We start from the raw sequence: 144,179 nt of genomic DNA, 5'->3' as shown, positions 1-144,179 counted from the left end.
ATATTGTTCCAGGTGGTAGCCAAATCAAGAACACAATCTTGTTTACAATAGCTAGAAGAAGAAAAAAATACCTAGGAATACATGTAACAAAGTAAAAATCTCTACAAATAAAACTGCCAAACACTGCTGAAAGAAATCATAGATAACCTAAACAAATGGAAAAACATTATTCCATGCTCATGGATTGGAAGAATCAATATTGTTTAAATGGCCATACTGCCCAAAGCAATCTACAAATTCAACACTATCCCTATCAAGCTCCCAATGTCATTTTTTGTAGAATTAGGAAAAAGTATTAAAATATATATGAAACTAAAAGAAAGCCTGAATAGCAAGTAATCCTGAGATAAAAGAACAAAGCTCGAGACATCTCATTGTCTGACTTCAACATATATTTTAAGAGGAGAGTGCCAAGATGGCTGATTAAATGCAGCCAGAAAGTGCTTCTCCCACTTAGAGACCAGATCATTAAGAAAACTGGCACAATCTGAGTAATCTTTGGAAGGAAGACATTGAGAGTGTATGGAGTGAGGACAGACTGTGAGCTGAAACTGGAGGAAGCTGAGAATCCTGCACAGGGTTGCTGAGCACCAGGACTCATTCCTGGCTTCAAGTAGCTCCTAGGGAAGGGATAAGTTAAATAGATGTGGAATGACCCACTCTTACCATGGTCTTCCTGAATCCTAGCTGCAGGACCCCTCAACAATCCCCACAGACATTTGAGCTAGCAGGAAGAGTTTCTTGGAGAGTTGGCAGGGGCAAAACTCCAGCCTGTGTGGAGCCCAAAAGGTTTGGCATGGAAATAGCTACAGTGGAGCATAGCCAAGGATGTCCATCCCCCAAGGCTCACCATGCTCCTCTAGGTGACTCTGGCCTTTGTTGACTGTCAGACCTGGACAGAACAAGGCTATCATGCCAGTGAGAGGGGCCCATCTGATCTGAGCACCCTGCAGTCTGCCAGTCTTTCCCAGGATCCCTGATCCAGAATCCATGCCTGGTTGCACCCACTTGCAGCACAGCCAGAGATAACCAACTGAGGCACTTCCCAGCAGCTACTACCATAGCTCCTTCGCAGGTAGACCATACCTAAATATCATAGAACTTGTGCAGATGGGCCACTGTTGGCACACACACACCCACAGCCTCCCCTATCTCTTTGCCAGCACACACTCATGCATGGCCTTCTATCACTCATGTTTTGCTGACATGTATGAATCCATGGACCCTACAGTACTGCCCAAACTGATGCACATGCGGACCCCACCACACTGCCACCACTGGCACACACACCTGCATCAAAGGAACTCACCTCAAAATAATAAGAGCAAACTCTGTCATGTCAGTGCCTCACCAGCAGGCATGCATGCATAGCCCTCACAGCACTGTCACTATGATGTTGCTGGCATGCACATGTGCAAAGACACACCACACTGAGAAAGCCCTGTTGTGAGGCCGGTCGCCTCTCCAGAAGCTCGTACACACCCCCGCTCCCTCGCCGAGAGCTCGGACACGCCCACCCACCCCCTCACCTAGAATCAACATCATCATCCCACGCCCACTTCTGCACTCAGCACTAGGCTCTACACTCAGCACCTAGCCAGCCATTGAAGAATCCTACCAAAATTTAAGAAAGCCCCGCCAGAACCTGCCCAATAGCATTTTCTCCCGTCCAGCCCCCACTCCCCCTGGGCGGCCCGCTCACTGGAAATCCCTCCTACCTGCCAATAGCAGCTTGCCACATCCACGTCCTGCTCTCCCACAACCAATCAAATGTCTCCACTCCCTATAAAACCCCATGTCTGAGAGGAGTCCGTGCGACTTCTCCGGCCCCTCCTGTTGGACCGAAGAACCTCGCCCAGGAGCCAATTAAATTTCTTCATTTCAATAACTGGCCTCTATTGCCTCTCATTTAAACCTTACACCCGTCAAAATACTTTTGCCGGCCCTCCACATCTGAATGTTGTTGCCAGCAGACTGGGAACATCTCAGCCCTCCCAGCACTACAGGTAATCAACCTCAAGGGGCCAAGAACAAAGCCATGGGCCTGATCCTAGCCCCCCAGGGTTACACCACATAGCCCAGGAGTGCTGAGCTGAGACTTAGCACCCTGAAATTATCCAGAAACAAAACCAATTTACTGAAACCAACTTATGCTTTAGTCAAACTTCAAGGGCATCCAAGAATATAAAACCAAAAATCCCCATCCAAAGGACACCAAATTCAAAGATTAAAGGAACATCAGCCACACAGATGAGAAAGAATGAGTGAAGAACTCTGGCAACTCAAGAAGCTAGAGTGTTTTCCCATCTCCAAATAACTGCATTAGCTCCCCAGCAGTGGTTCTAAAACATACTAAAATGACTGGAATGACAGACTTAGAATTCAGAATCTGCATAAAGATTGAGATTCAGGAGAAAGCTGAAACCCAATCCAAGGAATCTAATAAATCCAGTGAAACAATACAAGAGCTGAAAGACTAAATAGCTAGTTTAAGGAAGAACCAAAATGATTTGACAGAGATGAAAAACTCCCTACAAGAATCTCATAATACAATTGGAAGTATTAACAGCATAATACACTAAACTGAGGAAAGAATCTCAGAGCTTGAAAACTTGTTTTTTGAATCAACTCAGTCACACAAAAAGAACAAAACAACAAAAAAGAATGAACAAAAACTCCAAGACTTAGGATTATTTAAGGAAACCAAGCATATGACTCATTGGCATCCCTGAAAAAGGGAGAGAGAAAACAAGCAATTTGGAAAACATATTTGGGTATATTGTCAAAGAAAATTTTCCCAACCTCACTAGTAAACTTGACATTCAAATTCAGGAAATTCAGAGGACCCCTGTGAGATATTATAAAGGTTACCATTCCAAAAGCACATAGTCATCAAATGTTCCAAGGTCAATGTGAAAGAAAAAATTAGGCAGCTAGAGAAAGGGGCAGGTCACCTACAAAGGGAAGCAAATAAACATAATTAGAAACAGCAAAGGGGATATTACCACAGACTACACAGGAAAACAAAACAAAACAAAACAAAAACCTCTCAGAGTTGATTACAAACACCTCTATGCACACAAACTTGAAAACCTAGAAGAGATGGATAATTCCTGGAAACATATATCCTCCAAAGGTCAAACCAGGAATAAATTTAAACCCTAAATAGATCAATAATGAGTTCTGAAATTGGATGAGTAATTGAAACCTGTAAACCCGAAAAAGCCCTGGAACAGATTGATTCACAGCCAAATTCTGCCACATGTATAAAGAAAATCTGGTGCTAATCCTGCAGAAACTATTCCAAAATGTTGAGAAGGAGGGACTCCTCCCTAACTCATTCTGTAAGGCCAGCATCATTCTGATATCAAGACTTGGCAGAGACATAACATAAAAAGAAAACTTCAAGGGAAGTATTCCTGATGAGCAAAGATGCAAAAATTCTCAACAAAATACCAGCAAACTGAATCTAGCAATACATCAAAAAGCTAATTCACCACAATCAAGTCGACTTTATTCCTGAGATACAGGATTGATTCAACATACACAAAGCAAGAAATGTGACTCATAAACAGAGCTAAAACCAAAAACTACAGGTTCATCTCAATAGATGCAGAAAAGCCTTCAATAAAATTCAATGTCTCTTTATGTTAAAAACTCTCAACAGACTAAGCATCAAAGGAACTCACCTGAAAATAATAAGAGCCATCTATGACAAATTCAGAGTCAACATTGTACTGAGTGAGCAAAAGCTGAAAGCATTTCCCTTGAGAACCAGAACAAGACAAGGATGCACATTCTCACCATTCCTATTCAACACAGTACTAGAAATCCTAGCCAGAGCAATCAGGCAAGAGAAAGAAACAAAATGCATCCAAATGTGAAGACAGGAAGCCAAACTATCTCTTTTCACAGACGATATGAGTCTATAAAAGCTTCTAGATCTAACAAACAACTTCAGCAAACTTTCATGATACAAAATCAGTGTAAAAAAATTAGTAGCTTTTCTGTACACCAATAATGTCCAAGCTGAGAGCCAAATCAAGAATGCAATCCTATTTACAATAGCTATAAAAAGAATGAAATACCTAGGGATACAGCTAACCAGAAAGGTGAAAGATCTCCAATATGAGAATTACAAAACACTGCTGAAATAAATCAGAGATGACACAAATGCAACATTCTATGCTCATGGATAAGAAGAATCAATATGGTTAAAGTGGCCATACTGCTCAAAGCAATTTATAAACTCAATGTTATTCCTAACAAATACCAACATCATTTTTCAATGACTTAGAAAAAACTATTCTGAAATTAATATGGAACCAAAAAAGAGACCAAATTGTCAAAGCAATCCTAAGTAAAAAGAACAAAGCCAGAGGCATCACACTTCCCAATTTCAAATTATACCACAAGGCTACAGCAACTACAACAGCATGGTACTGGTTCAAAAACAGACACATAGACCACTGGAATAAGATAGAGAAAACTGAAATAAAGTTACACATCTATAACTATCTGAACTTCAACAATGTGAATACTAACAAGCAATGAGAAAAGGACTTCCTAGTCAATAAGTGGTACTGGGACAACTGGCTAGCCATATGCAGATTGAAACTGGATCTCTTCCTTTCACTATATACAAAAATCAATCTAAGATGGATTAAAGACTTGAATGTAAAACCTAAAACTATAAAAACCCTAGAGGAGAGCCAAGGAAATGAAGGAAATGTCATTCTGGACACAGGCACTGGCAAAGATTTCATTACTAAGCCTCAAAAGCAATTGCAACAAAAACACAAAATTGACATTAGTGGGACCTAATTAAACTAAAGAGCTTCTGCAAAGCAACAGAAACTGTCAACAGAGTAAACAAACAGCTTACAGAAAGAAGAAAATATTTGCAAACTATGCATCTGACAAAGGTCTAATATCTAGAATCTGTCAGTAACTTAAACAGTTGAGCAGTGAAAAACAAACAACCCCATGAAAAAAAATGGGCAAAATCAGGATGTGGGCCAGATATTCAAGCGATTCATCAGGTTAACCGAGGACCAGGCAGACGTGTAGTCCATCATCAGCCTGCAGTGCTTCTTCAAGACGTGCATGAACAAGGCTTTCAGTGACACCAAATTCTCTGCTATGCTGGTGGAGCCCCTGCCAATGAGCCTACCTGGTGCTGGCCTGAATTCACAGGAACTGTCTGGTGGCCCTGGTGATGGCCCCTGGGGCTGGAACCCACATGGCCAGCCCAGCCTGGCTTTGTTCACTGTCCTGTCACCCCATCCTCACTCCCCTGGTGGCTTGACTCTCACTCCCTGGTGGCTCCATCCCCTAGTTCCTCAAGATACAGTTTTTACTTCTGTGGACTTTAAAAAAACACTTTAACAGTTCAAAAAAAAAAATGAGCAAAGGACATGAACAGACAAGTCAAAAGAAGACATACATGCAGCCGGTAATAATATGAAAAAATGCTCCACACATCTAATCATTAGAGAAATGCAAATTAAAACTGCAATGAGATATCATGTCACAACAGATAGAATGGCAGTTATTAAAAAGTAAAAAAATAACAGATGCTGGCAAGGTTATGGAGAAAGGGAATGCTTATATACTATTGGTGGGAATATAAATTACTTCAGCCATTTATTAGTTAACAATAAATAATGGTATTTATTTTATTAATAACCATATTTATTATCTTTTAATAATAAATAAATTGTTTTATTGAAACCTTTTATATTTTTACTGAAAGTCACTGTGGAAAGCAGTTTGGAGATTTATCAAAGAACTTAAAACAGAACTACCATTTAACCTAGCAATCCCATTAGTGGGTATATTGAGGAATATAAATTGTTCCACTGAAAAGACACATGAATTTGTATATTATTGCAACAGTATTCACTGCAAAGCAAAAAAATCAACCTAGATGCCCATCAACTGTGGATTGGATAAAGAAAATGTGACGCATATATGCTGTGAAATACTATGCAGCTATAAAAACAAATGAAATCACATACTTTGCAGCAACATGGATGGACCTGGAGGACATTATCCTAAGCGAATTAATGCAGGAACAGAAAACTAAATAGTGCATGTTATGGACATAAAAACAAGAACAATAGACACTAGGCACTGCTTCAAGATGGAGGGTCAGCGTCAAAAAACTACCTATTGGGTACTATGCTCATTACTGGATGATGAAAATATCTGTACATCCTATACCTGCAACACACAATTTACCTATGTAACAAACATCCACATGTACCACCTGAACCTAAAACAAAAATTTAAAGAAAAAATAAATTTAAAAATTAATAATTAAATAAAATTATACTCCATGAAAAACAACAAAAACAAAACAAAATATTGCAAGGCTACATTTACCAAAACAGCATGGTATTGGTATAAACATAGATGCATAGACCAGTAGGACAGAATAAGGAACCCAGAAATAAAGCCACAATCTTACATTGAACTAATATTTGATCTTACATTGGAGAAAGGATACCCTCAACAAGTGGTTCTGGGGAAATTGGATAGCCACATGCAGAAAAATAAAACTGTACCCCTGTCTTTCATCAGATAGAAAAATCAACTCTATGTGGATTAAAGTCTTGAATGTAAGACCTGAAACCCTAAACACACTAGAAGAAAACCTAGGGAAAACTCTCCTGAAGATTGGTCTAGGCCAAAAATATATGACGAAGACCTCAAAAGCATAGGCACCAAAACCAGAAATAGACCAGTGGGACCTAATTAAACTGAAAAGCTTTTGTACAGCAAAAGAAATAATTAACAGAGTGAATGGACAACATGCAGAGTGGGAGAAAGTATTTGGAAACTATGAATCTGATGGGAGGCTGACATCCAGAATATATAAGGAACTTAAACAGTCCAACAGGAAATAAAACAAATAATCCTCTTTAAAAGTGGGCAAAGGACGTGAGTAAACATTTCTGAAGAGAAGACATACAGCCACTATGAAAAACAGTATGGAGATTACTGAACAAACCAAAAATAGAATTACCGCCTGATCCAATAATCACACTACTGGGCCTCTACCCAAAGGAAAATACATCAGTGTATCAATGGGATATCTCCACCTGTATGTTTACTGCAGCACTATTCACAATAGCAAAGATATGCAATCAACCTAAATGTCCATCAACAAGTGAATAATGGACATGTGGTGTATATACACAATGGAATACTATTTGCCCATAAAACAGAATGAGTGAATAAATAAGTGAATAAATAATGGACATGTGGTGTATATACACAATGGAATACTATTTGCCCATAAAACAGAATGAGTGAATAAATAAGTGAATAAATAATGGACATGTGGTGTATATACACAATGGAATACTATTTGTCCATAAAACAGAATGAAATGTCATTTCCTTAAATGTAACATGAATGGAACTGGTGGTCATTATCTTAAGTGAAATAAGCCCATCATGAAATGACAAATATCACGTTTTCACTTATATGTGGAAGCTAAAAATGTGGTGATGTGGAAGTGGAGAGTGAAAAGATACAGACTGGGAAGGGTGAGTGGGGGGAAGGAGGGAAGATGAACAGAAGCAGATTAAAGGGTACAAACATACAATAAGATGAGGTAAATTAAATATTTGATAGCATAGTAGCATGACTATACTTAACAAAAACATATTATACATGGGGGCTGGCTACCCTAAAAGCTCTGGTATGATTGCTACACATTATATATGTGTAACAAAATTTCACATGTATTCCATAAATATTTACAAATAATAAATAAACCTTACTAAAAAATTGAAAAAGAAAAAAGAATAAACAGGCTGGGCATGGTAGTTCATGCCTGTAATCTGAGAACTTTGGGAGGCCAAGGAAGGTGGATTGCTTGAGACCAGAAGTTCAACACCAGCCTGGGCAACATAGCAAGATGCCATCTCTACAAAAAATATTAAAAAATTAAAAATTAGCCAGATGTGGTGGCATGTGCCTGTGCTACTTAAGTCATAAGTCACGGCATTGTTCTATCAGCCAGTCTGGAGTGGAGTGGGGCAATCATAACTCACTGCAGTCTTGAACTCCTGGGCTCAAGCAATCCTCTAGCATCAACCTTCCCCAGTAGCTGGGGCCACATCTGGCTTTTTTTTTTTTTTTTTTTTTTTTGAGACAGAGTCTTGCTATGTCACCCAGGCTGGTCTCAACCTCTTAGTCTCAGATAAGCCTCCCTCCTTGGCCTCCCAAAGGATTAGAATTACTGGCATGGGCCACCATTCCTGGCCTAATGTGTTTGTTTCTTGATTATGTTCTGTTTTGTTTTTGCTTTGAGTTTACTTATTTGTAATATTATTTTTATTCTTCATAGTAATTCATAAACATAAAGTCAAATATTGCTTTAAGTTTCTTAAAAAAGTGACATTTGTCTCATATTCCTTTTCAACTTCTGAATCCTGCTCCCTAGCAGCAATTGCTTTAAACTTTTTTATTTTTGTTTTCTATGGTATTCTTCAATAAACAAGCTTATGCTGCCATTTCTGGATTCTTTTTTAGTTTTAGATATTATCTATTTATTTATTACTGGAGAATGTAAGGCTACAGCTCTGTCATGTATCTACTTTACCAAAAATATGTATGTTCTACTTTCCCCTCTACCTCTTCTCTACATAGTTTTTTTTCACAGTTTTTGGATGGGAAAATATTCAATGTTTATATTATTATAGCCATTGAACCATGTTGCATATGATTCTTTTTCTTGCATATGTAACCTTTCTAATTTTTTTTGGTAAGAATTCCTATTTGGTGATTTTCACAGTTATTTGTATATCTATCAATTAGTTCTGCCCAGACTCTCCAGAAGCACTATAAAATCAATCTTACCTTTTTTAAATAATGTCAAATGCATTAGGTAGACTGTCAATTCTATTTTTTTTTTCTTGAAAAACTATCCCTTCTAGATCCCTTGGTCCTTTTGGTCCAGTCTGGATGGGTTGTTCTCTCAGTCTGTTGCCTGTTATCCTGCAGCTTCCTCACATCCTGGCACTTCACTAAACCATCATCCCAGGAACGCTCTGTAGATTTCTCTATACTAGATCCCTTAGATCTAGTAGCTCTGTAGCTTTCTTCTATACTAAATCTATACTAGATCTTCTATATTAGATCTCTTGTATGTTATCTTTTCCGTTTTTTTACACCTCCACCCTTTATTTATTTACTGTATGCACCATCTCTTCTAGTAGGTTCCTAAGAAAGAAGTCAAATAGGTGATGTTTTGACCTTACATAACTAGAAATATGTTTATTTTATCTTTATTTTTTATAGATAATTTCATGTTGAATTCTGGGTTACAGATCTCTTTTCCCCCTTGGTTTAGAAGGCATTGCTCTACTGTCATCTAACTTTTTATGTTGTTTTGAATAGTCTGGTATTTTGTTTCTTAATCATTTATCGTTTTGTTGTGTTTATCCTGCTGCATGAAGTGAGAGATGGGGTCTAGGGAAACTGTTTGATGTGGTTTGGCTCTGCCTCCCCACCAAAATCTCACCTCGAATTGTAAACCCCTTGTGTTGAGGGAGGGACCTGCTGAGAAGTGATTGGATCATGAGTGCAGTTTCCTCCATGCTGTTCTCCTTATAGCTAGTGAGCTCTCAAAAGATCTGATGGGTCAAAGTGTTTGTCAGTTTCCTCTACTCCTACTGCTTTGTGAAGAAGGTACCTGCTTCCCCTTCACCTTCCATCATAATTGTAAGTTTCCTTAGGCCTCTCCAGCCATGCGGAACTGTCATTCAACTAAACCTCTTTTCTTCATAAATTAACCAGTCTCAGGTATTCTTAATAGCAGTGTGAAAATGGACTAATACACTCTTTATTCACACTCCCGATTAATCTTCCTGTTTAGGTCCTCCTGTTTTAGGGTTTTGCAGTACAAATAACCCTGCCTCTAGTTAATGCTACTTTTTGCTGGCACTTGAGTTTTAACTTTATCTGCTCTGTTATGCCAGGTATTACTCAATCATCTATTTTCCATCTGCCAAAGTTGTGTTTAAATCTCTAGTTTTCTGTATTTCTTTCACTCTTTTTTTCTTGTGGCAGTTATACTTTTATAAATTTCCTTGGGTCAATTTCTGGACATTGCAGATATAACCATTTGTTCAGTATGTTATGTTTAGAAGGAAGTTAAGGATTTCAGAATTTCAAGGCATAAACCTATCTCTCCACCTTTGTATATTGTTTTATTTTAAACAGTCCAAATTTTCATATGCAATTCTGTAGTAGTACAAAGCAACATGTGCTAATATAAAAATGCAAGATTGGAATTGAATTAATGAAAATCAAATCAACACATTAAGTGAGGATTTACCATGATAGTAGTTGGCATCAAGGTTATGTAAAATAAGCATATGATACACTCTGTCTTTTCAAGGAGCTTGCCAACTTCTTGAGATGACAAAACATACCCACTATTCATGTGAGAGAGTTAAAGACTTCATTAGAAGCATACAAATATTGGACATGGACTTAAACAGAAAATTAGATGATTTATTGAAGTTAAATAGATAAGATATTTGCTTATGAATGAGAATGTACAAGTCAAGGTATGAATACAAGTTTACACCTAAAATGGTTTGGTAAATAAAATACATTTGCAACACTAACAATTTCCTACCTATTTTGTTCATTTCATGTCATCTTTCGTGAGTGTGTGTAAAGGAGGGATTGAAGGTATAACAATAATCATTTTCAAAGAAATGTTAGTAACTTGAGTCATTTTGGAAACAGATATTGTGGACTTAAAATGGTTTCTCTTCACATAAATTCTTTGAGTATGTTTCAACTACATTATTTGGAGTGGAGTTCAGCCCTGTGTCTGGAAAAGCTGGACTTAATTGGATTAGCAAATGCAATTCTAGAATTTTAAATACCAAATTTGTGCACATTCTTGGCATTCTAAATTCACTGGAGGCATTCTGGAATGCTTAAAAGTCTCCAAAGCGTCCAGACTAACCAATCTACCCACTCAGGCAAACATTTTGACCTGAGAGGAGACTGCATTTTAATTTTAAAATGTATTGTAGTTTTGCAGTTTAGTACTACAGTTTGGCCCTTTGCTCAAGTGCATCAGAGACTATAACTCTTATTATTATTTTATTCCCATTTACCATTTTTCCCATGTGATAAATGAATGCTGAATATAATTTTCATTTTCAGACACTTCAGTTCTCATTCAAATTTCCTCTTCAGTGAAGTCAGAGAGTGGTAATATCCCATTCTCCCTCCTACCTTCATCCCTAGAATCCTGGGAGTTCAGCTGGCTTGCCTTTATGATATTTTACTCTGCTGATCACCTTCTGATTCTTCCTCAATGTTTAATTCAAGTCCACTGTTCTTTCATAAAACTTTTCCCAGTTATTCTTGTCTATATTTGACTTCACATAATCTGAATTTGTATTTTACTTACAAGTTCAGGCACTTTAGCTTGTATTTTTTTCCTCTAATAATATAACATGTATTTGATGTGATCAGTCCCCCTAGATTATGAAAAGTAGTTTTCAAAGATGGCATATTACATATAGAATGTAATTTGGGTGGTAATTCAATTCTTCATTAGACATATAAATTAGACCAATTAATTTTATCACAAATGATTGTACCAGTTGTAACTGCATTTGGAGTAAGCTTAGGTAAAAATACCTGACTTCAAAGCATATATGTTGATCTAAACAATACATGCTGTGACAGATTTTTGAAAGTAAAAAATATTTACATCCTGGAAGTTAATTTTCCATCTCAGAAAAATATTTTCATTCAAGAATCCTTGAAATTTAAGAATAAAATGTTTTCAGTTGAACTACGTGTTTGGTGAGTGAAGTTTTACTAAAGAAGAATGAACATCAAGACTTCAGCCTGATCTTTTGTCATTCTTTGCACACATAGTCCCCTTGTATACTAATTTGACTTTGAGGTGGTGCCTGGATCTAAGCAAAGACTGAATAACACCTGTATCATTTTGCCTTTCCATTCGGTCTCCATTTTCTACATTATTTTGGGTTTGAAGCCTCGTTTCTCTGCACTTTCAATGAAAACAGCAAGGAAGGGAGAAAGGGAGGGAGGGAATCATTAATCTCGAGTCATGATTTGTGATGTTGTGGCTTTCTTGAAGATGGTTATGGAGAGTGGGTTATAGCTTAGAGCTTGGAGCCTTTTCTGCCTTCTAGTTCTTTCCTTCTTCATTTACCTGTATTCACCAAGACATTTTTCCTCTTACCTTATGTGAAGTACATTTATTCATATCTAGGACCTAGAGGCTCAGCCTCTCCTCTGAAATTGGCTTTAGAAGTCTTATCTTCAATAAAGGTGAGCCCTCTCTTTACAAGTGAACTTCCTATTAGAATTTTTTTTTTCAGATTTCTTAGCTTCTTTTGAATATCCTTAGAGGTAACTGGGACAGCTGACCTTATAAATTTTATATTAAAGCAGAAGACACTTGGTCCTTGATTCCACGAGTATCCTGTGGCCATGTGTTTGAAGTACCATATACTATTACTATAGTAGCTAACACTAAATACATGTTTACTTCAGCTATGCACAGATCTATCTATATTCCCCACAAAAACCATATAATGTCATTGTATTCATTTCTTGGGGCTTTAAAAAATTACCACAAACTGGATGCTTTAAAACAACAAAAATATATTTTCTCACAGTTCTGGAGGCCAGAATTCAGAAATCGAGGTATTCTAAGGGCAGTGTTCTCTCTAAAGGCTCTAGGAGAGGGTTTTTCCTTTGCTCTTCCAGTTTCTGGTGGCTCCAAGTATTCCTTGGCTTGTGACTAAGTAAGTCCAATCTCTTCCTTTGTCTTCACATGGCCTTCTTCTCCACTTCTTCCTGTGCAGCTCAACCCTGTGCATCTTTCAAAAGGCCACTTGTCATTGGACTTAGGACCCACCAGAAAACTCAGAATAATCACGACTCAAAATTATACCTGCAAAGACTTTTTTTTTCCAAATAAGGTCACATTCACAGGTTCTGGGGGTTAGGCATAGACAAATGGGGTCCACCATTCAACCCCCTATAGTAAGCTTATTTTATAGCTCAGGAAAGCAAGATCCAGAAAATTTCCATAACTTGGCCAAGATTAGAAAGGCAGAATTTGAATCTGGATTAATCTCCCATCAAAATGTGTGACATTTCTATCACACTGTCTCTTATGTGACACTCTCTGGATTGCATGTATATCTTGAGTAGAGCTGGAAATTTGTAAACATGGTAAAGCTACCCTACAGGTAAACCTACCCTCACCAGGAGAAATGCCTATGGATTCTTTTTGGGACTATGCCTGAAGCACAGTTACCTCAGTTATCCAATGTTAAAATGCTGATAAAGAACAGCAGCCTCCAAGCAAACCAACTCACTGCTATAAACTGTATTTACATCATCCCCTTTCACATCAGAAAAGAGGCAGATGGTTTAACTCATGCATTTGAGTTATCTGCAGGACAGAAATTTCCAAAGATAAATGTAAACAGTGCTATTTTTAAAACATAATTTTTATGACATGTTTTAATCTGAGTGGTTGTTTATCACTAAAATTCAGAAGACACTATTAACTTGGTACACATGACATGTTGACCTAGACCCAGATGTCAGCACACAACCTATCTGAGTATTTTGATTTTAGCCTCAGCTGCCATTTTCCATGACCTCTCTAATAGGGTTATTTCATAATAACAGATATCTTGTTTCATTTATTATTCCAAGAATGGCAACATTTTATCATTTTTTGTATTCTAGGTTTATTTCTTCCTCTCTAGTTCATTTCAGTTCTTTACCTCAGCAATTGCACCAAATTGCATTGTAACAAAAAGTTTCAGGACTTTTTTTAAAAGATGAAAATGAATTCAGTGATGTGTGCTTTTGACTGGTATTACTTTAGTTTCATTTTATAGCTAGGGAAGTGGGTTCAGAGGCAAATGGCTTTGTAATTTATAAGGCAAATTCTCAGAGATCTCCTGGCCATTGCTCTGAGGACCATGGGTGACTTTCTCTTGTTGAATATAACTTGTATACAAAAATAGAATCTAATCTTTTTTTTTTTTTAGACTGAGTCCCCTCTGTCACCCAGGCTGGAGTGCAATGGATCAACCGTGGCTCACTGCAACCTCCGTCTCCTGGGTTCAAGTGATTCTCCTGCCTCAGCCTCCCGAGTAGCTGGGATTACAGGAACTCACTACCATGCCCAGATAATTGTTGTATTTTAGTAGAGATGGGGTTTTGCCATGTTGGCCAGGCTGGTCTGACCTCAGGTGATCCACCCACGTCAGCCTCCCAGAGTGCTAGGATGATAGACATGATAGATAGTCTTTATTATTTTTACAATTGTTACATCCCTGAGCATCTGCTTAGCACTCAGACAGTTGCTCTGCATCATATTAAGTTGTTTAACAATTACTTTCTTCATGATTTTATGGTTTTTAGAGTCTTTATGTTGATTATAGGCTGAACCTTTGCTTTGAAATCCTTATCTCCCAAGATGCCTGGATTGTTGTTCTGTTCACACTGGCACACAGTAAATCTACTGATAATAGTGTCCAGAAGGGGAAGTCCATGCTTCTCAGGCACAGGAAGCAAAGGTTGCTCATTTCCACTACATTAGGCTACTGTTACCACAGAACTGCATGGTTTTAAAGATCAGGGACTCCAAACTCAGACCACCTGTATTCAATCCCAGCTCTACTTTTTGGTTAAATTATTTAGCCTATCTGTCCTTTAGTTTTCCAACCTATAAAATGGACATAATAATTGTATCACGGGATTGGTGATGATTAAGTGAGTTAGTACTAAAATGAGAATGGTACCTACAATATAGTGATCACTAAATATGTATTTGTTAAACAAGTAATTTTTTCCAGGATTACTCCCATTGCCATGTGTTGTCTGTGTGTACCAGTCTTGTCCCATACCAATTCGCTTTCCATTGAAGCCTGAGTGACCATTCTAAAGTACAAATAGGTTATTTTACTTTTTTGCTTAAAAACTAAGAGAGGGAGATTTCAGCTTCCAGCAATTATGAAGTAAATGGTGCCAACTAGATTTCTTGCATAAACATCTCAAGCAACTGACAGTTTAAGCCTGTGATCCCTGAAAGGAGGGAAACTCATGAAGTGGAGTCCACAATTGCCAGTTCTGTGTCTGAGAACAATTTTCTGATTTCAGAATAGAAAGCTGGAGTCAAGCAGAGTACAGTGGTCCCACTGAGCATAAGGTCAGAGATAGCAGAAATATAATAGGTAGAGTGTCGTAGAAGAAGGAAATGTCTCAGAAATCTGTGTGATGGAACACTTCAGGTTCATGACTGAGAGGGGGCTGTTTAGGTTCAAGGCAAATTACCCAAGGCTTAACAGCTAGCAACTGCTATAGGGCTGAAAGGTGAAGCAGTACCTGCAGACATTGGAGCTCCAGCCTTGCGAGAGTGGAGAAATATCCTTAAAGCCTCTTTAACACCTCTGGGATCCAGTTGAGATGGCAGAAAGGCCAGGTCTTTAGAGTAAAGACCATGCTCCAGAGAAAGACCTAAAGTAGGATTATCTGATGAAAGCCTAAAACCAAGCTCTAGCAAGATCTGTAGAGAGACGGAGTTTGGAGGCTGAGTCTTACCAACTTAGAGGGCCTTGCAAAATACCTTGGTCTTTTCACAGTTCCTAACTGTAATAGTTTATTTTCACACTGCTAATAAAGACATACCCAAGACTGGGTAATTTGTAAAGGAAAGAGGTTTAATGGACTCACAATTCCACATAGCTGGGGAGGCCTCACAATTAGGGTAGAAGGCAAAGGAGAAGCAAAGGCAGGTCTTACATGGTGGCAGGCAAAAGAGTTCGTGGAGGAAAACTCCCATCATCAGATTTCGAGAGACTTATTCACTATGACAGGAACAGTATGGGTGAAACCGCCCCTATGATTCAGTTATGTCCACCTGGCCCGACACTTGACACATGGGGATTATTACAATTTAATGAGAGATTTGGGTAGGGACACAGCCAAACCATATCACCAACTAATGAAGCACAAAATCAAGCCTGTAGAAATTCTAGGGGTCAGCCAGAAATTAAATTTGTTGCTAAATAAGAAGCCAGGAAGATAGAATCCTAATTGTCTACAATACGGTATCCAAAGTATCTAGTATTCAATCACAAAAGAAACTTTGTGATTGAATACTTTGATAGGGTTGGCAGGTTACAAACACCCTTAAGGGTGTGTGCATTATTGAATATAAATTGCACCTCAATTCAGTCCATTTAAAAAAAGTAAATCATAACCTTACTTCCACCCTTCTCGGCTGCCAAATATATAGCTGTTTCAACTTGAACTTTAAGTTTTTCCTTTTTGGGACGTTTCTTCATTTCTTATCTTCAAGTTTTTGCATGTAATGTTTCTATTACCTGGTCATCTTTTTACTTCTTCTTCACCTTGAGAAAAGCATTTCCTTATAACCCCCAATTAGTTAAGTGTTCTTCCTGTTTCCACAGCACTAGAATAATGCTCAGTAGAGAATATATCACGTTTTCTTGTTTTTGCTTATTTAATTGCCTGCCTTTCCTTTTACATTGTAACCTCCCTGAGTGCAGGAACTGTGCCTGCTATGTTTTCCATCATACATATCCCAGCCTTGGCTTACAGCAGGCTGCTTAAAAAATATTTGTTGAATGAATGAATGAATGAAACAATAATGAACAAATGAGCTCACATAAACTTCCTGAGATCTTCAGGTAGATTCTCAGTGATTTCTGAGAAGGTTCTGTTTTCTAAGTGAAATTAAATGAGGGTTTCCCCCTCTAAGTGAATATTATGTTATTTTTGGTATGGCACCTAACATTTTATTGTGGATATTTTCTTCTAAATTGTATTTCTCAGAAAACCGTTTTTGTAGGAGCAGTGAGTCACTGAAATGCAATTCTTGGCTGTGCCTTGCCCCACCATCCTGTCCCCCCCAGCTAGCCAGAACAAACATTCCATATTAACTGTGTTTTTGATTGTCTAAAGGATTTCTGTCTGATTTAGATTGTTCATCATGGTATTTTATAGTCTTCCTCTACTCCAAAAAGTGTAGCATATTCTTCTCTTCTTATAATGTCTTTTACCTTTTTGCAAATGCTTTTGAAAAATAAGCATCTTATGAATACAAAATATACATAAACTATGTAAAGGAAGCCTAATAAGATAGATTCTTACTTACCCATGCTACCGTTTCTTGTGTCTTTTATTCCTTTTTTTTTTTTTGACATGTAGTTTCAGAGCTTTTAGGAAAAACGATGCCATTTCATTAAGTTCAAAGTATTAGATAAAAGTAATAGTATCCTCAACTTGCTTAGAGATTGGTGTGGGCTTAAAAATAAACCAACCATTGTGTACTCTGTGAAACAGTAAAGTAAAGTCATGTCCAGGGCACTAAATGACAGTTGGAGTCTGCAGTGCTATATACATTATGTCTAGTTGTCAAACATCCCTCTAAGACAGGCATTCAGAATCTCATTTTCCAAACAAAGATAATGAGTCACAAGGGCAGTAATGTTTTCAAGTTCACAACTAAGTGTTTGAGCCAAATTCCAGGCCTGTCAGACTTCTAAGCCTATGCTTTTCATATGCACCACATTGCCTCCTTAGTCTGCAGCAGAAAGGAAATTAAGGCAGCAAGAATGACCCACAGTTTTCCAGCTAGGCAGACTGTGTGGCAAGTGCTGGTGTCCATATTCTGAGACTAAGAATGTGGGCAGAGGGGCAAGTTTGGAGAACACAATATTTGGAGATGTCTGAAGATCAGTGTTTGATGACTCTGAGATGGAGATGCCTATAGGTCATTATATCAGCTACTGTGTGCACCTGGGAATGAGAGTACAGCGTCCACAGTATAGGCCCGGGCTGGAGATGAGGATGTGAACACCATCCATACCTATCTACTGGCTAAAACTTTGAGTATTACTGAATCATATCAAGAGTAAATAGATTGAGAAGAGGCTGAAACATCGATTTTTGATTCATTGCTTATGGATCCCTTTTTGTGTACCTTATAAGGGAATCTAGCCAGGCGCAGTGGCTCATGCCAGTATCCCAGAACTTTGGGAGGCTGAGGTGGGAGGATCACTTGAGTCCAGGAGTTTGAGACCAGACTGGAAAATGTAGGGAGACCCCATCTCTACAAAAAAAAAAAAAAAAAACAAAAACAAAAAAAAAACCTAGCTGAGCATGATGGCACGCACCTATAGTCTCAGCTACCAGGGAAACTAAGGTGGGAGACTTACTTGAGCCTGGGAGGCAGAAACTGTAGTGAACCAAGATCACACCACTGCATTCCAGTCTGGGCAACAGAGCAAGACCCTGTCTCAAAAAAAAATTAGATTCATTCATTTAACAAATATTGATTAGTTACTGGGTATCAATTATGTGCTTAACACTAAGCTAGGGTCTATGGCAATTGGAAAGGAAGAAGATATAATCTCCCCTCTCCAAGAGTCTGCAATCTGGTTGACAAGTCTGCATATATTTATATACCAAGTACATCTAGACTGTGGACAGGACCAGCATTTTTTATGCTCCTGGATATGTTTCAAGGAAACTTTGGGGATCTCATAGCAAATCATCCCAAAGCATCCAAAAAACACAACATTAGTGATATAAGTTCTTCCCAATGTGCTACTTCTCTATTCTCCTTTTCCGAAGCTGTTCTTTCTCGAGCATTTTATACTCAAACCCATTTAGTTCAATGCCAAAGAATGCAGCTGGGCCTCAGGAAAACTGGAACTCAGAATTGCAAAGCTGTAGGGAGACCCATGCATGACCTCACTCAATCTCCCATCTCTGCTTCTTACTGCATGTCTGATTCATTCTTCTCTCTGCAGACCTTCTGTCTCTTTGCTCCAAAACCTGCCTGATAAAATATAACCATTCCAACTAGAATATGGCTACTCAGTGTTTTCTTGGTTTTGAGTCCCTCTTGGTTTTCATCTCTCCTTGACACTGTGCATGTATTATTTTTAATCCTTACGACAACCCTTAAAGACTGAAATTATTCCTTCTGCACTTCTGCATTACACACGAGGAAACTAAAGCTGGGAGAGATTGTGAGCCCCCAAGTCACTGTCATCTGTTGGGGATTCAAAGATGTAAAAACAAGGTCCCTGCCCTCATAGACTTTAACAGTCCAGTGACAAAGCAGGTAGTCATTATCTTATACACATAGTCATAGAATGATCATTATAGAATTCTGTGAGTATTGCTATCATTGCTGTGTGAGTATAGAGCTGCAGTAACACAAAGAATGAAGACTGGTCAATCAGGGGAATCACTGTAGAAAGAACATTTCAACAAAACTTGGAAGGATGTATGGCTCTCCAAGTAATAAAGGTAGGGGACATGACATCCTAGTCAGTAGGAATCTTGGGTATAGTGATAGACTCATAGGAGTACTTATTGTAAACAGGAAAAGTAGTGCTGTTCGTGTTTCTCTTTGGACCCACGGCTCACCTTCTGAGCTGACAACCTAAGCACAAGTACACTCATGGCGAGCCTGGCTATAGATCCTGCTGAAATAATTCAAAATGATCTCATTTCCAGTAAGCCAGAGAAGAGAACATTGGACACCAATATTCAGTATAAAAATTTATTCTCTCCTGCTTTCTAGTTTTCTCTCTCTTTCTCCTCCTTGCACCCCCACTCCAACCACAATATAAATCCGAACAAAAAACAGTGTGGGCTTTGGCAGTCATGACTGTTAGTTTTGAATGATGAATACATACCAGGCGTGGGCATTACAAAAGCTGCTTGTGTGGTACATTACACTTTTTCTCAGGATATCATCAAGTATACTTGTGCTGTCTCCAGCTGATGGCCTGTATCATACAGCTTTGCATAGACTTTTTGGGTTATCCCACCAAATAATATGACTCTGGATTTCGTACAAACTGATTTAACAACATGTGGGTTACAGAATCTTGTATATGTCTCTTCAGAAATAAGATTGAAACATAGATGCTATCTATACCCAGAGCAGCCAAAGACTGTCTCTAGCTTGCTGTAAATAGAGAAAAGTACTAACAGTTTCTGCTGCTTACAAGGTGCATTTCCCCATAGCTAAGTATACCCTCAAAAATGTTTAAATCAAAAGCTTTTTCTTAAGCCATATGAAACCCTAATAAACAAGAAATCACTTAAAATATCGTATTTAAGTTTCAATAGAATTACTCCCAGACATTTGTAAACTCATTCTACTCCTTAAGCTCTGAAGAAAGTGGATGTGTGTTTCTCAAGAAAGTTCTTTCAGCTTGCCATTTGTTAGTAAGGCAATTAAACTTGAATGTCTTTTCTATGTGCCATTGTTATCAGAAACAGTCCCATGTTTTTCTGAACCCTTGCTGGTTCAGGACATAAAAAATATTTCATACACTAAAATGCCTAATTTTATCTGATGTAACTAAAAATTAACTAGTTCAGAAGGACTCAGATAAAAGCAAGCACAAATGTATTTATGTATGTGTCATTGATTGAGGCTGCCTCACTGGCACTCACCACCATTGGGTACAGCATATAATGATGGCAGATACATTTCTTTTCTCTTTTTTGTCCAGGTAATCACGTGTCCATAGTAAAAAGCTGAAATATATATACTCAGTGTGTGTGTGTATATATATATATAACGTATATATAATATACATATATACATAAAGGTGAAAGTAAATTTTTCTTCCCCACCACTACCTCCAGCCATCTAGCCCCTTCTCCAGAGGCAATTACCATATCCAAACTTTCTCTATCCTTCCAGAGTTATTATGCATATATATGTATATGATGTATATGTACTTTAATTTTACACAAATAGTGGTGCACAATACATACTCCTTTGCATCTTGCTTTTTCACTTAATATACCTTGAAGTTACTGCTTATTTGTTTTTGTAAATCTGCCTCATTTCATTTAATTGCTTCTTAGTATTCAGTTATTTCATTGTGCTGTAATTTATTTACCGGATTTCTATTGATGAAAATTCATGTTGTTTCCAATATTTTGCCAATATAGACAATGTTGCAGGGAGTATCCTTTGCATATGTATGGGAATATTTACATTGCTGGATAAATTGCTGGAAGCAGAATTGCTGTGTGAAAGATGGGGCAGAGCAGAAAGGGTATTTTTTGAGTAAAAGTTCAGAAATGATTAGAGGTTGTATACCTTAGCTTAGCTCTGTGCCTCTCTTAGTCCTGCCTCTGTCAAGTGCATTCATTAGCCGAGACTATTCAGACACTACAGTACAACTCATTCCCACTTTCTTGCCAGTATTCTGAATCCCTTCATCTTTTTAGCCTACCTGCTTCATCAACCCTCAAATCTAGATCAAACAAAACACCTGCCTTCTTCACTGCTATAACTAGACTGCCAAGTATTTGTGGGGAATCGCATGTATCTTGGCCCTATTACAAATTCATATTTTCTAAAATGTGAATCTGTACTACTCAGAAATCCTTTTACTTACAACTCACTGTGCCCCCATTTCCAACACTGGCCACTCCACTGCCTGAGCATATTCACAAACTCCCCTTCCTCCTCTCATGGCTTTCACTCTCAGGAAGTGATTTAGTTTCCTACTTCTTAGAGAAAGATCTCGTTACATAATGATTCCCTTCATTTTTAGCTTGTTTTTACCTTTAAAGTTTCTACATAAAATTCTCGGATGATCTCAAATCAGGAGCCCCTTTTTACTGTTCATTTCCTGCTGCCTTTCTACTGATTTCGTCACCTCGCCGGTAAATACATGCAATTTATTTATTTATTTATTTGAGTCAGCGTTTTACTCTTGTTGCCCAGGCTGGAATGCAGTAGCATGATCTTGGCTCACTGCAGCCTCTGCCTCCCAGATTCAAGTGATCCTCCTGCCTCAGCCTCCTGAGTGGCTGGAATTACAGGCACCAATGACCACTCCCAGCTAATTTTTTAATATTTTCAGTAGAGATGGGATTTTGCCATGTTGAGCAAGTTGGTCTCGAACTCCTGGCCTCAAATGATCTGCCTACTTTGGTCTCCCAAAGTTGTTTTTTTTAAAACCCTCCCTCTACCCTTTATTCTCCTCCAGTGATTGCTTCCCGTTTCTTCCCAAATAGTATTCTGAAGAGAGCAGGCCAAGGAATAGATATTTCTACTGTTTCATTTCCAATCTGTTTGTCCATTCACTGAAGAACAGGTACTCCCTCTACAGCATCACTGAAGCTGCTCTTGCCAAGGTCCCCAGAGAAAGTCAAATTTCCAATGCTTTTGAGCAGTCCTAGGCATCACCATACTTGAATTTTCTTTAATATCTGTTACTGTTAACTCTCCCCTACCCCCACCTCCCTCTCGTGAAATTTCTGTTGTTTTTCTAATACTCTCTCTTTTGGTTTTCCTCTTACTTATTTTACTTTTTTTTTTTTTAATTATTCTTCTGGTTACTTTCTGACTTTAGGTCTTTATGTCTAATGTCCTCTAGGATTAAGTTGTTATTAATTTTTTCTTCTCATACTTTATTCTTTCCATAGATGATCTCATTTACTCCCTAGTTTCAGTGATCACCTATAGGCTGATGACTCACAGAGCCTGTCCAAACCTCTCTCCTGGGCTCCAGACGATGTTTACAACTGCCTTCTTCTTGGTTGACTCACAGATACCTGAAACATAACATGTCCCAAATTGAACTCCCTTTTCGGCTCCCCACCCCGTTTCCCAAGGCTGTCCTTCCTCTCCATCATCCACCCAGTTGCCTAGGCCAGGAATCTTTAAGTCATCTCCTCTCGCTTTTCCTCTTCTAACCACACCTATTCAGTCACTAAATTCTGTTGCTTCTATCTCCTAAATACTGATTGAGTCCATTCCTGTATTTCCATTCCCATGTGACTGCCTTAGTTTTATTCCTTATTATTTCTGAACTATTTCAATAATCAGCAAACTGGCCTCTATCAAATTACATATTTGTAATTAAACCACTTCACACTGCTTGAAAGAGTTGGCTTTCTAAATTGCTTATCTTATATTACTTCCTTACTTTATTTGCTGAATCTTCATTGCCTTCAATACAGTTTAAACATCTTACTACATCTTACATTTTATTTGTTTCTCGAGTTTATTACCTCTGACTCTTCAAAATAGACTATATGCTACAGTCTTTAAAGTCTAATTGCCTCAATATGCCTTTTCTTTCTGTGAATGATTGTTGATGCTATCACATGATCTTTTTCAATCTAGAGAATATCTATTGATCTTTCAAACTCAGATCAAGTGTTTTCCCCACCATGGTTTCCTTCTTTTCTTCTTTTTCTTTTTTTTTTTTTTGAGACAGAATCTCACTCTGTCTCCTGGGCTGAAGTGCAGTGGCACAATATTGGCTCAATGAAACCTCCACCTTCCAGGTTCAAGCAATTCTTCTGCCTCAGCCTCCCAAGAAGTTCGGAATCCAGGCTCGTGCTACCACCAGCTAATTTTTGTATTTTTATTAGAGATGGGGTTTTGCCATGTTGGCCAGGCTGCTCTCGAACTCCTGACCTCGGGTAATCCACCTGCCTTGGCCTCCCAAAGTGCTCCATAGATTTTTTTTTTATAAGTGTACATTTAAAAAATGTATTTGTATACTTCCTCCATTCGACTACAAGGCTTTCCTGGGAAATGACCATGTTTTATTCATCTACATATCCATAGTATCTTTCACAATTATTTGCACTGAGAAGACATCCAAAAAACATATTCATTGAGTGATGTTCCTATGTCTGGTCCCTGTTCTCCTTACTTTATTCTATTTTATACTATCAAATTAGTTTTCCTAAAATAATGCTGTAATTATATAGAGTTATTCTCCATTCTCAACTTTTCAAGGGACTCTCCTCACCTGTAGGGTAATGTTCAAACTCCTTGGCATGGTGTTTAAGTTCCTTATAACCTGTTTCCTGATATATCTTTCCAACATCACTCTTGACGTCTCCACAGACATCTTTTACTTTTTAACCAAAGTGATCTCTTTTATATTCTTCAAATGCTCCATGTGAATTTTCACCTCCTCTTCTATTTTCAAATTATCCTAGGGTGAAATGATCGTTCTCCTCTCTATCTTGTGCAATCTCACTAATCCTTCATGGTTAAATCTAAATCTAAAGCTCCATAAAATTTCCTTTGACAATTCTCTCAATATAAATCACTTTCACCCAACTATCACAGCACTTGATCGATCATTGTATGCAGCATTCTTTTTTGTTTATGGCTGATTATTTCTACTATTGGTGAAGTTTTAACTTTTGCAAATCTCATTATATGACTAATTCAAATGCCTCAAGAACAGGGACTGTAGTCTCAAAAGTATTTGTTGGATAAATGCTTTTATCACCCTTTACATCACTGATCAGGGCTATTGTGATTCTTTCTCATTTTTTTCTCACTTCCTATATGACAATTTAATGATTTCCTGGTTTAGCATATATTATTTCAGTCTTGTCCAAGTTTTATGGGTATTTTTGCTTAATGTGACCATTTCTTATAATATTATTTTCCATTGATTCCTGATTTTCTGCCTTCATCACTGATGACCTTTAAAAAAATGTATCCCTTGCTTTCTAACTTCCCAATTCAATCACCTTCCTCTGCACTAAACCAATGGCTAAAATTATGATAATAAGAAGAAAAAAGAAAGGGAGGTGTTAGCCTAAATGATACCATACCTCAAGGTCCAAGGATTTGGGGTGTGTGTGTGTGTGTGTGTGTGTGTGTGTGTCTGTCTGTGTGTATGTATGTGGACAATGTTATGAGAAATGTTAATTTTAGAAATAAAGCATATTCGATAAGTAGAGATAGAGTAAAACTGTTGCTTTCATTCATATTCTAAGATATGAAAGGAGCATGTGGTCACCAGATGTGATAGAATGTCAGGACCTCACTGTCCTAAACCCACTAGGTCTTTTTTGAATGCAACCACCATCCAGAGATTAAACAGAGACCCCCCCTGAAACACACACACACACACACACACACCTCATTTCCAAGGCCATGTCTTTAGAGTCATGGCCATGTCTTTTTCCTTTTTTAGGCTACTTGAAACAGAAGTTCACTTTACGATAATGGTGAGGTATTTGGATGCCCATAGCATTCATTATTATTTGATTGCTCAGCTTTCTCAAACTTGAAGAAGACAAACAATTTTATTAAAACTTGTATCACCTTCACCGCCTATTGCTTGGCCTCCCTCCCGTTGGCCATTCTAGACCTCCAGACCCAGTTCAAGCTCCTTTCCTGTGAATCCTGTGCCCATCCCCAGCTTCTGTTCTCACATGCTGTGCATCATTGCCCAGTTGCACTGTTTCCTTTGCCAGATGCAGCCAGCTTTGCAAATGAAATTATACTTTTAAACCAGATGAGTTTGGCTTGGTGATTGGCCCTGTGTAGAGTCTATAATTTGGGTCAGACTTATGAAAAGTTTGGTGAATTTGGCACCGTCTTTGAGGAGTGTGGACTGTCTTAAAACTCCAGAGAGAAACCTTTGGGATCTCAGACATTCCATCTTTTGTGGGCTTCCAGAAAAGGCCACCCTCAGTTGGCATAGGAGAGAGGGCTCATTTTCAAACTATTTAAGTCATGTTGTGACTAGAAGTTGAAATCTGGTGCAAAATCATGAAAACTGAAGAGAACATTTGCACTAATGCTAGAATAAGCAGCTTTACTGTATAAGAATCTGGTTTAGACAATCTAGGAAGACAATATTTCTACCACTGAAGTAGAATTATATTAAAGAGTTTGTTTTATACCATTTGTATACCATAGGATAATTGTCATTTCTAAAATGTGAGAAAAAAAAAGGGCTGAGTTAGTTTGCTGAGGGAATCCAATGACCTGATCCTATTTATCAATTAAAAGGAATTGGTAGGTTCCAAGATGAGATTCCCTCTATGCTTCCTCCTTTTGTTGGCTTCAGTAGGAATCAGGCTTCAATTAGGATCTCAGTACTAAGATCTAAGAATTTTTTCCATCCCAGATTTTTAAAGAATCATAAAGCAGCTTGAAAGAAAGCCTAACTCACTCACCCTGAAACCTCCACTGAAAAATAAATAATTGAAACCATAGCTGAACATGATTAATGAAGATACATTATAATAATTTATAACAGTGTTTTTAGAGGGCTGTTTTTCCTCCATTTTTTCTCATATGTCTCCTCTATTACATCTCCTACTACACTGGAGACAGCAAAATGCAGATGTTAAGAACATAAAGATATCAAAGAGTTAGTTTTGGCTGAGTCAGCAGTGACTACATTACAGATCTCAGATTTTTCCCTCCTTTCATGTGACTTTTTTGTAGGCTGGACAATAAATCTTCTGCTACACATTTTATCCGAACCCACTACAGTTCATAAAAGAGAGTAACTATGGATAGGTCTACCAGGAACTTCTAGGTCACACTCAGGCACGCACAGAGGACCCTCAAATATAGATGAGACTTTTTCGAATCTAACAAACGCAGTGTTTAAGATATTTGGAAGATTCTTAAACAAGTAATAGAAAGCCCTCCTTGTACCCAATTGCCACATACATTTTCATACCAGAAGCCATATAAACTACAAGTAGTTAATGCGGATTCTATTCACCAGAATATATCTCTACCTTGGGCGAAGTATTACCTTCTTAACATTCTAGCTGCATCACTTACCCCTTGTTTTACAAAACCCTGATGCTTAAAAGTGTTTAATTATATATGGGGTGTATAGATTCATCATAAAACACTGCTAAAAATGTGTGTTTTTTGTTTCAATTGTTAAAGCTCATTTTTTTCTTTTGAGACAGAGTCTCACTCTGTCACCCAGGCTTCAGTGCAGTGGTATGACCTCGGCTCACTGCAACCTCCTCCTCCTGGGTTCAAGCAATTCTCCTGCCTCAGCCTCCCAAGTAGCTGGGATTACAGGTGTGTGCCTCCACACCTGGCTGGTTTTTCTATTTTTAGTAGAGATGGGATTTCACCATATTGGCCAAGCTGGTCTCAAACACTTGATCTCAAGTGATCCGTCCACCTTGGCCTTCCAAAGTGCTAGGATTATAGGCGTGAGCCACTGCACCCAACCAGTTGTTAAATCTCCTGTCTAGAAAATAAGACCTTCTTTACTTTTATCCTGAAAGAGTATATTTAGGCCAGGCATGCTGGCTCACACCTGTAGTCCCATCACTTTGGGAGGCTGAGGTGGGCAGATCACTTGAGGTCAGGAGTTTGAGACCAGTCTGGCCAACATGGTGAAACTCCGTCTCTACAAAAAAAGAAGTTAACTGGGTGTGGTGGTGCTCACCTCTGGTCTCTTCTACTTAGGAGGGTGAGGTGGGAGAATTCCCTGAGCCCAGGGAGGATGACACTGCAGTGAGCTGTGATCACACCACTGCACTCCAGCCTGAGCAACATAGTGAGACCCTGTCTCAAAACAGCAACAAAAAAAAAAAAGAGAACATATTTACAGCAATGATTTTCAACTTTGACTGCACATTAAAATCACTTGAGAAATTTTTAAAAATTCTAATGCCCAGGCCATACACCAGACCACTTAAGTCAGAATTTTAGAAAATGGTACCCAAGGATTAGTACTTTTTCTAGCTCTCTTGATAATTCCAAAGTGCAGTGAGCATTAAAACTATTAATTTAGACAGGTAGAATGTTCCTGTAAAAAGAGCAAGGGCTGCGGAATCAGCCAGTCCCTTGGTTGGCCATTCTATTTTCAGCACTTCATTCATTTATTCAAAAATAGTTTAACACCTAATAAAAAATAAAATGCCTGACATATACCACATATACCAGGACATTCAATACATGGAAAGTATAGTAATATTGTGTATTAATAAAAGTATTTATGAATGACATTATATAGATATAGAAAATAAATAGTGCTATTAACTTAATAAAATTGTGTCGTAAGTGCCTTGCTGTGCTTGAGGATTAAGTTATATATGTTGTATTTCTAAGAATGACAAAGCCAAATAGACATATCTCATCCTTTAAGTCTTTTTAACACTTTGTAGTTCATTTAGAGTGATTATTTTAATTCCATCTTGGATTTGATACATGTTATCTTTATCGCTGCATGAAAAGTATTACCTTCATCAGTACACGGTAAGCTTCTTGAGAACAGAACATCTTTCTTACTCACCCTGGTATCTTTCTCTTAAATTGGTGCATTTTTCTCCAAGATGCTAGTGTGCAGCTTATTCTTCCTGAAACCAATCTTATAAACAAATTGTGTTGTATTTGTTTGGTTATATTTGGGAGGTCATTAAAGATAGGAATTATAAATTATATATCCATGTGGGGTGTGTGTATTTTTCTGTGTGTGTGGATGTGTTTGGAGAGAGAGAAAAAAATATTTTCTGTTGAAGAAAACTATGCTCTTTGGCTCATGGTCTCTTGTAGTAGGCATTTTCCTGAGGGTTGTCAGAAGACTGATTTTGTGGGTGGTCTGCCATACTGAGTTTTGGATCTAAGATCTCAGCTCCAACGCCCTCATCTTCCATAAAGCCAGCAGACGGTACAGTCCATCAACGCCTAATTACTCCCTAGTAGTTTGAACCCACAATCTTTTTGGTTTGGTACCAGAATCAACTTCTGAAGACATTGAAGAAAGAATGTCTGGAATTGGGAACCTAAATATGTGGACTTTTCTTCGGGAGGTGATTGATCAGAAGAACATTTGCTATCCACAGTGTGCTTACAGAATACAACTTAGAGAAGGAGAGGCTTTAACCTCATGGCAACCATTCTTACCCAGTGAAATTTCTGACCTGATCACTTTTTGCTTTAGCCCCTATTATTATTCAGAATTTGAGGTGGAAACTAGTTAATTAAAAAGATATAGTCCTTTTAAATATCAATTTACTATACTAACCAAACTGCCCTAGATTTCATTTGTAGCTGAAGCCACTACAGAGCTGAATCCCTGATGCAACCTAAACTAATAAGGGAAAACCTGAGCTAAGGGCACAAATGGTTTCTGCAAATGGTCTTTGAAAGCAGATAATGTGTCTTCTAAAGAAGTAATGAAATAAAAGAACATTTGTAGTTTTGCCTTGCTCTACTAAATTTATGGTCATGTAGAACTTATGAAAATGGCTAGTTGAGATTAGGAATTGATTGATATGGTTAGGTTTTGTGCCCCCCACCTCCCATCTCATCTTGAATTTTAATCCCCAGATGTTTAGGAAGAGGCCTGGTGGGAAGTGATTAGATTATGAGAGTGGTTCCCCCATGCTGTTCTAGCGATAGTGAGTGAATTGCCACGAGATCCGATGGTTTTGTAAATGGTAGTTTTTCCTGCACCGGCACACACACTCTCTCTCACCTGACTCCATATAAGACATGCCTCTTCCTTCTTCTGTCATGATTGTAAGTTTCCTGAGGCCTCCTTAGCCATGCAGAACTGAGAGTCAATTAAACCTCTTTCTCTATAAATTACCCAGTCACAAGTATCTCTTTATAGCATTGTGAAAATGAACTAACACAGGGACTATAGATGGACTCACATCATTTTATTAAGAGTCAATTAATCGTAACAAATTTAATATCTTAATTAGTCATCACAACTCCCACAAAACCCATGAAAACAAAGCTATGTAAAATAGTAAGTGCAAGCAGAAAAGTAGTAGGATGTAGATGACAGCTTTCTCCTTTTCTACATGCTTGTTTCCCATAGAGGGAATGACCAGCTTTCTTTCTATGTATACTATTAATTGTATTAAAATTATGCTTAACAGAGCAATGTGACTGGGTATGGAAGTGGTGCTGAAGATGGTTTTTCAATTCCAGAGAAATCTGAGTCCTAATCAGTATCAACCCTGAGTATGTATGAATATCTTCCCATATAACTAAGTTAAACTGTTAATTTTTAAATGGGAAAAGGTACATTTAATTCTGAATCTTAAAGCTAATTTAAAGAACATAAATCCTTTAGTTCTGAAAGTTATACCGATTATCCAAAAATATTGTTTATTTTGAGGTATTTTACAGAGTAGGGGATACTGAAAAAGGAATAAAGGAATCTGAAACTTCCACATCACAGATACCAATCAATACTTTGAACTTGGATATATTTGAAATCCAGAATTATTTTTCAATCAACAGTTTTTGGTGTATGATCTTACCTGACAACAGACAGCCCATTAAATAAGGAAAATCAATGAATGCTGTACTATTTCCCGCCCGTCATCAGTACTTTTGTAAAGACCCATTTCTTCTTCACAATCGTGATCAGTCAGACATTAGTAATGTGCAAACATATTTGTATTCTCAGAACAAATTTCTCCTACTCTTTTCTCTTACCTTAACTTTAGAGTTTTGAATATGTACGTCTTCTCTATTCTTGGCTATTTCTAATTGTCTATAGTCAATCAAATCCTGGAGCATTAATCCATTTACATTAAAAGTGTTATACGTTTTGCAATGAAAGTTTGTTGGATCAAAAAGATCCTTTTTTATGCCTGTGAAATGGGAAAACATCTGTATCTTAGGGGGCTATTCTAAGTAGGTTTAAGTTAAGAACACCCAGCTTGACATTTTAATACAAGCTGTATTTTGAAAACCATCGTTTTTGACAAAACACAATTAATGCTATGACTGATGAATCACAAAGCAAAATGCAAGCCAGTAAAGACATTATTTTCTCAAAAGGAGTTGGAAACTTAGGATATTATTTTTATTTATTTTACCTTATTTTTTTGAGACAGTTTCGCTCTGTTACCCAGGCTGGAGTGCAGTGATGCAGTCTCAGCTCACTACAACCTCTGCCTCCAGGGCTCTAGCGATTCTTCTGCCACAGCCTCCTGAGTACCTGGGACTACAGGAGTGTACAACCATGCCAGCTAATTTTTTGTTGTTTTAGTAGAGCCAGGATTTTGCCATATTGGCCAGGCTAGTCTCAAACTCCTGACCTGATGATCCTTCCACCTTGGCCTCCCAAAGTGTTGGGATTACAGGTATGAGCCACTGTGCCCAGCCAGGAGAATATTTTTAATGGCTGGTGTTTAAGATTGGCCTTTGGTCTTCCTCTAGTTTTTATAGTGTATATTTTGTAAACTCCTTCCTCTACTCACTGACACCTTCCCTCACATTTGGCATTGGTTTCAATGACTTGAAATGGAAATCTTCCCCGTCTCTAAACAGATCTTTCTAGTACAAAAGTTTCACTGGACTCCCATCCTAATCAGTAAGAGATACTATATAGTTCTCAGCATCCTCTGTCAAGGACTTTACTAACATGATTGATCCATTTGGCATTAATCTTCCCTTTTTCTGTTCTGTGATCTAGGTTATGATGGGGCAGTGCCTGAGAGAACTATAGCACCAGTGAGCCAGATCCTACTTTCCACTGTAAAATTTCTTTTTCTGTTGGGGGTTTCATGCTTAGCCTCTTACTGTTTGTGTGAGGGCAAAATGTGTCTGACCCAAAGATTTTCTAATAGGACGTTCTGGGAAGGCCAGTCAGCCAAAAACATCATTGGATGTTCATTTTGTTCCCTAGGTTTAAAGAGAGAAAAGCAAATCACACCTTATATGTGATGCCATAAATGTGCTTTCTTTGGTCAATTATGAAGAGTGTGCATTGGATTTTAACATGTTGATCTTTGACTTTGGGGGTTGAGATATTTTACAATCATCAAATCACCTGGTTTGCTTCCAGTATAATCATTTAATTAAGGTATTAAAAACTTAATGAAGGCTACATGGAAAGTATTAATATTAATATATAACATTTATTGAATGTTAGCACAGCCCAAGGAATTGAACAAAGCACAAAATTACAGTGCCTGCCAGTTAGCTTAGCACACATCAGCCAAAATTTTTAAGCTGTTAATAATAAAAAAAAAACTAGAATATGCCTTTATAAACACTGAAGAATAAAACCTAACTAAAAAAATTTGGTTGATCCCTATCACCAAAATTCATTATCATTGATCTATTTCACTCATACCTTTTTGGAAATACTACTTCCACTGTCTTCACAAGTGTATCAACATGCACTGGAATAATTCAATCTTCCTGTCAAATAAGCAACGCCCTGGGAGCTGGATAAGTAACCTTAGCAAAACAAATTTTTTTTTTTTACTTTAAGTTCTGAGATACATATGCAGACCATGCAGATTTGTTACATAGGTGTACATGTGCCGTGGTGGTTTGCTGCACCTATCAACCCGTCATCTAGGTTTTAAGCCCTGCATACATTAGGTATTTGTCCTAATACTCTCTGTCCCCTTTCCCTCACCCTGGACAGACCTCAGTGTGTGATGCTCCCCTCACTGTGTCCATGTGTTTTCATTGTTCAACTCCCACTTATGAGAACATGCGGTGTTTGGTTTTCTGTTTCTGTGTTAGTTTGCTGACGATGGCTTTTAGCTTCATCCATGTCCCTGCAAAGGACATGAACTTATTTTTTATGGCAGCGTAGTATTCCACAGTGTTATGTGTCACATTTTATTTATCTAGTCTATCATTGATGGGCATTTGAGTTGGCTTCAAGTCAGCAAAACCAAATTTTATCTTAAGAGCTAATTGAAGGAAAGATCTCATCAAATAAGTCTTTTGACAGGAGTAATTGCAGGTTACTATACGTTCTTTAGCTGAAACCTACTGTGAGTGTCCAGCTGATTTTGAGTTCTTTAGGGATTCACTGGCCATGTATTCACAAAGAGGAAAAGCCAATACCTGTTCTCACAAATAATTCCAACACATTCAGAGTATCATCCTACCTGCTCTTTTTCTTTTGTGGCCACATTGATCCAAAACACAAAGAAGAAACCAGGACAGTCTACATGTGCTACCTACTGCTTTTACCTGACATCCACCTCCACTACTCAAGGGGAACTCCTCTGAAAGATCTCTGGTAACTCTAATTACCAGACTGAATGGCTTTTACTCAGTCTTTGTTTTCATGCAAAATATAAAACAGTTGATACTAGGCAGAAGTTAAGACTGTTGAATGGCTCCTCTTTAATTACTTTTTCTTACTGAGGCTCTCCTCTCCTAGGGTCTCCTTGTCATCTTCCTTTAACATTTTTTTTCTCTTTATCTTTTCCTACTCCCTAAATGGAGGCATTTCCATAGATTCTGTTCTTGACATCTCATTTTCTTTCTCTTCAAAGGACTCTTATTTTTGCATTAATTGTGTGAAGTTAACTCTAAGGTTTAGTCTGCTACCTCTGTGACCCCCATCCCTACTGTCAGCTCCTTTGCTCCCTCTGATTCAGCCACACTGGTCTTTTTGCCATTCCTTGTATTTGCCAAGCCTACTCTCACCTCAGAACTTTTCCATTGGCTGCCCTCTGTCCTCGGACTGTTCTTCCTGAAGTATCTGAATGGCTTCTTTGTCTCCTTCAGATCTTTGTTTAAACATTGCCTTACAGGTGAGCATTTCCCAGATCACCCCATGCAAGATAGTAATTTCTACCTCTATGCTCATTTTCTTATTTCATGTTTCTTTATGTTACTTAACACAATTGCATATATTATGGGTTTTATTTTTCTTATCATCTGCCTCTCCATCCTTGAATGTATGTTCCATAAACACACACAGGATCTTTATCTGCATTGTTCACTACTCAGTGCTTAGAATTGTGCCTGGCACATAGCAGGCCCTCAGTAAACATGTGTTGAATAAATAAATGAGTGTCAGAGGAGTTATAAGGAAGTGAAAAACGTTTCATTTCTCCAAAATTCCTGAATATGACTATCCTTCATTTCACCGGTGGGATAACAGCAGTGAGGCATCTTCTCAAGTCATCTTTCAGATTATGATATGAGAATTTGTGTAGCAGTGATTTATTTTTTATTTTTTATTTTTTTATGAAGAAAAGAGGTTTAGTTGACTCAGTTCTGCAGGTTGTACAGGAATCATGGCTGGGGGGAAACCTACAATCATGATGGAAGGGTGAAGGGGAAGCAAGTACGTCCTACATGGAGGAGTAGGAGAGAGACCACTAAAGGGAAAGTGCTACACACTTTTAAACAAACAAATCTCATGACAAATCACTCACTATCACAAAAACAGCAAGGGGGAAATCCATCCTTGGCAATGATTTATTAAGGCAGTTCTCTCAGTTTCTTCTCTAGAGATACTGCTGGCAAAGATGGAAGAATCAGGCAGAATATAGACCTGAATCTGACTCCAGTGCTTTTGCCTAGAAAACTCTTCTCAGGTGAGAAAAAGTTTTCATATTTAAGATTCACAATAATCTTGAATTCAACTGATTAATTGTTAATTGTCATCAACAATTGGTTGTGTCATATTGAAATGGCCAAACACAGCTCATTAAGAAAGTCAGTAGGGTGAAAGAGCCAAATAAGATTTTCAAATCCCATGGTTTTGGTAGATCATTTTGCTGATAATCAAATGATATGGCACTACAAATCAGAGGGGTTCTTATTTGGGTTTTCTATATATTCACATTGGACTCTTCTTAAGACCAGAATATGGTCTCCTTGTTATTTTTATGTCTATAGGCTCATAAATCTCACTGAAAAAAGGTCTTCATTAAAATGTTTTTTTTTTTTTTAAAAAATTTAAGCCTTTCTATGAACAAAACTAAGCTTTTATCACATTCCTAAAAATGTATTCTTTATAAAAATCACAACTCTCAAGTCTGGTTAGCTCACAAAACATTTCCTTGCTTTCAAGAAAGCAAATATCACACTGAGTTCAAAGTATAATGTTAGGGTACAATAGTGTACACTCATTTCAGAAGAGGTTTTATTTTAAAATACTTCTTTTAAGGAACATTTGTCTAGACATCTCTTCCTTCCCTCATGTGAAATTAATAACTTTAAAAGAACTTTGTGAACGGTTCCAAATGCAAACTTCGAAATTGTTGAATAACTTAATAAGGATGCATTTCATTCCTGGTTTACCAAATTTGGTTTTGACAATATTTCCAATAGTCAAGATGGTTTATGTAATGGAGAAAGCCACGTTATTTAATAATAATGGCACCCTAACAAAGAACTATAAGAGCTCTTTAAGATTTTAACTCCACAGACCATCTATTTAGTATTGGAAAAATAAGTTCATGCAAGTGTCCTCTGAGATTATTAACAGGGTAGAAAAAGGTTTTCTAACAGAGAAAATGTTCTAATTTGACAGAAAAAGTCTGAACCTCTTCTCTATCAGCAAAGAGAAGTGTTTGCTTGATCAACAATTGTACGAAATCACATTTGTCTATATGAAGTGGACACCCACCTAATGGAGAAAGTAGACTCTTCACTGTAACACCACACAGTCTCAGATACTTTTGCATATATCTTATTCAGTCCTCAAAAACAAGTCCATCAGATAGGTGTAGATATCTTTGGATGTCCAGGAAAATTCTGATTACAAGAGATTAAGGAATTTATAGCCAAGCTAGAATTTGAACCCAGGTTATGACTTTATGGCCAATGTTCTGTCCATTAAATCATGCTATCCCATAAGTCTGTCCAATCATCTGTGAGGCAGAAATGGTGCTCACAATCCCTTGGTCAATAAATACCATTAGGGACTGTCACAAATGCCAATGCTCCCCCCATATTCTTTCAGAAACTTCCCACAGAAATTCTTACGATTTCAGTGTCTGTTCTAGATTCAATGACTTGTAACAAAGTATCTCACAACTCAGTGGCATGAAACAACCATTCATTATACTTATGGATTTTGTAGGTCGAGTTTGGACCAGGAACAGCATGGGCAGAATGGCCCTAGCCTATGATTTATGGGGCATCATTCAGGAGGCTGAGAGACGGAATCATTGGAAGACTAACTCTTTCACATGTCTGTGGTTGATACTGGCTATGGGCTTAGAGACCTTGGTTAGAGTTGTCAGCCAGACATCTCTATGTAACTAAGGCTTCCTCAATACATGGTACCTGAGTTCTAAGGGCAAAAACTGCTTGAGAGAGAGTCAAAATCAGGGGGTAGGACACCTGTTTGAGCCCAGCCTTGGAATTCATGCAGTCTCTCTTCTGCTGCATTGTATTAATTAGAAGTGATCACTAAGACATGTCCCTATTTAAAGGGAAGAGAATTAGATCACCTTTTGTGGGAAGAGTGTTGAATAATTTATGCAGATGTTTAAAAATTACTATACTGTCCCTCCTCAGCTTTGGAGTGCTTTTGCTTGCAAGAGTCTGTTCCTATAATTCTTTCTTGAAGGACAGCCTTCAAATAGAGACACTTTGCTCCTAAGCCACAAGCACAGGAATCCAGAATTGCCTGGGAGTTGACACCGGGAAGGCCTTTTTCACAGAATGGAGCCAATTTTATTATTTTGCATGTGGAAATCCAGTTTTCCTAGCACCAATTATTGAAGAGAATACACTTTCCTCCTTGTGTCCTCCTCATGCCCTTGTTAAAAATTAGGGGACCATATATGTTTGGATTTATTTCTAGACTTTATTATGTTCCATTGGTCTGTCTGTTTTTATGCCAGTAACATACAGTTTTGATTACTATACCTTTGTAATATAATTTAAAATCAAGATGTATAAAGCCTCCAACTTTGTTTTTCTTTTATAGAATTGATTCGGTTAAATTGGGGATTTTGATAGGAGTTGCACTGAATCTGTATATTTCTTTGGGTAGTACAGACATTTTAGCAATTATTTTCTACAATTCTTGAGCACAGGATAGCTTTTCATTTATTTGAGTATTCATCAAATTTTTTAATCAATGTTTTTATACTTTTCAATGTACAGATCTTTCACTTCTGTGGTTAAATTTATTCCTACTTATTGGTATGCTATCGTAAATGAGATTGTTTTCTTGACTCCATATTCAGATAGGCTGTTGTTTTGTGTGTAATGATGATGCTGAATTTTGTGTGTTGATTTTGTATCCTGCAACTTTACTAAATTCATTTATTAGTTTTAACAGATTTTTGTGGAAATTTTGGTATTTTTTTACATACAGAATCCTGTCACCTGAAAATGTGTGTTCTGCAGCTGTTGGATGGAGAGTTCTGAATATATCTGTTAAGTCATTTTCCTCAAAACTGCAATTCAAATTTAGCATTTCCTTATTAGTTTTCTGTCTGGTTGATATATCCATTGTTCAAAGTGGGGTGTTGCAGAGAGAGATCCCAGATGGCCGGTTAGGAGCAGCTCAGGATTGCAGGTCTGAGTGAAAGTGCAGAGGGTGAGTGGACGCCGCGTTTCCAGATGGATTTTTACTGCTCACAGACCAGGAGATTCCCAGGCGGAGGAGCCCCACAGGTCGCCAGGGCAGTTGTTTTGGCCGGCGCGGCTGTTTTGCCTGCACCCCTGCGCAGTGCAGAGTAAACGAGACTGTGTCCCCTCTTAGCCAGCAAGGGGAGCTGAAACAGGGAGCCAGGCCAGGAGATTACTGGGCAAAACAGTGCCACGAATCTCAGAGCCGCGGTTTCAGCCAGTGCAGTGGGTCGTGGCATGGGAAATCGCACAGATCCCAGCGCCTATTTAACAGGCGACCAGATCACCTGGTAGAGAGCCGACAGTTCAACTAAAAAACAAAAGGATCTGAGGCAGGGAGGCAGGAGATCAGGCCCCGCTGGTCCCACTGCCACAAAAACAAAAACAAAAACAAAAAAACAGAAATTGGAAACGCTCTGGGTTGAGACTTTCACAGCAAGCACAGCTGAATCTGAGACGGTCCAGCTCTGTGGGGGAGGGGCGTCCGCCATTAAGGAGGCACTCTACAACTACAGAGACAGTCCGCCATTCCTTAGGCAGTCTGCAGTTGCCGAGGCAACCCGCCGTTGCCAAGGCAACCCGCCATTACTCTTCCTGAGGCAGTTCTAACTACACCCATATAAACAGGACTGCAGGGAAGTTCACACGGCAGCTGGGCGGAGCCCACAGCAGCTCAGCGAAGCCTCTGCAGGCTGAGAGTGACTAGGCTGCCTCCTTGTGGGCAGGGCAGCCCTGAAGAAGGAAAAAAAACAGGCAGCAGCACAGTGGAAACTCATAAAGCCCTAACTCCCCAGGACAGAACACCTGGGGAAAAAAAAGGGGTTTATGAGTTCTGCTGCTACAGACTTAAACTTACCTGCTGAGCAGCTATGAATGAACAACGGGGCTCACAGCTCAGCACTTGAGCTACTATAAAGAACAGACTGTTTCCTTAAGCAGCTCCCTGACCCCCGTATATCCAAAGAGTCACCTCATAAAGGAGAGCTCAAACTGACATTTGGCAGGTATCCTTCAGGGACAAAGCAGAAGAAACTGGTAGCAACTTTTACTGTTTGGCAGCTGCTGCAAGTGATCCCCAGGTAAGCAGGGCCTGGAGTGGACCTCAGCAGTCCTACAGCAGAGAGGCCAGACAGTTAAAAGGAAAGCTAAGAAACAGAAATAACTTCATCATCAACAAACAGGACGGCCACTCAGAGACCCAATCAGAAAGTCAACAACTACAAAGCCGACAGGTGGACAAATTCACAAAGGTGGGAAGAAACCAGCACAAAAAGGATGAAAAGACCCGAAACCAGAACACCTCTCCTCCTACAAGGGAGCACAACTCCTCACCAGCAAGGGAACAAGACTGGATGGAGAATGAGTGTGATGAAATGACAGAATCAGCCTTCAGAAAGTGGATAATAAGAAACTTCCGTGAGCTAAAAGAACATGTTCTAACCCAATGCAAAGAATGTTGAAAAAAGATTTGACGAAACGCTAACAAGAATGGACACCTTGGAGGGGAATATAAGTGAATTGATGGAGCTGAAAAACACAACATGAGAACTTCGCGAAGCCTGCACAAGTTTCAACAGGGGAATTGACCAAGCAGAAGAAAGTATATCAGAGGTTGAAGATCAACTCAATGAAATAAAACAAGAAGGCAAGATTAGAGAAAACAGGGTAAAAAGGAATGAACAAAGTCAACAAGAAATATGGGACTATGTGAAAAGACCTAATCTACGTTTGATAGGTGTACCCGAATGTTACGAAGAGAATGAATCCAAGCTGGAAAAGACTCTTCAGGATATTATCCAGGAAAACTTCCCCAACCTAGCAAGGCAGGCCAATATTCAAGTCCAGGAAATACAGAGAACACCACAAAGATATTCCTCAAGAAGAGTAACCCCAAGGCACATAATCGTCAGATTCACCAGGGTGGAAATGAAGGAGAAAATGCTAAGGGCAGCCAGAGAGAAAGGTCGGGTTACCCACAAAGGGAAGCCCATCAGACTCACAGCAGATCTCTGAGCAGAAACCCTACAAGCCAGAAGAGACTGGGGGCCAATATTCAACATCCTTAAAGAAAAGAACTTTCAACCCAGAATTTCATATCCAGCCAATCTAAGCTTCATAATTGAAGGAAAAATAAAATCCTTTGTGAACAAGCAAGTACTCAAAGATTTCATCACCAGCAGACCTGCTTTACAAGAGCTCCTGAAAGAGGCACTACACATAGAAAAGAACAACCAGTACCAGCCACTACAAAAACATACCAAATGGTAAAGAGCATCGACACAATGAAGAATCTGCATCAACCAATGGGAAAAGCAGCCGACTAGCATCAAAAAGGCAGTATCAAATTCACACATAACAATATTAACCCTAAACGTAAATGGACTAAATGCCCCAATCAAAAGACACAGACTGGCAAATTGGATAAAAAGCCAATACCCATCAGTGTGCTGTATCCAGGAAACCATCTCACATGCAAGGATACACAAAGGCCCAAAATAAAGGGATGCAGGAAGATTTACCAAGCAAATGGAGAGCAAAAAAAAGCAGGAGTTGCAATTCTCATCTCTGATAAAATAGACTTCAAAGCAACAAAGATCAAAAGAGACAAAGGAGGACATTACATAATGGTAAAATGATCAATGCAACAAGAAGAGCTAATAATCCTAAATATATACGCACCTAATACAAGAACACCCAGATACATAAGGCAAGTTCTTAATGACTTACAAAGAGACTTAGACTCGCACACAATAATAGCGGGAGACTTTAACACTCCATTGTCAATATTAGACAGACCAATGAGACCGAAAATTAACAAGGATATCCAGGACTTGAACTCAGACCTGGAACAAGCAAACCTAATAGACATTTGCAGAACTCTCCACCTGAAATCCACAGAATATACATTCTTCTCAGCACGACATCACACCTACTCTAAAATTGACCACATAATTGGAAGTAAATCACTCCTCAGCAAATGCAAAAGAACGGAAACCGTAACAAACAGTCTCTCAGACCATAGTGCAATCAAGTTAGAACTCAGAATCCAGAAACCAACCCAAACCACACAGCTTGTTTCATGGAAACTGAACAACTTTCTCTTGAATGTTGACTGGATAAACAATGAAATGAAGGCAGAAATAAAGATGTTCTTCGAAACCAACGAGAATGAAGACACCACATACCAGAATGTCTGGGACACATTTAAAGCAGTCTCTAGAGGAAAATATATAGCAATAAATGCCCACATGAGAAGAAAGGAGAGATCTAAAATTGACACCCTATCATCAAAATTGAAAGAGCTAGAGGAGCAATATCAAAAAAAAACTCAAAAGCTAGCAGAAGACAAGAAATAACTAAGATCAGAGCAGAACTGAAGGAGATAGAGACACGAAAAACCCTACAAAAAATCAATAAATCCAGGAGCTGGTTTTTTGAAAAGATCAACAAAATAGACCACTAGCCAGATTAATAAAAAAGAAAAGAGCGAATAACCAAATAGACACAATAAAAAATGATAAAGGGGATATCACCACAGATTCCACAGAAATTCAAACCATCATCAGAGATTATTACAAACAACTCTATGCACATAAAGTAGAAAACCTGGAAGAAATAGATAAATTCCTGGACAGTTGCCTCCTCTCAAGCCAAAACCAGGAAGAAGTCGAAACCCTAAATAGACAAATAACAAGGTCTGAAGTTGATGCAGCATTTAAGAGCCTACCACCCCAAAATAGCCCAGGTCCAGTTGGGTTCACAGCCGAATTCTACCAGACATACAAAGAGGAACTGGTACCATTCCTTCTGAAACTACTCCAAATAATCCAAAAAGAGGGAATCCTTCCCAAATCATTTTATGAGACCAACATCATCCTGATACCAAAACCCGGCAGAGACTCAACAGGAAAAGAAAACTACAGGCCAGTATCCATGATGAACATAGATGCAAAAATCTTCAATAAAATACTGGCAAGCCAATTACAACAGCACATCAAAAAGCTTATCCACAATGATCAAGTAGGATTCATCCCATTGATGCAAGGCTGGTTCAACATACGCAAGTCTATAAATGTAATTCACCACATAAACAGAATCGAAGACAAAAACCACATGATTATCTCAATTGATGCAGAGAAGGCCGTCGACAAAATTCAACAGCCCTTTATGCTAAAAACCCTCAATAAACTAGGTATTGACGGAATGTATCTCAAAATAATAAAAGCTATTTATGACAAACCAACAGCCAATATCATACTGAATGGGCAAAAACTGGAGGCATTCCCTTTGAAATCTGGCACTAGACAAGGATGCCCTCTCTCACCACTCCTATTTAATATAATACTGGAAGTTCTAGCCAGAGCAATCAGGCAAGAAAAAAGAAATAAAGGGTATTCAATTCGGGAAACAGGAAGTCAAATTGTCTCTATTTGCAGACGACATGATAGTATATCTAGAAGACCACATCGTCTCAGCTCAAAATCTCCTGAAACTGATAAGCAACTTCAGCAAAGTCTCAGGATACAAAATCAATGTGCAAAAATCACAAGCGTTCCTATACACCAATAACAGACTTAAAGAGAGCCAAATCAAGAATGAACTGCCATTCAACTACAAAGAGAATAAAATACCTAGGAATACAACTAACAAGGAACATAAAGGACCTCTTCAAGGAGAACTACAAACCACTGCTCAACGAAATAAGAGAGGATACAAACAGATGGAGAAACATTCCATGTTCATGGTTAAGAAGAATCAATATCGTGAAAATGGCCATACTGCCCAAAGTAATTTACAAATTCAACACTATCCCCATCAAGCTACCAATGACCTTCTTCACACAACTGGAAAAAATCACCTTAAACTTCATATGGAACCAAAAGAGAGCCCTCATAGCCAAGTCAATCCTAATCAAAAAGAACAAGGTGGGAGGCATGACACTACTGGACATCAAACTATACTACAAGGCTACAGTAATCAAAATAGCATGGTACTGGTACCAAAACAGAGATATAGACCAATGGAACAGTACAGAGGCCTCGGAGGCAACACAACGTATCTACAACCATCCGATCTTTGACAAACCTGATAAAACCAAGCAATGGGGAAAGGATTCCCTGTTTAATAAGTGGTGTTGGGAAAACTGGCTAGCCATATTCAGAAAGCAGAAACTGGACCCCTTCCTGACACCTTACACTAAAATTAACTACAGATGGATTAAAGACTTAAACATAAAACCTAACACCATAAAACCATAAAAACCTTAGAAGAAAACCTAGGCAAAACCATTCAGGACATAGGTGTAGGCAAGGACTTCATGACCAAAACACCAAAAGCATTGGCAACAAAAGCCAAAATAGACAAATGGGACCTAATCAAACTCCGCAACTTCTGCACAGCAAAAGAAAGTCATTAGAGTGAATCGGCAACCAACAGAATGGGAAAAAATTTTTGCAGCCCATCTGACAAAGGGCTGATATCCAGAATTTACAACGAACTAAAACAGATTTACAGGAAAAAAGCAAACAAGCCCATTCAAAAGTTGGCGAAGGATAGGAACAGATACTTTACAAAAGAAGACATACATGAGACCAACAAATATATGAAAAAATGCTCATCATCACTGGTCATTAGAGAAATGCAAATCAAAACTACATTGAGATACCATCTCACGCCAGTTAGAATGGCGATCATTAAAAAATCTGGAGACAACAGTTGCTGGAGAGGATGTGGAGAAATAGGAACACTTTTACACTGTTGGTGGGAGTGTAAATTAGTTCAACCATTGTGGAAGACAGTGTGGCGATTCCTCAAGGACCTAGAAATAAAAATTCCATTTGAGCCAGCAATCCCATTACTGGGTATATATAGCCAAAGGATTATAAATCGTTCTACTATAAGGACACATGCACACGAATGTTCATTGCAGCACAGTTTACAATAGCAAAGACCTGGAACCAATCCAAATGCCCATCCATGATAGACTGGACAGGGAAAATGTGGCACATATACACCATGGCATATTATGCAGCCATCAAAAATGATGAGCTCGCGTCCTTTGTAGGGACATGGATGAACCTGGAAACCATCATCCTCAGCTAACTGATACAAGAACACAAAATCAAACATTGCATGTTCTCACTCATAGATGGGTGTTGAACAATGGGAACACATGGTCACAGGGAGGTGAGCATTATACACTGGGGTCTGTTTGGGGGAGCAGGGGGGATAGTGGGGGGTGGGGAGTTGGGGAGAGATAGCATGGGGAGAAATGCCACATATAGGTGAAGGGGAGGAAGGCAGCAAATCACACTGCCACATATGCACCTATGCAACAATCTTGCATGTTTTTCACATGTACCCCAAAACCTAAAATGCAATTGAAAAAAAAAAGAAAGTGGGGTGTTGCTCTCTCCTATTATTGTATTGGAATCTATCTCTTCCCTCAGATCTATTAGTATTTATGTATTTAAGCTTTCCAATATTTGGTGCATATATGTTTATAATGGTTATGTCCTTTTAATGAATTGACCTTTTGTCATTAAATAGAGACCTTCTTTTTCTCTTGTGATAGGTTGTTTGTATAGCCACCTCTGTTCTTTTTTGGTTACCATTTGTATGGACTATCTTCTTTAATTCCTTCACTTTCAGCCTATGTGTATCTTAAATTTTAAATTGGTCTCTTGTGGGTAAGATGCAGTTGGATATTGGGGGTATTTTTAGCCATTCAGTCACAGCATACATTTTTCATTTGAAAATTTAATCTATTTATATTCATGATTATTCTTGATAGGTAAAGACTTACTACTGCCATTTTACTTATTTTCTTGTAGCTCTTTTGTTTATTTCTTTCTCTCTTATTGTCTTTGTGATTTGATAATTTTCTGTAGTGTAAAGCTTTGCTTCCTTTCTCTTTATCGTTTGTATAACTTCTGTAGTTTTTCATTTTGTGGTTACCATGAGACTTACATAAAACACGTTACAGTTATAATCTATTTTAAGCTGATAACAACTTAATGTCTGTTGCGAAGAAAAACTCTCAACTTTTACCCTCCCCCCAAATGAATGTTTTCAATGTCACAATTTACATCTTTTTATATTGAATATAACTTAACAACTTATTGTAGCTTTAGTTATTTTTTATTGTTTTGACTTTTAACCTTTATACTTAAGATACAAATAATTTACACACTACCATCACAGTATTAGAGTGTTCTGGATTTGACTACGCATTTTTCTTCACCAGTGAGTTTTACACTTTCGTATCTATTCATTATTAGCAATTATCATCCTTTCATTTGCATTTAAAGAACTCTGTTAAACATTTCTTGTAAGGCAAGTCTAGAAGCAATGAATTCCCTCAGCTTTTGCTTGTCTGTGAAGGACTTTACTCCTCCTTCATTTCTGGAGGACAACTTTCCTGGGTATAATGTTCTTGGCTTGAATTTTTTTTCTTTTGACTCTTTGAATATATTATTCTCTCCTAGCCTGCTAGATTTCTGCTGAGAAATCCACTGATCGTCTAATGGAGATTTCCTTATATGTGACTGGATGCTTTTCTCTTGCTGCTTTCTTTAACTTTGACTCTTGACGGTTTGATTATATTATGCCTCAGAGAGGACTTTTTCGGTTGAATCTATTTGGAAACTTTTGAGTTTTCTAGATCTGAATGTCCATATTTCTCCTAAGACCTGAAAATTTTTCAGCACTTATGTCATTAAATATGTCTTTTGTCCCTTTCTCTCTCTTTTCTCTTTCTGGAACTCCCATAATATGAAAATTTGTTCACTTAATGATGTCCCATAAGTCCTTTAGGCTGTCTTCACTCTTTTCACTTTTTTCTCTGAGAGTTTTTTTACAAGAACTATCTTCAAGTTTGTAAATTGCTTTTCTGCTTGATGTAAATTTTTGTTTCTTTGGGGGCAGTTACTGGAGAATTATTGTGTTCTGCTGGTGGTGTCACATTTCCTTGTTTTTCATTTGTTTGTTTGTTTTTTATGTATCTGCATTGATGTTCTGCATCTGGTGATATAGTCATCTCTTCCAAACTTTGCAGAGTGGCTTTTATAGAAGAAGACTTTCACCAGCATATGGACCTGAGGGTGCTAGTTCAACAGAGTGCAGTGACTTTGATTCCATATGGGTGTAGTGGTATAATTTACCATGTAGCTTCTTCATTTGTTATCAATGTTAGTGATGACTGTGGGTGTCTCAGTGGTCTAGGCTGCAGGGATTGTGTTGGTGACAGTGGCTGCTTTTGTTATTGGGGCAAAGGCTTTAGGGATCCTCTTATTCTTATCTTTCTCACAATGGGGAATCAGCCATAAGAGGATCTCTTTTAGTTTTGGGACTGACATGGGTCACAGGCAACTATTGTGGCCATCAGGTCACAGTGGCACTAGAATACAGCACATAGATGGTCAGAGCATCTATAAAGCTGGTTTCCTGGGCTTGAGGTCTTATAAAACTACTGTAGCAACAGGGACTTGAGGTGCCAGTTTACTTTCTAAAGTACAAGTTAATGCTGTTCTCCCACTGAGCTGGGGTCTGCTGCTCTGAGGCACACTCCAGGAGCTTGGGCCTAAGGGGCTGTGATATAGCTGTGGTTCTGAGCCTGGTGGGGAGGAGCACAACACTGGCATAGCTCTGGGAAGGAATGGATGCTCTGGAGGGCCTGAAGATGGCTCACTACTGTGGTTCTGTGCTGCCTAAACCTCTAGGATGAAGAGGTGCAGTGGCTACTCATTTCCAGAGCAGGACACACTGTAGCAGGGTTTGGTCCCCAGGAGCAAGGCACAGCTGAGTTCAGTACTAAGTACCCAAGAGCATGGTGACAGCTTGGACTCCGGGTGATGAAGTACCATGCTGTGTGGACTCTGGACTCTAGGATGATAGGACACCGCAGTAGCCCAGCCTCTATGAAGTCAGATACAACAGCAGTAAGGACCCAGGAATGTCAAGATGCCACTATGGCTGTGCCCAAGGGGGATGTAGGATGATGGGGAGCAGTGCATCAATTCTACTTCCCAGAAAGGCAGGGTGCCTCAGCAGTTCAGACTATGGGACCCTAGTCCAGCTTCAGGTAGGCAGGACACTATGATTGTTTGTCCTGGACTGTGGCGTGCCATAGTTAATCCAAGGCTCTGATTCCCTAGGAGACACCATGTCTGCTTGGCCCCAGAAAGCCTGGCTATATGAGTCAGTAGAGTCCCTGGATCACAGGGGATGGCTCACTGCCTCAGCTGTAGTGCCAAAGGGCACAACTACTATGGTATGCAGGAGACCAGGGTTGCCCAGGAGCAAAGTGCTGCCTCACCAGTGGCACCAAGTGTGTGTGACTGCTCCGATGTGAAGGCAGATGGATATTCCTGGGGGTGGGATGCTGCCTCAGCTATGGCACCAGGGGTATGACTGCTCCAGAATTTCTAGGCTTCAAGTCCCCAGAGGTGGGACACCACTTCTGCTCAGCTCTAAGAGGAGGGTAAAGCAGCAACTAGGATAGGGGACAAAGTGGTTCTGTGGTAGCTCAGCCATAGTGGTCAGGTTGTAGCAGCAGCTTTGCCCCAGGTTGGCTCACTATTTAGTGTGGTACAATGATGGCTAAACTTCCAGGAGAGATTCAGTGGCCACTCACTTCCAGAGCAGGACATACTCCAGTTCTGAGAGGGCACAGAATAGTAGCAGCACAGGCCACAGAGGGGTGGGACACAGTGTCTGTTTTTTCTCTGGGTGTAGGTCAGCATTTAGACTCCAGGGAGCTCCATCAGTTGGGCTCAGAACCTGTGAGGATGGCAGCAGTGTCCAGCAGTGAAGACTGAAGGTGTCCACAGCTGTGACAAGGGATTCTGGGTCCTCTAGCTTGCTTTTCATCACAAGAAGAAGTCCCTCCTAGCTCCTAGCTGGTTTGATTGTGGGCGGCAAGGGTGTGGCAGAGGCAAGGTGTCTCCTTCCTTTCTCTATGTGATCATCCTGAGTTTCTGTGCTTTGCCAGATTTTGGCTACTTCCTTGCTGTTCTCCAGTGCTCTCCTTTATTTTTTTGGCAAACTGTAGTTGTATATTCATTGTTTAGGGCTTTTTGTGGTGGGGAAGGGACACTTGGAGGGTCTAAACAGCCATCTTGTTGACTTTACACCTCCAATTTGGGACTTTGGAATGGGGAAGCAATCTGAAGGGATTGAATAAGAAGCATTTACGTTGATGGAAAGTCCTTCTGCATGCTGTTCTGATTTTTAGTCAGCTAAATATATAAATTATTGTTGTTTTTATCTTTTTATTGAGACATCGTGGTTGTACACATTTTTGAGGTACATGTGTCATCCTGATCCATGTACACAATGTGTAATAATCAAATCAGGGTATTTGGGATATTTGTCACATCAAACTTTTATCTTTTTTTGTGTTGGGAACATTACAGTTACTTTCTTCTGACTATTTTGAAATATACAATAAATTGCTATTAGTTATAACTTTTCTGCTGTACTATCAAATACTAGAACGTATTCTTTTTCTCTGACTGTATTTCTGTACCCATTAACTCAACGGACCCTAGCCTCCAGGCTGCAGGCTGGTACTGGTCCGTTAGGAAGTGGGCTGCACAGCAGGATGTGAGCATCGAGAGAGTGAGCATCACCACCTGAGCTCTGCCTCCCATCAGATCAGTGGGGCATTAGATTCTCATAGGATCAGGAACTCTATTGTAAACCGTGCATGTGAGGGATCTAGGTTGCACACTACTTAGGCGAATCTAATCAATGCCTGATGATCTGAAGTGGAAAAGTTTCATCCTAAAACCATCCTCCCAACCTCCAACACCCCCATCCATGGAAAAATCTTCCATGATACCAGTCCCTCGTGCCAAAAAGGTTGGGGACCACTGCATTAACCAACTGCTCTTCATCCCCCTGCTCTCCCTTCCCAGCCTCTGGCAACTACAATTCTACTCTCTACCTCTGTGAGATCGACTTTTAGTTCCCACATATAAGTGAGAATGTACAGTCTTTGTCTTTCTGTGCCTAGTTTATTTCAGTAAGCATAATGTCGTCCTGTTCCATCCATGCTGCTGCAAATGACAGGATCTCATTTTTTAATGTCTAAATAGTATTTCATTGTGTGTGTGTGTATATATGTATATACACACACATCACATCACATTTTCTTTATGTGGATAGACACTTAGATTTGCTCCATATCTCGGCTGTTGTGAATAATTCTGCAAATACATTGGAATGCAGATAACTCTTGGATATACTGATTTTCTTTCTTTTATGTATATACCCAGCAGTGAGGTTGCTGTATCTTATAATAGTTCTATTCTTAGTTTTTTGAAGAATCTCTGTATAAATTCTTCATGTGACTGATTTTAGTTGTAGAAACCAGAGGGGAGCTGAGTAGCAAAGTGAGATTAATGCGCTGTAGAAAGAAGATATTAATTAAAGATAAAAGGCCCCAAAAGAAGGCCGGGCGCGGCGGCTCACACCTGTAATCCCAGCACTTTGGGAGGCCGAGGCGGGTGGATGACGAGGTCAAGAGATCTAGACCATCCTGGTCAACATGGTGAAACCCCGTCTCTACTAAAAATACAAAAAAAAAAAAAAAAAAAAAAAAAAAAAATTAGCTGGGCGTGGTGGCACATGCCTGTAATCCCAGCTACTCAGGAGGCTGAGGCAGGAGAATTGCGTGAACCCAGGAGGCAGAGGTAGCGGTTAGCCGGGATCACGCCATTGCACTCCAGTCTGGGTAACAAGAGCGAAACTCTGTCTCAAAAAAAAAGAAAAAAAGTCCCCAAAAGAATAATGTCATGGTAGTATAGATCCAAGGCATTTACGGAATTCTTGGAAAGGGTTTAGTGTTTCCTTAGATTATAAAATTGAAGGATTGAGGCAATTCTAAACATAGCTAAGAGGTTTAGAAAACTCCAACTGATATCTGGGTTTCAAATTATTTTGTCAAATTCCACACCTTACCATGTACAAAATATAAATCTAAAGTTATTTAGTAGTATTAAACTAGACATATTCAACTGATAGATTATTTTATGTGAATGGACATCTTCAAAATGTTAAGGCTTTTCTTTCTTAAACAAGAAACACTTATTAATTGAGGAAGAAAACAAAAATGTTGTAAAGTTTTCTTCTGATAGAAGAAATTTATTACTAGGTATTTTCTTTCTTGTACTTGCAATTGTGAAGGGTATATTTTCATTACATTTTCTATTAGTGTTAAAATATAGAAGAACTATTAATTTTGGATCAATTTTATAAATGACAAGTTTTACTGGATTATAGCATTATAGTTAAACTCTGCTACAACACAATAAAATCTTTCAAAAATTTTAACTCCACAAAATGTGGGGTTATATTATTGTAAGGTTAATGAACTATCTGGCCCAAGTCTATATAGATAGCCAACTGGGAGTTCTAATGTCCACTTGTAAAATCCAAATGTATCCCAGGTCCTCATGGCAATTGCTATGCTCATTTAAATATCAGTGGGGACAATTTTGGACCTGGTGGCTGACTGAGACATACGGCATAGCAGCAGTGATTCCAGATCTCTTATTTGGTACCTGTTTTGTTAGCAAGATCTGAGAAAATTGGCCTAGGAGAATTATTAGGATGTAGGAACTCACTTTGTTTTCTCTGTGTTTTCAGATAGGGCTTTCTGCCATATACAGGTTTATTTCTCCACTTTATGTCTCTCGGCCTGAGAAAATAAGAACTTTTAGTCATTTGAGAATGGGGTCTTGAAAGGAGACTAGAGTCAGTTGCCAACAAGGTGATATTTGCATTTTGATAATACTGGGTTACCTAATGGCAATTTTCTTTGCTGCAATTGGAGTCATTGTCTGGTTAACTTTAGGGTAATTATATATTCTCTGTCATTATTAAGATCCATCTATATTCTGGACATGTTAGCTAGTTAAGTTCAATAGAGATGTGGTGGGTACTAATCTCTGCAATCCTTCATGACAGCAGTATTGCTTTGGGCTTACTATTTCTGGAAACAGGCAGTTCTGGTGGCCTGCACTTGACCTCTAGAATAACAGCCCTCACTTCATGAGTCAGGGAACTAATAAAGGGACTCTACCAACTGTGGAGTAATGCTTTTCCCATTATTCATTCCAGAACTTGGGAATTAACAACAAAATTAATTCAGGGACCCACTGAGCACACTGCAATAGACCTGAGCCAAAATTTGACTGGTTCCCTGATTCTCCATAAGCTCCTACTCTGACTAGTGGACCACAGTTATACTTGGGTCTCTGGGAATTAGTGTCAGTTCAGAGCCAATGTCCAGTGATCCTCCAGTAATTCTGATTATTTTAACTTCCCCAATGCACAACTGCAGGGAAGGTTGGAAGGAAGATTAACCATATAAATTTTTGTCAACGTACAAGAGTCCTTCAAAAGAACCTTGAAGGTTCTTCAAGGGAATTCAGGCTCACCAACATTAAAGGGGGCTCTGAATCTGTGAAGAAGTTCATAACTTGGAATTGACTGAGACCTAAATTTCTGTTTAAATGATTCAAATCATATCTCTCTTTTCTAGACTTAGAGCTTTTCAACTTATACAGATCCAGTAAAAGTTAAGCAGTATATCTATCTATTCAGTTTTATGAATGCCATTATCAACTAGCCAGTGCTAAAGATCTCTGTAAGTCAAATTCTTCTGATTACTTTGGCTCTACCATTCATTACAGTAACCAAATTCACTCTGACTGTGGCAAACAAGTGCCACCACTGCCATTTCAAAGTGCCACCATCTGCATTGAATTGAGGAATCCCAGTTTGATGATAACAGTTTTCACTCTAACTCCTGACCAGTAAAGAACCACCACCACAGAATGCTTCGAGGATGCTTAGCGTTTCCTTCATAAATGTATTTCTCACATTATTTATAAAGGGCATATTCTGTTGACCCTCCTGGGTGGCACAGGAAGGGGGTATGTGAGCAGGACTTTCAATAATCCACTCTAGCACTCCAATCTTTTTTCTCTACCATTTATCAATCTCGTCTCTCTACTTGTGCTACTTGTTTTGGCATTCCAACTTCATTATTCTACGTTATTTTGTGGCCATGTTTTAATCAAGCAACCAAGCAAATTCTTAGAGTCATTTTCAGCCCTTTGAACTAACACCTTGAAAGTGGAATCTCTGCCAATGAACACAAATCAGTAGAATTGTCTTTATGCAGTTCTGTATTTCTTCCACCTTGATTCCATGATTTGAATGTTCTCTCCAAACTCAAGTTGAAATCTAATCACCATTGTGGTTGTATTAATAAGTGGGACCATTAAGATGTGATAAGGCCATGGAGGTTCCACCCTCATCAATAGGTTAATGTTTTTCTCACAGGAGTGGGTTTGTTTTCACAAAAGTGTGTTGTTATAAAAGTGAGCCAAGTTCTCACTGTCTCTCACTTTTACCCTCTCTTGTCCTTCTACAAGAGAAGGATGAAAAGAGAAAAGAAGGGATAATACAGCATGAAGGTCCTTGTTGGATACCAGTGCCATGCTCTTGGACTTCCCAGCCTTTAGAACTATGTAAACTTTTTTGGCATTTTAAAAATAATCTTTATTTTTTAAAGTTAATGTGTGCGCTATAGGAAATTTAAAAACACAAGAAATAAAGAACGAAGTCATCCATGATTATAAGCCACTTACAATGTTTCAGATGTCCTTCTAGCTCCTGTATGTGTTTAGATAAAACATCCAAATTTATGGGATTAATATCAGTGATTTTTTCACACATCATAAATATTTATCAATTCAAAATCCCAAACCTATAAGAGTATTTTGATAACCAAGAATATACTACACTAGCTCAATCTGTTAGAAAATAAATGTAATCCTGCCTTTCTTGGAACAAAGACTTCATAGAAGGCAAAATGGCAATGGACCTCTAGATAAAAGCATTGGCAGAGTTCTGATTAAAATACTGCATTCTCTTAAATCTCAATTTAAAATGAAATATAAAGCAACAGGATACACTAAGTACAATGTTTCTAAGAGTATTTATTTTTATTTTTATTATACTTTAAGTTCTGGGGTATATGTGCAGATCATACAGGTTTGTTATAGAGGTATACACATGCCATGGTGGTGGTTTGCTGCATCCATCACCCAGTCATCTACATTAGGTATTTCTCCTAATGCTATCTCTCCCCAATTCCCCCAACTCCTGCTATTCCTCCCCTAGTCCCCCAACCTCCAGGCCCCAGTGTGTGATATTCCCCTCCCTGTGTCCATGTGTTCTCATTGTTCAACACCCACTTATGAGTGAGAACATGTGGTGTTTGGTTTTACCCTCTTGGGTCAGTTCGTTGAGAATTATGGTTTCCAGTTTCATCCATGTCCCTGCAAAGGACATGGACTCATCCTTTTCTATGGCTGCATAGTATTCCATGGTGTAAATGTGCCACATTTTCTTTATCCAGACTATCCTTGATGGGCATTTGGATTGGTTTCAAGTCTTTGCTATTGTGAACAGTGCTGCAATAAACATACATATGCATGTTGTTTAAAATAGAATGATTTATAATCCTTTGGGTATATACCCAGTAATGGGATTGCTGGGTCAAATGGAATTTCTATTTGTAGATCCTTGAGGAATTGCCACACTGTCTTCCACAATGGTTGAATTAATTTACACTCCCACCAACAATGTAAAAGCATTCCTTTTTCTCCTCATCCTCTCCAGCATCTGTTGTCTCCTGATTTTTTAATGATCGCCATTTTAACTGGCATGAGTTGGTATCTCAATATGGTTTTGATTCACATTTCTCTGATGACCAGTGATAATGAGCTTTTTCTCATATGTTTGTTGGCTGCATAAATCTCTTCTTTTGAGAAGTGTCTGTTCATATCCTTTGCCCACTTTTTGATGGAGTTGTTTATTTCTTGTAAATTTGTTTAAGTTCTTGTGGATTCTGGATATTAGCCTTTTGTCAGATGGGTAGATAGCAAAAATTTTTCCCCATTCTGTTGGTTGCCGGTTCATGCTATTGATAGTTTCTTTTGCTGTGCAGAAGCTCTTAGGTTGAATTAGATCCCATTTGTCTATTTTGGTTTTTGTTGCCATTGCTTTTAGTATTTTAGTCATGCAGTCCTGGCCCATGCCTATCTCCTGAATGGTATTGCCTAGGTTTTCTTCTAGGGTTTTTATGGCATTAGACCTCATGTTTAAGTGTTTAATCATTTAGAGTTAATTTTTGTATAAGGTGTAAGGAAGGGATCCAGTTTCAGCTTTCTGCATATGGTTAGCCAATTTTCCCAACACCATATATTAAATAGGGAATCCTTTCCTATTGCTTGTTTTTGTCAGATTTGTCAAAGATCAGATGGCTGTAGTTGTGTGGCATTCTTTCTGAGGCCTCTGTTCTGTTCCATTGGTCTCTGTCTTTGAAGAGAATTTATTATGAGACCTATACCATTAAAATATTAGCAAGAAGGTATGTTTCCATTGATTACTTAATGTATTACTACAGTACAGCCAAAAGACATGAACATACATCAATGGGTTTTGTCAGAACGTAAATAAGAACACATCTTATACTTCTCTTCCTTTGTACTTCCTTCTGCCCCTCTACTACCAACCTAATCCACAAGTTCTGACATACCCTGCTTAGAAGTGGTTTAACAATCTCATGTCCAAGGTGCATCTTTTCTATCAATTATAACAAAAAGATGTTTACAAATTGGCTCATTCACTAGCTCTACTTTTTATCATGTACTGTCACCTCAAGACATCTGTAAAGTCTAGATATTGTGAAATAATGAACTTTGCCCCCAATAAACACAGACACTTTACTAAATATGTACACATAGATCTATGGTTAAAATCTAAGACCACCTTCTAGATACGGAGATACTAGCAAAGAGCCCTTCCATTCACCCTTCTTCTCCATCTTCCAGCATTCCAGTGACTCAATAAAGAACTATGCCTAGATCTAAGAGGTGGATTAACAAAGGTCACTCCCAGAAGATAGTGCTTCCTAAAAACTAACAAAGATACATTTATAAGGGGATTATTTTACTACTTCTACTTACAACATACTTTGAGCATTAGGACTTGTTTATCCTTTAAACACAGCAGTATTAACTAAAATGCACATAGAGAACAATGGTTTGACCCTTTGGACTAATCTAACTTATGGGCACATAATCCTTCTCTTCTCATACTTCCTCCTCCTTCCACCTGCCACCATCCAGTGAACAGTCAGCATACTCTCCAAAACATCAAGTTTAATAATCCCATTTCGAAATGCAGCCGCTCCCCAAATGCAACCATTCCTATGAAATAACAAAAAAAAAAATGAGTAAAGGATGTGACTTTAGCCCTCTGCTTTTAACACACTTTTCAACATCTGGAAACACTGAATGTTTCAAATAGCACTTCAGTTTTCTACAATAAACTGAGCCAGCATCAAATAATGATACACATACATGACGAAGGCTATAATTTGAAAGTGTCTTCTAAACAGGAACATTTGACCTAGAGTCCTTCCCTCCTTCTACGTCTCTCAACCCAGTGGCCAGTCATAAGCATCTGTAATGCTTAGGGGGGATTTTAACATTTCATTTCCTAAGTGTTTTTAAGAGCAGTCTTTCTTATAAATTTTAAGACAAAGTGTATTCAATGCATTACTTTATAACTCTTTTTATATACTAGCAACTTCTTTAACACCTAGAAAGACTGAATATTGTAAATCAGGACTTGTTTGTCCTTTATATACACTACATACACAGACAAGTAAAACAAAATGCATAAAGGACAGTGGTTAATCTTGCCTCCCTACAGGTGCACTGGCACAGAGCTTGTTGCATTTTTCCTCCCACCTCCCTTGATTCAGTGCACAAACACAATGTATATTACTCAAGAGGTTTGGCCATCTCCATCCCTACTGACAAAAAGCATTTCATATGAATTTTTAAAAGATATTTACAAAATGTGTTCTTTTACCTCCTCTACTTTTAACATTTATCAAGCACCTCTGAACATCTATGAAGATATTTCAAAAAGTTCTTTATCATTGTCAATTATACATACAGTAGTGAGGAATAAAATGCACATACAAAACAATGGTTATAATATGAAAATGTCTTCTAAATATGACTACTCTGGCGTGAATCTTCTTCTTTTCTTAAGTCTCCTGCTCCACATCCTCTAACCCATTAAACCAACATGGGCATGTGTGGTTACCTGGGTCACTTCCAGAGATGATCTAACAACTCTCTTTCAAAAAGTCACATTCAGAATACATTTAATTTCTATCCTTTTTTTAAACAAGTGGGCTTTTACAGGATGTGTGATTTTCTAACTCTATCATACATCAGAAACTTCTTTTCATCTAGAAAGGCTAGATTTAGCAAATTTTTCTTTTAAAAGGTTGGCAGGAATGTTGAGGGCATCTTTTTCATATTATATACACAGGCTGTCTATAAATGGCCAATCTTCCCAAAGAGTGGTGGGCCTTTCCAATGGACCAACTGTGTGGCATGTTATTTGCCATTTCCACTTCCCACATTAAGGTCTGGTGGAATAAAGACCAACAACAAACACTGGATGATTGCCAACTGCTAACTGTTCCACCCATTGTCATGTGGGGCTCCATTTACCTTTCAGGTGTTCAGCCTTTTGTTCCTTGTTGTCAGGACTAGGTAGGACTCACTCTTAGGACAGATCAGTTATGTCAGGACCCAGAGCTACACAACTCCAGGCCTGAGGTGGCCGAGCTTGGTGTGAACACCTGCCTCTTTCTGCCCCACACCATGGTGGCCCTCAGTGCATATGGGACACCTTCCTATGCTGCCATGCTCACCACCATCCAAAGGTGCTGCATCCAAGCACAGCAGGGTTGGGCAAGGAGACACTGGACACTGGGAGGGTCAGGCTTGGAGAGGCCACTGGTGCCATCAGGTCACCAAAGTTGGGAGGAAAGATGTTTACAGTTGTTTCAAGGCCTGAGCCTGGCCAGTGGGTGCCACAGTGAGAGCTCTGGGTGTCTGCAGGGAGGAGGCCATGCCTGTCCTAGGTCCTCAGCTTACCTGCCTATGAGGGAGCTTCCCTGCTTGACTGCTTATCATATTCTCTGCCAGACTCTAAATTGCTTCATGTATTACCATTTATGTGGTATTCTGTTACAGCAACACAAAGTGACTAGGATAACCTTAAGATCCATTCCTACACACATTCTCCAGGTTTCTATTGATAGAAATTGGCAAAATCATGCAATATTTTTTAGTGTGGATTATGCCTCCTCTCAGGTTATCCTCTGTATCTCATCCTTAGACTTGCTGACAATGGCAGCAGGAGGCAGATAGGTTCCTAGGCAGAAAGGGGTGGGTCCCTGGTTAGGCTCAAACTTTAAGCTAGCAATGGCCTGAAGCCTGGGGGCTGGGCTGTCAATTCTTGGTGGAGTCCATCACCCAGTATGAGAACCTCTTTGATGCTTTTCAGCCAGTCAGACGGTGCTTTTTATGGGCCCTCCCATGGACCAATCAGCATGCACGTTCTCAATTCTGAGCCCATAAAAACCCCAGACTCAGCCACATGTCAGGACTACCTGCCTGCAGATAGGAGCTACCCACTTCAGGTCTCCTCTCTGTTGACAACTGTTCTGTCACTCAATAAAGCACTTCTCTACCTTGCTCACCCCCAGTTTCCTGTGTAACCTCATTCTTCCTGAACATGGGACAAGAACTTGGGACCTGCCAAATGACAGGCATGAAAATGTCTGCAACACTTTGCTGACTGACTTACTGAGCTGTGGGCAGTAGCATGCTCCCATTTGTGGGTCTGGGGGAGTGAAGAGTGGTGACCCAGCGGGGGGTCCAGACCTTGGGATTCCAATCTGAGTCAGAGATGTAACATTATAGCCCTCCCACCTTTCACTGGTGTTGGGAGGCTACCCCATGTGAAGGGAAGCTGCAGCAGGACTGGGTCCAGGAACCTTGGGCCAGAGTGAGCTGTAATATGCCCACCCCCACCCCTTGGGGTTCCACTATTGTCAATGTCTCCAAGTTTTTGGGCACCACTGCATTCTACTTGTCCAGATGCCAGTGTCCACAGCAGAAGACATTTGTGGTGCACCTGGTCTAGCCACAGCCTTGCACAGAACCAGTGTCTGGAGCTGCCCGCCCCACTGCAGCTGTGGCCAGATCCTGCACTCACTCCCTCACATACCCCTCACCTCCTCATACCTGGCTCACCCTCAGTGGGCACGGGATCCAGGTCAGTAGTGCAAGCCAAGTGCATCCTGCCACTTGGCAGAATGAGTGGGTGGGACAAACAGAGCAGGCAAAATTCAAGCAGTGGCACTGCTGGCAACAGAAGCAGGTGAAGCAACCTCCAAATGATTGTGTGACACTGAGACTTGTATCTAGTTACAGTAGCAGAAGCAATGACAGATGGTAGGGGAATGTTCTGAGGAGAACCAGTTCTTCATGCAAGGGGTACATCTCTTAAGACAGAAGAGGATGTCTTTGCCTCTACAGACATTTATTCTGTAATTGAGGTACACATGGTATTAGACTTGCATTTGGTTTTCAGAAATCTCAGCCTTGCAGGTTCAGAAGATGTTTCCTTGGCAGTAGTCACTGAAGTAGTACTGTGAACTGGGAATTTAAAGCCCTTCATTCATAATTTTGTTTACCTAAATGCTCCAGCACACTTTTTATTTAAATGCTCTATAGCAGAAAATATTTTGTCACCCACAACGTTTGCTTTTTCTATAGACATATTATTATAGGTATTTCCAGGTGATAATTTGAGTAACTGTTTTACCACTGCATTCAATAGATTATTAATGCTTCCTATACCACTGGAAACAGTCATCAATGCCTTTAAAGTGGAGCAGATCAGAGCACCGAAAAACCCAGAGTCAGTTCAGCAACTCATATTTAAGACTGTTTCTTAGAAACTGCTTTCAATGCTATTTTTAAATTTAAAACTTTTATTTTTATTTGAAAAATAAAAATGTATGTATTTATGGTGTACATGTCATTTTGGAATATGTATACGTGGTGGAATGGCTAAATTGATCTAATTAACATATGCATTAGTTCACATACTTATCATTTTTTGGTGACAGTTCTAAATTCTGTATCATTCAGGTTTCAGTCAGAGAAACAACCACCAGGATGCATGTATGTGTGTGTGTGTGTGATTAGAGAGAGATAAAGTAGGCTACTCTTAAGCCTTAATTTCTCCTGGAACTTTTTCATGAGGTAGGGATGAGGGAGGGGATGGAGAAGAGTTCTATAATCTTCTTATCAAATCTGTCTTTTTGTAGGCCTGTGTTCCTGGACTGGAAACTTCACAGTTGTTTCTTAGTTTTTCTCTCCCTTAGGTGAGACAGAAAGTCTAGAGAAGACGGAAGTTGAGTAATCACCCTTCCCCTAGGTGAGACTAGGCTCTTGAAATCCATCCACGTATTGAGGGTACTGAAAGGATTTTAGTCATTCCTATCAACTTCTATGACTACATTTTCTACTAGTCTCATTGATTCTACTAAATTCATTATAAAGACAGAATGAAATGTGTAAGGGTCAAATAGGAAATAAAAGAAGGACTGTATAATTCACATTCTGATAGTCACCACTTCCTTCCCAACCCCACGTCCAGATATATGAAAGCTGACCTGCGTCTCAGAAATGACAACTTACCCAAAAAGACATTACATTTTGTATTAGTCACTTCTCACACTCCTATAAAGAACTATCTGAACTGGGTAATTTATGACGAAAAAGAGGTTTAATTGACCACAGTTCTGCAGATTTAACAGGAAGCACAGCTGGGAGGCCTCAGAAAACTTACAATCATGGTGGAAGGTGAAGGGGAAGAAAGCGTGTCTTACCATGTGGAGCAGGAGAGAGAGAGTGCAAAGGGGAAGCACTACACACTTCTAAACAACTAGATCTCATGAGAGCTCATTCACTGTCATGAGAAAAGCAAGAGGAAAGTCCACCCCCATGACTCAATTACCTCCCATCAGGCCTCCTTTAGTACATGGGGATTATAGTTCAACATGAGATTTGAGTGGGGACACAGAGCCAAACCATATCAATCTTGGAGATAAAGAAACTTTAAAACAGCTATAGTGAGGCCGGGCGCGGTGGCTCAAGCCTGTAATCCCAGCACTTTGGGAGGCCGAGGCGGGTGGATCACGAGGTCAAGAGATCGAGACCATCCTGGTCAATATGGTGAAACCCCGTCTCTACTAATACAAAAAATTAGCTGGGCACGGTGGCGCGTGCCTGTAATCCCAGCTACTCAGGAGGCTGAGGCAGGAGAATTGCCTGAACCCAGGAGGCGGAGATTGCGGTGAGCCGAGATCGCGCCATTGCACTCCAGCCTGGGTATCAAGAGCGAAACTCCGTCTCAAAAAAAAAAAAAAAAAAAAAACAGCTATAGTGAGACTAAATACAGGCAAAACTATAAGGTTGGTGAAGTTTGCTGTCTGAGCCACTTAATCTTTTATTTCCTGGAACACAGCTTCCTCAAGCTGCTTATATCTATTCATATGCTCCTTGGCAAAACCTGTTTTCATTTTTTTTTTTACCCTGAGGAATAAATAACTGATGGAGGACCGTACACAGGGGATATTTGCATTTAATCAGGATTTAATGATTAAGTAAAAGAGTTAGATTGTGGAATGTGGAATTGTATATATCAGCAAGCTTATAAGGAAAGAGTGCTTTTTACTTTGGGGTCTCTTGGGTCCCTAAAATCACATTACTTGGCTAATGCCTATTCTGTTTTCTGCATGAGGAAAATCTTTAGTGGTAATTAATTTCTTTTTGGGTTCTCCACTCTGCTGAAAGTCAGCAAAGCTTTGTGTACTCATTCAGCAAATATCAACTTATCGATGTTTGCTTAATACAGCAAAGGCGAAAAGGTTAGAAATATTTTTCAATAATTTGTTATTTTACCAGTTTTGACCTTCAGGTTATGTGAGGCTTTACAATACCTTACTACTTTTTAAGGTCTTATACACTAAAATCTTAAACGTTAGGCCAGGAAATATAGCTAGGGACTTTCCTTGACTAAATATTTGCCAAGACTCGACAAAATATCTAGAATCCTTCCACAGCTCAACTGCTTTGCAGCCTTTTCTCATTTTGCCAAGAAAGAAAGGACTCAAACATTGCCCAAATCATACTTAAATCCTAGTCTAAGTGAATTTAAAACTTCTGGTTCTGGTTCAAGCTGGGGAGCATTTATGCAACCCTGTGCAAGTACTATCAAGGGCTATGAGGAAATAGATTTCTTTCACGCAACAAAACTTTGATAATTGCACATGTCTCCTTATGGTCCCATGAGCATGTCAGGTTTATAGATCTTTTATCACAGTGGAGAGAGAGTGCAAGCAGGGAGTCAGATCATAAACAAACAAAAAGTAAAATATAAATGTGTCAGATGGTCTTAAGTATTCTGAGAAAAAATGAAATGGGGAAATGGGTTGGAAATGTTAGAGTTGGGGAAGAGCTGCATTTTAATTTAAGGCAGTTAGGGAAGGCCTCATTGAGGTGACAGTTGACAAAAATTCAAAGGAGATTTAGGACCAAGCCATTCAACTATTTAGGGGAAGAGTGTACCAGCACGGTGAACAAGTGCAAACACCTTTTCAAGAATGTTCCTGGTTTATTTTAAGAACAGAAAGGAGTTTAGTGTTAGCAGAAAAGCTAAGGGAAGGGGGTAATGGGAAAAGAGGCCATAGAGGTAAGAGAATGGATGGGAGATCTTGTAGTATCTTATAGACCAATTGTAAGGATTTGACTTACTCTAGTTTGAGTGACGTGGGAGGCTATGAGACACTCTGAATAGACGTCCGACATGATCTAATGTAGGTGTTCAAAGGATCACTTTAGTTTCTTTGTCGAGATTAAACCGTAAGAGGGCAGGTGCAGAAACAGCATATCAGTATAACATTCCAGGCAATTGATTATTAGAATTGTGTTGGTAGTATTGAAGGCAGGGAGAAGAGGTGGGATTCTGGATATATGTGGAAGGAGAGTCAACAAAATTTGCTAAAGGATAGGATGCTGCTGGTCAGGAGGGGAAAAGAGTACCCAGGGATGTCTCCAAGATTTTTGACCTGCATTTGGTAGGAGTTGGTAACAACTGAGACAGAGAGGATTGTTGTAGGAACAAACTTTGATGAATAATCAGGAGTTCAGTTAGGAGATACCTAGTAGGAAATTGAAATTCAAGACCAGAGATTTTTAAAACCTGGCTGTCAGCAGCACATACATGGTATTTAAGAGAAGAAGTCTAAGCCCTCCTGACATCATCACTCAGGCCTCTTTGTCCTCTGGCTTGTTGTTAGATTTTGTCAATGGGAGGCCCTTTCAGGAGAGAAGAAAGAAGAAGAAAAGCAAGGTCTGGGTTTTTTCCCCATTCGTTCATGTTAGGCAGCCCCTTTGCTGTAGTGAGAGGTTTCACTGGGTTCTGAACACTGCTCCTTCTCAGCCCTTCCAGGCCTAGGGGTGATGGAGTGTCAGCTGCTTCTCACTGTTACCAGTCCTGGCTGCTGTATCATCTCTTATTGGCTCCCTTGACCCTATCCACTCATTTAACTCTCTTCAGTTATTGCTTCAGATTATGACTTCTGTTTCCTACCAGGACCCTAATGACATTAGCAGATCTGGTGAAAAAAATAGTTGGGAAGCAGTAGCACTTGAATCCTGAGGCCAAATCTATTGCCAGTTTGTGATTATCATTTTGACAATTGATAATTATTGTAATTTCTATATGGCTGTTGAAATTATTATTTTTATTATAATTTAATTTAATTTATTTTGTTCTGTCTTACAACCACATGTATTAGAAGCATGATATGTAAGGAAGAAGCAGTTGGGGCTCTTCCTTGTATGAAGGAAGGAAGTATTGTAAGACCTTGGGAAAGTCACATCACTTCCTGAACTTAAGTTTCTGGATGTGTTAAGGGAATGGTAACTACTGCCTCTTTTATTATTATTATTATTATTATTATTATTATGCTTTAAGTTCTGGGGTACATGTGCAGATCTTGCAGGATTGTTACATATGTATACACATGCCATGGTGATTTGCTGCCTCCAGCTCCAGTCACCCACATTAGCTATTTCTCCTAATGTTATCCCTCCCCAATACCCCCACTCTCTGCTATCACTCCCCTAGTCCCCCATTCCCAACAGACCCTGTAGTGTGATGTTCCCCTTTCTGTGTCCATGTGTTCTCATTGTTCAACACCCACTTATGAGTGAGAGCATGCAGTGTTTGGTTTTCTGCTCTTGTGTCAGTTTGTTGAGAATGATGGTTTCCAACTTCATCCATGTCCCAGCAAAGGACATGAACTCATCCTTTTTTGTGGCTGCATCGTATTCCATGGTGTATATGTGCCCTTATCCAGTGTATTCTTGATGGGCATTTGGGTTGGTTCCAAGTATTTGCTACTGTGAACAGTACTGCAATAAACATACATGTGCATGCATATTTATAGCAGAACGATTTATAATCCTTTGGGTATACACCCAGTAATGGGATTGCTGGGTCAAATGGTATTTCTAGTTCTAGATTCTTGAGGAATCGCCATACTGTCTATCACAATGGTTTAACTAATTTACACTCCCACCAACAGTATAAAAGTGTTCCTATTTCTCCATATCCTTTCCAGCATCTGTTGTCTCCAAATTTTTTAATGATCACCATTCTAACTGATGTGAGATGGTATCTCAATATGGCTTTGATTTGCATTTTTCTGATGACCAGTGAAGATGAGCATTTTTTCATATGTTTGTTGGCTGCATAAATGTCTTCTTTTGAAAAGTGTCTTTCATATCCTTTGCCCACTTTTTGATGGGGTTCTTTGATTTTTTGTTGTAAATTTGTTTTTTGTTTTTTTTTTTCTCAAGTGTTTATTTATTTATTTATTTATTTTTAGGTTTTGGAGTACATGTGAAAAACATGCAACATTGTTGCATAGGTGCATACGTGGCAATGTGATTTGCTGCCTTCCTCCCCTTCACCTATATGTGACATTTCTCCCCATGCTATCTCTCCCCAACTCCCCACCCCCCACTATCACCCCCACTGCCCCCAGCAGACCCCAGTGTATAGTGCTCCCCTCCCTGGATCCATGTGTTCCCATTGTTCAACACCCGTCTATGAGTGAGAACATGCGGTGTTTGATTTTGTGTTCTTGTGTCAGTTTACTGAGAATCATGGTTTCCAGGTTCATCCACGTCCCTACAAAGGACACGAACTCATCGTTTTTGATGGCTGCATAATATTCCATGGGGTATATGTGTCACATCTTTCCTGTCCAGTCTATCATCGATGAGCATTTGGGTTGGTTCCAGGTCTTTGCTATTGTAAACTGTGCTGCAATGAACATTCGTGTGCATGTATCCTTATAGTAGAATGATTTATAATCCTTTGGATATATACCCAGTAATGGGATTGCTGGGTCAAATGGAATTTCTATTTCTAGGTCCTTGAGGAATCGCCACACTGTCTTCCACAATGGTTGAACTAATTCACACTCCCACCAACAGTGTAAAAGTGTTCCTATTTCTCCACATCCTCTCCAGCATCTGTTGTCTCCCGATTTTTTAATGATCGCCATTCTAACTGGCGTGAGATGGTATCTCAATGTAGTTTTGATGTGCATTTCTCTAACGACCAGTGATGATGAGCATTTTTCATATGCTTGTTGGCCTCATGTATGTCTTCTTTTGTAAAGTATCTGTTCATATCCTTTGCCCATTTTTGAATGGGCTTGTTTGTTTTTTTCTTGTAAATCTGTTTTAGATTGCTGGAAATTCTGGATATCAGCCCTTTGTCAGATGGGTAGGCTGCAAAAATTTTTTCCCATTCTGTTGGTTGGTGATTCACTCTAATGACTGTTTCTTTCACCATGCAGAAGCTGTGGAGTTTGATTAGGTCCCATTTGTCTATTTTGGCTTTTGTTGCCAATGCTTTTGGTGTGTTGGTCATGAAGTCCTTGCCTACACCTATGTCCTGAATGGTTTTGCCTAGGTTTCCTTCTAGGGTTTTTATGGTGTTAGGTCTTATGTTTAAGTCTTTAATCCATCTGGAGTCAATTTTAGTGTAAGGTGTCAGGAAGGGGTCGAGTTTCTGCTTTCTGCATATGGCTAGCCAGTTTTCCCAACACCACTTATTAAACAGGGAATCCTTTCCCCATTGCTTGTTTTTATCAGATTTGTCAAAGATCGGATGGTTGTAGATATGTTGTGTTGCCTCCGACACCTCTGTTCTGTTCCATTGGTCTATATCTCTGTTTTGGTACCAGTACCATGCTGTTTTGATTACTGTAGCCTTGTAGTATAGTTTGATGTCTGGTAGTGTGATGCCTCCCGCTTTGTTCTTTTTGCTTAGAAGTGACTTGGCTATGTGGGCTCTCTTTTGGTTCCATTTGAAGTTTAAGGTGGTTTTTTCCAGTGAAGAAGGTCATTGGTAGCTTGATGGGGATAGCGTTGAATCTGTAAATTACTTTGAGCAGTATGGCCATTTTCACGATATTGATTCTTCCTAACCATGAACATGGAATGTTTCTCCATCTGTTTGTATCCTCTCTTATTTCGTTGAGCAGTGGTTTGTAGTTCTCCTTGAAGAGGTCCTTTACGTTCCTGTTAGTTGTATTCCTAGGTATTTTATTCTCTTTATATCAATTGTGAATGGCAGTTCATTCTTGATTTGGCTCTCGTTAAGTCTGTTATTGGTGTAAAGGAATGCTTGTGATTTTTGCACATTGATTTTGTATCCTGAGACTTTGCTGAAGTTGTTTATCAGTTTCAGGAGATTTTGGGCTGAGACGATGGGGTCTACTAGATATACAATCATGTCATCTGCAAATAGAGACGATTTGACTTCCTCCTTTCCTAATTGAATACCCTTTATTTCTTTTTCTTGCCTGATTGCTCTGGCTAGAACTTCCAGTACTATATTGAACAGGGGTTGTGAGAGAGGGCATCCTTGTCTAGTGCCAGATTTCAAAGGGAATGCTTCCAGTTTTTGCCCATTCAGTATGATATTGCCTGTTGGTTTCTCATAAATAGCTTTTATTATTTTGAGATACGTTCCATCGATACCTAGTTTATTGAGGGTTTTTATCATAAAGCACTGTTGAATTTTGTCAAAGGCCTTCTCTGCATCAATTGAGATAATCATGTGGTTTTTGTCTTTGGTTCTGTTTATGTGGTGAATTACATTTGTAGACTTGTGTATGTTGAACCAGCCTTGCATGCCCAGGATGAATCCTACTTGATCATGGTGGATAAACTTTTTGATGTGCTGTTGCAATCGGCATGTCAGTATTTTATTGAAGATTTTTGCATCTAAGTTCATCATGGATATTGGCCTGTAGTTTTCTTTTCTTGTTGAGTCTCTGCCGGGTTTTGGTATCAGGATGATGTTGGTCTCATAAAATGATTTGGGAAGGATTCCCTCTTTTTTGATTATTTGGAGTAGTTTCAGAAGGAATGGTACCAGTTCCTCTTTGTATGTCTGGTAGAATTCGGCTGTGAACTCATCTGGACCTGGGTTTTTTTTTGGGTGGTAGGCTCTTAATTGCTGCCTCGACTTCAGACCTTGTTATTGGTCTATTCAGGGTTTCAACTTCTTCCTGGTTTAGGCTTGGGAGGAGGCAACTGTCTAGGAATTTATTCATTTCTTCCACGTTTTCTAGTTCGTGTGCATAGAGTTGTTTGTAATAATCTCTGATGATGGTTTCAATTTCTGTGGAATCTGTGGTGATATACCCTTTATCATTTTTTATTGCATCTATTTAGTTATTCTCTCTTTCCTTTTTTATTAATCTGGCTAGTGGTCTATTTTGTTGATCTTTTCAAAAAAACAGCTCCTGGATTTATGGATTTTTTGAAGGGTTTTTTGTGTCTCTATCTCCTTCAATTCTGCTTTGATCTTAGTTATTTCTTGTCTTCTGCTAGGTTTTGAGTTTTTTTCATCTTGCTCCTCTAGCTCTTTCAATTTTGACAATAGGGGGTCAATTTTAGATCTCTCCTTGCTTCTCATGTGGACACTTATTGCTATATATTTTCCTCTAGAGACTGCTTTAAATGTGTCCCAGAGATTCTGGTATGTAGTGTCTTCATTCTCATTGGTTTCAAAGAATATCTTTATTTCTGCCTTTATTTCATTGTTTGTCCAGTCAACATTCAGGAGAAAGTTGTTCATTTTCCATGAAGCGTGCGATTCTGGGTTGGTTTCTGAATTCTGAGTTCTAACTTGATTGCACTGTGGTCTGAGAGACTGTTTGTTATGGTTTCCATTCTTTTGCATTTGCTGAGGAGTGATTTACTTCCAATTATGTGGTCAATTTTAGAGTAGGTGTGATGTGATGCTGAGAGAATGTATATTCTGTGGATTTGGGGTGGAGAGGTCTGTAAATTTCTATTAGATTTGCTTGTTCCAGGTCTGAGTTCAAGTCCCGGATATCCTTGTTAATTTTCTGTCTCATTGATCTGTCTAATATTGACAATGGTGTGTTAAAGTCTCCCACTATTATTGTGTGGGAATCTATGTCTCTTTGTAAGTCTTTAATAAGTTGCCTTATGTATGTGGGTGCTCCTGTATTAGGTGCATATATATTTAGGATCGTTAGCTCTTCTTGTTGCATTGATCCTTTTACCATTATGTAATGTCCTTCTTTGTCTATTTTGATCTTTGTTGCTTTAAAGTCTATTTTATCAGAGATGAGAATTGCCACTCCTGCTTTTTTTTTCTCTCCATTTGCTTGGTAAATCTTCGTCCATCCCTTTATTTTGAGCCTTCGTGTATCCTTGCATGTGAGATGGGTTTCCTGGATACAGCACACTGATGGGTTTTGGCTTTTTATCCAATTTGCCAGTCTGTGTCTTTTGATTGGGGCATTTAGTCCATTTACATTTAGGGTTAATATTGTGATGTGTGAATTTAATCCTGTTATTTTGATGCTAGCTGGTTGTTATGCCCGTTGGTTGATGCAGATTCTTCATTGTGTTGATGCTCTTTACCATTTGGTGTGTTTTTGGAGTGGCTGGTACTGGTTTTCTTTTCTATGTGTAGTGCCTCCTTCAGGACCTCTTGTAAATCCGGTCTGGTGGTGATAAAATCTCTGAGTACTTGCTTGTTCACAAAGGATTTTATTTTTCCTTCACTTATGAAGCTTAGTTTGGCTGGATATGAAATTCTGGGTTGAAAGTTCTTTTCTTTAAGGATGTTGAATATCGGCCCCCACTCTCTTCTGGCTTGTAGGATTTCTGCTGGGAGATCTGCTGTGAGTCTGATGGGCTTCCCTTTTAGGGTAACCCGACCTTTCTCTCTGGCTGCCCTTAGTATTTTCTCCTTCATTTCAACCCTGATGAATCTGATGATTATGTGCCTTGGGTTGCTCTTCTAGAGGAATATCTTTGTGGTGTTCTCTGTATTTCCTGGACTTGAATATTGGCCTGCCTTGCTAGGTTGGGGAAGTTTTCCTGGATATTATCCTGAAGAGTATTTTCCAGCTTGGATGCATTCTCTTCGTCACATTCGGGTACACCTATCAAACGTAGATTAGGTCTTTTCACATAGTCCCATATTTCTTGTTGACTTTGTTCATTCCTTTTTACCCTGTTTTCTCTAATCTTGCCTTCTTGTTTTATTTCATTGAGTTGATCTTCAACCTCTGATATCCTTTCTTCTGCTTGGTTAATTCGGCTGTTGAAACTTGTGCATGCTTAGCGAAGTTCTCATGTTGTGTTTTTCAGCTCCATCAATTCACTTATATTCCTCTCTAAGTTGTCCATTCTTGTTAGCATCTCGTCAAGTCTTTTTTCAAGGTTCTTAGTTTCTTTGCATTGGGTTAGAACATTTTTTTTTAGCTCATGGAAGTTTCTTATTATCCACTTTCTGAAAGCTGATTCTGTCATTTCATCACACTCATTCTCCATCCAGTCTTGTTCCCTTGCTGGTGAGGAGTTGTGATCCATTGTAGGAGGAGAGGTGTTCTGGTTTCAGGTGTTTTCATCCTTTTTGCGCTAGTTTCTTCCCATCTTTGTGGATTTATCCACCTGTCGACTTTGTATTTGCCGACTTTCTGATTTTGGTAAGTTTAAGTCTGCAGGAGCAGAACTCATAAACCCCCTTTTCTTTCCCCCAGGTGTTCTGTCCCAGGGAGTTAGGGCTTTATGCATTTCCACTGTGCTGCTGCCATTTTCCCTGCCCACAAGGTGGCAGCCTAGTCACACTCAGCCTGCAGAGGCTTCACTGAGCTGCTGTGGGCTCCGCCCAGCTGCTGTGTGAACTTCCCTGCAGTCCTGTTTATATGGGTGTAGTTAGAACTGCTTCCACTATGTTGGCCTGCCTCTCTAGTGATGCACTCTCTGTAGTGGCGGGTTGCCTTGGTGACAGCAGATTGCCTCGGGAACTGCAGGGTGCCTCCGTAATGGCAGATGCCCCTCCTCCACAGAGCTGGACCATCCCGGGTTCAGTTGTGTTTGCCATGAATGTCTCAACCCAGAGCATTTCCAATTGCTGTTTTTTTGTTTTTGTGGGGGTGCAACCAGCTGGGCCTGGTCACCTAGCTCCTTGTCTCATAGCCTTTTGTTTTTTAGTTGAATGGTCGGCTCTCTACCAGGTGACCTGGTCGCCTGTTGAATAGGTGCCGGGACCTGTGTGATTTCCCGTGCAGTGACTCACTGCACCGGCTGAAACCATGGCTCTGAGAATCGTGGCACTTTTTTGCCCGGGAATCTCCTGGCTTGGATCCCTGCTTCAGTTCCCCTTGCTGGCTAAGAGGAGACACCATCTTGTTTAGTCTGCCCTGGGAGCCACTGCATCAGCTGAAACTGCGGCTCTGAGATTCATGGCGCTTTTTTACCTGGGAATCTCCTGGCCTGGCTCCCTGTTTCAGCTCCCGTTGCTTGCTAAGAGGGGACACCATCTCGTTTGCTCTGCACTGGGAGCCACTGTGTTGGCTGAAACTGTAGCTCTGAGATTCGTAGCACTTTTTTGCCCAGGAATCTCCTGGCCTGGCTCCCCATTTCAGCTCCCCTTGCTGGCTAAGAGGGGACTCAGTCTCGCTCACTCTGCATTGGGAACCGCTGCGCCAGGGCGCAGGCCAAACAGCTGCATCAGCCAAAACAGTGGTGCTGGTGACCCATGGGGCTTCTCCACCTGTGAATCTCCTGGTCTGTCGGCAGTAAAAATCCACCTGGAAATGCGGCGTCCACTCACCCTCTGCGCTTTCACTCAGACCTGCAATCCCCAGCTCCTCCTAACTGGCCGTCTTCTTGATTGATGCGTAAATTTCTTTAAGTTCTTTAGATTCTGGATATTAGCCCTTTGTCAGATGGGTAGATTGCAAAATTTTTTTTCCATTCTGTTGGTTGCTGATTCACTCTAATGATTGTTTCTTTTGCTGTGCAGAACTTTTAAGTTGAATTAGATCCCATTTGTCTATTTTGGCTTTTGTTGCCATTGCTTTTGGTGTTTTAGTCATGAAGTCCTTGCCTGGAATTCTACTAGATGCACAAAGAGGAGTTCATACCATTCATTCTGAAACTATTCCAAACAATACAAAAAGAAGGAATCCTCCCTAACTCATTTTATGAGACCAACATCATCCTGATACCAAAACCTGGCAGAGACACAACTAAAAAAGAAAATTTCAGGCCAATGTCCATAATGAACATTGATGCAAAAATCTCCAATAAAATTCTGGCAAACCGAATACAACAGCACATCAGAAAGCTTATCCATTACTATCAAGTAGGCTTCATCCCGGGGATGCAAGACTTGTTCAACATACGCAAATCTGTAAACGTAATCCATCACATAAACAGAATCAAAGACAAAAACCACATGATTGTCTCAATAGATGCAGAGAAGGCCTTCAACAAAATTCAACAGCCCTTTATGCTAAAAACTCTCAATAAGCTAGGTATCAATGGAATGTATCTCAAAATAATAAAATCTGTCTATGACAAGCCCACAGCCAATATCATACTGAATGGGCAACAACTGGAATCATTCCCTTTGAAAACTGGCACTAGACAATGGTGCCCTTTCTTATCATTCCTATTCAACACAGTATTGGAAGTTCTAGCCAGAGAAATCAGGCAAGAAAAAGAAATAAAGGGTGTTCAGTTAGGAAAAGAGGAAGTCAGATTGTCTCTATTTGCAGACAACATGATTGTATATTTAGAAGACCCCATCATCTCAGCCCAAAATCTCCTTAAGACAATTAGCAACTTCAGCAAAGTCTTAGGATACAAAATCAATATGCAAAAATCACAAGTATTCCTATACACCAGTAACAGACAAACAGAGAGCCAATCATGAGTGAACTCCTATTCACAATTTCTACAAAGAGAGTAAAATACCTAGGAATACAACTAACAAAGGACGGGAAGGACCTCTTTAAGGGGAACTACAAACCACTGCTCAAGGAAATAAGGGAGGACCCATACAGATGGAGAAATATTCCATGATCATGGTTAGGAAGAATCAGCATCATGAAAATAGCCATACTGCCCGAAGTAATTTAAAGATTCAATGCTATTCCCATTAAGCTACCAACTACTTTCTTCACAGAATTGGAAAAAAAAAACAGCTTAAACTTCATATGGAACCCAAAAAGAACCTGCATGGCCAAGGCAATCCTAAGCCCAAAAAAAAAAAAAAAAAAAAAGTGGGAGGCATCATGCTACCTGACTTCAAACCATATTACAAGGCTACTATAATCAAAACAGCATGGTACTGGTAAGAAAACAGAGATATAGACCAATGGAACAGAACGGAGCCTCAGAAAGAATGCCATACAACTACAACCACTTCATCTTTGACAAACCTGACAAAAACAAGCAACAGGGAAAGGATTCCCTCTTTAATAAATGGTGTTGGGGAAACTGGCTAACCATGTGCAGAAAGCTGAAACTGGACCCACTCCTTACACCTTATACAAAAATTAACTCCAGATGGATTAAAGATTTAAACATAAGACCTAACACCATAAAAATCCTAGAAGAAAACCTAGGCAATAAGACCGCTTCCCAATAAGTAATATTCATTCTTAAATATTAAGCTGGTACCTCCTCCAAGGTCCTTGAAGGACCTTGTTAAAGGAGCACAAAGCTTAACTGCCTACTTTTAAATTTGTCTGAAGGTACAATCCTGGTATCTAAAACCCACTAATGCTAGCCAGGGTTAGAAGAGATGGTTAGGAGAAGGGGAAGGCTGTCAGTACCTGCAATGTTAAAAAGCATGTCATTTTAATCTGTTTTCAGTATTTTTTTTCTCAGAATAAATTCTTTTGGTCAAATCACATGACTAAGGGCAGAAAAAAATCTAAAGACTTTGGAATGGCAGTCCAAATATTGACTGTTACCAGCATGTTTCCTTCTGGTCTCCCCGCTGAAAGCTACATCTAGGAATGATACAGTCACACAGCCCTGGAGTTTGGCAGCTGAGCACCTCTGGATCTCTGGCCTTCGGCACCCAGAGAATAATTCTTAAATCCACAAACTGTCTCGTGCAGCACTTTTTTTCCTTTTCTCCTCAAATAATATCCAATTACTGAGTGCTGTGCTGGGAGAACCTGGGGAAATGCTAGAAGGATGCGCAGCTGAGAGCCACTGCGGTTTGACAGCTCTCCAGCTACTTTGAAAATATTTTGGCAAAAACAAGATTTTAAGTAAAACTGTTTCCTTTGGTAACATACCCAAAACTGCAGGTTTTACATTTTCAGTTCTATGATTTGGGCCAAAAGTAGAAAAAGAAGAAAAAAAGGAGTAAAAGCTGTTCTTGAGGGAGGAAGATAGAATCTAAGAAAATGGGGAACACTACGTGGGATGCAGATATGAGAGTAGGAGAGAAACAGATGGAAGCAAATTTAACTTTCTCTCCTCACTTCTTTTCTCTACTAAAGAATTTCCCCGTCAAAATATAAGGCTCTTTTTTTGCCTTAAGATGTCCAGGAAAGGATTTGCTGGGGAATTACTAGGCTAGGATTTGTGTTATTGCTTAATATAGGATGAGCAATAACAACTGGGGAGGGTCAAACCACATGGGTGCTTTATTTCAGGCCATCCTATATCACAGCAGATGCACGAGGGGATAAATGGATAATATTTATCTCGACTCTGTTAGTTGGTCCTTGGAGAATATGCTCAGTTTTTCTTGCTTCATTTTTTTCTTGATTGCATCCATGCATAAAATCCCTCCATTTTTTAAAATACCAGCTCTCTCCTATCCCAGGACCTTTGTGGATACCTTCTCTACCCAGAATCCTTTGCCCTCAAACTCCATCATTTAAGAATGAATATTACTTATTAAGAGGCAGTAGTATTGCCTTGGTTTTCTTCTAGGATTTTTATGGTGTTAGGTCTTATGTTTAAACCTTTATTCCATCTGGAGTTAATTTTTGATGTTAGCATTTTATGGTGACTTTCTGGTCATCTGTTTACATATTCTCTAACACTGTAAATTCTACAAGGGCCTGTTCACTCTCACACCCCCAGGGCATGGCACAGTGAGTGCCTGAAGCAAGGGCTTGTAGGAAATGTATTCTAAACTATATAACATTAATACCAGAAGGTACTTTAAAGATTATGTAATTAACCCCCCTCCAATTTTATAATTGTGTTCCATTGTCCAAGGTCACACAGCTAGTTGGGAGCAGAATTTAGATTTGAACCCTGTAATCCCAACTCTATGTTTAGTCTTCCTTTCATTATTGTCACTTGATACAAAGTGTTAGACAAAAGGGCAAGGTTCCAAAAATACTAATCATCTCTCTACAACACAAGCTCCCTATCACCCAAGAGTCTGACATCTCATTGGAGAGAAAAGACTTCTTCCTGGGTCCTTCTTGAAAAATTACTATTATAAGAATAAAACTTAGAGTCAAACTCTGTCCTTAACTTCCCTCAGACTCCGGAAGATCTATTTATCTTAGAATGGTAAGGGAAAGAAAAAAGTTTGATATTTAGTCCCTAACTAAATGCTTATGTGAAAAACAGTGAACCCAAATGTTCAAAATCCTATTAAAAAGAGAGAAGAATAGGAAAGAGAAATATTAATAATGATAACAACCATAGCTGACATTTATGTCAGTTCTTAGACTAGTACTGCTCTAAGAACCTATCCTAAATGACATAAATTTACTCACTTAATCCCCCATCAAACTGTAAATTAAATACTATTATCCCTACTTTACCAATGAGGAAACTGAAGCATAAAACAACTGTTCAATACATTTCGCTAGTAAATGAAAAGCTGAGATTTGAACCTGAGCAGCTTACTCCAGCGTCAGCACTCTGTGGAACACCTAGATAAAGCTTCTAGCCCCCAAACAGAGATAAGTTTTTACAACCTCTATGAAAGATCCCACTGATATAACCAAGTTCCATCAGGCCTGAGCTAATTTAGAGTCAAAACCTTGGGAATGATGAGTCTTTCACAATTGTTTATGTAACTGGCTGCCCTGTTCCTGAAGTATTGAACTGATTCTGAGAATTTTGTTTTATCTGTCTGTTATCTGTAAATAATTTTCATTTGTTGTCAGTTTATTTAATTCAGGCAATATCCTTTCTCACAAGCTGAAGAACCTATAAAGGACATGATGGTTTTATAGGAGTGAAAGTCAAGAGGCTCCTCAGAAGAGGGTTTTGTTACTGCTTCACTGTGCACTTAGAATGAAATCCAAATTTCACCCACATAGCCTTACAATGAAGGCCTTTCTCATCATTTGATGTGATCTCCCACCGTTCTCCTTGTTGCTCCCTGAGCTGTAGCCATTGCAGTACTCCTCCAGCCTCTTGAACTCACAACTGTCCCCTGTCCACAGGACCTGCACTCTTGCTCTTATGTGGCAAGTGGCTTCCAGAAAAAAATAGTGCAGTTATTGGAACAAATTTTTCATGTCAGAAAGTTCTTTTAGACAGTATTGGATTGAGGAATATAAGAACTGGAAGAAAAGTTAGCATGAAGGTGGTCTTTCAAGGCAGTAAAGGGCATTGGCTGTAAGGTTAGATCAGGATTGATTATTTGCTCTTCCACTTCTTATCTCTGGGTTCTGTAAATTAGTTAATCTCTTTATACCTAGTTTCTGGCACAGAAATTAAATGAATATATGTATCCACCTAAAAAAGTGTGTATGTGTGTGTATGTGTGTGTGTGTGTGTGTGTGTATTCTGCCACAAATTCTGGACAACTGCTAGTCCTCAATCAAGGGAAAACAGCAGCAATAGCAATAGAATGCAAATAATATGGATGCCACTCTGCTGAGGATTAAGATTCAAATAGGTGATCAATATGTGCATGCATAATATATGTATGCAGAAGGCTTAGACTGCACTTTAATAGGTCAGAAGGATAGGAGGGCAGATTTTACAAGTAACAGTTTTAGGAAGTTTTTTGTTTGTTTGTTTGTTTTATTTTTATTTTTTATTTCTATAGGTTTTGGGGGAGCAGGTGGTGTTTGTTTACATAAGTTCTTTAGTGGTGATTTCTGATATTTTGGTGCACCCATCACCCAAGCAATATAGACTGTACCCAGTTTGTAGTATTTTATCCCTCAACTACCTCTCACCCTTTCACTGAATCCCCAGAGTCCACTGTATCATTCTTATGTCTTTGTGTCCTCATAGCTTAGCTCCCACTTATGAGTGAGAACATACGATGTTTAGTTCTCCAATTCCTGAGTTATTTCACTTAGAACAATAGTCTCTAATTTCAACCAGGTTGCTGTGAATGCCATTATTGCCTTCCTTTTTTTATGATTCAGTAGTATTCTATGGTATGTATACACCACAATTTCTTTTTTTTTTTTTTAATTGTACTTTAGGTTCTGGGGTACATGTGCAGATCATGTAGGATTGTTGCATAGGTACATACATGGCAATGTGGTTTGCTGCCTCCATCCCCCCATCACCTACATCTGGCATTTCTCCCCATGTTATCCGTCCCTGACCTCCCCAATCCCCCGCTGTCCCTCCCTTCCCCACCAACAGACCCCACTGTGTGATGCTCCCCTCCCTGTGTCCATGTATTCTCATTGTTCATCACTCACCTATGAGTGAGAACATGTGTACACCACAATTTCTTTATACACTCATTGATTGATGGGCATTTGGGCTCGTTTCATATTTTTGCAATTGCAAATTGTGCTGCTGTAAACATATGTGTCCAAGTATTTTTTTTTTTTTTTGTATAATGATTTATTTTCCTGTGGGTAGATACCCAGTCTTAGATTTAAATCCTTATTACATCTTCAGTTGTAACAAATGGTAGTTCTACTTTTAGTTCTTTGAGGAATCTTAGTGGTTGAACTAGTTTACATTCCCACCAGCAGTGTAAAAGTGTTCCCTTTTAACCACATCCCCACCAACATTTATTATTTTTGATTTTTTGATTATGGCCAATTTTGCAGAGTAAGACGGTATCACACTGGTTTTGATTTGCAGTTCCCTGATCATTAGTGATGTTGAACATTTTTTCATATGTTTCTTGGCCATTTGATACATCTTCTTTTGAGAATTGTCTATTAATGTCCTTAGCCCACTTTTTGATGGGATTGTTTGTTGTGTTTTTTTCTTATTAATTTGTTTAGGCTTATTGTAGATTCTGGGTATTAGTCCTTTGTCAGATGTATAGATTGTGAAGATTTTCTCCCACTCTGTTGGTTATCTGTTTACAGCTGTTTCTTTTGCTGTGCAGAAGCTTTGTAGTTTTACACAAACAGCTGTCTGAAACAGCTGTTTCTTTTGCTGTGCAGAAGCTTTGTAGTTTTATTAAGTCCCATCTATTTATCTTTGTTTTTTGTTGCATTTGCTTTTGGTTTGTTGGTCATAAAGCATTTGCCTAAGCCAATGTCTAGAAGGGTTTTTCCAACATTACCTTCTAGAATTTTTATGGTTTCAGGTCTTAGATTTAAATCCTTAATACATCTTGAGTTGATTTTTGTATAAAGTGAGAGATGAGGATCCAGTTTCATTCTTCTACATGTGGAAGAATGAATTGCCAGTTATCCCAGCACCATTTATTGAATAGGGTTTCCTATCACCCATTTTATGTTTCAGTTTGCTTTGTTGAAGATCAGTTGGCTGTTTAGTATGTGGCTTTATTTCTGGGTTCTCTGTTCTGTTCCATTGGTCTATGTGCCTATTGTTATACCAGTACCATGCTGTTTTGGTGACTATGACCTTAAAGAATAGTTTGAAGTCAGGTAATGTGATGCCTCCACAATTGTTCTTTTTGCTTAGTCTTGCTTTGACTATGTGGGCCTTTTTTTGGTTCCATATGAGTTTTAGGATTGTTTTTTCTAGTTCTGTGAAGAATTACAGTGGTATTTTGATGGGAATTGCATTAAATTTGTAGATTGCTTTTGGCAGTATGGTCATTTGGTTCTACCCACCCATGAACATGGGATGGGTTTCAACTTGTTTGTGTTGTCTATGATTTCTTTCAGCGGTGTTTTGTAGTTTTCCTTGTAGATGTCTTTCACCTCCCTGGTTAGGTATATTTCTAAGGATTTTTTTTACAGCTATTATAAAACGGGTTTAGTTCTTGATTTGATTCTCAGCTTCGTTGCTGTTGGTGTATAGCAGAGTTACTGATTTGTGTACATTAATTTTATATCCTGAAACTTTACTGAGTTCATTTATCAGTTATAGGAGTTTTTTGAAGGAGTCTTTAGGGTTTTCTAGGTATATGATCACATCATCAGCAAACGGCAACAGTTTGACTTCCTTCTTACCAATTTGGATGCCCTTTATTTCCTTCTCTGGCCTGATTGCTCTGGCTAGAACTTCAAGTACTGTGTCAAATAGAAGTGGTGAGAGTGGGCATCCTTGTCTTGTTCTAGTTCTCAGAGGTAATACTTTCAACTTTTCCTCATTCATTATTATGTTGGCTGTGAGTTTATCATAGATGGCTTTTATTACATTAAGATATGTTAAGAAGGACTTATCTTAATATAAGTTTCTTTAAGTTAAGAGCATAAGGGGATGATATAGAGGGGACATGAAGAGAGAAAAGATAGGAAGAAAGCCAGAAAGGATGTATAAGCACCAATTTCCACTTTTTAATTACTGAAGGGATGATAGTGTTGTCAGTCAAAAATAATATCACATAACAGTGAGGAGACTGGACAGAGGAATCTTTACTGGGGAAGGGCAGAAGAAAGTCAAAGTAAGAGCAAAAGATGTTTTCCACTGACCCTGAAATTCCATTATTACTAGGGCAGGGAATGGTTTTGTTTCTAAAATTCAAGTCTGACTTTGTTGATAATTGCTGCCTGAAGTATACATAGAAAAAGTTTCTGAGGCTGTATTTGAGCTGCATTGGGAAGGAGTACGTGAATAAAGAGGAACTTCTTCACAGGCACAGAAAACTCCTCTTAAGGTCAATTCTGCCAGTGAACCTGGTCCTGTACTTAAAACACCTTTCCTGCATATCATCCTATGATTGTATCCTTGCTGTCATTCAGGTCTCAGCTTAAACATCACTGCTCAACAAAGTTATATACTTGTCTACCCTCTTTGTTCCATGCAGTCTGACTAATGATTTTAGGCTGGAAAAAGCTTAAAGCACTTATAACCCCTAAGCAACAAAAACAAGAGCAAAGAAAAAAAAGTCAGTAAACCTCCCACACATCTTACTTCAGTAATATTACTTCCTAGTATACTCAACAGGAAAAATTATTTATTAATTAAAAGTAAACAGAGTTGAGAGTATCAGTTAAAAATAGATTTGGCTTAGTGTAATTAATATTAAGAATTCCATCTGATGTACTTGTCTAACAAGGCCAGCTGTTTATTTCAGTCATCTTTCTTTCAAATAGTAACATTTTTTAAATCACATAAAGGGTTTTTTTCTATTCACTGACAAAGAATAAATACATTCAACCCTTTTAGAGGAACTATCAGATAATTAAGAAACAAGTAAAAGAGTGGAGATAGAAGTGGAAATGAGGGCAATGTAGAGCCTTTCCATTTTAATCTAGTACAAAATTTAATAGGAAGATCACTTCTACTAATCTTGACTCTTTTGTGCAGCAATGACTGTCTAAATGTCTATTTTAAGTAGGATTCTATGTCCACCTTGTGCCAGTGAGCTGATAAAGGATTTCTGACAATAAATAATACAGCCATGAATGATACAGTCTCTGGTTTCAATCTTCTTGAAATAGTGAAATCTCTAATAATAATGTTTGATGAAATAATCTTATCTACAGTCCCTCCATTCCTCACGTAAAACGTTGGTGCTGTGGTTTGACTTTCTGCCTACTCCAAAACTCATGTGGAAATTTAATTGCCATTGTAACTGTTTTAAGAGGTGAAAGCCATTGTGGAGAATCCCCACTAGGCCTAGTAGAATTGTGGGGATGGGGCTACCCCCAAGACCCCAAAACTGTACAGCTACCAGTATGTAATGACAGCATGGGAGAGCTGCAGGAATGAGACTCCAACCTGTGAAAGCTGCTGCATGGGCTGAGCCCAGCAAAGCTGTAAAGCAGGGTTGCCTGAAGTGTTGGGGGGCCCACCGCCCAACCCCCACAGTGTGCCCAGGGACATGGAGTCAAGAAAGATTGTTCTTCAGCTTTAAGATTTAATGTTGTTTTCCCTGTTGGGTTTTGGACTGCTTGGGACCATTTACCCCTTTTTTTCTTCCCTATATACCCTTTTTGTTATGGGAATGTCTAGTCTATGTCTGTCCTATCATTTTATCTTGAAAGCCCATAATTTGTTTTGATTTCACAGACTCACAGCTGGAAGAGAATTTCCCTCAAGATGAATTGTGCCTTGGGCTTCACCTATATTTTAATTAGATGAGGCTCTGGGCTTTAGACTTGGGGCTAGAATGAGTTAAGATTTTGGGGGCTTTTGGGAAGCAATGAATGTATTTTGTGTGTGAGAAAGACAAGAGTTTAGGTGGGGGTGGGTGAGAGCATAAGTTTATGGTTTGAATGTTTGTCCCTAGGTCCTCTAAGAGGTGATTAGGCTATAACAGCTACACCTTTATGAGTGGAATTGGTGCAATCATAAAAGGATGAGTTTGGCCTCCTCTTGCATTCTCTCTTGTCTTTTCTTGCCATTCTGCCATGTGACTGTCATGGCAGAAGGCCCTCATAAGATTCCAGCCCCTTGATCTTGGACTTCACAACCTGCAAGAATAGTAAGAAATAAATTTCTGCTCATTATAATTTATTGTGTCTCACATATTCTGTTATAACAGCACAAAATAGATTAAGACACTTGGTCTGAATCCCCCAGAATTGCTGTTCAAAAAGTGAGTATTTTTAGGCAGTAAAAGTTATATTCAGCTATCAAAAAGTTATCTTTTTGAATATAGAATAAATATGCATTCGATTTATTCAAATAGGACCTTGCTGGCTGTACTAGTTACTAACAAACCTAGAAAGATTTAAAATTCACATTTCACAACAATTATTAATCAACCTGGAGACTAAATTCTCCCCAGATACTTTATTCAGTTCCATTTTTTAACTTAAATGTACAGTGTAAAAAACTTTAAGATCTAATCAGGAAATAGCCTGAGATCTACAAAAACTAACTTAAGTGATCTTGGTTTATAGCATGGTTTCTCAACCTCAACAACTATTGTATTTTGGGCCAAATAATTCTTTGATATGGGGCACTATCCTGTGCATTGTTGAATGTTTAACAGCATCCTTGGCCTCTATCCACTAGATGACAGTGGCATCCTCTTCCCCAGTTTTAACGAACAAAAATGTCTCCAGACAGTGCCAAATGTTCTCAGGAGGACAAAATTGACCCATGTATATAGGGTAGGGAAACAGGCTTTCCAGATATTCAGGATTCAGGCCCACAAACTTGTTCAGTGGATTCAGATCTAAGGAAACTGTGCCACAGAATCAAGCCTCTTTACTACTTCTACAAGCAAACTCATATGAGTCCGCCAATGTGTTTTGTTGAAGTTAATCAGTTGAAGCAATGGCAAACATATACTGTATATATACCATATGAGTTTTATATTATATAAGGTCTTCGGAGAGCACACCTCTTCTGATTTGGGCTCCACTTGGCACTTCACAAACATTGTTAATTTTATTTTAGCTACATTGTCAAAGGGCTACTTTGGATAAGATGAATAAGAGTTTGGTTTACCATCCCATTCTGTAATTGAAATTGCATTAAAGTTATTTAAATACTATGAAGTTAGAGATTGCACCCAAGTTTGTCTGAGGCACATTTTTAAGGCTCAATAAATTTGAAGTCTTTTAGCCAATCTTACTGTTTTCAGTATTTTAATGCTTCCAGTTCAACTATATATTCAGATAATAAAAAGCAAAGATTAGTTAGATGATCATTTTCTAAGCAATTCAGATTGCCCAATATGTACACATTTTTTTAATGGCTAGAAGCACAACAAAGCTAATCTCAAAACCATTTATAGTGATAGATCTCAGAGTAAATTTACCAATTTACCATAAGACATCACTAGGCTCTGATCATTAATGAGTATGTCAGAAATTTCTCCTTTATATTTATATATTTATCTTAAAAGTATGTTCCAGAGCATCAACCCTCTCATTCCTTAGGGATTCCAAACATGGCCCCATTGGACCAGCTGCCAATCTTGGTCACCACAAAGAATTAATCCCACCATGAAGTATTTAAAATATGTAAAGGTTAAAAGATCATAAAAATGAGAACATATGTCCAAACATACCACATGTGCTTTGGAAAGAGAAGTATATGTATTAAGACAAGTCTTAACTAGCCTGCCAGGGAACTAGATCAAAACCACGTCAAAAAGATTATTTTCATATAAGCTAGGTATTTCCCCAGCACTTACCCCAAGATTAGCTGAGATGAAAGAAGTCAACATACCCCTATTGGCCTGGCAGAGCCATCTTCCTTGGTGACTGAGAAAAATAAAAGGCCTAGAACCTTATATTTGGGGAGATGAACTGCCTTGGTCTAAATCCTGGATCCATGGCTAACTCTGCCAATATCTTAACATATTGGCAAGACACTTAGTATCTCTGAGCCTCAATTTCCTCACCTATAAAATGGAAATTGTTATAACTTTCTTCTGGAATGTTTTGAGGATTAAACAAGATAAAGAAAGTGTTTAGAATATTTCTGGCACAGAATGAAGGTTGTTCTTATTAAGAAAAATATCGATATTCCATCTCTTTGGGAATGCAGATATTTTGATTCTCAGTTTTACTTCTTTCAGATTATGCTCCAAGACACTGAATCTGAAAAGATGCATCCAGTTTTGACAAGTGGTTTTACCACCAAGGCCAGCCCTCACCTATGACAGACCCAAGAAAGATCATTTGTAACTAGAATCTAGCCATTTACTAGCCTATGTGCTCCCTGGGTGGGCCATCTGCACTGGTCTGAGGTTTATCTCATTCACGAGAAAGCCAAAGGAATCTTCTTGAATATCAGCACCAGGAAAAGCAGTGAAAACTGGAGAAGTTGGGGTATGTAGGCAGTGGACTCAACCCACACATATATGTATTCAATTACTCAGAAGACCCTGTACTCCACTTATTTTGGTTGAATAAGCAGACTGTAAAACTGCCAAAAAATAGAAAGAAATTACTTTTAGATAGCTGCTCTACGGAGTTATTCATGTCATACCTCTTATCCTTTAGAACCAATTGTCTAATGTTGATTATACCACTATGTGTCAACATTACTAAATTTAAAATGGTTGAAGCTGGGCATGGTGGCTTGCACTTGTAATCCCAGGCCCTTGGGAGACTGAGCCAGATGTATTTGTTGAGGCTGGGAGTTTGAGACCAGCCTGGTCAACATAGCAAGACCCTATCTCTAAAAAAAAAAAAAAAAATAGCCAGGTAGAGTGGTGACAAATACCTGTAGTCCCAGCTCTTCAGAAGTCTGAGGTAAGAGGATTGCTTGAACCTAGGAGTTTGAGCTGTGATCACACCAATGTACTCTAACCTAGGCAACAAAACAAGACCCCATCTCAAAAAAACTTTAGAATAGAACTTTTTAAAATTTTTAAAGTAAAAAATCACTTTAATATTTAGCTAAGTGAATAAGAATTAGTTTAGATGACCCTCAAGAACAAAATTGTAGTTTTCCACTCTTTTAATGCTTTTTAGAGCTAAAAATTATTATAAAATATTTTAAAAATACAAACATGTATAAAGAATGATACAGCAAACTCTTCCTGAGGTTGAGAGTCTTTAGGGAACTCAGCTTTAATCTGGTCCAATTCCACATCTTTTTATCCCTTTTAACACCCACACCTTTAATACCCAAGACTCTGGACATAGAAATTGTCAAATTCCCTGAAGGCAGCTGCAGAATTAGCTGCAGTTTCCCATTCTGCTTTCTTTGTCAATATAAATGAGCTTTATATTTTTAAATGCATATATAATATTTCAGTCAGCACTCCGTTTTTAGTGGGAAGTTTTTTTCAGGATGCCTAGGCACCTTCATTTTTTATCAAAATGTACTCACTATTATAAGTTTAAAATATTTTTAATTTTATTTTATTTACAAAGTTGTCTCTGTCCTCACTACTAAAATCAGAATGCAAATAAAAACAAAATGGCCAAACATGCAAACAGAGAGCCAAATCATGAGCGAACTCCCATTCACAATTGCTACAAAAAGAATAAAATACCTAGAAATACAACTAACAAGGGATGTGAAGGACCTCTTCAATGAGAACTACAAACTACTCAAGTAAATGAGAGGACACAAACAGAAGTAAAAACATTCCATGCTTATGGTTAGGAAGAATCAATATTGTGAAAATGGCCATATTGCCCAAAGTAATTTATAGATTCAATGTTATCCCCATCAAGCTACCATTGACCTTCTTCACAGAACTGGAAAAAACCAACTTAAACTTCATATGGCATAGCCATGACAATCCTAACCAAAATGAATAAAGCTGGAGGCATCTGACTTCAAACTATACTACAAGGCTACAGTAATCAAAACAGCATGGTACTGGTACCAAAACAGAGATGTAGACCAATGGAACAGAACAGAGGCCCCAGAAAGAGCACCATACAACTACAACCACCTGATCTTTGATAAACCTGACAAAAACAAGCAATGGGGAAAGGATTCCCTGTTTAATAAATGGTGCTGTGAAAACTGGCTAGCCACGTGCAGAAAGCAGAAACTGGACCCCTTCCTTACACCTTATACAAAAATTAACTCCAGATGGATTAAAAATTTAAACATAAGACCTAACACCATAAAAAAAACTCAAAGAAAACCTAGGAAATACCATTGAGGACATAGGCATAGGCAAGGACTTCATGACTACAACACCAAAAGCAATGGCAACAAAAGCCAAAATAGACAAATGGGATCTAATTAAACTTAAGAGCTTCTGCACAGCAAAAGAAACAATCATTAGAGTGAACCACCAACCAACAGAATGGAAAAACACTTTTGTAATCTACCCATCTGACAAAGGGCTAATATCCGAATCGACAAAGAACTTAAACAAATTTACAAGAAAAAAACAACTTCATCAAAATTGGGCAAAGGATATGAACAGACACTTTTCAAAAAAAGACATTTATGCAGCCAACAAGCATATGAAAAAATGCTCATCATCACTGGTCATCAGAAAAATGCAAATCAAAGCCACATTGAGATACCATCTCACACCAGTGAGAATGGTGATCATTAAAAAAATCTGGAGACAACAGATGCTGGAGAGGATGTGGAGAAATAGGAACACTTTTATACTGTTGGTGGGAGTGTAAATTAGTTAAACCATTGTGATGGACAGTGTGGCTATTCCTCAATTATCTAGAAATAGAAATACCATTTGACCCAGCAATCCCATTACTGGGTATATACCCAAAGGATTACAAATTGTTCTGTTATAAAGACATATGCACATGAATTTTCATTGTGGCACTGTTTACAATAGCAAAGACATGAAACCAACCCAAATGCTTGTCAAGGATAGACTGGATAGAGAAAATGTGGCACATATACACTATGGAATACTATGCAGCCATTAAAAAGGATGAGTTCATGTCCTTTGCAGGGACATGGATGAAGCTGGAAACCATCATTCTCAGCAAACTGACACAAGAACAGAAAACCAAACACTGCATGCTCTCACTCATAAGTGGGTGTTGAACAATGAGAACACATGGGCATAGGGAGGGGAACATCACACACTGGGGCCTGTTGGGGGTAGGTATAGCAGGGAGTGAGGGGATTGGGGAGGGATAACATTAGGAGAAATACCTAATGTAGGTGACTGGGGATGGATGCAGCAAATCACCATGGCATATGTATAGCTATGTAACAATCCTGCATGATCTGCACATGTACCCCAGCACTTAAAGTATAATAAAAAAAGGAAAAAAAATGGCCATGAACAAAATTTGTATGCATTAAAAATTATTGTAGGAACACACAGGTTTCCATGGAAGAGAGCAATTTTTGTATTCAAATGTATTTGTAATAGTTTCAAAACAATAACTGAAGGCAAAGAAGCCATTCTTGCTGTTACTCAGTGAATGTGAACCCTACACCAAACTCTAATACTCCTTTTCAAAGGCCTTCTAGGATGTTTCCCCAATTTATAAATTCCCAATTCTAGTGTAAATTCATCTTAGATAACTAAGATGCTTTAGAGAATGTGCATGCTAGCAAATCCACTTAGCCCTTTCCATGTAACCTAAAGTGTGTTGAGTTCACGAAGAAATTCAATCTCTCTCTCTAATGTTTATATCAAACCTTAGAATTCCTACACTCTTGGTAACTATCTTTGATAGGGATGCTCACTTAGACTCCTCTGGGTGTACTGGCCAACTAAAGGCTGATACTATCTGCCAAAGTCTCTCTTGAAGAGAGACTTCAGCTCTAGAACCATTGTTCTGTTCATCCCATTCAGACTTTCCTTGGCCTCCCTATTCATGGGAAGGGGAGTAGCCATATGTCCTATCCAGTTTCAAGATGAGAAAACAGGGGTTATAAAAGGCTCATTTTTCTGAATCCAGATGGTAAATATGGAACCAAACAGATTGCATGCTCATGATATTTTACTATTCCATATTTCACATATAAGAAAACAATTTTGAGCTAATGGTCAATGGGCTAATAACTGAATTTTAAATGATTGGGCTTACGCCAACTACTTGTGGGATGCCTAATTTGTTTGCAGGCCTGCTTGGCATGTAGTAACTGTTATATAAGTGTTTACCATTTGTCATTGCCAAAACAATGGCATGCTCGAAACTGAGCACCTTGGGTGTCACAAGTATGTCAAAACTACCATTTCTGTGGCACTCTTTCCTAGATCCAGGCTTAAGAAGGGGACTATTCCCTTAAAATGCAAGCAATTCTAAGCCAGAGAGAATTCCTGCAGCCAAAGCAGAGTATTTTTGTGAGTATGCTCAGTGAGCCTTCAGTAATTTCAAGAAAGAAAACTATTTATATAATCCTATCTGTATAAAGTAAAATTAGGTCTTTATAACACTCATTAATCTTGCTGTTATTTTTAGCCCTTCCTTGATGCAAGCTTCTTCATTGCTGCCTACATAGAGATATCAAATCATGGGAAGCTTCTTAATTCAAACCAAGACTGCCCTCATAGAACCACATTATTTGGATAAAGACTTGATAGAAACATCTCTCTGTAATGTCTATTACAAAGGAATCTTCTTAGGCAAATAATAATATAAAAAGTGTGAAAGGAATCTTATTTAAATGTTTCAAGGTAAGACATTTTTAAATATTTCAACTCTTATTAACAATATAAATGATAATATATAGTTATTAGATTTGTTTCTTAAACCAAGTCTACAACTAATTTCTACTGAGAGATACTTCCTAATAGGCTGACTCTATTTGCTTTTCATTACAGATTTTTAAATATTTTAAGGCCAATTGTCTCAGGAATATGTGTCAAAGAAAACATGTATTATTGAAGTTTTAAATCCAGGAGCATTTATAAAATTGGTAAATAAATCAACAATTATTAATTTGAGTTCTACAATATGTTTATCTACATGACTATGTCATGTTTAGAAAACTCATGTTTTTAAAGTCCTGGAAAATTAGGCAAGAAATTTTCTTGGTAGTGCTGAATTTGAATGTTTGTGAATAAATGTCTTTTACAAATGAGAATTAAAAATAAAAATTTCAAATGTCTCAGTACATATGTATATACAGAAATATATATGTTTATAAATTTGAGCAGATACAAGGAAAATGCTACAATATTTCTATAACATCTATGCAATTTAAATTTTAAATTTTTATGGTCTTATTGTGGGACGTTTTCTGAGAGCCCATATTTAAACATTTTCTGTATGAGGGGAAATGTTCTGTGTCATCAGCCATAGGTTCACTTTAGTCTTTAAAAATACCCAGTGGCCAGGCATGGTGGCTAATGCTTGTAATCCCAGCACTTTAAGAGGCCAGGGTGGGAGCATCATATGAGGCCAGGAGTTTGAGACCAGCCTGGGCAACATAGCAAGACACCATCTCTATAAAAATATATTTTAAAATTAGCCAGGCCTGGTGCTGCATGACTGTAAGTCCCAGCTAATTCAGGAGGCTGAAGTGAGAGGACTGCTTGAGCCCTGGAGTTTGAGGCCACAGTAAGTCATGATCATACTCTGTACTCCAGCCTAGGCAATGGAGCTAGACTTTATATCTTCAAAAAAACAAAACCAGTAAGCCTCAAATGGACATTTATTTTACCTTCAGCTGACCTTCCATATTCTTCTTTTGAACAATGTCCCCAACTCCCTCACCACCCCTTTCCTTTTCTCAATGAAGTAACAACAGAGTCCAAACAGTATCGTCCATTTTCTTACATGATCCCACAGCCTTGACACATGACTCAAGCCTGGCCAATTGGCGTGTTTCCCAAAAACGTTCTTCCTTGTGACCCTGAATGAGCAGGAGCTGTTGCTGGCTGCTGTGTCTCTGATTGTATAGGAGATCTCCTGTCTTTTGAAGGGGAGCACAAAGCAGTGTTCAAAAAGAAGGCAATATGCTAAGAGAGAGAAAATAGAGACAGGGCAAGACATAGAAGGAGAGAGAGAAAACAGAAGAGCAAAAGACTAAATCAGAGAGACAAAAAGAGGAAGAAAGGCTGGAGGAAGGGAGACATTGAGATTGTATTAATGTGATTGTACTGACTGTATTTTTAGCTGTGATTCCTGCCCTAGTCCTGCCTTCCAAGGCTTGACTTTTAAGCCTTTGCTCCTGTTCTGTGAGATATGTGTTGATGTGAAATTTTAACCATCCACCAAATCATATATCAATGTGTAAGGAAGGAGGGAAAAATCACCTAGCATGTATAATGATTATAGAAACTATTCTTTCAAACAACAGTAGGTATGATTGAATTGAGAATGACAAACCAGCCTCAACTAAGCAAGTGGATGGGGAGATGGACTCCATGTAATTCTCTTAGAAAAACTTAGACTGTATGTGAGGCCGAAGGAACCTCCAAATTTTCCATTACCCAAGTTGCATTTTTCCTGCAGACTCTTGATATATTTGTTTCCTATTACTGTGCAAAAGGAATTACCACAAACCCGCCATTACAGAGAGAGTCCATCATTACAGAGGCGGACCAACATTGTGGAAACAGTTCTAACTACACCCATATAAACAGCACTGCAGGGAAGTTCACATGGCAGCTGGGCGGAGCCCACAGCAGCTCAGTGAAGCCTCTGCAGGCTGAGAGTGACTAGGCTGCCGCCTTGTGGGCAGGGCAGCCCTGAAGAAAAAAAGGCAGCAGCACAGTGGAAACTCATAAAGCCTTAACTCCCTGGGACAGAACACCTGGGAAAAAAAAAAGAGGTTTATGAGTCCTGCTGCTGCAGACTTAAATGTACTGGCCCAGCAGCTCTGAATGAACAATGGGGCTCACAGCTCAGCACCTGAGATAATATAAAGGACAGACTGATTCCTCAAGCAGCTCCCTGACCCCCATATATACAAAGAGTCACCTCATAAAGGAGAGCTCAGACTGACATTTGGCAGGTATCCTTCTGGGACAAAGCAGAAGAAGAAATTGGTAGCAACCTTTACTGTTCTGCAGCTGTGGCAAATGATCCCCAGGCAAGCAGAGCCTGGAGTGGACCTCAGCAGTCCTACAGCAGAGAGGCCAGAGAGTTAAAAGGAAAACTAAGAAACAGAAACAACTTCATCAACAACAAACAGGACGTCCACTCAGAAACCCAATCAGAAAGTTAACAACTACAAAGCCAACAGGTGGATAAATTCACAAAGATGGGAAGAAACCAGCACAAAAAGGATGAAAACACCCGAAACCAGAACACCTCTCCTCCTACAAGGGATCACAACTCCTCACCAGCAAGGGAACAATACTGAATGGAGAATGAGTGTGATGAAATGACAGAATCAGCCTTCAGAAAGTAGGTAATAAGAAACTTCCGTGAGATAAAAGAACATGTTCTAACCCAATGCAAAGAAACTAAGAATCTTGAAAAAAGATTTGACGAAACGCTGACAAGAATGGACAACTTAGAGAGGAATATAAGGGAATTGATGGAGCTGAAAAACACAACACGAGAACTTCGTGAAGCATGCACAAGTTTCAACAGCCGAATTCACCAAGCAGAACAAAGTATATAAGAGGTTGAAGATCAACTCAATGAAATAAAATGAGAAGAGAAGATTAGAGAAAACAGGGTAAAAAGGAATGAACAAAGTCGACAGAAATATGGGACTATATGAAAAGACCTAATCTACGTTTGATAGGTATACCTGAATGTGACAAAGAGAATGAATCCAAGCTGGAAAATACTCTTCAGGATATTATCCAGGAAAACTTCCCCAACCTAGCAAGGCAGGCCAATATTCAAGTACAGGAAATACAGAGAACACCACAAAGATATTCCTCAAGAAGAGCAACCCCAAGGCACATAATCATCAGATTCACCAGGGTGGAAATGAAGGAGAAAATGCTAAGGGCAGCCAGAGAGAAAGGTCGGGTTACCCACAAAGGGAAGCCCATCAGACCAACAGCAGATCTCTGAGCAGAAACCCTACAAGCCAGAAGAGACTGGGGGCCAATATTCAACATCCTTAAAGAAAAGAACTTTCAACCCAGAATTTCATATCCAGCCAAACTAAGCTTCATAAGTGGAGGAAAAATAAAATCCTTTGTGAACAAGCAAGTACTCAGAGATTTCATCACCAGCAGACCTGCTTTACAAGTAAGCTCCTGAAAGAGGCACTACACATAGAAAAGAACAACCAGTACCAGCCACTACAAAAACATACGAAATGGTAATGGTAAAGAGCATCAACACAATGAAGAATCTGCATCAACCAACGGGCAAAATAGCCAGCTAGCATCAAAATGGCAGGATCAAATTCACACATAACAATATTAACCCTAAACGTAAATGGACTAAGTTCCCCAATCAAAAGACACAGACTGGCAAATTGGATAAAAAGCCAAAACCCATCAGTGTGCTGTATCCAGGAAACCCATCTCACATGCAAGGATACACAAAGGCTCAAAATAAAGGGATGGAGGAAGATTTACCAAGCAAATGGAGAGCAAAAAAAAGCAGGAGTTGCAATTCTCATCTCTGATAAAATAGACTTTAAAGCAACAAAGATAAAAAGAGACAAAGAAGGACATTACATAATGGTAAAAGGATCAATGCAACAAGAAGAGCTAACAATCCTAAATATATATGCACCTGATACAGGAGCACCCAGATACATAGGGCAAGTTCTTAATGACTTACGAAGAGACTTGGACTCCTAAACAATAATAGTGGGAGATTTCAACACACCATTGTCAATATTAGACAGATCAACGAGACAGAAAATTAACAAGGATATCCAGGACTTGAACTCGGACCTGGAACAAGCAAACCTAATAGACATCTACAGAACTCTCCACCCCAAATCCACAGAATATACATTCTTCTCAGCACCACATCACACCTACTCTAAAATTGACCACATAATTGGAAGTAAATCACTCCTCAGCAAATGCAAAAGAACGGAAACCATAACAAACTGTCTCTCAGACCACAGTGCAATCAAGTTAGAACTCAGAATCCAGAAACCAACCCAGAACTGCACAGCTTCATGGAAAATGAACAACTTTCTCTTCAATGTTGACTGGATAAACAATGAAATGAAGGCAGAAATAAAGATGTTCTTCAAAACCAGTAAGAATGAAGACACCACATACCAGAATCTCTGGGACACATTTAAAGCAGTCTCTAGAGGAAAATATATAACAACAAGTGCCCACATGAGAAGCAAGGAGAGATCTAAAATTGACACCCTATCGTCAAAATTGAAAGAGCTAGAGGAGCAAGATCAAAAAAACTCAAAACTTAGCAGAAGACAAGAAATAACTAAGATCAGAGCAGAATTGAAGGAGATAGAGACACAAAAAGCCCTTCAAAAAATCCATAAATCCGGATCCAAGATGGCCACTTAAGAGGAAGTCGGGATTGCAGCTCCGAGAGAAGGCGCAGAGGGTGAGTGGACGCTGCATTTCCAGACGGACTTTTACTGCCCACAGACCAGGAGATTCACAGGAGGAAAAGCGCCACGGGTCTCCAGCGCCGCTGGTTTGAGCGGAGTGGCCGCTCAGCCTACGCCCTGAAGCGGGGGGCAGTGGCTTCTTGCGCAGAGCGAGAGAGACAGAGTTCCCTCTGAGCCAGAAAGGGGAGCTGAAGCAGGGAGCCAAGCCAGGAGACCCCCGGGCAAGGGAGTGCCACGAATCTCAGAGCCGCTGCTTCGGCTGACGCAGCGGCACACAGGGCAGCGGATTTTAATTGCGCGGAGAAGCTCCCCGCATTCCCAGCGCCGCTGGTTGGACCGGAGCAGCCGCTCGGCCTGCACGGGGGGCAGTGAGCAGCGGCTCCTTGAACAAAGTGAACGAGACTGTGTCCCCTCTGGGTCAGCAAGGGGAACTGTGGCAAGGAGGCAAGCCAAGAGATTACAGGACAAAGAGGGCCCCTCTGGAAACACGGCTGAACCCGGGACGGTTCAGCTCTGTGGGGGAGGGGCGTCCTCCATCGGGAAACACCCTACAGTTCCGGGGGCAATTTTCCGTAACCAAGACAACCCGCCACTACAGAGACTCCGTCACTACAGGGGCGGGCCAGCATAGCGGAAGCAGTTCTAACTACACTCACAGGACTGCAGGGAAGCTCACACGGAAGCTGGGCGGAGCCCACAACAGCTCAGCGAAGCCTCTGCAGGCTGAGTGTGACTAGACTGCCACCTTGTGGGCAGGGAAAACGGTAGCAACACAGCTGAAAAACATAAAGTGCTAAACCCCTGGGCCAGAACACCTGGGGAGAAGAAAAGGGGGTTTATGAGTTCAGCTGCTGCAGACTTAAAATTACCAAAATCAGAAAGACAGCAACTACAAAGTCAATAGGCGGATAAATCCACAAAGATGGGAAGAAACCAGCGCAAAAAGGATGAAAACACCCAAAACCAGAACACCTCTCCCCCTACAAGGCAGCATAACTCCTCACCAGCACGGGAACAAGACTGGATGGAGAATGAGTGTGATGAAATGACAGAATCAGCTTTCAGAAAATGGATAATAAGAAACTTCTGTGAGCTAAAAGAACATGTTCTAACCCAATGCAAAGAAACTAAGAACCTTGAAAAAAGACTTGACGAAATGCTAACGAGAATGGACAACTTAGAGAGGAATATGAATGAATTGATGGAGATGAAAAACACAACACGAGAACTTCGCGAAGCATGTACAAGTTTCAACAGCAGAATTGACCAAGCAGAAGAAAGGATATCAGAAGTTGAAGATCAACTCAATGAAATAAAACGAGAAGGGAAGATTAGAGAAAACAAGGTAAAAAGGAATGAACAGAGTCAACAAGAAATATGGGACTACGTGAAAAGACCTAATCTACGTTTGATAGGTGTACCTGAATGTGACGAAGAGAATGCATCCAAGCTGGAAAATACTCTTCAGGATATTATCCAGGAAAACTTCCCCAACCTAGCAAGGCAGGCCAAGATTCAAGTCCAAGAAATACAGAGAACACCACAAAGATATTCCTCTAGAAGAGCAACCCCAAGGCACATAATCATCAGATTCACCAGGGTTGAAATGAAGGAGAAAATACTAAGGGCAGCCAGAGAGAAAGGTCGGGTTACCCACAAAGGGAAACCCATCAGACTCACAGCACATCTCTCAGCAGAAACCCTACAGGCCAGAAGAGAGTGGGGGCCGACATTCAACATCCTTAAAGAAAAGAACTTTCAACCCAGAATTTCACATCCAGCCAAACTAAGCTTCATAAGTGAAGGAAAAATAAAATCCTTTGTGAACAAGCAAGTACTCACAGATTTCATCACCACCAGACCAGCTTTACAAGAGCTCCTGAAGGAGACACTACACATAGAAAAAAACAACCAGCACCAGTCACTACAAAAACGCACGAAATGGTAAAGAGCAGCAACACAATGAAGAATCTCCATCAACCAATGGGCAAAACAGTCAGCTAGCATCAAAATGACAGGACCAAACTCACACATAACAATATTAACCCTAAATGTAAATGGACTAAATGCCCCAATCAAAAGACACAGACTGGCAAATTGGATAAAAAGCCAAAACCCATCAGTGTGCTGTATCCAGGAAACCCACCTCACATGCAAGGATACACAAAGGCTCAAAATAAAGGGATGGAGGAAGATTTACCAAGCAAATGGAGAGCAAAAAAAAGCAGGAGTTGCAATTCTCATCTCTGATAAAATAGACTTTAAAGCAACAAAGATCAAAAGAGACAAAGAAGGACATTACATAATGGTAAAAGGATCAATACAACAAGAAGAGCTAACGATCCTAAATATATATGCACCTAATACAGGAGCACCCAGATACATAAGGCAAGTTCTTAAAGACTTACAAAGAGACATAGACTCCCACACATTAATACTGGGAGACTTCAACACACCGTTGTCAATATTAGACAGATCAACGAGACAGAAAATTAATAAGGATATCCAGGACTTGAACTCAGACCTGGAACAAGCAAACCTAATAGACATTTACAGAACTCTCCAGCCCAAATCCAGAGAATATACATTCTTCTCAGCACCACATCACACCTACTCTAAAATTGACCACATAATTGGAAGTAAATCACTCCTCAGCAAATGCAAAAGAACAGAAACCATAACAGTCTCTCAGACCACAGTGCAATCAAGTTAGAACTCAGAATTCAGAAGCCAACCCAGAACCACACGTCCTCATGGAAATTGAACAACTTTCTCCTGAATGTTGACTGGATAAACACTGAAATGAAGGCAGAAATAAAGATGTTCTTCGAAACCAACGAGAATGAAGACACCACATACCAGAATCTCTGGGACACATTTAAAGCAGTCTCTAGAGGAAAATATATAGCAATAAGTGCCCACATGAGAAGAAAGGAGAGAACTAAAATTGACACCCTATCATCAAAATTGAAAGAGCTAGAGGAGCAAGATCAAAAAAACTCAAAACCTAGCAGAAGACAAGAAATAACTAAGATCAAAGCAGAATTGAAGGAGATAGAGACACGAAAAACCCTACAAAAAATCAATAAATCCAGGAGCTGGTTTTTTGAAAAGATCAACAAAATAGACAGACCACTAGCCAAACTAATAAAAAAGAAAAGAGAGAATAACCAAATAGATGCAATAAAAAATGATAAAGGGGATATCACCACAGATTCCACAGAAATTCAAACCATCATCAGAGATTATTACAAACAACTCTATGCACATAAATTAGAAAACCTGGAAGAAATGGATAAATTCCTGGACAGTAGTCTCCTCCCATGCCTAAACCAGGAAGAAGTCGAAACCCTGAATAGACCAATAACAAGGTCTGAAGTCGAGGCAGCAATTAAGAGCCTACCACCCAAAAAAAGCCCAGGCCCAGATGGTCTCACAGCCGAATTCTACCAGACATACAAAGAGGAACTGGTACCATTCCTACTGAAACTCTTCCAAATAATCCAAAAAGAGGGAATCCTTCCCAAATCATTTTATGAGACCAACATCATCCTAATACCAAAACCTGGCAGAGACTCAACAAGAAAAGAAAACTACAGGCCAATATCCATGATGAACATAGATGCAAAAATCTTCAATAAAATACTGGCAAGCCAATTACAACAGCACATCAAAAAGCTTATCCACCATGATCAAGTAGGATTCATCCCGGGGATGCAAGGCTGGTTCAATATACGCAAGTCTATAAATGTCATTCACCACATAAACAGAACCAAAGACAAAAACCACATGATTATCTCAATTGATGCAGAGAAGGCCTTCGACAAAATTCAACAGCCCTTTATGCTACAAACCCTCAATAAACTAGGTATCGATGGAACGTATCTCAAAATAATAAAAGCTATTTATGACAAACCGACAGCCAATATCATACTGAATGGGCAAAAACTGGAAGCATTCCCTTTGAAATCTGGCACTAGACAAGGATGCCCTCTCTCACCACTCCTATTCAATATAGTACTGGAAGTTCTAGCCAGAGCAATCAGGCAAGAAAAAGAAATAAAGGGTATTCAATTAGGAAAGGAGGAAGTCAAATTGTCTCTATTTGCAGAGGACATGATTGTATATCTAGAAGACCCTATCACCTCAGCCCAAAATCTCCTGAAACTGATAAGCAACTTCAGCAAAGTCTCAGGATACAAAATCAATGTGCAAAAATCACAAGCATTCCTATACACCAATAACAGACTTAAAGAGAGCCAAATCAAGAATGAACTGCCATTCACAATTGCTACAAAGAGAATAAAATACCTAGGAATACAACTAACAAGGAACATAAAGGACCTCTTCAAGGAGAACTACAAATCACTGCTCAACGAAATAAGAGAGGACACAAACAGATGGAGAAACATTCCGTGTTCATGGTTAGGAAGAATTAATATCGTGAAAATGGCCATACTGCCCAAAGTAATTTACAGATTCAACGCTATCCCCATCAAGCCACCAATGACCTTCCTCACAGAACTGGAAAAAACCACCTTAAACTTCATATGGAACCAAAAGAGAGCCCGCATAGCCAAGTCAATTCTAAGCAGAAAGAACAAAGCAGGAGGCATCACACTACCAGACATCAAACTATACTACAAGGCTACAGTAATCAAAACAGCATGGTACTGGTACCAAAACAGAGATATAGACCAATGGAACAGAACAGAGACATCGGAGGCGACACAACATATCTACAACCACCTGATCTTTGACAAACCTGAAAAAAACAATCAATGGGGAAAGGATTCCATGTTCAATAAGTGGTGTTGGGAAAACTGGCTAGCCATATGCAGAAAGCAGAAACTGGAACCCTTCCTGACACCTTACACTAAAATTGACTCCAGATGGATTAAAGACATAAACATAAGACGTAACACCATAAAAACACTAGAAGGAAACCTAGGCAAAACCATTCAGGACATAGGCGTAGGCAAGGACTTTATGACCAAAACACCAAAAGCATTGGCAACAAAAGCCAAAATAGACAAATGGGACCTAATCAAACTCCACAGCTTTTGCACGGCAAAAGAAACAGTCAATAGAGTGAATCGGCATCCAACAGAATGGGAAAAAATTTTTGCAGCCTACCCGTCTGACAAAGGGCTGATATCCAGAATTTACAATGAACTAAAAAAGATTTACAAGAAAAAAACAAACAAGCCCATTCAAAAATGGGCGAAGGATATGAACAGATACTTTACAAAAGAAGACATACATGAGGCCAACAAACATATGAAAAAATGCTCATCATCACTGGTCATTAGAGAAATGCAAATCAAAACTACATTGAGATACCATCTCACGCCAGTTAGAATGGCGATCATTAAAAAATCTGGAGACAACAGGTGCTGGAGAGGATGTGGAGAAATAGGAACACTTTTACACTGTTGGTGGGAGTGTAAATTAGTTCAACCACTGTGGAAAACAGTGTGGCGATTCCTCAAGGACCTAGAAATAGAAATTCCATTTGACCCAGCAATCCCATTACTGGGCATATATCCAAAGGATTATAAATCGTTCTACCATAAGGACACATGCACACGAATGTTCATTGCAGCACAGTTTACAATAGCAAAGACCTGGAACCAGCCCAAATGCCCATCGATGATAGACTGGACAGGAAAAATGTGGCACATATACACCATGAAATATTATGCAACCATTAAAAAGGAGGAGTTCACATCCTTCGTAGGGACATGGATGAACCTGGAAAACATCATTCTCAGCAAACTGACACAAGAACACAAAATCAAACACCACATGTTCTCACTCATAGGCGGGTGTTGAACAAGGAGAACACATGGACACAGGGAGGGGAGCACTATACACGGGGGTCTGTTGGGGGGAGGGGGGATAGTGGGGGGGTGGGGAGTTGGGGAGGGATAGCATGGGGAGAAATGCCAGATATAGGTGAAGGGGAGGGAGGCAGCAAATCATACTGCCAGGTGTGCACCTGTGCAACAACCTTGCATGTTCTTCACATGTACCCCAAAACCTAAAATGCAATAAAAAAAAAAAAAAAATCCATAAATCCAGGAGCTGGTGTTTTGAAAAGATCAACAAAATAGACAGACCACTAGCCAGATTAATAAAAAAGAAAAGAGAGAATAACTAAATAGATGCAATAAAAAATGATAAAGGGGATACCACCACAGATGTCACAGAAATTGAAACCATCATCAGAGATTATTACAAACAACTCTATGCACATAAACTAGAAAACCAGGAAGAAATGGATAAATTCCTGGACAGTTGCCTCCTCCCAAGCCTAAACCAGGAAGAAGTCGAAACCCTGAATAGACCAATAACAAGGTCTGAAGTCGAGGCAGCAATTAAGAGCCTACCACCCAAAAAAAGCCCAGGTCCAGATGGGTTCACAGCCAAATTCTACCAGACATATGAAGAGGAGCTGGTACCATTCCTTCTGAAACTATTCCAAATAATCCAAAAAGAGGGAATCCTTCCCAAATCATTTTATGAGACCAACATCATCCTGATACCAAAACCCGGCAGAGACTCAACAAGAAAAGAAAACTACAGGCCAATATCCATGATGAAGATAGATGCAAAAATCTTCAATAAAATACTGGCATGCCGATTGCAACAGCACATCAAAAAGCTTATCCACCATGATCAAGTAGGATTCATCCCGGGGATGCAAGGCTTGTTCAACATACGCAAGTCTATTAATGTAATTCACCACATAAACAGAACCAAAGACAAAAAACACATGATTATCTCAATTGATGCAGAGAAGGCTTTCGACAAAATTCAACAGCCCTTTATGCTAAAAACCCTCAATGAACTAGGTATCGACAGAACATATCTCAAATTAATAAAAGCTCTTTATGAGAAACCAAAATGCAATATCATACTGAATGGGCAAAAACTGGAAGCATTCCCTTTGAAATCTGGCACTAGACAAGGATGCCCTCTGTCACCACTCCTATTAAATATAGTTTTAGAAGCTCTAGCCAGAGCAATCAGGCAAGAAAAAGAAATAAAAAGTATTCAATTAGGAAAGTAGGAAGTCAAATTATCTCTATTTGCACACAACATGATTTTATATCTACAAGAATCCATCATCTCAGCCCAAAATCTCCTGAAACTGAGACGCAACTTCAGCAAAGTCTCAGGATACAGAATCAATGTGCAAAAATCACAAGCATTCCTATAGACCAATAACAGACTTAAAGAGAGCCAAATCAAGAACAAACCTCCATTCACAATTGCTACAAAGAGAATAAAATACCTAGGAATACAACTAACAAGGAACATAAAGGACCTCTTCAAGGAGAAATACAAACCACTGCTCAATGAAATAAGAGAGGACACAAACAGATAGAGAAACATTCCATGTTCATGGTCAGGAAGAATCAATATCGTGAAAATGGCCATACTGCCCAAAGTAATTTACAGATTCAACGCTATCCCCATCAAGCTACCAATGACCTTCTTCACAGAACTGGAAAAAACCACCTTAAACTTCATATGGAACCAAAAGAGAGCTGGCATAGTCAAGTCAATTCTAAGCAAAAAGAACAAAGCAGGAGGCATCACACTACCAGACATCAAACTCTACTACAAGGCTACAGTAATCAAAACAGCATGGTACTGGTACCAAAACAGAGATATAGACCAATGGAACAGAACAGAGGCCTCGGAGGCAACACAACATATCTACAACCATCCGATCTTTGACAAACCTGAAAAAAACAAGCAATGGGGAAAGGATTCCCTGTTTAATAAGTGGTGTTGGGAAAACTGGCTAGCCATATGCAGAAAGCAGAAACTGGACCCCTTCCTGACACCTTACACTAAAATTGACTCCAGATGGATTAAAGACTTAAACATAAGACCTAACACCATAAAAACCCTAGAAGAAAACCTAGGGAAAACCATTCAGGACATAGGTGTAGGCAAGGACTTCATGACCAAAACACCAAAAGCATTGGCAACAAAAGCCAAAATAGACAAATGGGACCTAATCAAACTCCACAGCTTCTGCACAGCAAAGAAACAGTCATTAGAGTGAATCGGCAACCAACAGAATGGGAAAAAATTTTTGCAGCCTACCTATCTGACAAAGGGCTGATATCCAGAATTTACAACGAACTAAAACAGATTTACAAGAAAAAACCAAACAAGCCCATTCAAAAGTGGGCGAAGGATATGAACAGATACTTTACAAAAGAAGACATACATGAGGCCAACAAGCATATGAAAAAATGCTCATCATCACTGGTCATTAGCGAAATGCAGATCAAAACTACATTGAGATACCGTCTCACGCCAGTTAGAACGGCAATCATTAAAAAATCTGGAGACAGCAGAGGATGTGGAGAAATAGGAACACTTTTACACTGTGGGTGGGAGTATAAATTAGTTCAACCATTGTGGAAGACAGTGTGGCGATTCCTCAAGGACCTAGAAATAGAAATTCCATTTGACCCAGCAATCCCATTACTGGGTATATATCCAAAGGATTATAAATCGTTCTACTTATAAGGACACATGCACACGAATGTTCATTGCAGCACAGTTTACAATAGCAAAGACCTGGAACCAACCCAAATGCCCATCGATGATAGACTGGACAGGGAAAATGTGGCACATATACACCATGGAATATTATGCAGCCATCAAAAGCAATGAGTTCACATCCTTTGTAGGGACATGGATGAACCTGGAAACCATCATTCTCAGCAAACTGAAACAAGAACACAAAATCAAACACCACATGTTCTCACTCATAGATGTGTGTTGAACAATGGGAACACCCGGACACAGGGAGGGGAGCACTATACACTGGGGTCTGTTGGGGGGACATGGGGGGGACAGCGGGGGGTGGGGAGTTGGGGAGAGATAGCATGGGGAGAAATGCCACATATAGGTGAAGGGGAGGAAGGCAGCAAATCACACTGCCACGTATGCACCTATGCCACAGTCTTGCATGTTTTTCACATGTACCCCAAAACCTAAAATGCAATAAAGAAGGAAACCCAGTAAACATGAAACCAACAAAGGAGCACAATAATATGCTAGTAACCAATCCCAGATAAATGAACAACTATGAATTGCCTGAAAAATAATTTAAAATAATAATTTTGAAGTTCAACAAACTACAGGAAAACACGCATAGACAACTAAGTGAAATCTGAAAAACAAACCATGAACAAAATTATAAGTTCAATAAAGATAAATTATTTTTTTAAAATTCTGAAGCTGAGAATACAATGAATGAATTAAAGAAGGCAATAGAGTATGTCAACAGCAAGCTTCATCAAGCAGAAGGAAGAGTCTGTGAAGTTAAAGACAGATCATTTGAAAATATCCAGTCAGGGGAGAAAAAAGAATGAAAAGGAATAAAGAAAACCTATGAGATTTATTGGACACCATCAGGAGAGCTAATATTTGCATTGTAATATACCAGAAGGAAGGGAGAGAGAGAAAGGAGCACAAGCTTATTTAAAGAAACAATGGCTGAAAAGTTTCTAAATGTGGGGGAAATATGGACATTTAGGTAAATGAAGTTCAAAAGTCTACAATTAGAGTCAACCCAAGAAAGACTTCACAAAGACATTATAATAAACCATCAAAATTAAAAACAGAAAATTATGAAAGCAGCAAGATAAAAGGATTTTCTCACATAAAAGAGAACCACCCTAAGACTATGACCTAATTTCTCAGTAGAAACTTTGCAAGCCTGGATGGTGTGAGGTGATATAGCCTAAGTGCTGAAAGAAAAAAAAAAAAAAAAAAAAAAAATGAACTGTCAACTAAGAATACTTTACCCAGCAAACTGTTTTTAAAAATGAAGGAAAGAAAAAGACTTTCCTAGGCAAAGTTGAGAGAGCTCATCACCACTAAAGCTAACAAGAAATGCTAAAGGGAGGTTTTCAAGTTGAAATAAAAGGGTACTAATTAAGATATGCGAGTATAAAACTCACTGGTAAAAGTAAGTATATAGTCAAATTTGGAATATTCTAATACAAGTTGAATATCCCTTATCCAAAATGCTTGGGATCAAAAGTGTTTTAAGATTTCAGATTTTGGAATATTTGTGTATACAGAATAAGATATCTTAAGGATAGGACCCAAGTCTAAACACACAATTCATTTTTGTTTCACAGATACCTTTACATGTAGCCTATAGGTAATTTAATAAAATATTTTAAATAATTTTGTGCATGAAACAAAGCTTGTATACATTGAATCACTCAGAAAGTAAAGGTGTCACTCCCTCAGCCACCTATGTAGATAATCTGTGGGTGGTTGTCACTGTCATCATTCCTGACTCTCAATTTATATGCTACCTTAAGCAATCATTTTCTTATGTTTATTCACACATCAGTGCTTAACAGTAAAAAATGTGACATACCATTAAAATAGTAAAAAAAATAATAATAATATGTTCTGGGTAGCTAAGCATAGTGGCATCACCAAAATATCTACATCAGCTCTTCAACATAGCAATAACAAACAATAGCAGGCTTTTTTTCTCCACTACAATGCTGTGTTTTGATTAAAAGGTTAACCACCTTGGGGACCCTGAATAAACTGTGTTGTGCACCTGCATTTTGATTGTCACCCATTACCTGAGGTCAGGTGTGGAATTTTCCACTTGTGGGGTCAAATTGGTGCTCAGAAACTTTGCAGTTTCAGCATTTTGGAATTCAGATGTTTAGATTAGGAATGCACAACCTATGCTGTAATGATGATTTATAAATTATTTATAATTCTGGTATAAGATTAAAAACAAAAAATATTAACAGTAAGTACAGCTACAATAATTCATTTGTAGGTAGAGAAATGGGATATAAATTGTGACATTAAAAACATGAAGGAGGGTAAAAGTGTAGAGTTTTATACATTATTGAAGTTAAGCTGTTATCAACTTAAAATAAGCTATTATAAGCCAGGATGTTACATGTAAGCCTCCTGGTAATTACAAAGCAAAAACCTACAGTAGATATACAAAAGAAAACAGAAAGGAATCAAAAGATAACACTATAGAAAATCATCATATCACAAAGGAAGACAGCAAGACAGGAAGAAAGGAGCAAAGGATCTGAAAAACAGCCAGAAAACAGTGATCAAAATGATAATAATAAGTCTTTATTTGTCAATAATTACCTTGAATATAAATGGATTAAAATCTCCCTTTTACTACCATTCTGGAATTTGGGTTTTTTTGTAAAGAATTCTTGAACCCAAGAACCTGGCAATCTAGACTTTAAAGACTCAAACCAGAATTTGATATGCAGAGAGATAGGAAAGTCAACATTTAAACAAAAAGAAAAATAATTAACCACCATGGCATGTATGTACCTATGCAACAATCCTGCAGGATGCAGGATGTGCACATGTACCCCAAATCCCAAAGTACAGTTAAAAAAAAAAGTCAAGAAAAATTGATGTACTTCAAGGGCACCACTTGGGGGAAATCTAACTTCCAATTGGACCCTCTACATTTGTTTTTCAGCTAATAAAACCCAAAGTGCTTTGCCAAGACTAGTTCACCTGCCAGACATTCTCAAGTGGTGGAAGAGTTAATTAAAATTAAAGGGCATGCAAAGCCTGATGTTTTCCTGCATATTTTTCTTACCATAGACACTTCAAAAAACAAAAACAAAAATAAAAAATAATTACGAAAAGCTATCACAGTACAATTTGCTGAGTCACTGAATTAAGGTTTTTTTAATAGACCTATTTATTTCCAAGGACTGTTGATTTTTTTTTTTTTTTTTTTTTTTTTTTTTTTTTTTTGAGACGGAGTTTCACTTCGCTCTTGTTACCTAGGCTGGAGTGCAATGGCGCGATCTCGGCTCCCTGCAACCTCCACCTCCTGGGTTCAGGCAATTCTCCTGCCTCAGCCTCCTGAGTAGCTGGGATTACAGGCACGCACCACCATGCCCAGCTAATTTTTTGTATTTTTAGTAGAGACGAGGTTTCACCATGTTGACCAGGATGGTCTCGATTTCTTGACCTTGTGATCCACCCACCTCGGCCTCCCAAAGTGCTGGGATTACAGGCGTAAGCCACCACGCCCGGCCCTGGACTGTTGATTTTTAATAGAGAAGTTACTATTTGAATTCAAGTGGAGTTTTTTGGTCCATATATATGTATTCGAGCCTAAGGCTATGTCAAATAGCAGTCAGTTGTATGTCAAACACAAAGAAATTGTAAAAAGGAACACAACGTTTAAGGAAATCTTGAGCTTTATCAGAGCTCTTAAGTTGAAGAAATCATGTGCTGAAGATACTGCAGAAGGGTTTAAACTTGGGAAAAAGATGCAGATGTCATCCTGGACCCTCTACTTAGTAGCAGTATGGGCTGGTCACTTAATGTTTTTTATTTTTAATTCTACCATGTGGGAAATGAGGATAAAAATGTACTATATGTCCTTGCGTCCCTCAGGTCATTGTTGAGAGACAAAATGAGATCATGTCTGGAAAAATACTTCTAAATTATCAACTGCCTTTCTACAGAAGAGGATGGCCAAAGAAGGATGCACTCTTTCTCTGGAATTATGCCAGAGGTCTTAAAATGCTAAGAAATGAAATCATCTTTATTCTCCTAAAAGACTCAGGTTTTTGACAAGTAACTCATAAAATTAATGCTCCACTGAAAGTAAAATCTAATTTGAGGAGTATCAGCATTTAGAAGACCCTTGGAGGCCAGGGGTGTTTTCTCTTTCACAATGCTGTGAACAACATTCACTCCTGGAAAACACTCCAGTATCTTACATCTTTAGGCTGAGGGGATTTTTTTTCTTTTGGTTTAAATGTTGCCTTTCCTATCTCTCTATCAATTTTTTTCTCCTGCCCAAATCACAGGCTTGGTAGTAACCATCATGTTTACTGCTGTTCCTTCACATGTGATGCTCTGAGCCTTCTGAGTACCAGAATTTTATTAAATAGAGCTACTAACACCATCAAGATGGAATTCTGCCAGATCTGAATCATAGAATAACACCAGAATTGACTTCAGAAATCATCTTCTCTAATTATTTGCAAGATTTTTAAACAGCACATGCCTTTGTAAAATGAAATCATCGGTGGAACACTGTATATAAAATAAAATTAATAAAAACTACTATGACTGAAGAGGTGAAACTCTAACATATTACACAGTCTCCTTGGGTTTTTTTTTTTTTTTTTTTTTTGGCAGCTATTAAGGTTCCACTGAACCATTTGAAAACTACTCCATATACTCCCCCTTTCCAGTGCTTCAGTCCCTTCTGTAATAACCACCACTGGATTGCTCAGTCTTTCAACATTTTCAGTGGTGCTTATCCTCCCAAGAAAGGCCATTTTAATTTTGGACACCTTTAACTATTTGGACAACCATTCTTGTATTTTGACAGTCTCCTTGTCGCTTCTATTTACTGTTACAAGAACAGAACTAGACTGTGCTCTATTCCATGTAAGTATTGGAGTCAATGATCATATTCCCCCACAAACTTATTTTTTTTTACAAACTAAATATCCCCTGATTTTTTCAACTTTCTCACAGTGTTAGAATACGTGGGCCTGATCTCTTTGTTCTAATTTCTTTCCTTTGAACTTGCTTCACTTTGTCAATGTCAGTTTTAGTTTGTGTGCCTAGAACTGTAAAAAGTAATCCCTGTGTGGACTGTAATCATGAACTCTTTCACTTTGAACATTCTACCTCTGTTAATTTGATTTGGGGACAACTTGTTGGAGCTTAGCCAACTAAATCCCCAATATAATTCTTGAATATGCTACTGCAGAACCACATCTCCCATATTACAAACTTTTAAAATTGTTTTAGTGACTTCATGTGGTCATTTTCCTTTGCTGTGGCTTATAAAGTCACATGGTTCTATTAGAAAGATTTCTAGGTTTCTTGTCATATCAGAATCTGGTTTGTTGGATTTGGCAAATCAATGCCTGTGTATTTGTTCACTTTTTATTCTGTCAATCACAAACATGCCATCTGCTTGCTAATTTCCCATAGATCTTTATTGATATATATTTTGTTGGGAAAGAATTTGTTAATCATTTTAGTCCAGACTATGTAATCATGACTGTTCATTTATATCTGACATAAAGAACTTTCCCACTATAGAATTTTTGAGATTTGGTGAGGGCTAACTAGAAGGCTGAAAGGATAGGAAAGCTGCTGGTTTTATTTGGTAACACACGAATAGTCCTGTAAGTGTGTAATTTCAAAAATCTACCCCCAAAGAAGGGATTATATCTACTGTTAAATAGATGAAGTTTTAAGCATCAGAAGATCAGTCTGAATTTTCATTATTCCCTAGGAATTTTCTCAACTTTGTGGGTTTCAGCAAGGTACTTTGCCTTCCTTGAACATATTTTCATGTGGTTTTATAATATTTATTCAACATTATTTTCCGTTAGTTCTCTAATTTTAATTGTTGGTAACCATTTCAGTGTGTAGCTATTACATGGTGCAGAACTGATTTATCCATGTTAGTGTCTGAGGAGACCATGACCCATTTTATTTGCTGCGTGGTCAACCTTGGTATTCATGGCAGGTTTTCTGAATACTTCTGATGTAGTCTATAAGCACATGTAATTCTGAAAACACATTCCCATTCAGTAAGACTTATACAGGATGGTAAGCCCAACATGGCAAAAGGTTTCTAAAAAATTCCATAAACATTAAGCATATTTATGTCATAGCATTAAGTTTGGTCAATTTGAAACTTACTGTATTGTAGTATAAGAGGCATTTTGTTTGCTTGTGTTTACTTTCCCAGGAGTAAATGCGTTTTGGTTAACCACAATGGCAAACTTAGTCAAGACATTTATGTCAACAAATCCTACTGCTTAACAAAGTCACATTCTTAGTTTCTGGGACAGCAGACTGGATTCTAAGTAATAAGGTGTTTATAAGGTATGCTGTAAATATGGGACTATAAACATGTCTACTTTTCTGTTAAACCTGCTGCTGTGCATGAGGTACAATAAGCTCTCTTTTCAGTTTTATGGTGGCCAGTATGTTGGCTTGCCAGTCTTGATTGCTGTTGATTCTACTGTTCCCAAAGCCTCCTGCCAAGCTCTTGACCCAAGTCACGCTCCCTGGTGATGTCATAATGCTACTAAGAATTTGCTCATTCACTGTACCTGCAGGGATGCCCCAAGAGTCACATACCTTCCCTGTTAGTCACACACTCCTTGGAGAATAACACCTTGAAATGAGCAGGACCTCTCCTTCCCCTGATTTCAAAGCCATTACATTTTCAGAATTCTCATGAGTTTGTAGATGTAGTAAGATGACTATTACCTTTATGGAAATTTTTTTTTCTCTCAAAAAAATAACAGTATTAATTTTGTGCTGACTAAAAAAAAATTTTCTCTGCATTCATAAGCAAAATTTATTTCAATTAAATACATATTTATAAAACACAGTGCCTGGTATTTGAGATCATCACCATTGTTATGGATGCCAAATATCTGGAGGAAAGAAGAGAAATTGGTCATAGATCTGAAAATTTAAGTTACATGATGTTGAATACAGCTATTTGGAAAAATCTTATTAATTTTAGATTCTTTAAATTTTGCCCAAATATTAGGCATTTATATAGATATAGCTTACATATTGCCTTACTTTACAATTTAATTCCCCCCACCAAATTGCTCAAACCATACTGCTCCAAAGATTCTATGAGTTAGACCAAATATAAAAACAAAAACAAAAAACCTCAACAAAAATTATTTAAGGCTGGGCTCAGTGGCGAATGCCCTTAATACTAGCACTTGGGGAAGCCAAGGTGGGAATATCTATTGAGCCCATGAGTTCAAGACCAACCTGGGCAATATAGTGAGACCCCCATCTCTAAAAAAATAAAAAGCTCACCAGGGCCAGGTGAGTTTTTTTTTATTATTATTAATTACAGGTTGATGCCTATAATCCCAGCACTTTGGGAGACCAAGACAGGAGAATCCCTTGAGCTCAGGGTCTTGATACCAGCCTGAGCTACATAGTGAGATCCTGTTCCTACAAATAATTTTTTTTAATTAGCTCAGCATGGGGGCATGCATCTGTAGCACCACCTACTTGGGAGGCTAAGGCAGGAGGATTGCCTGAGCCCAGGAGTTTGAGACTGCAGTGAGCCATGATCATACTGCTACACTCCAGCCTAATGAGAGAGTGAGACTCTGCCTCAACTGAAAAAAGAAAAATAGCCAGGCATGGTGGTAGGTGCTTGTTGTCCCAGCTACTCGGGCGGCTGAGGCAGGAAGATTGCTTGATCCCAGGAGGTCAAGGCTGCAGTGAGCTGTGATTGCACCACTGCACTCAAGTCTGGATGACAGAACAAATCTCTATCTCAGAAAAGTTATTCAAAACACACTGGTTGTGAGCTCAGTGTAAAACAAATAACTCATATATTTATATAATTTTTGTTTCTCAGATGAACACTACCAAAATAAAGTTGGTGTTTTAACCAGGTATGAATAATGGCCCAAATGCAAATGACTAAAAATAGCAAGTTAATTTTTTATAGACTGTAATAGATTTGGAGCTAACATTCTGTCTTTTGATATATCAGCATTTTTCCTCTGACATATTACACTGAAAATAAAAGTATTTAGGTAGAAGTTTTTTTTCTGTTACCTTCAAAAGAAAATTCCATTAGAAACTAAAATCTTTATCCAAAGACTTAGAGGCTACTTCTGAACAGTTTTTTTGAGTTATTGTATCTATGATTACATCTATGTTTGACATTTAATTTGGAAATTAACATAAATTAGCCAAATAACATGTTCTTAAACTGATTTTCAAACTTGAATGATATAAGACATTTTGCAAAAGGAAAAAGTTCTTATTGATCTCCCAATGATAAAATATTTTTATCATGCTGTTAAACTTGTTGATCTTATATGATAAAATCTAAATAAATGTATAAAGCAAAAATAAAGCCATAACATTTATAGAACTAAAATTAGCAATATTAATTTAATATGACTTATATGGTTGCTTTAATTATATGAAATTACTCTAATACTTGCACTATGAATATGATAATATTTTCAATATCGCTAGACTATAAGCTTCATGAAGACAGAGACCATGTCTGGCTTTTCTTACCATTGTGAGATCTTAGGATGAGAAAATGAATTAATGGTCCTTATTTATATAAATGACTTTTAAAATATTGAGCAGGCCAAAGATGTACAATAACTTACACTGAAAACTGCAAAACATGATTGGAAGGAGTTAATAGGAGTTAATAAATGGAAAGATGTTCATAGATGGTAAGACAATATGTAAAGATGTTAATTGCCCCAAATTAATATATCAATTCAGTGTAATCCTACTCAAAATCCCATTTTGAAGAAATTAATGAATTAATTCTAAAATTCATGTGGAAATGCAAAGGCCCGTGAGTAGACAAGGAAATATTTTAAAACAATTAAATTTAAAACTAGAGGCCTTACTAAGGTCTTACTAAGGCCTCTAGTTTTAAAATATTAAGATCCATTATAAATCATACTAATTAGAAATGTGTGATAATGATGAAATTATAGTCAATTTGAGAAGTGGGACAGAACAGAAAGTCCATAAACAAAGTAACAGGTGTACATTCACCTGATTTATGACAAAAGTGACACTTTAGTGAAGTGCAGAAAGAATAGTCTTTTCAATAAGTAATGCTAGGTCAATTAAATATCCATATGAAAAACTGCTTTGGAGCCCCTACTTCACTCCATTGTCGACAAAAAGAGTCAAACTCTGTAAAATATTTAAAGAGATTTATTCTGAGCCAAATATAAGTGATCAGTGGCCCATAACACAGCCCTCAGGAGATACTGGGAGCATGTGCCCAAAGTGGTCAGGCCACCTCTTAGTTTTATACATTGTATGTAGAGGTAAAGTGTCCATCGATTAGTGTAAGAGGTACATAGGTTTGGTCTGGAAAAGCAGAGCAACTGGAAGTGGGGGCTTCAAAGTCATAGGTGGATTCAAAGAGTTTTTTGATTGGCAAATGGTTGAAAGAGTTGTTGCTATTAATAGAAAATAATGTCTGGGTTACAATAAGGGGGTATGGAGACCAAGGTTTTATCACACAGATAAAGCCTCCATGTAGCAGGTTTCAGAGAGAATAAATTGTAAATGTTTCTTACCAGACTTAAAGAGTCTGTTCTATCAGTAATTTCAAAAGAGAGAAGGGTATAGTGAGGCATCCCCAGTACCCCATTCCCATCATAGCCTGAACTCATTTTTCACGTTATCTTTGGAATGCCCTTGGCCAAGAGGAGAGGTCTATTCAGATGATTGGGAGGCCTTTGAATTATATTTTTTGCTTACACCATATACAAAATTCAGTCTAGATTGATTGAAGACCTAAATGTAAAATGTAAAAAACATTTTTAAAAAATGTAAAAAGCATTTAATGTAAAAAACATTTTAAAAAATGTAAAAAATGTAAAAACATTTTAAAAAAGTAAACATTTAAAAATGTAAAAACATTTAAATAAAAAACATTTAAATAAAATTAAAAAACACATTTAAATAAAAAACACATTTTAAATAAAAAACACATTTAAATAAAAAAATTTAAATAAAACACATGAAAATGTAAAAACACTTAAAAAAAGTAACAACAAAGGAAATAACTTTGAAAGTCTGAAATGACCAAAGATTGCTTAAACAGGACACCAAAAAATACTAACAATTTTTAAATGCTGCTTCTGGCAAAGGTGTGTGTGTCTGTGTGTGTGTCTGTGTGTGTGTGTGTGTGTGTGCAGAGAGAGAGAGAGGTAGAAAGATTGATATATCATGATTTCTTCTTACCTCTCTTCCTCTAAACTCCCACCAGAGCTCCCATTGACTGATCTTAGGAGAAAGTCAATTTGCAAGGGATCCTGGGAAATGTAGTTATCGGTGACGCTAAGCACAGCCAAAGAAGTGTCAGGAATGGATCTGAGAGAAAATAAGCAAATGACTAGCCCACTTACTAGTACAGATAAATTCTCCTTCAGTTGCTATCTCATCCCTCAACTTAGGCTTCACCTTCAGAACACTGTTAGCTAACTTCCTGTCTTCTACCCATCTTAGATGCTTTACAAAGGTGAAATTACCATATCCTCAGGTTGCATGGATGGCTGGATGGCTGGCTGGATGGATGGATGGCTGGATGGCTGGATGGATGATGGATGGATGGATGAATGGATGACAGATGAATATATGATTGATAAGTAGATAGCCTCTATATACAACTCTTTCTTTTCAGATAATCTTCACATTCACAGCAATTCACAATCATAAACAGTATTTCCATAACTGTGCTGAACTAAAGATCAGATAAATATAAAATATTGAAGATAAAATGTTCTTTTTTGAGAGAGAGAGAGAAAGAGAGAGGGAGAGAGGGAGGAGTGGCTCTGATGAGTGACAACTTCTCTTTAAATTGGCCCTGACATCTGGATACAACAATATGGCACAATTCTTAGATATTATCTGTTGAATCTATCATATAGGATTTACGTAAAAGAATATTTACAAGCTGATAGTGGCAACCATTGCTGACAGCCCAATGTAAGCCTTATGCATTATAGAATTAAGTTGAGTGTGATTTTTGTCATAAAAGTTTGTTTCTTGCAGTATTTTCATCTATTAGCTACTGTTTATATATATGTCAAGGCATTTAACATTGAAAGTTGCTCCAAATCAAGGAATGGCTGTAAGGGTGAGTAACAACATGAAGTTATAACAGGTATGTGTCTCTACCACCTACAGGAGGGCAGAGCATGTTTGAAACAGATCTACCTGCTATTTGCCTGGACCTGGTACAGAAGACTGTCAACTAAATAAAAGCTCCTCTACTGAAAACAGTGTTGGTGTTAACCTGAAATGATCTGAGATATATCAATTTGCTGGCATGGCATAGATGGAAATTAGAATTGGAAATTAGAATTGGAAAATGAGAACCAAAACATTAAATAACTTAGGTCAAAAATGAGTTGATTCATAGCCAAGAGGAGTCTAAGGAGACATGAAGGCTAAAGGTAATATGGCATCCTGGATGAGATCTGGAACAGAAGAAAGGCATTAGACAAAAAGTAGGAGACGCTAAATCAGGTATGGACTTTAGTTAACAATAATGTGTCATGATTGGCTCATTAATTGTAACAAATATACCATACTAATATCAGATGTTATTTATAAATGTAACTGAGTGCTGGGTGTATGGAAATTCTTCGTACCTTGGCAATTCTTCCGTAAACCTAAAACCATTCTGAAAAGAATCAGGTTTTTTCAAAATGAGTTAATGACTAATATAAAGGTAAATCAATCTTCATGATTTCCCTACAGGAAGGAGTTTTTAATTGGTTCATATATGGAAGCTTTTGGCAGACTGGTGAAGCATAGCTACATAAAAGATGTAAGATTACAAAGGAAACACATTCTATTGAAATACAGTTATCAAAATATTGAGATCAAACAGGAAGTATATTGAAACACAGTTATCAAAATAGTAAGATATCAAATTTGCTACATACTAATACATGTGTTATCTTTAATGCATCAAATACATGATCTAGTGACAGACTTATTATCTGCTGTGATTTTGAAGAATGATGAGTACAAATGACAGTTCAAAATGCCTCACATACTGAAATATGATATGAATTTTTATTTCTATTGCTGAAATACTGCTAATACTACTATGGTTTGTTGCCTACATTCACAATGTAAGAAGAAAGTTAAATCTGAATGAGAAGTTGTGAAGAAAACTTGTAAATTTTTCCCATTTAAGTTCATAGGCCACACACTCCTCCTGCATTCAACACACAGTTCAAGAGTTAAGAATCCCTGGGCTAAAGGAAGTGCTTGCAATTGCCCCCTCTGTAAGGATAATAATTACTGAGGTTCCATGAAGTTAGTGGTCTTCCCAGTCTTGTATTCATGCCTCTGCCTGGACACAGAAAGACATGTTTGGGGAAACGTCAGACTGTCATGCATTTCTCCTTCACTCTGCACAGCCTCACCTTTGCCTCCCATCTTCTTCTCCGTGGTCTGATGTTTTTGGACCTTTTAAAAAGTTAGAGATGAATCTGAGTGTTCATAAACTTTTTGTTATTCACAACGTGAATCTAAACCTTTCTCTAGTTTGTTTATACTCTCTTCCCTTCCTAATTCTCTGGGCAACAAGTTCCACACGTGAGCTGGGTGCTTTATATTGGAGTACTTTCTTTAAATTGCTAGTAATCTCTTCCCTTTTTTTCTGAGAAATAGTGAAAAACAGCACATATTCAAATCACGTTCCTAAATAATTTACTTGTTTACATACTGTTAATCTGTGGTCAGTTTACACCTTATCAGTCATGGATACTTAAATGTGCCTTTGAGATACAGCTTTCTAAATTTATTCTGATGTCCCATCTTCCTCCCACCAAGTTAGTAGGAAAGAGAAAACCCATGGTATCTAAGTTATACCATCCAAAAAATGCATAGTATTCTACCCAGCCCAGAAATATTCGATGACTAGCAGCTTGGCAGTGCCAAGTAAAATTTTGTAGGTAAACACTTAGAAGTATTCCCCTAACGACTTTCTGCATCTTTACATAAACTTACCTGTTGACGGTGTCTGTCAGTGCCTCCCTCCCTGTACAGCAATGTTGGCCCCACAAATCAGAATTTCTATTTACTAAGAACTGGAGTCTGGCAACCATTCAACCACAAGAAACCTGAAAATATCTACCTGCCTAAACTGATCTTCTTTTTGACTCACCAGCCAGGCATTGCCAAGCTTGGAAACATCTCAACTAATGTGTTTTGTTTCTGAAAAACGTAGTTAATCTATAGTGACTAAAGTCTGACAAGACGTCCTCAAGCCATCTTTTATTTTGTTTTGTTATGAACAACTTTGCATAAGCAATTTATTATCTCAAAATCTGAAACTGACTCAATGAATTCATGGGAGCTGGTTGGCTTGAATCTATTTGATTTTGACCATATACTTCTAGCTAATTGCTAGTTCTCAGTAATGCTGTCAATGTTAAAATACAGATATGTGGATTTATAAGAGGAGAGGCTGTTTGATTTTCTTCCCCCAAGCTCAAGCAGAAATGTGCCCGGGCTTGCTGAATACCTGCATACTAAGAAAAACTTGCTGTTTTGCTGCCTTTATCCTGAGATATAAAATAATATCCTTGAGTATAATTTTTTTTTCACTTTTCTGTGATCCAGTGCTGCAGGCATGGATAGTAAAAGAATGCTGTATTAGTAAAATCACGCTTTCTTTAGATCTCCTTGGCAAGTTTTGTGCCAGTAGCAAACACGCTGTCTGTGTCGCCTCCTCCCTGGTGGTTTCAGTCTCTGTAGCTGTGCATGCAAAGCAAAGTGGAGAAACGGAGAAATGAGGTCAGTCGGAATTATTTCAGCCCCTAATCCAAAGAAAGTCCACCTTTTCTCTTCTCCCAAAAGGAAAATTAACAACTTGATCTGTAATATGAAGGGACTGGACTCTCCATTTTTCGTGAGATTGTCTTTATCTGTACTTGCTGGTTGTCCTCTGAGGAGCCAGAATAGGGCTCTATAAGGAATAGAGTCTGGCTGGAGGGAAAGAGCCAGAGGGTAGTGCAGAAGCTAAGAGCTCGAATCAGGCAAACTTGGGGACAAACTAAAGACAGCCCCTCCAGATTTCCCACACCTTTGGAGGTTCTGGGAACCCTGGGCAGGATCAGTCTGCATTGAATATGAATATCTCATGTCGATTATTTTCCTCTTATTTCTGAGAAGGAAAAAAACTATTAACATTAAACCTTTTTCCTTTGAACTATGCACTAAGGTTTATAATTATCCTAGAGCTGTGAGTCCTTGTTTTTTTGACCTAACCAACAAGATTGTGTTGGGACCTCCCTAGCAATGCATAGTTTTACATTTTCCAGAATATGAATATTAAAAACATCACTACTCTCTAGCATCATTTTCATTCCACTAAAAGTAAAAGGATATTTTAATGTCCTCCTAAAAGGTAAGGAAGGAACATAATCTAAGAATAAAGAATAGTTGTTTTAGTTAAGTTTAGTTCTATGGAAATGTCATTATAACTGCTTTTTATTTTTTGGTTTGTTGTGGTTTTTAGTTTGTTTTTTAATTTCACCACTGTCTAGCCTAACTATCAGGAATTATTGCTTTGGAGTATAATTTGTCTAGGACAAATTACCAGGAAATAGTGTGCAAGCCTGTGGTGGCCGTAAAAGCGTGCCAGTCACATCTCCTGCTGCAGGAATGTGACCGGCAGGTTCAGCCCTGCCCCTCTGCACCCACACCCATGCTGCACTTCCCACTGGCCATTCCCAACCCCCTACTGCAGGCAGCAGGAGAAATAAGGCAGGCTCCTTCTGGGCAAGATGTAAGACTCCTCTGATGAGCAGCTCACTGCAGGGTTCCCCAGCAGCTGGCCAAAACCCTCCTAGAACTGAGTTGCAGGCTGAGACTCTTCCTGCTCCTCTCTTCACAGAGGTCAGACCTGAATCTCAGGTTCAGGGTTCTCCACCCCTGCTTCAGCTCTCTCCCTTTTTTCCCTTCTAGTCATTTTCCCCATCTCTTATGAGTGAAATCTATCTAGGTGGCTGTTCCTCAGAGACCTGAACAAACACAAAGTCTTTTTTCATCCAGTATTTCATTTACTCGTGCTTCACACCCCCACTGGGAAAGTTCAAGGATAGATACAACAAACAGGAGATTTCAGCATTCAGCTGAAGTATAGTAATCCATACCAAGGCTAGGACTGGAAGTTAGACATTCCAAGGCTCTTTCTAAGACCTCAACTTCCAATTATACCACAAATTTTTCCTGAAGGAACCACTTCTCAATGCAAAGTATCCTGTGTGAAAAAAATACCTCGTTTGTAAGTGCTAGAGTGAATTTTCCACTGACAATTTCCAAGTGATTGTTTCATCTCTCCAGGCTGGTGGTTTTCAAATGTCTTTAAGCCGTTGACTCCTTTCTTCAAGTTACATCCTTACAGACGATCAGGAGATCACAGCAGAGGCAGGACCGATGCACAGCTGGGGTGGTGAGTTAAGGGAAGATCCAGACCTGCTGCCAACCACTGGCCTCCTGTTTTCTCATCCCACTCACTGCTACTGAGATGCCCTTTCCAAGAACCCCTGAGCTCAGCTAAGCATGGTGATAAAAATCCTGCTCAGACCATTGATTTGTAAATAGTATTTCACAGAGACCTGCTCAGTGAAATCTCACCAGGAGAATGAGGGTCAAGCTATGGGGTTCTGCCTCCCAGCCTATCTCAGAGAGGGCCTCTCGGCTTTTATCTGTGAATGTGTGATTCCTCTCAAGATTTCCTTTGAAGAAAGTGTTCTGTAGTTTAAAAAAAGTTTGAAAAGCTCCTGCTCCAGGACACTGTTACAGAATGGACCTTGCATAAAATGCTGTATTTTTGCCTTACATGCAGCCACATCTACAGGTATCTGGAACAAATGGACTGGAGCACAATCCCAGCCATTTGACTCATCCCACTGTGGTTCTGCTGAACTCCCAGGGAACTATCCATTTCAACTCTTTTATCACATATTCATTCATTCAGCTATTCAAATAATATATGGTCAGCATCTAAAGTTACATTCTTTCAAGAGAAGTAATATATAAATAAATACCAACCAACCAGTGTGATCCCAATTCAAGAAAGTGCCCTGTCTACTAGGGAGGTCGGGGGGCGGGCAGGGGAAGCCAGGAGACCTGATGTAGAAAAGAGATCTAGAAAGAGTCTGGTGTTAGGCCAGGTGCAGTGGTTCATGCCTGTAGTCCCAGCACTTTGGGAGGCTGGAGCAGGAGGACGAGACCACTTGAGCCCAGGAGTTTGAAACCAGCCTGGGCAACATGGTGAAACTCAATCTCCACAAAAAAATACAAAATAAAGAGTCAGGTAATAGACCCTGGGTGTTTGCTCCTCCTATTTTCTACCAGGCTGTGCCTCAAATGCCTTATGTCTAAGAACTCCTTCATGCCTCACCTTATGAGATAGAGGCTATTGTCACACCCATTTTAGAGATGAGGAAACCCAGGCCCAGTGACATGAGGTTAAGTGCCAAGTCTGAGGTAACACATCGATAAAGGGCAGAACCAGGAGAACACTCTCCTGTGTCCGTCCTCTCAGCCACCATACAGCCTGCTCAACCCCAACAGGGCAGGATTGAATCAAGGTGCTCTGATTCTCAGATAACACTAAATTCTAACTCCCAGGACCCCAGAATGGTCTGTCAGAGGCTGATGACTCGCAAAGTAGCATCTTTTTGAAAAGGTGAGGCATTCACTAGAGTAGCAACTTCAGGCTTCATATTTAGAAGGGCTGAGGCTTGGGGTAGGGGAATGTGATAAATATAAGGCTGAACTTCCATTAAACAAAAATGTACTGTGAGAAAAAGTTTGGTGTGTTTGGGTGAATAGTGAGTTTCTACCACATGCAAGGTATAATAATAATCAAGTTTTCAAAATACTCAGCCAGGCTCTGCTGGCTTCTGTAAGGTAGAAATGCACAGACAGATAAAAGACTGTTCAGGTTTTATTTTAATCTTTCCCTCCCTGCTTGTGGTCTTAAAGGTCTTAGTATTGAAAACAAATGATATATCTACCTCCTCCTTCCCAAGGCAGGAATTTGCATTTTAATTTTGGAACCTTTAGGAAAAAAATCAAATGAAATGCTTTATTTACGTTTTTGGGACTGGTTTGTCTTCTTTCCAGGAATAAAGCCTATTGCTTACTGAGTTGTAGACTAAATACCATGAACATGAGTCCCAAGGCAGAGCTGGTTACTGTAGCTACAGTGAATGTGTTTGTGCTTCACTAATGAGGAAGGAGCCCAGCTTTGGGGGCTTCCAGAGTGGAACAGATTTCGATCAGAGCATAGTAATTGGACTTACCTTGAACTGAACTTGAAATCAGGAGCTTTATACATAAACAGGCAGGAAATATATTTCAATAACTATGTGCTGAGAGCCCTTCTTTGGTAAGGAAAGTTAATTACATGCACTTTTGTCATCTTATTTAGAAATTATGAAAGCTTCTAAACTATGAAAATAATGACAACATGACTGCCAGTAAATAATTGTTAAGTTTTTCCATCCATTCTGTCCATTGCTTATCTAGATAAAATGGTCACAGAAGTCATAATCCAAACTGGATATTTAGAAAGCAAATGAGTGTTGTTATTAATTACATTGGGACGACAGGAATAACCAGGACTGAACCAGGCAAACTAGCATGAATGATCAGCCTAATCATAAACAAAATGCCTTTTTCCAGCAAAGAAATGGAATCAGCATGGAGTCTGCAAGCAGAGGGTGATGGCAGACACAAGGCTTAGTCAGTGAAGGATCAAGAAGAGGAAGTTCTCTACCTGGGACTACTTTAAACATGTTTAGTCATGTAGAGATGGAAGAGATGGTACAGTCATGTAGTTCAATCAGATGAGAAAATAAAGAGGAATTGGGAAGACATTGTCAGCTCTTTACAGTGGAACAAGCTCCAGGCCTCCTGACTCAGCAACATCAAGCTGACTCTTGGGTAGTCTGAGACTTTACTGTCAGCTGAGTAGATAAGGTCCATTGGACAGACTATCAGGGGCCAATCACTTTCTATCTGAGCATCCCCTCCCTCCCATGAAACATCCTCAACATGACACCCGATTTGTAGTATTTTATCCCTCACCCCTTTCCCACCCTTTCCTCTTGAGTCCCCAAAGTCCATTGTGTCATTCTTATTCCTTTGCATTCTACAGCTTAGCTCCCATTTATGAGTGAGAACATACGATGTGGGGTTTTTCATGCCTGAGTTACCTCACTTGGAATAATAGTCTCCAGTCTCATCCAGGTCTCTGCAAATGCCATTATTCATTCCTTTTTATGGCTGAGCAGTATTCCATTGTATGTATATACCATAGTTTCCTTATCCACTTATTGATTGATAGGTATTTGGGTTGGTTCCACATTTTTGCAATTGCGAATTATGCTGCTATAACCATGTGTGTGCAAGTATCTTTTTCATATAATGACTTCTTTTCCTCTGGGTAGATACCCAGTAGTGAGATTGCTGGGTCAAATGGTAGTTTGACTTTTAGTTCCTTAAGGAATTTCCACACTGTTTTCCATAGTGGTTGTACTAGTTTACATTCCCACCAGCAGCGTAGAAGTGTTTCTTTTTCATTGTATCCACACCAACATCTATTATTTTTTTAGTTTTTGATTACTGCCGTTCTTACAGGAGTAAGGTGGTATTGCATTGTGGTTTTGATTTGCATTTCCATGATCAATAGTAACGCTGAATATTTTTTCATATGTTTATTGGTCATTTATATATCTTCTTTTGAGAATTGTCTATGTCCTTAGCCCACTTTTTGATGAGATTGTTTGTTTCTTTCTTGCTCATTTGTTTGAGTTTGTTGTAGATTCTGGATATTTGTCATTTGTCAGATGTATAGACTGTGAAGATTTTGTCCCACTCTGTGGGTTGTCTCTTCACTCTGCTGACTGCTCCTTTTGCCATGCAAAAGCTCTTTAGTTTAATTAAGTCTAAGCTATTTATTTATTTATTTATTTATTTATTTATTTATTTATTTATTTATTGCTGGTACCAGTTAGTTTTGATAAAAGAGGGAAAGGTCCCAGGGGACCTAGTACCATAAAGAACAGCAGATGACAGGGGACCTTCGGCAGAGTGCCTGGAAATACCCAGTTGGGCCATGTGAAGGTACTGAGTGTTGGTGAGAGAATAGCTAGAATAATTAAGAAAAACATAAAGAGGAAAGAGAAAATGTCATCAGATAAATTTTTCATGGTGTCTACCCTGGCAAAGAGACATGTTAAGGCTCCTTGAAAAGCATAAGCTCACACTTGAAGCAAGCGTGGGGTGCCCAGAGCAACCAAGAGTGTTAGTCCTGCCTTTGATTATGGACAGAGGCTTGGGAATCAAAGACCAGGAATTATTCCCTAGAAGGCAGGTTCCTATGTCTCTCTCCAGCTTTTTAGTATTCCCCAGCAAGTCAAGGTGAGTTGGCAGGAAGAGGGAAATAAGTTAATTTCAAATACATAATTATTTTTTTCTGTTAGTCACAAGTAGCACATCCTCTTCTATAAAATGAGCCCAAGATAATAGGAATGGATATGTCCTGCAGATCTAAGAGAAAAAATAACAAAGTTCTGATATCATTTGAAATGAAGAGCAGATATTTATCTGTGACAATGTCTTTGCTGCATGAAACCAGTATTTAAATGAAGAAGGAAAAATTGAGTCAGGTAGTCATCATTTTAGTCACACTATGTTTTTCCAACAGTGCCTATTGCATATTAGGGGATTTATGGACAAACATTTCAGGCTTCTCCAAGATGGTGAATGTTATAGAAGTTAAATAGCTCTGCAATCAGATAATAAAGTATTTCTCAAGTCTTTTACATTACACCTTCCAGAGTACCCCTTAAAAATGTTGGTTTCTATTGGGCTGCATCTTATAAATACACATTATTAGTTTTTTACACCAGATCTGAACAAAGATATACAATTTGTATGCATACCCCTGGAAAGAAGAAGCACTAGTACAGTGCTTTTCAGGTTTTTTTTAACTGCAATTCACATAAGAAATGCATTTTACATCATGACCCAGTACACACACACACACACACACACACACACACACACACATCTGAGTCAAACGTTTCACAAAATAATACCTTTACTATCCGTGACACATTCTGATATTTCCTATTTTGTAAGGCTGGTTTTGTTGTAAAACTGATCAGTTTGAAATACAGTCGTTCTAAGAGGCTATGAATTAAATATCTGGGTTAGAGTTGGTGTTTCAAAGCTAATTTTCCATGGGACATTTTGCAAGCACTTTTTTGCACATAGTCATCTGTGCTGCAGAACAGGAAAACCAAGGCAGTACATAACGCCAAAACCAAGGTCTATTCAATCTATCCAGTTAAAGAAACCAATGCAAGTGGATAATTGGTTTCTGACTGTTCATATCTGTCAAAATAGTCAATGTTATAACTTTTTGTCTTCTATGTGCTTTGTAATTAATAAATGACTAGAAAGTGCTCTGAATCATTAAGAAAGGATACAAGAAATGAAGGTAAAATTAATTTTAAATTTGCTGTTATCATTGATAAGGCTTTTAAGGTTAACTCTTCAATCACTGGAAAAAGTCACCATTTCTTTGTTCTTAAAAGTAATTTACATTTAATTAATAGAGTTCTATTTGATTTACTTGTTTCATACTTGGAAATTGGGTTGTCTATAGCTAGGTAATAGAGAACAAGGGATTTGATGTTTTGTTACTTTTCTTTTAAACATAGGACTAAATTAAATTAAATTAAAATATTTATTATCTGCATTTTCAGTGTAAGACACAGTACTTATTCAATAATGGTTCCTCCAATAAAATACATCTGTTACCTGTAATCCTAGCACTTAGGGAGGCCAAGACAGGCAGATCATGAAGTCAGGAGATTGAGAGCATCCTGGCCAACATGGTGAAACCTGTCTCTACTAAAAATACAAAAATTAGCCAGGTGTGGTGGTGGGCACCTGTAGTCCCAGCTACTTGGGAGGCTGAGGCAGGAGAATCATTTGAACCCAGGAGGTGGAGGTTGCAGTGAGCCGAGATGGCGCCACTGCACTCCAGCCTGGCAACAGAGCGAGACTCCGTCTCAAAAAAAAATCTGTTGAACCACGGTTAAGACTGAACTCATAGACACACACAAACAGACTTATTCACTCACATTTTTAATGAGCAATTTACACTTTTATATATTTATATATATATATTATTGCACTTTAGGTTCTGAGGTACATGTGCAGAACATGCAGAATTGTTGCATAGGTACATACGTGGCAATGTGGTCTGCTTCCTCCATCACCCCGTCACTTATATTTGGCATTTTTTCCCATGTTATCCCTCCCCAACCTCCCTATCCTCACTGTTCCTCCCTATTATCCCCCCAACAGACCCCAGTGTGTGAGGCTCCCTTCCCTGTGTCCATGAGTTCTCACTGTTCAACACTTACCTATGAGTGAGAACATGTGGTGTTTGATTTTCTGTTCTTCTGTCATTTTGCTGAGAATGATGGTTTCCAGATTCATCCGTGTGCCTACAAAGGACACAAACTCATTGTTTTTTATGGCTGCATAACATTCCATGGTATATATGTGCCACATTTTCCTTGTCCAGTCTATCATGGATGGGCATTTGGGTTGGTTCCAGGTATTTGCTATTGTAAACAGTGCTGCAATGAACATACATGTGCATGTGTCTTTACAATAGAAAAATTTATAATTCTTTGGATATATACTCAGTAATGGGATTGCTGGGTCAAATGGAATTTCTATTTCTAGGTCCTTGAGGAATTGCCACACTGTCTTCCACAGTGGTTGAACTAATTTACACTCCCACCAACAGTGTAAAAGTGTTCCTATTTCTCTACATCCTCTCCAGCATCTTGTCTCCAGATTTTTTAATCATCACCATTCTAACTGGCGTGAGATGGTACTCAATGTGGTTTTGATTTGCATTTCTCTAATGACAGGTGATGATGAGCATTTATTCATGTTTGTTGGCCTCATATGTGTCTTCTTTTGAAAAGTGTCTGTTCATGTCCTTCACCCACTTTTGAGTGTCTTTGTTTTTTTTTTTTTTTTTTTTTTTTTTTTTGTTGTTGTTGTTGTTTTTTTGAGACAGAGTCTCTGTTGCCCAGGCTGGAGTTGGCACAATCTTGGCTCACTGCAACCTCCGCCTCCCAAGCTGAAGCGATTCTCATGCCTTAGCCCCTTCAGTAGCTGGGATTACAGGCACGGGCCACCATGCCCAGCTAATTTTTGTATTTTTGGTAGAGATGGGGTTTCACCATGTTGGCCAGGCTGATCTCGAACTCCAGACCTCAAGTGATCTGCCCACCTCAGCCTCCCAAAGTGCTGGGATTACAGGTGTGAGCCACCATGAACACTAAAGTAAACACTGTTAGAGCTGAATTAAAGTCTTTTTAGGACCTAAGCGCTGAAAAGATTATTTTGTGTATCCCTTCCCCCATCATGGACACACGACAGACAAATTAAAATAAAAACAATACTAAAATATAAATTATATAAAGAAATCATCAGATTTCTTTTTTCCACACCTCGTTATAACTACTTTGATAATTTTCAGAAACATAAAATATTGAATTCACTCAGAATCTTTTTTTCTCATTGTTTGGTGCTTGTATTTTTCTTATTCTCTACACATCTGTTTAGTCTGCCTATTGGATACCCAGGCCTAGACAGTGTAACTTTCGAGATAAAAGACATTCTTTCTATCTTCAATGACAGTACATATGGCCCAGTAAATAGAAAACATTCATAACACTGTAGGTCTTAAATCACCAGCTACCCTCCCAGAAAGCCTGGCTAACATTCTTTTCTATGAGAGCTGCATTTTAAAGGACTGCCTATTTGCACACTGAATTTTGATTGCAATAGTTAGCTAAGGATACATGTGGTCCAAAAATCTATAGCAGTACCTATTTTGTTTTTTAACTTTGAACTCTGAGAAGTAGCTAAATGGAAATTAAAACATCAGTATTCTAACAGACGGTTATCTTTAATTTTTTGTATTTAATTATATACTTTACCTTAGCAAATGAAGTAGGCAAATTAATTAATTAATTAATTTTTGAGATGGCGTCTCACTCTGTCATCCAGGCTGTAGTGCAGTGGTGGTATCTCGGCTCACGGCAACCTCCACCTCCCAGGTTCAAGCAAATTTAGTGCACTCAGCCTCCTAAGTAACTGGTATTACAGCGTCCTAAGTAGCTGGTATTACAGCTAGGCACTACCATGCCGAGCTGATTTTTGTATTTTTAGTAGAGACAAGGATTCATTATGTTGGCCAGGCTGTTCTTGAGCTCCTGATCTCAAGTGATCTGCCCGCCTTGGCCTCCTAAAGTGCTGGGATTATAAGCATGAGCCACCACGCCTGGCTGCAAATAGATTAAGATTAACTACAGCTTAACAGTAAACTATACATTTAACTAGATTTAATTATTTAATGTAATTTAACAATATTGTAACATATTTGGATGATTTCTCTATAATTTTTCCTAGGGAATTGGTTTGTTTATATTTCACCTTGGGAGTTTCCAAATGGTTGTTGAGGACAAGCAAGAGTTGTGCCTTATACATCTTTGTAAGCTCAGAGCGTCAGAATGTCTGGCACAAACCAGATGGGCTATACATTGTTAGAGTGATGGTAGCTGAGCTGAGGAGGTTCGTTTCTTGGAATACACTCTAGAAAATCCAGCTGACAGGCTTCTTTCTATTCAGGGTGACAGGGTGGCCCATACTGCCCCTTAACGTGTCATATTTTTGCTGAAATAATAACATTCTGATTTGTGCAAACTAAAAATGGATCCTCATGTGAGAAAACATAGATACCAAAATAGTTCCATGTACCCCTTTTAGACATTTACTTCACATCCACCATTGTGAGTGGCAGCCATTCTAAGACGAAGGTTTGTTCCTTCTTTTGGAAATGTAGAGGCTCAGGACTGTCTCTACCTTGGGGAGCAGTATACTGAGAACAGCATGGCATGATGGTTCTGTGCACCACCACCTGCCAGAGGGTGAAGCAGAGGGAGAATGGGGATAATGGTGGCAATCAGGAAAGCAACGTTTTGGCAACAAGTCTCGAGTCAAGAGCACTTCATAGTGAAAACTTGCTAAGCCTTTCGGGGGAATAGAGTTGAGGTAAGGGTTAGAAATGTACAGAGATTGGAGACGTGAATAGCAGTCAGGAGGTTATTTCCATTGCCTGGTAGTAAAATAAGAAGGGCTAAAACTGTAACATTTAACAGACAAGACAGAGAATTAGTCCACTGATTTTTTTTTAATGGCTTTATTAGGGTAAAGATGACATATTAGTCACATATCGAAAGTGTACACTTTGATACATTTTCACCATATATACACATTGTGAAACCACTTCCACAGTCAAGATAAATGAACATTCCATCACTCTCAAAAGTTTCCTTGTACCCTTTTTAATCCTTACCCCTTTCCAGATCTTGCACACTGATCTGCTTTCTATCGTGATGATCCATTTGGTGTGAGGTAAGGGCCAAAGTTGGTTGGTTGGCTAATAGGTTGGTTGATTGATTGGTCAGTTGATTGGTTGGTTGGCTGTCTAGTTGATTGGTTGGTTGGTTGATTTTATACATGGCTATTTAATACCATTTGTTGAAAAGATTATTCTTTCCTTTTGAATTGCCTCAACAAATTTTCTAGGAATCAGTTGACCATACAGTTTTATTAATTTTTCTTTATTGTTTTTCTATTCTGTGCTTTACTTTTGCTCTAATCTTTATTGTTTCCTTGCTTCTGCTTGTTTTGAGTTCTTTTTATGCTTTCTTAGTGTGAAAATTTAGATTATTTATCCAAGACTTTTCTTCTCTTTTAGTATAGCCATTGACAGCTATAAATTTTTTTCTGAGCACTGCTTTAGCTTTATATCATAGGTTTTCATATGTTACATCTTTGTTTTCATTCATTTCTAAGTATTATTTAATTTCCTATGTGATTTCTTCTTTGACCCATTTGCTATTTTATAGTGTGTTGTCTATATACATTTGTGGGAAATCTATATTCTTCTGTTGTTAGTAGAGTGGTCAATAGATATAGTTGGATTATATTGATGTTTAAGTCTTCTGTTTCCTTGTTGATCTGATGTCTAGTTGTTCCATCCATTATCAAAAGTGGGATATTAAAGTCTCCATGTTTTTTGTTAAAAACAAGTTGTCTATTCTGTTTATTTCTTCCTTGAATTCTGCTAGTTTTTTCTTCATGCATTTTTATGGCTCCATCGATAGCTGAATATATGTTTATAAATGTTATGTCTTCATGAGGGATTGACACTTTTATCATGATTGGATGTCTGTCTTTGTTTTCACTAATCATTTTAGTCTTAAAGTTTATTTGGGTTTATTTTGCTGATATTTGCATAGCCATTGCAGCTCTCTTTTGGTTATGGTTTGCATGGCATATTTTTATCCACCTTTTTACTTTCTACTTATTTGTGGTTTTGAAGCTGAAGTGTCTCTTATGGTGTCAGTGTAGTTGAAGCAAGTATTTTCATTCATTCTGCCACTGTATGCCTTTGATTGAGGTATTTAGTCCATTTGCATTTAATTTAATTACTAATAAGAAACTTTTTTAAAACAGCTTTTTGAAATGTAATTCACGTATCATTACCATGTAAAGTAAACAATCCAATAGTTCTTAGCATGCTCACAGAGTTATGCAGCCATCACCGTTATCAATTCTAGCTTTTTTCTAGTTTTTTAATCGCCCAATAAAGAAACTTCATGACCATTGGCAGACATTTCAATTCCTTCTGCCTCCATCTATCCTCTTCCATCTACCACCCTCTTCCCAGGTAATCACTTATTTACTTTAATTTACTTTATTTGTCCATATATTTACCTATTATGTCTTTGAATATTTGCCTAATCTGTACAATTTCACTCCCATCTAACTATAATTATGTATCCTTTGACTAACATTTCCCCATCCCCCTAGCCACCCAAGCCTCTGTTAATCACCCAAGCCTCTGGTAATGATTATACAATTTAGGTGAAATTATATAATTTAGATAGTTATATAATTTAGAAAAAGGATATATAATTTAGATATTCTACATCTAAATCAGTTTTTTAAGATTCCACATATCAGTTGAGATCATGTGATACTTGTCTTTATGTGTCTGGATTATTTGACTTAACATAATGTTCTCCAGGTTCATCCATACTGTTGCAAATGACAGTATTTCATTCTTTTTATGACTGAATAGCATTCCATTGTGTATATATACCACATTTACTTTATCTATTTATCCACTGTTGAACACAGGTTGATTCCATATCCTGACTATTGTGAATAGTGCTCCAATAAACATGGAAATTTGACATACTGATTTTATTCCCTTTGGAAAGAAACCCAGTTCTGGAATCCTTAGATCATATGATAGTTCCATTTTTAATATTTTGTGGACCCTGTATAGTGTTTTCCATAATGACTGTACTAATTTACATTCCCACCAAAAGCATGTAAGTGTTCTATTTTCTCCGTGTTCTTGCCAACACCTGTTATCTTTCATCTGGTTTTGATTTGCATTTCCCTAATTACTGGTGATGTTGAGCATTTTTATATACTTGTTGGCTATTTGTATGTCTTCTTTTGAAAAATGTGTATTCAAATCTCCTGTCCAATTTTTAAATCAGATTTTTTCTTGCTAGTGAGTTTTTTTAGTCCTGGTATATTTTGGATATTTACCCCTTATCAAATGTATAGCTTGCAAACATTTTTTTCCATTTAATAGATTGTCTCTTTACTCTGTTGGTGTTTTTGTTGTTTTTGTGCAGAATCTTTTTAGCTTGGTATAATGAGAAGATACTTTTATGTCTGCTATTTTGCTCTTTGTTTTCTATATATCTTATGTATTTTTTATTCCTTAATTACTCTTATTACTGCCCTCTTTTGTGTCAAGTATATATTTTCTAGTATATTAACTTGCTTATTGTTTCTTTCACTATTTTTTAAATTATTCTGCTAGTGTTTGCCCAAGAAACTAAAATTGACATCTTACATAAATAATCCTGATCGTATTAATACCACTTTAATTTCAATAGCATATACAAACTTTGTTCCACTACACCTCTAGTCCTTCCTCCCTTCTCTGTGCCATTCTTGCCAATCCAGTTAAATTTTCTTACATTATAAGCTCATCAACACAGCTTTATTACTATTGTTTTATACTACCTTTTGAAATCAGATAGGAGAAAAGCTACAAACAAAAGTACATTTATAATGTATTTTATATTGACCTTTATTATTTGTGAGGCTAATTTTTTTATGTGCTTTTGATTCATTGTCTAGTGTCCTTTCATTTAAGATGAAAGAATTCCCTGTAATTTTCCTGGTAGGGCAAGTCTGCTAGTAATGAATTCTATCACTCTTTGTTTATCAGAAATGTCTTAATATCTCCTTCATTGTTGAAGGATAGTTTTATATATACAGAATTCCTTATTGGTAGCCTTTTTGTTTCTTTTCAGCACTTTCAACATGTCATCCTACTGCCTTCTGGATTCCATGGGTTTTTTTTTTTTAATAAGAAATCAGCTGTTAATTTTATTAAAGACTCACTATACATAATAAGTTGTTTTTTCTTGCTGCTTTCAAGATTTCTCTTTGTTCTTTTCATTTAACAGTTTTGCTAATATGTTCAGATATCACCGAGTTTATCCTACTTGAAGCTCATTGAATTTCCTGGATGCATAGATTAATGGTGTTTTAAAAATCACATTAAGGAAGTTTGGGGTCCTCATGTATTCTTTCTTCACGTATTTCTTCATGTATTCTTTATACCCTGTTCTCTTTCTACTCTCTTTCTAGGACTTAATGTAGATATGCTAGATGGTGTCCCATGAGTATCTGAGGCTCTGTTCATATTTTTTTTTATCATTTTTTTCTTTCTGCTCATTAGACAGCATAATCTCAATTGACCTATCTTCAAGGTTGCTGGTTCTTGCTTCTGCCAACTCAAATTTGCTGTTAAACTTCTCTAGTGAATATTTTGTATGAGTTATTGTACTTTTCAACTCCAAAATTCCAATTATTTTTTATCATTTCTATCCTTTTATTGATATTCTCTATTAGGTAAGATATTGATCTCATAATTTTCTTATTATTATTGAACATAATAGCTGATATAACCTCTTTGTTCTTTAAGTCTAACATCTGAGCATCTTGGAAGAGTTTCTACTGACTGCTTTTTTTTCCTGTGTATGAGCTATGTTTCATGTTTCTTTGCATGTCATTTTTGACATAAACTGGACATTTTAAATAAAATTGTGTCAACTCTAGAAACCAGACTACCACCCCTCAGGGTTGTCTGTTATTATTTTGTGTTATTTCTGGATTTTGTTGTTGCTGTCATTGTTGTTACTAATTGTGTGTTTAGAGGCTTGTGTGTGTGCTAAGCCTTTAGGTCTGTATTCCTCCCAATGTACAGATGCTGAAGTCTTTCCTGGTTAGGTTAGTGGTCAGCTAGCACTTAGAAAGATATTTTTAAAAATACTTTAAGCCAATAAATCTTAAGCTCTTTGCCAAGGAGTTCTGTGTGTTTGTTGGAGCATGCCTTTAGACTTCCAGCAATTTGCCTTATCCTTCACTTTCTGTTTGCACACAGCCTCAGCATCAGAGTAGAGCGATGCTGGGCCTTTTTGGTTCTTTATTGGGCATTCACATAGTCCTGTACATGTGCATGGTCTTCTAGATCCTAAGGAATGCACCTTTACAAAATTTACTCCACCCCCAACCCACCCATGGACTCCCCAGACCTTACCTTTCAGTGTTTTGACCAACCTCTTGTTTGCACCAACAAGTGCTGCAGCATCAGGCAGCTGCAATATTACATAATTGTCATTGATTGTTTTCAACAAATGCCCTAAGGATCCAGCTTTCCCCACTGAAACAGCCCTGAGTGGGTGAAATAATGACAAGCACAGTGAGTGTCTTTTCCAGGGGGCTTCCAGAAGGATCGAAGAGTGACAAATTGTCTGGGAATATCCATATTTAGGAGCTTAAAACTCAATCTTTCGTTTCTTTTTTTTTCTTTTTTTTTTTAATAGCATTTTAGGTTTTGGGGTACATGTGAAGAACATACAAGATTGTTGCATAGGTGCATACGTGGCAATGTGATTTGCTGCCTTCCTCCCCTTCACCTATATGTGACATTTCTTCCCATGCTATCTCTCCCCAGCTCCCCACCCCCTGCTGTCCCTCCTGTTTCCCCCCAACAGACCCCAGTGTATAGTGCTCCCCTCCCTGTGTCCATGTGTACTCATTGTTCAACACCCGCCTATGAGTGAGAACATGCGGTGTTTGATTTTGTGTTCTTGTATCAGTTTGCTGAGAATGATGGTTTCCAGGTTCATCCACGTCCCTACAAAGGACGTGAACTCATCGTTTTTGATGGCTGCATAATATTCCATGGTGTATATGTGCCACATTTTCCCTGTCCAGTCTATCATCGATGGGCATTTGGGTTGGTTCCAGGTCTTTGCTATTGTAAACAGTGCTGCAATGAACATTCGTGTGCATGTGTCTTTATAGTAGAATGATTTATAATCCTTTGGATATATACCCAGTAATGGGATTGCTGGGTCAAATGGAATTTCTATTTCTAGGTCCTTGAGGAATTGCCACACTGTCTTCCACAATGGTTGAACTAATTTACACTCCCACCAACAGTGTAAAAGTGTTCCTATTTCTCCACATCCTCTCCAGCATCTGTTGTCTCCCGATTTTTTAATGATCGCCGTTCTAACTGGTGTGAGATGGTATCTCAATGTAGTTTTGATGTGCATTTCTCTAATGACCAGTGATGATGAGCATTTTTTCATATGTTTGTTGGCCTCATGTATGTCTTCTTTTGTAAAGTATCTGTTCATATCCTTTGCCCACTTTTGAATGGGCTTGTTTGCTTTTTTCTTGTAAATCTGTTTTAGTTCGTTGTAAATTCTGGATATCAGCCCTTTGTCAGATGGGTAAGCTGCAAAAATATTTTCCCATTCTGTTGGTTGCCGATTCACTCTAATGACTGTTTCTTTTGCCGTGCAGAAGCTGTGGAGTTTCATTAGGTCCCATTTGTCTATTTTGGCTTTTGTTGTCAATGCTTTTGGTGTTTTGGTCATGAAGTCCTTGCCTACGCCTATGTCCTGAATGGTTTTGCCTAGGTTTTCTTCTAGGGTTTTTATGGTGTTAGGTCTTATGTTTAAGTCTTTAATCCATCTGGAGTTAATTTTAATGTAAGGTGTCAGGAGGGGTCCAGTTTCTGCTTTCTGCATATGGCTAGTCAGTTTTCCCAACACCACTTATTAAACAGGGAATCCTTTCCCCATTGCTTGCTGTTGTCAGGTTGTCAAAGATCGGATGGTTGTAGATATGTTGTGTTGCCTCCGAGGCCTCTGTTCTGTTCCATTGGTCTATATCTCTGTTTTGGTACCAGTACCATGCTGTTTTGATTACTGTAGCCTTGTAGTAGAGTTTGATGTCCGGTAGTGTGATGCCTCCCGCTTTGTTCTTTTTGCTTAGGACTGTCTTGGCTATATGGGCTCTCTTTTGGTTCCATATGAAATTTAAGGTGGTTTTCTCCAGTTCTGTGAAGAAGGTCATTGATAGCTTGATGGGGATAGCATTGAATCTGTAAATTACTTTGGGCAGTATGGCCATTTTCATGATATTGATTCTTCCTAACCATGAACATGGAATGTTTCTCCATCTGTTTGTGTCCTCTCTTATTTCGTTGAGCAGTGGTTTTTAGTTCTCCTTGAAGAGGTCCTTTATATTCCTTGTTAGTTGTATTCCTAGGTATTTTATTCTCTTTGTAGCGATTGTGAATGGCAGTTCGTTCTTGATTTGGCTCTCTTTAAGTCTGTTATTGGTGTATAGGAATGCTTGTGATTTTTGCACATTGATTTTGCATCCTGAGACTTTGCTGAAGTTGCTTCTCAGTTTCAGGAGATTTTGGGCTGAGATGTTGGAGTCTTCTAGATATACAGTCATGTCATCTGCAAATAGAGACAATTTCACTTCCTCTTTTCCTAATTGAATACCCTTTATTTCTTTTTCTTGCCTGATTGCTCTGGCTAGAACTTCCAGTACTCTATTGAATAGGAGTGGTGAGAGAGGGCATCCTTGTCTAGTGCCAGATTTCAAAGGGAATGCTTCCAGGTTTTGCCCATTCAGTATGATATTGGCTGTTGGTTTGTCGTAAATAGCTTTTATTATTTTGAGATATGTCCCATCAATACCTAGTTTATTGAGGGTTTTTAGCATAAAGAGCTGTTGAATTTTGTTGAAGGCCTTCTCTGCATCAATTGAGATAATCACGTGGTTTTTGTCTTTGGTTCTGTTTAATGTGGTGATTTACATTTATAGACTTGCATATGTTGAACCAGCCTTGCATTCAAGAGAAAGTTGTTCAGTTTCCATGAAGCTGTGCAGTTCTGGGTTGGTTTCTGAATTCTGAGTTCTAACTTGATTTCACTGTGGTCTGAGAGACTGTTTGTTATGGTTTCCATTCCTTTGTATTGCTGAGGAGCGATTTACTTCCAATATGTGGTCAATTTTATAGTAGGTGTGATGTGGTGCTGAGAATGTATATTCTGTGGCTTTGGGGTGGAGAGTTCTGTAAATGTCTATTAGGTTTGCTTGGTCCAGGTCTGAGTTCAAGTCTTGGATATCCTTATTAATTTTCTGTCTCGTTGATCTGTCTAATATTGACAATGGTGTGTTAAAGTCTCCCACTATTATTATGTGGGAGTCTAAGTCTCTTTGTAAGTCATTAAGAACTTGCCTTATATATCTTGGTGCTCCTGTATTAGGTGTTTATTTAGGATCGTTAGCTCTTCTTGTTGCATTGATCCTTTTACCATTATGTAATGTCCTTCTTTGTTCCTTTTTATCTTTGTTGCTTTAAAGACTATTTTATCAGAGATTAGAATTGCAACTCCTGCTTTTTTTTCCTCTGCATTTGCTTGGTAAATCTTCCTCCATCCCTTTATTTTGAGCCTTTGTGTATCCTTGCATGTCAGGTGGGTTTCCTGGATACAGCACACTGATGGGTTTTGGCTTTTTATCCAATTTGCCAGTCTGTGTCTTTTGATTGAGGCATTTAGTCCATTTATGTTTATGGTTAATATTGTTATGTGCGAATTTGATCCTGCCATTTTGATGCTAGCTGGCTGTTTTGCCCGTTGGTTGATGCAGATTCTTCATTGTGTTGATGCTCTTTACCATTACCATTTCGTATGTTTTTGTAGTGGCTGGTACTGGTTGTTCTTTTCTATGTGTAGTGCCTCTTTCAGGAGCTCTTGTAAAGCAGGTCTGCTGGTGATGTAATCTCTGAGTACTTGCTTGTTCACAAAGGATTTTATTTTTCCTTCACTTATGAAGCTTAGTTTGGCTGGATATGAAATTCTGGGTTGAAAGTTCTTTTCTTTAAGGATGTTGAATATCGGCCCCCACTCTCTTCTGGCTTGTAGGGTTTCTGCTGAGAGATCTGCTGTGAGTCTGATGGGCTTCCCTTTGTGGGTAACCCGACCTTTCTCTCTGGCTGCCCTTAGCATTTTCTTCTTTATTTTAACCCTGGTGAATCTGATGATTATGTGCCTTGGGGTTGCTCTTCTTGAGGAATATCTTTGTGGTGTTCTCTGTATTTCCTGGACTTGAATATTGGCCTGCCTTGCTAGGTTGGGAAGTTTTCCTGGATGATATCCTGAAGAGTATTTTCCAGCTTGGATTCATTCTCTTCATCACATTCAGGTACACCTATCAAATGTAGATTAGGCCTCTTCACATAGTCCCATATTTCTTGTTGACTTTGTTCATTCCTTTTTACCCTGTTTTCTCTAATCTTGCCTTCTTGTTTTATTTCATTGAGTTGATCTTCGACCTTTGATATCCTTTCTTCTGCTTCCAATCTTTCCTTTTTCAGTGGCTCTAGGCTGCTGCCTTTCAAGCCTACCACAGAGCTGAGGAGATGAAGATGGTAATAAGGCAAGTTAAAATGCCAAAAACCTCATTGTTCTTATTGAGATTCAGGTGCTTTTTTTGGTAAAAAAAAATGGTTCTCAAATTTTTGAGAGCTAATTGACTAATTTCTAGAATTCTGAAAGGTTGAGTCAGCTGCTTTCCTTGAAAAAAAAAAAAAAAGTTCTCAAATTGTTTCAAGTTTATTTGGCTAAGTTTCAGTATAAGAGCTTTATAATGGTATGATTCTGTTTCCTGCTTTCCTAGCCTTTGTGCTCTGATTTTCTTTCATTTATTTTACTTCTAATTGTTATCAACCCCACGATATATTATTGCTGCTTTTACTAGTAGATTATCCCTCAAAGAGATTTTAAAATAAAGAAAATTATATATGCACTCCCATATTTACCATTTCTGATGTTCTTCATTTCTTTGCATAGATCCCTATTTTCCTTTGGTAGAGTTTTTTTTTTTTCTACCTGAAATATTTACATTAGTGTTTTATGTAATGCAGTGCTGCTGGAAAAGAATGCTTTCAGATTTATATGCCCAAAAATATTTTCTTGCTTTCTTTTTTGAAAGATATCTTTACTGGTCATAGAATTGTAGGTTTGTTTGTTTGTGTTTAATACTCTTGATGCTCCATTTTCTTCTGGCTTTTATTGTTTCTGATAAATGTGGTGTTGTTCTTACCATTTTTTTTTTTCTGTATGTAATACGTCTTCTTCTTAAGACTACTTTTAAAAATGTTTTCTTTTTCATTCCTTTTAAGCAACTTGTTAATGATATACCTTGATACATTTTCTTGTCTCTTGTGCTGGGAGTTTATTCAGTTTCTTAGAGCTTTCATCAATTTGGAAAATTTTTGTTTTTCCAAATAACTTTTGTCTCCCCTCCCTCTCTTCCACACACACATATAGGCCATTTGAAATTGTCCCACGGCTCATCTGTGCTCTGTTCACTTTTCTCCAGTCTTTTTTCTTTGTTTTTTATTATAGACCATTTTTATTTTGTATCTTCAATTTACTAATATTTCTTCTGTAGTATCTAATCTGCTTTTTTATCTCAGATATTGTACTTCTTATGTTTACATGTTAAATTTGAGTCTATATTTCAATCCCTCATGTCTCTACTTAATAAGCTTAAGTCTTTACCTTGTTGAATACATGGAATTATAGTTATAACTTTTTTTTTAGACGGAGTTTTGCTTTTTCGCCAGGCTTGAGTACAATGGCACCATCTCACTTAATTGCAACCTCCACCTCCAAGATTCAAGCAATTCTTCTGCTTCAACTTCCCGAGTGGCTGGGATTACAGGCATCTGGCACCATGCCTGGCTAAATTTTGTATTTTTAATAGAGATGGGGTTTCACCATGTTGGCCAGGCTGGTCTTGAACTCCTAACCTCAGTTGATCTGCTTGCCTCAGCCTCCCAAAGTGTTGGGATTACAGGCATTTGCCACTGCACCCAGCCAATTATAACTATTTTGTTTACTGTTCTTGTCTATTAATTCCATCATCATCTGTTTCATTTTGAGATCTCTATGAGTTTTCTCCTTAAAATGAATTGCATTTTTTCTGCTTCTTTGCAACCTTGTAATTTTTTATTGGATTCCATACATAGTGAATTTTGTTTTGTTCTGTGTTTGATATTTTTTATAAGGATTCTTGGGATTTGTTCTGGATCATAGTTAAGTTTCCTGGAAATTGTTTGATCCTTTCAATGCTTTCTTTTAAGGTTTATTATGCAGCAACATAACAACCTTCATTCTAGAGCTAATTCTGTCCCATTACTAATTCAATAAATTTCTGAGTACTTTATCCATTACCCTGTGAAATATAAAGTTTTGTACTCTGGCCGGTTTGTATATTATTTCAAGTCTAAGATCTGGAAATTGTTTCCTCTGCTCGTTTCAAGTAGTCTTTTTCTTGGCCTGTGTTATTTTCTCACACTCGTGTGCTGATTAGTTAGTATTCCGCTGAAAACTTGAGCAGAACCTACTGAATATTCAACACTCTCTTTCTCTCTCACTCTCTCTTTCTCTTTCTCTCTCACTCTCCTTTTCTCTCTTACACTGTGTAACTTGCTATTCTGTGGCACTCTGCCCTGGGTACTCTAACTGCCTTCATCTCCCCAAGCTCCCAGCTGTCTCTTCAACTCAGGTGATCACTGGGTTCTGCCAGGTTCTCCTGTCCTACTCTGTGGTCTGGGAGCTTTCTCTGGGCAGTAATCTGGGACATTGATATGACTGGTGCACTTTGTTTTCTCTCTTTGGAGGATCACAGACCAATGTCTAAAAACTATTATTTATATTTTGTTCAGTTTTTAGTTGTCTTGGTGATAAGGATGAGACTACTCCCTGTTACTGTAGCTTTATGGAAAGCTGAAGTTCTACTTGGTTGAATTTGAGTGACTCTTAGAAGATAGAATTGACAAAACCTGGTGACTGAGTGAATATAAGTATGAGGACAACATTGCAGTCTAGAATGATTCCCTGTGGATAGATAATTGCATCTTAATAGTTTTCAGTAATGGATTAGTATTAGTCATTAACATTTGTATAGCACTTTGTTGTTTACTATCCCCATATTGTCATCTCCTTCTTCACTAGTTAAAAGGAGAGTTGGTAAAATTAATCAGTAATAACACCCTTACTATTTCCCAGCTCTGTGCTGATATGAAGTCCAAAAAGTTTTATATATTATATAAAGCAAGTATTTGTGAGACAGGAGAGTTCCTTTGACCCCTTTGTGGGACTCATAAAGGGGATGGCTCATTTATACGGCTTCCATATTCAATGCCTTATGTGAAGGAGCACATGAGAAGATGGGTGCAGGAACCAGAGCAAACAAATGCTGGAACTGGCCGGCCACTCCTTTTCAATGAGAGCAGGTTCTGTGCAGGCCCCACAGCAGTGTCCAAGTGTGTTACAATGCTCTTTTAACTCTAGTGTTCAGGAGCAGTTGTCTGCAACCCATGGAGCCCCAGAGGGTGTGTGTTACAATTAGTGCTTTTTTAGCCATTTGCAATTTGCCATCCATGGACCATTAATCATCCATGGACTGTTAAGTATTAACCAGCCCAGTGGAGGGCCAGAGTGACAGCCTTTTACACCCTGCCCTCTTGGTACTCGAGTTCTTGTCCAGTGTCCAGGAAGAATTAGGTCACATGAAGGAACTGAAGGGTGGTGACTGTGGAAGACTTTATTTAGTTGTGGAAGTAGCTTTTAGCAAAAGGTGGAGTTAGAAAGGGGGTAGAGTGGCTGGGCATGGTGGCTCACGCCTGTAATCCAACACTTTGGGAGGCCAAAGCGGGCAGATCACAAGGTCAGGAGTTCAAGGCCACACTGACCAACATGGTGAAACCCTGTCTCTACTAAAAATACAAAAATTAACCAGGTGTGGTGGTGCATGCCTGTAATCCAGCTACTCAGGGGGCTGAGCCAGGACGATCACTTGAATTCAGGAGGCAGAGGTTGCAGTTAGCTGAGATCACATCACTGCACTCCAGCCTGGGTGACAGAGCAAGACTCTGTCTCAAAAAAAAAGGAAAAGGAAGGAGGGAAGGAAGGAAGGAAGGAGGGAGGGAGGGAGGGAGGGAGGGAAGGAAGGAGGGAGGGAAGGAGGGAGGGAGAGAGAAAGAAAAAGAAAGGAGAGAGAGAAAGAGAGAGAGAAAGGAAGGAGGGAGGGAAGGAAGGAAGGAAGGAAGGAAGGAAGGAAGGAAGGAAGTGATGCAGGAAGATAATCTTCCCCTGGAGTCTGACTATCCCGGGCCAAACTCCTCTCTGACCCTAGTCTCCAATGTCCAGTTGCTGCTTCTCCTCTCAACATCCAGAAGCTTCTCTCTTCTATGTGTGTGTGTCTGCTGAGTCTGGAGTTTGGAGTTTTTATGGGCACAAGATAGGGGTCAAGGTGGGCTAACAGGAAACATCCAGTGGGGAAAACTGGGATAGTTTTCACTTTGGGCTACAGGTCCAGGATTTAGAGGGACCCTGCCCTCTCCTACCCAGTATTTCCCTGTCTCCTGTCCATACCATTTGCTTCAGAATTTCAACCCATGAAACATCCATAGAACAGTGGACGTTTTAGTGGCTCCTCTTTTCTGTACAATATCCAACTCCACCATGCCCCCCATGGAGAGTTACTCAATGGTCTTTCTCCCTGATTCTCTACTCTCAAAGTCTACCCTCTTCCTTATATTCACCTCTTTCATAATCGTTAGGAGATTTTTAAGAAAAATCTTTCCTGAGAACCTCTTTTGTCTTTACTATCACTGATACTCTCCCCATCCTCTGCTATATATGTGATTTGTTAGAAATAAACGTAGTATTGCCTTGTATCCCATAAAGAGGTGGATATATACCACTCTACAAGAAAGGGTAGATGATGGAATATGTGTAGTGGTATTGGCAGAGGGAGAAAGCCAGTCCTGTCACACCCCTTTTATAGATGTATAAATTAAGCCAAGGGAAATCAAGTATAAAGTATATAGATCATGAAAGAAATGAAATAGGCATTATAACTATATGCAATGTGTATTATTCCATTAGATCTTAGATCCTGGATTGGATTTTTTTTTTTGGCTATAAAAAACTGTAGCAAAACAATTTTTAAAAACTTAAGTAATCTCCTAATTTTAGTAATTATTATTGTGATTATGTAGGAGAACGTCCTTGTTTTTAGGAAATCCACACATAAATGTTCAGGGAAAAGGAAGCATTATGTCTGACTCTCCAACAGTTCAGAAAAAAAGATGCTAGACAAACAGATTAGAGCTAAAACAAATGTAGTAAAATAACATTTGGGGAAACTGGGTGAAGAGTATATGTAAATTATACTGTATATTAGTCCATTTGTATTATTAGAAAAAACACTTGAGGCTGAGTAATTTATAGAGAAAAGAGATGTAATTGGCTCTTGGCTTTGCAGGCTGTACAGGAAGTATGGTGCCAGCCTCTGCTTCTGGTAAGGACCTCAGGGAAGCTTACAGTCACAGCAGAAGGTGAAGCAGGAGCAGGCATGTCACATGGTGACAGTGGTAGCAAGAGAGTAAGGAGTGCAGTCTCAGACTTTTAAACCACCAGATCTCCCGTGAGCTAACTGAGCATGAACTCACTTATCACCAAGGGGATGATGCTAAACCATTCATGAGGGATCCACTCCCGTGACCCACTCACCTCCCGCTAGGCCCCCCCTCCAACACTGGGAATCCCATTTCAACATGAGATTTGGAGGGAACACACATATAAATCATAACATATTGTTTTTGCAACTTTTCTAAAAATCTAATTTTGTTCAAAATAAAGGTTTTTTTTTTTAAAAAGTATGTGGATCATATTGATACAGTCTGGACTAGATCTAACTGATGCAGTCAGGACTATCTATTTCTCTTGGCTCTAACATCCACTTCTAGTTATCTTTCCTTTACAATATGATTTGGGAAATTTTCCTCCTAGAAAATTTTCCTCCTAGATTGATTTTTACACATGCCCCAACCTCCTAACCTGGACACTTCTAGTCCTTGGTGAGAAAAAATATATTCAAATGCCTAGTTTATTTTTTTACTAATCTTTAGGTTGCTATGTTTAAAAATAAACAGTTCAGCTCTGCCAATGGCATCTGTTTCTTTTATGCCCTGGGAGGCCATTGCCCAGTAGGATTGTTTTTGAGGTGATAAAACATACTCTGAATTTTCCAAGAACTCACGTTAACATATGGAATTATTTTGAGGACATCTTACAATCTCCTCTCCTCTTTGAACAAACAGTTCTAAATTATCTGTCGCTCTGCGAAATCTCATGAACTTCAACAAATGCAAACATGTTCAATTTATGGAAACACTCAGTTCCAATATTTTCTTTATGCATTTTTTCCTTCACTGGGATACTTTCTCCTGACAGTTTTTAAGATGTAAGGAACTCTTAGTTCTTTGCTCATAAAAACAAAACGAAACCACTTTTTCCAAATACTGATCCTCTTTAATCAGCAACTGACCTCTAGGACTCTGGTTAATTCATTTTAAAAATGGTTTAGAAAACAAATGATTGTATGTATGTAAAAGTCTCCTTAGCCTGAGTGGAGCTATTTTTCCCATTTTAAAAGCTGGGATCTTTTAAAATACTCTCTTTCTCTAGCCTCCACAATCACATTTTGTGTCTCTTCCCTGGATGTGGCTGTCTTTTATCTCTCTGACAGCAACAACTTATTCCAGGACAGACTTCATAACAACAATGTGCTTGGTCTTTCCTTGAAACTCTGCTAAAGAAACTGGATTCAAGAGAATCTGCTCAGCAAATTTATGGCAGTGGTCCAAATCTGATGGAAATAAAAGTATCAGTGACCCATTAGTTTGCTCTAAGAAGTAAACAAGAAGGAAAAAAAAATTTTAACTTTGTAAGTACTGCCCCAAAATTTAGAATACTCTGCCTTGCATGTTAGATACATGTAGACATGTTTATCCTACTCAACAAACCCTGCTCCATCCCCAAAATGCTCCCATTTCAGTAGAAAATTTTAAAATACTGTTTTTGTTTTTGTTTTTTTTTGCTTATCTTTGCAATTCTGCAGCAGAAAAATTTTAGGAGGGATTCAGTAGAGGTTTTTGAGTTCATTTAACAAGAGAGAACTCACTGTGGAAACTAGTGGATCTGCCTTTGCTGTAGAAGATCATCTTTGAGCAGGATTGGGAGCTTTTTGTTGTTTATCTGAGAGAACAGAAACATTTCTAATACTGTGCCTGACCATTCTCATATATAACAGAAGCCCTGTGAAGTATTATTTGACAGAAACCCCTGCCCTTATAAAACATCCTTCACTGGTTGCTGAAATTCTGCCATTATAATTTTATTTTTCCTTCAACTTGATAAAGAACATCTATAGAAACCTACATTTAACATGATACTTAGTAGTGAGAAACTAAATATTTTTCTGCTAAGTTTAGGAATGAGGCAGAGAAGTCCACTTTCACCATTCACATTCAGAATCATACTGGAAATTCTGCTTGATGCAATAAGTCAAGAAGGAAAATAAAAGATTTGGAAATAAACTGTCTTTGCTCACAGATTACACAACTGTTTATGTAGAAAATTCCAAAGAATCAACAAAGGAAACTTTCTGAAACTAATAAACAATTATAGTAAGATTGCAGGATACAAGGTTAATATGCCTAGTTTATTTTTTATTAACCTTTAACAGATACCATTGCTGGTATGTAGGAAGTCTATTGCTTTCCTATATACCAGCAGTGAACAATTGGAATTTGAAATTTAAACCACAATGTCATTTATATTAACACACAAAAATGAAATGCTTGGGCACAAATTTCACAAAATATGTATAAAATCTATATGAGGAAGAGTACAAAACAAATGAAAGAAATAAGTCAAAGAAGATATACATAGATGGAGAGATAGTCCATGTTCATGGATAGGAACACTCAATATTGTTAAGATATTCATTCTTTCCAACTTGATATGTAGAGTCAACACAATCCCAATAAAAATCCCAACAGATTATTTTGTCAATAATAATTTGATTGTTGTATCAACCAAATGATTCTAAATTTTATATGAAATATAAAAATGTGCAAAATAACCAGCAAAATACTGAAGAATAAAGTCATAGGATTTACACTACCCAATTTCAAGACTTACTATAAAGCTAAAATTAAGACAATGTGGTATTGGCCAAAGAATAGACAAATAAACCTATGGAACAGATAGCCAATATCAATAAATGCACTCACACAGATATAGTCAATTAACCTTTGACAAAAGATCAAAGGTAATTTGATGGCAAAAGAATAGTTGTTTCAACAAATGATGCGGGAACAAGTGGACATCAACATTTAAAAACACATGAATCTAGACAAGAATCTTATGCTTTTCACAAAAATTAATTCAAAATGGATCATAGCTTGAAGCGTAAAGTGCCAAACTATAAAACTCCTAAAAAATACCATAGAAGAGAATCATGGGTTTGGCAATGACTTCTTAGCTACAACACCAAAATCACCAACTATGATAGAAAAATACTAATATGTGACTCCATTAAAATTAAAACAGATTAAAGACATATGTCAAAGAAGATATAAATAGATGGAGAGATATTCCATGCTCTATAAAGGATTCATTTAAGAAAATGCAAAGATGAACCAGAGACTGGGAGAAAATCTTTGCAAAACAAATATCTAATAAAGAACTAGTATCCGAAATATACAAAGGACTCTTAAACTTAACAATAAGGAAGAAAACCATCATTAATTAATGGGGAAAAGACCTTAACAGAAACCTCACCAAAGAAGATGTACAGATGACAACTAAGCATGTGAAAAATAGCCAACATCATATGTAATTAGAGCATTCAAATGAAAACAACAATAAAATACCACTACATACCAATTAGAATAACTAAAATCCAGAACACTGACAATACCAAAAGTTGGTGAAGATGTAGAGCAACAGGACTCTCATCCATTGCTGATGGGAACACAAAATGGTACAGCCACTTTAGAAGACAGTGCGGCAGTTTCTTACAAAACTAAACATATTCTTTTCTTATAATCCAGCAATCTAGCTCCTTAGCATTTACCCAAATCAGTTGAAAACTTATATCCACATAAAAACCTGTACATAAATATTTATAGCAGCTTTATTCATAATTGCTGAAACTTAGAAGCAACCTAGCTGTCCTTGGGAAGGTGAATGGATAAACAAACTATGGTATACCCTTACAATGGAATATTATTCAGTAATTAAAAGAAGTGAATAATCAAACCACAAAAACACATGGAGGCTTGTTGCTGAAAGAAGCCAGCCTAAAAAGGCTGCATGCTGTTTGGTTCCAACTGTAGGACATTGTGGAAATGGCAAAACTGTAGAGAGAGTAAAAGGAGCAGTGATTTGGAGGGATTTTGAAAGGAAGGAGGGAGATAAGAGAGGTGGCACATGGGGAATTTTAGAGTAGTGAAACTATTCTGTATGATACTTCAGTGGTGGATACATGACATTATCCATTTGTCAAAACACATAGAGCTTTACAACACAGGATGAACCTTAATGTAAACTATGAACTTTAATTAATAATGTATTAATATTTGTTCATCAATTTTAACAAATATACATTAATGCAAGATGTTAACAAAAGCAGAAACTGTGAGAGGTGAGTGGAGAGGGGAAATGGGAAGAGGAGGCATAAGGGAACTCTGTCATTTTTCTGTAAATCTAAAACAACTCTAAAACATGAAGTCTATTACTTAAATTTCTTAAAAATTATTTCCTAGGAAATTGAAAGGAATTTTTAATAATTCACACTAGTAGTGCAAAATTTCTGTGAATAACTAACATATTGTATGCAGATGAGTGACTCTCATTGGTAGTCTTCTTCTACTCGAGACTCTCTCTGTAAACTGAAAGTTCCAGGTTTCATGAGACTGGGGGCTGCTGAAAGAGAAAGTTCAATTCAGAAAAGACCAGTAGGTCAAATGTCACCTTTATATTCTGGTTATGAGCTGTCATGATACTGGGTCTCCACAGTAAAAACATCCTCTCTTTTTCCCATTTTATGACTATTTCAGCATCTCTGAGTAAGGGGCTAGAGAATTTACAGCTTTTCTGATACTGACAAGTCATGACAATTCTACTACCTTGGTACTCGGAGGTAACAAAAAGCATCATTATGTATTGACAAGCATGTATTACTTAAGTTTGCATCTCACTTGACCAAGTTATTTTAACCTCTCTCTAAAATAAAAAATAATTATTATTACTTAGATCAAAGAGTTTTAGTGATGATTAAATGAGGTAATGCAGGTACTTTGTGAGGTTTCAATAAAATATTGACAATTGTTGCTACTGCCACTACTATTGCTGTTATGTCTTGCCAATAGAATACTTTCTGGGAAAAATGCAGATAAAATGTAAAGTTCACAATGTCTGATTTTAGTCAGAGGGCTAACTGTGATTGTAGGAGGTGAGGGGATACAGACTAGAAGGAAATCTGGATGAAGTAAAGAATAAACTATCATTTTTTTATCAGCTGCTTGGCAGCTGTAAATCAGGCATCATGTGCTTTGTTATCTCAGGAATGCTCAAGCAACCTTATGAGCTAGTCCTTTTTATACTAGATGGAGAAACCGACATGCAAGGCAATTTACCCAAGGTCACACAACCAGTATTCCAACTGATGATGCTGAAGTTTGAACTCAGAATTTTGTTTACTCAGAATCATGTGAACTTCCCTGTCTGGCATGTAATGTCACATGGGCTGCGAGATTAGGCTTCTTCCTTATTGGGACTAACTTAGACCACTTTCCTTGTGTTCAGTGTCTCAGAAGTGTAAAATTTGTTGAATAGATTTTTAAACAAGTAAGAAAGTGATTAAATGAATAAATTAGGAGAATCAAACTATACAAAAATGCAGAATATTAATGTAAATGGAAAGTGGACTTTATTTTCATGCTCTGGGTGTGTTTGCCTCAACGTTGCAGAACTTCTAGAAATGTAGTCATATTTTAAATGGTCTAAGGAACCTCCCTTAGAACCTGATCGTTTTGTGAAGAAAAAATTCCTTTTGAAATAAGAATAATTGCCTTATTTATCAGTAGGTTTTTCTTTCAATGGGTTGAATTTTTTTAAAAAGAGGCACCCCATAGAGGATTGAGTAAATGGTCCTAAAAGTTTGCTTGAATGTCTCTTCATGAAATGAACACAGGTCAAAGTTGGGTCACTGAAGATTCTCGCTTTTTCTAAAGCAGTTTATTCCCACTTTATGAAGGCATACACATTGGCTCAAGTAACCAGTTTGTTTGTTTGTTTGGTTTTAAGTCTGTTCCAGGCTTCCATTCAGATCATTCTTTTCTGTTCTCATAGGAAGATGAACATGTTACCTGGTAGAGGCAACAATCTAACTTGAATTTGTGTTTCTTATTAAAACTAGTAATAAAAAGCATTCCTACTGTCAAAGGTGTCTAAAATATTGAATTAGCATATATTTATAAAGTCTACTATGTGCTAGACAACAGAGACAAAAGATGTAAAAGACAATCTCTGTCTTCAATGAACTCATAATGCAACAAGTGAGATGACGAGATAATCACCTTTTGAAGATTATTTTTATGTTTATTATTCTACAATAATATGGCAAAACATTTGCATGTAAAATGCCATGAAGAAGTAAGGAAATAATCAAGATGTAAAAGCATTAGTGAGCGGGAATTATTTATTATCTATATACCAGGCCCTAGGCTCACCAAATTCTTAAAACTACTCTTTGAGATACACATGCTTATTGCCGCCCCTACCCCAACCACAGCTTTTACAGATGAGAAAAAGTGCCAGTGACAGTGAAAGGCAAAGTTGGGAGTTCAAACCCAGTCCTCCCAACTCCAATAGAGTTTTTCTCCCACAGTAGCCACCATTTTCTGAACACGTTCTATGCACCAAGTTCTGCAGTAGGCAGTTCAATATGTCTAGATGGTTCAGGGGGCGTCACTGGATTTGAGCAAACTCAAACGCTTCTCTGAAAAGTAAAGAGTGAGAGCCTCACCACAAGTATCATTTGATCATCATGGAAAGCATTGTTGGAGTTGTGTGGAGTTGTGCTTTGTTTTGTTTGTTTTGCTTTGTTTTGTATTTTGCTGAAGATCAAGAGGAACTTGGAGGCAGGTGCCTAAAGGAACAGGAAAAACCAGGACAATGGAGGGGAAGGCCCGGCCTACTTTCTCTCACTCATCTCACACCACCTCCACTTTGAACTTGAATGGTCACTTTTCATAAAAAGGTAAAATATATTTTTTCCATGAAGGTCCTTGTGAGCTTGAAGCTTAAGTAGTGCTGACTAGGGGCTCAGTGGCC

At 38.4% G+C, this 144,179-nt stretch overlaps 1 long non-coding RNA gene across 1 annotated transcript; it reads left to right on the top strand.

The window, feature by feature from the left end:
• The first annotated feature begins 46,960 nt into the window (after nt 1-46,960).
• On the top strand, nt 46,961-106,442 carry LOC135274773 (uncharacterized). Its single transcript, XR_010342524.1, has 3 exons — nt 46,961-47,129; nt 81,410-81,662; nt 103,168-106,442. It is a non-coding gene; the product is annotated as an uncharacterized LOC135274773 (long non-coding RNA).
• The last annotated feature ends 37,737 nt before the right edge of the window (nt 106,443-144,179 follow it).

The sequence above is a fragment of the Aotus nancymaae genome, unplaced genomic scaffold, assembly GCF_030222135.1.
Source record: "Aotus nancymaae isolate 86718 unplaced genomic scaffold, 86718_ANA_hifiasm-v0.15.2.pri h1tg000014l, whole genome shotgun sequence".
In the NCBI taxonomy this organism is placed as follows: domain Eukaryota; kingdom Metazoa; phylum Chordata; class Mammalia; order Primates; family Aotidae; genus Aotus; species Aotus nancymaae.
This window is presented reverse-complemented; position numbering and strand designations above follow the sequence as displayed.